A 134,274-nucleotide genomic window follows, 5' to 3' on the forward strand; every position below is an offset into this window, starting at 1 on the left:
GTGCCAACACGGGGTGCATTGCGTACGGGCGTAAAGAGCCCAAAAGGTCCCGTTTTCCGGGGTGTTGAGGAGAAGATTTCCAAAATTGTTGGGTGTTGCCGCCGCCCGTCCGATCGCGTGTGTGTGGTGGAAGCGTGGATTCCGTCGTGGAACGGTGATCTTCGGAGGTGTGTGTTAGTGAAGTACTTCGCGGGTGTTACCCCTTGAAGCCGCGGATCGAGCCACGATCGCGACGACCTGTAGAACGTGTTCGAGGAAAAATCCAGGTAAATAGGGGTGGTGTGCGTAATGTGCACTTGTGGAAGGAAAAAACTGGAGGGAAAGCAATTAGCACTTTGCTACCTGCAATTGTTATTTTGAAAGCCAACGGTGATGGAAATGGGTTAAGGTAACTAAGAAATCGTTGCTGAACACCTCTTCAATAACATGTATTATTATTTGTTAAGAAAAATCCTTTATGTTCCCGTTGGAAGAAGAATTATCTAAATGCCCGAGAAGCTACGAACCCGTCCGTCCAAATTTTGAATCCATCTACCTGTCTAGCCGTCAAAAAGGATACACCAAAACGTGCACACACACCTGTTGATGCGCGAAGATTAAAAATACAAGCGATGCGGCATTCGATCGCGCGAGATCCCAAGAAAGGGCGTGGATCGGCCGTGTACCTTGTTGGTGTGCGTTCCACGAACAAAAACATTCGTCTTCTTCGCTCGATAACATTCTTATGTTGTTCAAGATGCCATGGCTTCGCCGATGTTTACATACTCTATAACAAAAGTTTACCAAAATTTGTAAAAACTGCAACGTTGTGCAACGGGGTTTGGGGCATATGTTTATACACGCCCCAAAACGTGATGCGTTATTCATTACTCATCGCGGTAACTCGCGGACGCACACTGACACAAAAGGTGATCGCGGACGCCGTCGGCGACGGATCGCGAGCCTCTGTGTTCGTCTACGCGAACCCACGGCGGTTACACCTCACAAAACGCACTAACACACCTTGCTACAAACGCGTGAGTAAAACAAAACCTTTTGACTGGAACACTGGAGTCAACTGACGTAGAGTGTGGTGTGTCATATCTACGTATCAGCATCCATCAACATCGCTGAAAAGCATAAGACGTGGTGACCCCATGACTAAGAAGACGATCGATCAAACAACAACCCATAGATTAAATACCTCCTGTGTTTTATGTTCACTAACTGGCGTATGGAAATAGAAAACAAATGTATAGAAGTAAAGTATGTTAATCCTTTTAAACAGCGTTAACATTGGAGGGAAAAAAACTGAATTTCATACACAAAACAAATACTATGTTATGCCTTTCCCCTCGATTAGAGTTTTAATTGTAGCGTGGCACAATTGTTTGCACAAACCAACCCCCATCTTCCGGCAGACGGAAAGAATCCGTTTCCGAAAGGCAAATATTTTTAAATTGAAAATACCAAAAATGTTTCACAAACCGGAACAGAAAGGCCACCCGAGGAGTGTGTCTATTTGTCTGGTTCTAATTTCTTCCGGCAATTTCATCCCTTAAAGATGTGTTTCTGTCGTCACCCACCGGGTTTTCCCCCTACCTGAAAAGATGTGCCCGATGTGATAAGAGAAACGTGCGGAAAAAAGAAAAGCGCGTGGCAGCTCACTGCGCCTGACACAAGCCCCAGCCGGTTCACCGGCAGTTTTGGAAATGGCAGGCATGTTTATCGTCGTCATGGTTACCGGTGTTTGGGTTTTTTCATGTGTTTTTCCCTTGGAGGTTTTTTTTATTCCTTCGTTGTCGAAGCCGGTCGAAGAAGTCCCGGCCCGGTTGTGGTGACGCCGTTGTTCAGATGTCGGTTTGACGAAATTTAATTTCAATTTAGTAAGTACAAGTAAAGGAATGGCAAGGAATGACAAGGAATTCGGGAATCGCATGCTGTCTCATGCGTAGAAATTGAAAACAAGGAATTGAAACGAGTCTGACTAAATGTTCTTATTGACACCACCAGCGTTTCCCTTTCAATCAAGGTAGGCAAGCAAAGGAATGAAAACTATTTCCCGGCCAGACAAAAAAAGGTCGATATCGTATGAAATGAAATGAAAAACGAAAATCAACTATAGGCATCCTACATTTTCGGGTCCTAATCGGGATCTGCCGTTAGCTTTGAGACCCTTCATCAATAATGCGATGCAAATTAGCACCTTGGCAGGGTGGAATTAAACCTTCACTCTTTTGCTTCTCGTATACAATTTTCGGAAAATATTCTAAATGGATCGATTTATGCGACTGACGGGGTTTTTGACCTGTGATTGATATGCCAGTTTTGCTTAGAACAATGGACGTAAAAAAACACTATCAGAACTGGTACAGAGAAAACTTTTTTGTTGAAGAAAATAAACAAACAGTACAATATGTTCTGCATATTTATTTAATCAATTTCGTTAAAACAAACTCATTTCCATATCATATTTTCTATTGTCGTTTCTCATTTGCTTGATCAAAACGGATTCAGTTGAGGCAACACTTTTTGGGTGATCCATCCTTCCTATGTCCTGCATATGTCCTCTTGTCGATGAATAATATTTTCCCCCCTCGACAAGCTCCTCGCAAATACTCCGACCAAACATTGGCACACGATACACTGTGCGGGGTGTCTGCATCTAACTGATTAGGTCCTTATGGTGGGTAAGGGGTCCGGTATTCTATTATGTTTCCTTCTTCCACTGGACGTTAGAACCAACTGTGGTACTGAGCGAGAACAGCAGCGAACATTTGATAAAATGCAAACGTAATCGTTTTTAATGAGCGGACGGGAAAAATGCAACGGTTCCGAGTCCCTGCGAACATCGCCACACGCAAGGGTAAGCTGGACCGAGAGATCGTCGGAGGCGAATAATGTTCTTCTTCTGCCCTCGAAGTGGTTTGGGTAAAGGAGGACATATGGAACCGGCTGTGCGTCCCTTTCTCGATGCAAAAATTGTCAGTAACGAGCTCGAATGTCCTTTTCAGTGGCGCTGCATTTACAAACCGTCCATTATTTATTATTTGACGATTAAGCAATTTACCATAGTACTTCGTCATTCACTTCCTTGTCCTTTTATCATTCAGAGTAAGGACAATAAAATGTCCTCAACATTGAAATTGATCTAGCTTGTTCAAAGTCCTTCAGCTCGTTCGAAACTTCCGCTAAAGGATTTGAAAACAGAGCGGTAATTTTTAGGAAATGAATGCAAAGTGTAAATCTAAACCGATCCTTGCTATTCAAGGATACTGATTCGTCAACTTTTATTTTGCCTCTTACGTCCAATTCTATTGAGTTTTTTTGTGTCGGCACCGGAAGCGAGCGACAACGAAATGCCGCAGAGGAAGTATTATGATTAAGGGCCATTATTTATCGTTGAACAGCAGAAAAAGTACTTCAGACGTTTTTTGGGTTCTTGTTCATATTTCCCCAGCTTTTTCTCGCGCCCGTTGCGGTCAAAAGTACGGGTTTTCCAATGGTTTTATCGCTCGATCTCTCCTTCTGGTCAAACTTTGTTTTAATCAAATAAGCTAAACGTCCGAAACCCACGTCGGCGGAGAGCGTACAAGAAAGGGAAGTAATAAAGCACGGATCAGGCTTTCGATAACGAACGGTTTTACGGCAACGTCCGGTGGTCTGGGGAGAGGGTCACTTTCAGTGCATTTTCACACGCGATATGCATTCGGAAAACTATGTTTTTTTTTATTCGGAAGCTCAATTTTGGCTAGACGATGTGTGGTAAATTGATTACGTTGGATATAAATGTAATTTTATTTAAATGATCCTTATTTTAACGTCTGATCCTTGCGGCTGCTCTGTTTTAATCGTCATGTGCACCCTGATAATATGTTAACGATCTGTTTATTGCAACACGAGACCTTTGGTTCACTTTACAAAGATTTCCTTGAATGATACCTTTCCTCCAACAGTTCCAAGGCATTTACTTCTGTGTTCAACGAACAATTTTTCACAGTTGATCGCCATTTGTTTTGGAACTTAAAACTCAAAGTTGCACTTCATGAGGTTTCGTCTGGCGGCTCATCCTTAAATCCTCCCAAACTCTAATACAAATTAATCCTCACCGTCGTCTCAACACACACTCATGCTCAATGAAGCAAAAAGCCCTCAATATAAGGTTCCAAGTGGCTTCTTCCTTGAGCTACCTTCACTGGGAGAAGCACCGTGGTCCCTTTTTTCTTAGCCAAAAAGTCTCTTTTTCTTAGCTCGCTTTCTTTTAGCGTATTCAATTACATCGTCTAATTACCATATCCATTAGGGACGCACGAGCCTCCGTTATCGTGGGATGCTCGTGTTTCATTCCAGGGAAAAATGCAATTTAAAAGTTTTCCCGAAGGAAGGGGGACAGGTGGTCAGTTGCATTAAAGTTCGATGGAAGTTAATTATTCAACACGAAAGTTCATCAATAACCTCAAAGTTTTGTTTTTCAACATTCAATTATTTAACTTTAAAAACAAATGTCAAACTTGAAAAAAAAAACTGTAATGTTTCCCAAATCTAAAAATTAATGGGTTGTGCTTCCCCCTTTGACTTAATTTAGTAAGTTTGTCACGGTAGAGAAATGGAGCGTATCGGATTAGATAAAATGCTCATTGTTCCGATGTTTATGACATCATTGATCTATCTTGATGAGAGGCAGAATAGCCACACGTGCTTCACATTCTCAATGGAAACCGACACCGCGTTCGAGCAGAATGTCGTTGTACTTCCAGGAGGGAATGAGTTACAGTTTTTCACTCGACTGTAAAACGAAGATGACGCTGATGATGGAACTCTATCCATGCGTGTTATGATCTAAATGTGTGGGCGGGGGCCGAGTCTATCCGTAATACCATCATTATGCAACCGCAATTATGATGATGGTGGAAGAAAGAAGTCGCCAATAAAAAGTGTAAGATCGATCAATCGATCAGAACGACAAACGTATCTCCTTTTGAAGAAGAGTGATTCAACGACTGTATAAATCATGCAAGACAACAGCAGGGAGGAGATGAAACGACATGCCGACGATGTCGTGGTGTGGTGACACCCGACCAACTCGGGGTTAATCCACTCAAGCACCCGGAAAATTCAAGCCCGATAGAGTCATTCGCTCGCGCACCAAATCGCACGTTGTTGATGGCGACTCTAGGCGGTGTGGTAATTGTTTGAAATAGTGTTTGCTCCACTTCCGGGGCAACACACCGCACACACCCTGTCGGGAAAATGGCCACCTTGACTCTGTCGCCCCTTCCCGGTGGTGGGATTGATGGTTGTCGGAAGCCAAAGAATTATAAGGAGATTAGCCACATGGGCGGGGGCGATAGTGGTTTTTCTTTTCGAGCCCGACCTTCTATTTCTGTACGGAATGGTATGAAATCGATTGGCAAACAGAAAAATGGTAGACGTAGACGGATTTCCTTGCTTACTTCTTGCTGGCTGGGTCTTTGTGTTTGTCGTCCTTATTCCTTCTGCAAAAAAAGAGTTTCCAAGTTCTAATCAACCAAACGAGAATGTCCGCAGAATGAATTTTCTCGGTTGGGCAGTGAGTGTGTGTTGCAATTGTCATATCCCACCAGGTGTGTGCTGGTAAGCTAATACTATTAAGTGGTTTCGGTGGAATGGAGACATTTTCTTTACTTTTTTCCCTCTCTCCACATTGACGCTCGGTAGTAGCCCTTTTTATTTTATATTTCCACCCTGCGACACGTCATGTCCCGGATAGGGGTAAAGGACCTGCAGTTGACGGTTATCTTTGCGCGCCCAGAGTAAACCTGTCGTTTGGGTCATGCGAATGGCCGCTTCGAGCCGTTAAAAGCAAAAGCAGAAAAACTAAAACCTCCACCCCCTTCTCGCATGGCGCTACATGCGGGAAAACTGGCTGTTCTTTTTTGCTACCCGCGTATACCGGTTACGAAAACTGACCACGAGGAAAACAGAAATGGAAAAAGGGGGTGGTTGGTACGAAATTAGTTAGATCTCGTTTTACCCTGCCCCGGTAGTAGCCGCACGATGGGTCATTCGCGTTTTACATTGAGGTACGTTTTATTTTAAGGTAAATGAATAGTTTTTATTATTTGTGTGTGTTAGCGGCGGCGGCAATGGTAATCGGGTCTGGACACACACCGTTTTTGCTAGTCATATACCACACCAGTTTGCTAACCCTTTGGAGCAACCGCTTCCCTTAGCGTTTCTGGCATTTGATATTTTAATGATTATTTATATTAGTCTACCCCTGCGAGAGAGGGTACCTTTTTCCCGTTCTTGGATACGGGGCGCACTCTATTGCGGCAATGAAAAATGGAAAGCAATTTTTATTGCACTGCGGGTGGCAGGTTTGGTTAGCTTGTAATTGAATCGCTCCCCAAAAATCGACAGATGAAAAAGGCACACCGAGGTGACGAACATTACTCATGAACAGTAGAATCTAATGGTGGAAAGGCGGTTGTTTATCCACCCCAAAAAAGAGGCTAATTTATTGTTGTTACGTAAATTAAATTTAATTGGTTTATAGGTGTTTGTTTTTATCTTTTTTTCCTATATTTTGAACTGAAGTAAGAATTACTTTTTTCTAATTTATTTCTTCATGTCCTAAAAATGGTTCACCAAATTCGATCTACAAGAATTTTTTTTAACTAATTTTGTCTTTGCTTGTGGGATTGGATTCCTCTCGTAAAATAAATTAAAATTTCTTTTTCGCCTGCATTTTTTGCCAATTGGCCATTATCTCATACTTCCCTCTGGAGGACCGTATGGAAACATTTGTTGCATCAATAATTTCTGGGATTTTGCGATTGCGTAAATTTACATCAAAGGAAGAGTCGTAGTGAAATGTTTTATTGTATTTATTTTCTTTTCCACTTCGCCTCCATAAAAAGGTGCTTACGTTTACGGGAAGTGCTCCTTGTTTTTCTTTGGTTTTCAGACCAGTCGTTTTTTTTCGCTTTGTAAGCTGCTTCCTAAAGTGTGCCTAGGGAGGAAGTAAACACTGGGTAATGCGTTCCCGGAATAGAAATAAATTGGTCGCTTGGAATGCGTTTCAAATCGTCTTTATTTTTTCTTCCTTTGAGGTAGCAGTGGTTGGATTTTCGTTAGGAATTGTCTTTATCGGGCTGGCATAAGTGGGCAATAAATCGTGATTGGCAATTGATTCACGGGATCAAGTGGCAAATAAATGTCGTAAATACCTTTCGAGATATTTGATTCAATTTTCTGGGATATGTTTTGCGTTTTTAAAGTACCTCAAAAAGGTTTTGTTTAATAAACTGATGACTTCTGATACTGTTTTTATTTTCTGTTCACTAATCACTTCCTGCCAAAGGTGGATATGATCTTTGAACGTTGTTATGTTATGCTTTCCCACCTTCGAAAATATCCACCACCTTTTTTATTAATTCATCTAAACTGGCTATAATTAACAATGCACCAAACGATCGCTGCTGGTACAATTTCGCTCGATGAAAAGGAAAACCTGCATTGGGAAATGCCGAAAAAATCCATGCCCCACTGCATCGGACGGAGATTACCAAAATCGCATTAGACGCTTTTAAAAATAAAACAAGGGTCAGAGGCCAAAAAAAACAGGAAGAACCTATAAAGAGAAAATAGGAAGTGTTCGGTTTTCGATGGTTGACTTTTTCAGTTCTCTTAATCTCCTCACACCCGCCCTCCTCGGAAAGTTTGAACACACACGTTTGAAGCGGCGAAAGAAAAGGCCCACGCTAGCGTGTTTGGTGGATTAGCTGATTTTCACGCCTCGCAAGGAAATCCTTCAATACCCGGCCACCAGCTTTTTCGGTGCACGTGTCAGCGCAAGGGATTTTCGGTGCAGCAATGCATTATGAGGAGGAGGAGGAGGAACCGCGAGCAGCTGATGATCATCATCCTCTTTCATCCGCCGGTAATCACCATCACCATCATCATCGTGTGTCCTCGTCATGAGCGGAATTGATGCGAAGGATTTGATTTCACACCAACCAAAACCGACACCACCACCACCACCGTCGTCGTACGTTTGGTGGACGAGAACAAGAAAATCGCACGTGCCAGACGGATGCTGCCAATTCAAGCGATTTATTCCCCCCGGGACGAGTCCGGGCAGGATGTTTTTGCTCTGGAAGAAATGGGAACTACTCGTTCCAGATGGATGGAGGGATTTTTTTTACATTCTCTAAACCTTTTCCCTTTTATTTTTCCTTAACGCCACATAACTACCATCAGTTCCACCCGCCGCTTCCTCCGCCATTCTTCGTGGGACGAGTTTGATTGATAACTGAATAGCCGAACCAACCCTATGTTGAATAACAGAAAATCTTTTTGAAAAAAAAAAACTCAGTTCGTTTGAAATTTGATATGTTGCACGCGAAACATGTGGTATGTCATCCGGACATATGTTCCCCAAGAACAATTCCGCTCACAAAGATCACTTGAAATAAACGAAAAAAAGATTTCGTCCTTAAAAATAACTTCTATAATTCTGTTGGTTATGAATTTGTCTACGAGTTTGATTCGTGTTCTTAAATTCAAATTAATTAATTTAGATTAAACAGTCAGTTGTCTAGATCTAAATAACCAAGCTCTTACAATTTAGTAATATAAAATGTTTATTTCCAAAACATTGAACAGATTTCCCTTGCAAAACAGTAGCTTGAGGAAATTAACTAATCAGCTTTTCGCTAATAGGAAATGTATACAAGAAAAAGGTGTCCCTTCAAAGGTCAAGTTGTGTCGCCGAGCTGCCTAGAAAAGGACGCTGGTGTGTGTTTTGTTTGTCCTTTTGCACCTAATTACTTCATCATGTACACACTTCTCTGCTTGTAATAGTACGTTGCAAAAATAACAAAACATTGCAGATGTAAAAGTGGAAAACAAAACGGAATCGAAAGAGAGAAGGTGGAAGATGGTTGGGAAAATTAAGAGAACGAAAACAAAGAATAGACGAACAAAACCAACAGCCGTATTACAACTGCGCTCTCCTCCTCCTCCGGTGCAGCTGCATTTATCCCCGGTGTGCATTCCGATCTTTATTTCCCTTCTTTGAAAAGCCTTCTCCCTCGAGCCCTTGGCCATCTGATCATTCGATGCATTTTTATTTCCCCTCCGATGCACATTTGCAATGCAAGGGTGAGGAGGGTTCGCTTTTACAAGCAGTTGCCGCCGTCCGAATGGATGTGTGTGCGTGTGTTTTACAGTTTGTGGCCCACTTTACCTCGCTTCTTTCCTCCCTTTCCCTTTGGTTTTCCCCCTTACGCACAATGTTTCGCGATAGTTTTCCCCCCCTCAATGGCTCCTGGCGGTAACGGTTTTCCCTTCACCCCTAAATGAAGGAATCATTTGCGGGAATCGGCCAAGAGTGACAGTGCGGAAGACATTGGCAACCACATGCACAGGGCAACCCATACCAAAGGGAGGAGGACCATGTGTGTCCGGAATATCCTTTTTTCGAGCATCATCTCGCTTCCAATGATCCGCGGAAACTCCCTGAAGGCAAGGTTTATTTCCGAGCGGAAAAAAAAATCTGTCCAAAAGAGGGTGTGAGCCACGTAGTTTCCCTTCCCAGCGTAGATTTAAATTTCCACACGTTCCCCTTTGTGTCCTTCGGTTGATTTGATGTGGTTCCTAATTTTTCCCCCTTCAGCAACGTCCTCGACTGTGTTTGGATAGGAGTTTGAAGTGAGGGAAAGAGAGAGCGTGCCATCGGTAAGGCGATTGAAACGATGTATGTTTTTATCCAATTGTTTTCAAGTGATTTATGGTAGCGTGGAAAAACGGGAATTTTCACCCTCGGCAAGATGAGTTCCATTCCCCGGTTCCCCTCATCTCTTTCGTCCTTTCGTTATCCTCGTTTTGAATCACATTTGTACCACTTTGAACATAGTTGTGGAATTTTCCTTTCAATTTTTCCATCACCCTCTGAAGTTTCCACGGGAGTAATTTGAATTCTCCAGCTGCTGTGTTGCTTCTATTCACGTGGCAAGTGGTTTTCTCGAGCATTTGATCTTATTTTCATCAATCTGAAAAACACACCGGCACCATCTTCGCTCTTTTAGAAGGCTTCCGGAGGACATTTTCACGGGTAAAGAGGAGATTGTGTGCTTGTGTGGGTACTTACTGTCAGTCATCAATCCATCGAGATTGCTATTCACTTTTCAATCCGTCCCTTTGTCCCGCAACAGGATTCGTTTTGAAACACGAGTGCACATCGGAAAATCCCTCAAGTGTGTCGTCCAACCGATGCGGGAAAAAGGACCCATAAAGGGGCCAATAAAACTGCACTTTATCCACCAACAACGTGTGTAACGGACAAGAATATTTTTCTTTTCCTCCTTTTTATTCCCGTCGAAAGAGTGATCCTTTTGAAAAACGAACCATCGCTTCCCAAACTTACCGAAAAACACGCTTTATCGGACAAACACACAACGGGTTGCTCTCATTTCGGCGTTTTCGCCGGTGTTTGCTTTTCGGATTGATCCTGCCGCCGCCGTTGCCAACGGGAGGGGACCGCGCGTGTCTGCTCCGCTACCGACAAACGGATATCCGGAAATCTAAAACATCGACAAGGTTGGAAATGGTGAAGGGGTTGTGAATGAAAAACCGGTTGCGTGTGTTGTTTACGCCGGGCAAATATTGCCTTGTCGCTGCTTGTGAAGCCGTGGCGAAAAGGAGATAAGGGACGAATTTTCTCGCATCAAGCCGAGGAGGAGTTGAGGTGGTGTGTAAGTTTGTGGAGAGTCCTGTTTGTCGAAGCAATAGAAGAGGACGACTCTTCCTTTGGGATGCTGTTTACTTGTCGGTCTGTTTACCGAAGAAAACCGATCGACAAGTGGCGTGTGGTGGTGTGCTGTATTGAGGTGTTTCCGTGGACTTCCTGCTTTGGGGAGAACAGGCAAATTAATCAGAAAGGGGATGCTTCACAGCGAGCGGTGGAAGTCAAGAAAAATACCAACGAGTTAGCGATGTTCGATCGAAAACACTTCCTTCCTCTCCCAAACGGAAGCAATCGGGACAGGTAATGAATAAAATTCGATAAACTGACGGGAAAATACATCGGAGGGAAGCGGAAATACAACACGAATCATCATTACAACTAGATACTTACCGGCACGTGACGGTTCAACCCTTTTGCTCGCTTGAACACGTGAGAAACGTTTGCCCGAATCGATGAAACCCTGGATGGAAAGGAGCGTAGGGTGATATAGAACTCAAGAGGATCGTGATTTATCTGCTTATGAATGTTTTATTGTTATCCTACACTCAGCAATTCTCAACGCATGCATCACACGGTTTAGGAAAATCTAAAATTAAAATATAACCAGGCTTTTGAAATTAGCATTCAGAGAAATCACTTCATTTGCTTGTTTTATAAACATAAATATTTTTCTATAACTAATTTGTTCGAATGAAATATTCGTATAGGATGTTTCAAAATAGATTGTGAATCTCTGACCTGGCTGAATAATGCATAATTTTATCCGAGCGGTGAAAGAAGATGGTCTGGATAAATTATGTAAATTAATCCAATCCAATTTTAATCAAACTCTGTCATGCTTCATAAAACATGCCGTACAAAACTTGAATTATATGTATTTTTAAATATTTTAAGTGATATTTCAGTGCCTCCAAACGCTTTAAAAATTGATCATATTGCTTAAAATATGTAAAAATTGTCACTGTCGCAGGGTTATGCTCATTGAAAGCGCCTGTCGTCTAGCTTGTGGCTCTCATTTTGACTAATTGCTTCACAAATTACAAACCCTAATGGTCCGGAGCGGCCAACAGGACTTCCTCTGTTTCCCGTTGTCCTTCGTCACCGCACCGAAGACATGTCTTTCAATTGTTTCGCGTGTCTACCTTTTTCGGGCGAAGTGAGTGTACCGAAAATTGTCACTTTTTCCTCAAATCTAACAGATCGTACATCTTTCCTCCAATACGCTCCCAACCCGCACCGTGGAGGGTAGTAACGGGTGACAGAACCCACAGAGGAAATGTGGTGGACGAAGGCTAAACTTTACCTACCTTTCATAGAACACACAAATTTTCCCTAATGGTAATTTAATATCTCCACGGTTTCTACTTCCTCGGCGGCCCTCGCAGAGTCGATCTTTTGCCCGTATCGACTTCTCCTGCGAGGTTTCGTGCTGTCAACGGATTTGTTCACGTGTGTCGACAGGGTAAAGGGTCTCTCTATGAGATCGGATACGGACGAGAGGGACCGCTTTGGAGAAAGAATTATTCGGTTTCGATACATTGCAATGGATGCATTTCTTCGCCGGTTTTTGTGGTTAGAAGAAAAAGGGAAGAAAGTGGGTACATGTGGGTAGCGGCAAGGGGGGGGTGGCCGATGGCGAGAGGGTCACATAATTACTCGAAACACAGAAAAACCGTCACAACAAACAACCGCCAGTTGTGTTGACGGTGGTTTGAGTGTTGTGGCGGGAGATGCTGCCTTCTGTCTCTCTATCTCTCGTTCGGATGTATATTTATCTCCACGAGGAAACACTAATGACGACGACGACAGACAGACCGACGGACGAATCGACAGACGGCGGGCGGGCTGTCGCGAGGAAGCAAGCGACGATCATCGAAAACGTGGTGTTTGCTGTACCCGAATTTATTTCTTCGTGTGTCCACAATTTCTCGACGTCCTTTCGGCGTGGAGGAATTTCCACTGTCTTGAAATATTCCAGTAATATCTTTTTACTTCTCTTAAGAGACAAATACTTCATTCCCAATCAAACGCTCATGCTGACAGAACCATCTTTTGGTAGCTAGAAATACGCAAACAGGGAGAACCAAAATGCATTCATTCGACACGAAATATATGGCACATGACACGGGTTTCGGGTTTCCTTTCGACACCCGGAAAATGTACTCCGAAGAAAAGGTAGGGATCAGAAACCGTTCGATCGCGCGTTCCGTTCAATGCGTTTCCTTATTTTTGTTTTTCTGTCCACAAGGCGCCGCCAGCTGCATGCGAGAGATGCATTTGTTTTCCTCTTGCCCTTGAAATACGGAGACTTTTCCCCGGATTAGCACCGGTGGAAAAAAAGTATCAAATGAAATCGATCTTCATTCTTTGACACCATTTAAAATTAGACAAGAAAAAGAAATCATGCGTTAAAAATTGCATTCACGGACTTAAGTTCTTTCAATACTGAAATACTAATGGAAAACGAAGCATAAACAAACTCACTCTCCGTTCGGGAACACTTACATCCAAAGTGCATCAAATGTGCATTCCCTTTTCACCACCAAAAAATTTGTCACTTCCGTTTTGGGTTAGGTGGGCATTGATGAACATACGCTTCCAAAAACATTGTAGGCTTCTCTTTGGTCCGATGATTTTCGCCCCTTTGCTGCACCGTGACACACCACTCTCCCCCTGCTCTCCCACACCGGTGGAAACAGGGAGGAGAAAGGGCTACGCTCTTAATTACCCTACGGTGTGGAAAAACACTGAACAGGTCACTTGCGCGAGTGTGCTTTTTCACAATGTCCGACCGGTGGTTTGGTGTCCGACTTTTCCGAAAAACCTTTGCCAGAAAAAAAGGGGGATGTGTGTGGATTGATTGCAATGAAAATAATTTCCAGTACCATATGGATCCGGTTCAGGCTTGTTTGGTCAGGGTGCCCTTTTCAACCGGTCATCTAATTTTATGTTCATTTTTTCTCGTTGCAGGTGCGTTTTTTTAGGACTGAACACACGGCGTTGTGCGTTTGTTTGACCCTGCACTCATCGTTGGTGCATCGTTGCACTTTGGGTGCGCCTGAGAGAAAAAAGAGTTAAAAGAGTTCAACGAACCTCCGATCGCCGATCGTCGATGGATTTTTCACCTCATCCAGTTTGAAACCGAATATCAAAGTAAAGCTGCTTTTCGGGGGTAATTAAACGTCGAAGCAACCATCGATCCCCCCCAAGGTTTCTGCCGAGAAGGGGTGCATTTGTGGCTGGGAAAAACCAACCATACTTTCAACCTGCCACATGGGTTTTCCCTTCCGATCTTCTTCTACTCGCGACAGTTGGTGTGAGGTATCGATGAGTCGATCGTAACTATTTTAATTCCATCCCATGCGCTTTTACGATATTTGGCTGCGCTGGGAGAAAATTACCGGATCCAAGGTTCCTTCCCTTCAAATGGGGGAACTCTACTGTCTATTCCTAACTCTACTGTCTATTTAACGAACGGCATTTAACACCAGTGCAAAGTGTTGTGGTTTGAGAATAAAACATCAAACGTTCCTCTTTTCTCACCGAATTAAGATCCACAAGCAAATGTGGAAGAAGCAGCAGGTTTTCGGGTAGTTGAAAATTTATGATCAGCGCAAGGATAATAAAATGTGGTTGGGAGGAAAACCCTAATAAACCACGGTCTCTGCCGCTTCCAATGGCAACGGAATCGAATTGAATATGAATTATGGTTGGAATATTGAAAATAATTTTGAAGAAGAAGTAACGCACACGGTTCATTTAGCAGCCATTATTTAAAATTTTCCATCACCGACGCGAGACGGTTCAATTTCGGTTCCTTCCTCGACCGGGGACCCCTTGTGTGTGGTCATATATTTTAGGGACGCACGATAAGGGTGTCCGATAATTAGCCTCTATTCTGTAGCCACCGGGAAGAGGAGAAGCCCTTTTTAATAAAAGGAACCTAAGACGACGACAGCAGAAGAAGGGAGCAGCTTATGCGATAAGTTGCGATGTTATCCCTCGAGCATACAGGACGATGGCATCCGTACATGCATATTTAACATTTTTCTTTCCCTGCTCATCAACAAACACTGCTCCTCCACATGTGGTTTGTTTGTCGGTCCCAACGAAGGAGGGTGTGTTAGGAGCTCATTTTTTAATGTATTTTTTATCCGTCGCACGCTGGTATAATTATGAAAATTATTACTGTCCCACTCGCCTTCGTCGCCGGCGTCGTCCGGATATGTCTGTGTCGCTAATAGATCTGTTAGTGTTTTATGTTCGTGCCTGGCTGAACATCGCGTTGGGAGTAAGTTTCAACCTCCCGCCACATGCAACAATACGTTGGAGTGGCCGCTTATTGTGTTCCATTCAGAATTTGTTTTTCATTTATGACGAAAACCTGCGAATTTCCGTCACGATTTCCATAGTTTAACCCTTGCTGTTGTGATGATCGGTCGTCGATCAAGTGTAAATATATAATGTTTAATTTCCGTGCATTAGAAATGTTGAATGAAACACTGCTTTTGGTTTTCGTTGTTGCATGGTAATTGAAAAAGAAAATCGCGTTACATGGAACTCAATTAAATAAATCATTCCAGCGAGTAATTGTTAGTAAGTTTGAATTCCTTTTATAGATTCGTGTATAAATGGGAGAGTCCGCAATCTATTAAGCAACGTAACCTAGTAATATTTCAGGAAAGTGCCAAAGGGTCTTCCATTGAAATACAGGTCAAATAATCCAGTTAGTCCTTTTGGAACGACGAAAAACTAAATACATCCCTCATCAGATGTTCCCAAGCGGCAGATGTTTTATGTCCTACATATTAAATAGATTGCAATATAAGCCAGCAAACTTTTTCCACCGCTACCGACGCCCTTTTTCTCTACAAACGACTCCGTTTTAAATATTCCGTTTAATACAGCCACACATTGCGGCGAATGCGTTTGTTTATTGTGCCTTCGGGGCATCCATTTTACATTTCCCTGCATCGACCAAAAAGTGTGTCAAAAACCACCAACTTCTGGCAGGCAGCAAAACGTGTAGAAGATGAACCACAATTTTCCTATGGCCCTCGGCGAGGACAATCTGCTCTCAACCCCAACACCAACACCACGTCCTTCCCCTATTCGGCAATCGCATTTCCTTGCAACCTCCTATAATCTAATTTCCGCGATTTGTGAGTGATGATTAGATTTGTACACACGGCAGCAGGCAGTAGTGTGGGTAGGGGGCGGAACATTTAAAAGGCCAGAGGGCGCAAAAAGGGCCCTGCTACTGGAAGCAAGATTGGGCAAGATTGTTGTGTAGGTGTCTGGCTGCTGATCGCATCCCCTTCCCCGGGAAAAGCCGGCATTTCGCTAAAAGTACGAAGGGACGCTGTTATTTAATCACCGTCAGTCGAACCGAATCAGCCGGCGGGACAATGTGGTGTTGGTGCCTTCCCTCCCTCCCTAATTTTGTCTCTTTTCTAGCAGGATAACACAATTCAAACCTATCGAAGGGTAATGTGGAGGTGGTTTGGATAGAAAGTTTGCTTCGGCTGTGCATATTAATGTCCCAGTGGTCCCGGGAAAATGCTTATCCCTCTTTCAAGCTCGTGCGGCATTTCAGCCTTCAAATCTTGCCGAAGGCTTAAGGGAATGAAAAAGCCATGGAAGTTTCCATCGATTATGGAAGTGAAAGAGGCAGCCTGCCAACAAAATTATACTGATGATCGAAGGTCCTGAAAATTTTCTTTCGTCTTTTCACCGCTTTAAGGGAAAGTGTCCGAAAATGTGCACCACCGGCGACTTAAAGGCCGGTTCAATATTCTTAACAATTTATGGTCGAGAGGATACTCCTGTGGCGGCGAACGTTGGAAACACATTTCTTCTAATTTAATATTAAACTGAGCAAAATTGAACCGCGGCGAAGCGTGAAAGTGGAACGAAACGTTACTTTCGAGCGTGGCACATTAATTCTGCTCATCATAAAATGGAATAAAGATTAAATTGAGTACGGCTTGCGTTAAAATGTCTTTTCATCGATAAGAACATGATTGATGCTAAGTGGAGGCAAGGAGCTGCTTCCCAAACTTGGATATTTGATGTAGCAGGTGGAAATGAAACGTATTATGGGATAGTAATATTTGGTTCAACATTTTCGCTTTATGGTGAACCTTACTTTTTATTTAATTTAATTTAGTTCTTTGAAATTTTTGGAAAACTTTCAATGACACTATTAAATGCAGGAAAGTTGTTGACCATAATGATGGAAAATTCGATTTGTTTCTCATCAAAAATGAATCAACCCATTATTAAAATCACGGGCCCCAAAACCAACAAAAGCGCCGGCGCTTGCTACCGGCATAGTGACATAATTTCCCGGTGATACTAACACAAACAGCAGATTGGCAAGCTTTTCCTCTCGATCGATTTTATAACGACGCCGGCCGGTTAGCAAAAGAAGCAGCGGATGGTGGAATAATTTCTGCTTCCATGAATGTAGATTTTAATTAAATTTGACTACGTGTGCGCGCGAGAACGAAAGGGAAAGGCTGGAAAAACAAACAACCACGACGACGCCGGTCGTCGTCGAGTGTTGGGAAAAGTGAAAGTCGGGAACAAATGGGCGGGAGGACGGATTATATGAATGAAGGCTCCTGTTCTTCGGGTGCTGCTGCCGATGTTGTGTTTTTCCATATTCCCAAACGAAGTCACGTTTCTCGAGTGATAAAGATAGCAGACAACATCAAACGGACTTCCAAACCACAGCATGAGCGCGGGTTGGAGTTATGTTTGTTGCGAAGGAAAGAAAGCATCGGAGACATTTCGGATGGTTATTGAAGGGAGCGAAGATCTGTAAGGAAAGGCATTTTCATTGCTGTTTTTTTTTGTGGTACGTTTATAAAATGCCACCAATGAAACACGAGAGGCCATTGAACCGCTTTGGGGTATCAGCCTCTTTAAATGCTCTTTTGAATAAAATCCGAAGTGAAGAAAGAGAGAGAGAGTGTGGTGGAAAGGTTGGAAAAACCGGGGAAAGATTTATAGTGCACAACAACGCAATTGAGAAAATCCCAAGGTGGCTTTTCACATTCAGACACCCCCGCCACCACCCACCCTATCTTACTCTCCGCTTTCCCTACGAACTGGTTAGTTTTTCTTCCATCAAACAAGAGGAGACTACTCTCCTCGACGGGAGAAGTGTGTTTTCGTATGCAGGTCAAGAAGGGGCCAAACTTTTGTGGTCTTCTCCATTTTTGTGGGTCATGAGCGAAGTTTCAAGAGGGTTCGAAATATGATTTATCCATCATTTATGATAAGAGTTGACTATGAAAGTGGAGCAGTCAGTGGAAATTTATTGGGACAAACAATCGTAGATAATGTTTAACACTAGAACTACCGCGGTTTTTACGCTCGAAACTTTAGCGCAAATTATTTTTAATATTAAAAAGAAAATTTTATTTTTGAATACATAAAAATCAATATTCCATTGGATGTGTGAAAGTTATGCATTAACATTTGGTAGAATTGTTCAGCCTTAAGAAATAAATGTGATTGAAAAAGTACCTGACCAGTCAAAATGACAGGTTCGGTAGTTCTAGTGTTAAGGTTTTTTTTTTATATTTCCAAGAAGTCAATTCTCCCCTTTCTTAAGTGGAAACACGCTTTTAATAAGATCAATAATAATCTTTTGTGTCAAAACAAACTTGGCCCATTATTGAGGAGGTTACAATAATTTCAAAGTTGATTTTCCCTTTCTTCCAAGTCCGCTTTTCTCAACGTTTACATAAGAATTAAGTAGAACTTCGATCGTATCGAATGGCGATCGTACAGTTCAAAAGCGGAACGGAAATATTTACATTCCCAACGCATGATGTTTCCTTGTTGAACAAAGTTCTTTGTCTATGTTTTCCCCCTCCATCCTTAAACTTGATAAATATCCATCCAAATCACGTCAAAAAGATGTAAGCAAGTCCGAGAGAGAGAGGAACACTGCCTTCAAGTCGGAAGCTGAAGAAAACCGGTCGCTGTTGATGGACGTGCGTGGCCAGCGACTTTTCCTGCCGGAGTTGGAGTGAAGAAAAACGGGTACAAGTCCAGCGAGAGATATGGGAAACCGTCGGGCAAAAAGGGTTCATCTCCGAGATCAATCTTCACTTTTTGCTGCCAGTCAGTCGCGCTCGCTCACAAAAACCCCGTCCGGTTGTGTTTATGTTATCGTAGTAAATTATTTTCCCCCAAAACCCCCCACGTGTCCTCCTCCGTTCTGCGGTCGCAGTTGGAGTTCCTCTTCCGCCGATGGAGTTGGGTGTATTTTTAGAAGTCTTTTACCGGGGAAGTCTACTCCTCCGCATCCCCGTCCGTGCATCCAAAGAGTTGACCGACTAAACGGCGAATTTCACATGTCCATTTCCCTGTCTGGAAAACAAGCAACAAGCCGAGAGGAGAGGTATCGATAAGCGGAAGCATGTTCCGCTTCTACACTTTCTGTTCGTGATCGTGTTTTGGAAAACTGAAGAATGCAGTATGTAATATCTTTTGCTTTAGCACGATCCTCGGGATATTGAACTGCTCCTGATGTGCGTGTCACAACAACATCCCGTCCATCAAGCGGGAAAGGCAAGTCCAAGATCCAAGAATAATCGCATGGAAAGCGTGTGGAAATATTTATTGCAACAATGTTGTTAGCAGCCTCCGGTTCTTCAAATCCATCCATCTGGCACGCGTTGTTGGGTTGGCGCGTGGTAGGTCCCTCTAGACTTCTTCTCTACAATCCCGTTTGTTGCCGCAAGTGGATTTCACAAAAACTCCCTCGAGATCCCTCACTCACTCCCTTCCCATTTCTGGTTCGTGTTTTGACTAATGTACGAGCGTCAGGACCGCAAACCCCGATATGGACCGGCGGGGGAAGGAAAGAGGGAAGATGCACATGGACATCTGTCCTAAAATTGGTAATAACCCAATCGCCTCTTAGGTTGCAGCTGCAGATTTTAAGCGGTTTCGCTCGGTGCAATATAACGAATGGGTATTTGGTGTAGATTATTTCGTTCTATTATTGGTGCAACTTAAATTGTTCGTAATCTTGAAAGAGAACTATTAGCTCAATTCTAATTTGCTAAATTTGAACCAATAAGTATGTTACTCTGTAAGATGTTTTAAACGCCCTAGAGAAACCGTCGTCTGGAAAATATCAGAAGAGCTCGTGTGGTTAGCGAAGTGGATTACCACTTTGACCAATTTTGAAAGAATCAATACCAGAAGAAAAAACAGTAAAAACCGACTCCCGAAGCGTGGCCTCCAGCTTCGGCGGAAGGTTTGGTGAAATGTTTTGTCTTCTCATTCTTAGGTCTTGTAAGAGTCTGAGAGCAGAGCTTCTATAAAAGACAGCTGTGGTCGGCTTCTCGGACGTTCCTGCTGCCGGCGATCGTCAAGTAGGGAAATGTTTTCCTACTTGATCTATCCGTTGTTTTGCATCCATACTTTTCTTTTCCCCCTGCCTGGTGCGCGGTGTCAGATGTCGGGAAAACAAGTTTTTTTTTTGTTGCTCCGACTTCTCAAGTAGCGGAGGAATCGAACGCAAGTGGCGGATAATGTTACTTCACAACCGCAAAGAGAAGGAGCCGTGGTCACTAAGGAAATTGTTTGGGCCCACGGGTTTGGCGTAACCGTTAGATTTTCCTTGGTTAGAGAACTAAGGACCACCCAAACAGTGATGAGTGGTGGTTGTGGTTTTGGTATTCGATTATAATTTTAAAATTATGGAACTAATTTGAATAAACATGCATTCCGTGTGTCGAAATGCCATTTCAATAATAGTTAAAATATATGATATTGTTTTTCATACAGCATAACTCCTTTCATTCCTCAACATGCATCAATCACAAAGGCAGTGTGTGCAACAAATTTTATTCGTCCAATGTCAAGACTTCTTTATTTTTTGTTAGAATTTCGTAACCAATTTCGCGGTCGTGTGCACACACATGTCTTTTTTTCAGTCCGCTTGACAATATGGTAGAGTGCTGCTGCTGCATGGTAATCAACATAAAATGAAGCGCCAGGGAGGGTTCGTTCACGCTATTGGGACAAACTAATTGTTTAGCGGCGGACAATACTGACATGGAAATGGACCAACGATGACATGTAAACTTGACTTGACGTTAGGGGGTCACCATTGTATCTCGAACACAAAGCAAGTTCACGGTCAGTGAATGAGAGTAGGAGAAGGCTTCAATTTCTGTTATGAGTTACACGATACGAATAGTAAATGTATAAATAAGTTATAAAGGGGATAAAATTGCAACAAAATTGCTATACAATTTAATGTGATCATCTATGTTTGGCTTTCAAGTGTTATTGCCTAGAATTGACATTGATTTTTCCATCCCAACGTTATCTTAATCTCTTTTCTTCTGGTTTGATCCTACATCCTTTCAATTTCAATATGGCTGACGTAGCGTGAAATATAGTGTCACATTCTGCTTTCCTTTTACGAACTCCTCTTATCTGAAATGAAGTTCCTGTGAACTCTCTTACCCAAGAACATTGCAGCTATGCTCTGAAACCCAGCCTTAACCTTTTATAATGCTCATTTTGCGGGAATTCGTAGTTGGTGACCTTCAACACCGAGAGAATATTGTATCGATTTTTCGATAGCCCTTTTTCTAGTGGGTGGTAAACACATTCAATCCCCGAGAGTATGCTGAATTCGGATGGCTAGAGGTATTGCATTAAATTATCAATTAGAAATGGTACGATTAATACGCACCGCTGAACATTTAGTTCGTTGGAAATGTAAGTGAACTTCGCTTTCGGCCTAAACTTAAATGAACCGAAAAGGGCTAATGGCTAAAGTTAATAAAAGGTTTAATTTTCTCCTTGGTGTCACTGGAGCATGATGGTGATTTACCAGAAAGGAACACTCAACCCCATTAGCATACATTCCACTGCAAACACTGTACCTTTCAGAGTATGAGTTGCGGTTTTTTGTCTTTGGGTAACTTTTTAAACCACTTTCATTGTGCCAATTTTAATTAGATCAGACACCAGCAGAGATGAGGCCGTTTTTTTAGGGCGTGAGATTACCATCCGCCATCTACGCGCGGCGCCAAGATAAACGATGATGGTTCAGCTCGTAATTTCACCCTCAACTCTGTTGTATCTCGCTCTTTCTTACCAAAACCCGAAGTCGATGGATAAACCCGGCCAATTTGCCTTCCGCAAAGAAGTGGCGTTCTCGTCTCCTCCGACACACACAACCGATGATAAATGATCCGCAGTAATACACTCTGGCACCACCAAAGTTTGATGGCCATGCGAAAGAAGAACCTCCCATACCGAAAGATCATAAATATTTGCATGTTTGACGCGAAAATAAAGAGTTTATTTCATAACGCATCCATCGACATACAGCTTCATCCGACAGGGGATGACTTTCTTTCAGTGGTTTTTACACGTAGGAATCTTCGACATCCTTTCCGGATGTATTTTTGATGCTAGGGCAAATTCATTCGGAATGTTCCGTCACGATGGGTTAATTAAAAATGATAAATGAATTTATTTTTAACTAGTCTTAAATTGAGTGACATTTTAGTAGTTGCATCTCCGTCCCACGAATAAATTCCCTTGCAACGGTGTGTTCTTAAAAAGAGACATATTCATATCAAGAAAGAATATTATCTTCAGAATAAAATCAACTAATAGTATTGGGCGAAACATTCTCTAAAGTGTGCTAACACTTACGGACCCGATTCTCTCGTTAACCCTCCGGTTGGCACCGTCATTAATCTCACAACCCCCCTCACAGATGTGTTGCAACTCCGCTTCATTTTCTGCACTCGCCGAAGTTGTTGCCCGACACATTGTAAGGTACAACATGTGTGGCTGTCATTATCGATCTTAAATGATATTAATTTTATGGCATAATCTAAGCCCCGAGTGTGTGTGTGAAGAGGATACCCTGTGAAGTAGCGTCAAAGAAATAAAACAAGGGCCATGGACATCGCATTTGGACTGCTCGTTTCGTTACTGAGGGATTGAGAAGGAGGAGGGTTCATATGGATCATCGAATGGTTAATGGTCAGCATTGTCACTTTAACGATTGAAATAATCAGAAAGAGGAGTGAAAAGAGGGATCATTACATGTAAGGTGCATCTGTAGCACTATTTCGTTTCATATGAAATGAAATTGCCTTGAACCTGCGGAACCAAAGCAGAATACGTTTAAGAATATTCTAACAATACACCTCACACTTTCGAAAGGCTATAGTACTAATGTAACTGTTACAATTTCTCTTTCCAGAAACCAATACATCACAGAGAGGGTCGGCTACACCATGAAAGGCACACGGCATCCGACCGCCCGGTCGGGTGCGAGGACACTCCTCTGCTGTCTAGTGCTTTCCCAAAGCCTTCTTCTAACCCTCGCCCAACAGTTACAACCACAGTCGAACGATGTCAACCGCTACAACCCTCAGGATCCGTTCGGCAGCAGCCGGCAACAGTACAACCCTCAGCAGTACGATCCGAACTCGCGAACCAACCAAGGCCTAGGATCGCCAACATCCGGCTCGAACAATCCACGCGATTACTACGGCAACAATCAGGACACGAACAGCATCGACGGGAACCGGGTGGGGTTGGATGGAAACCGTAACGTCGTGTTCCAGACGACCACTCCGCGGACGTACTTCAACCGCCAGACGTCACCCCGGTCGCGTGGCGGAAGTTCGTTCAACAACCCGTTCGTGAGCGACTTCGCCGCGGGGAATCAGTTCTCGCGAGGCATCACCTACTTCATCGTCGCCTCGAAGATGGTACGACCGGGACAGGTGTACAAGGTGTCGGTATCGGTGCTCGAGTCGCACCTGGCACTGAGCGTACGGGCCAGTATTTCCCGGGACGGGGTCGAGCTGAGCAGCGAAACGAAGCCGATCACGGTCGGTGTGCCGGAAACGCTGCTGATGCGCGTCCCACCGACGAGCGTCGTCGGCGAGTACAAGCTGCGCATCGAAGGATCGTACGATAAGAACTTTGGCGGGTACGTGTTCGCGAACGAGACGAAGCTCATCTTCTCCCAGCGCTCGATGACCATCTTCGTGCAGACGGACAAACCGGTGTACATGCAGGGTGAGCTGGTGCGCTTCCGGGCGATCCCGATCACGACCGAGCTGAAGGGTTTCGACCGCGAGATGGACGTGTACATGCTCGATCCGGCTGGCCACATCATGCGCCGGTGGTTGTCGCGCCAGTCGAACCAGGGCTCAGTTAGCTTGCAGTATCAGCTGGCCGATCAGCCCGTGTTCGGCGCGTGGAAGATTCGCATCGAGGCGCAGGGTCAGATCGAGGAGACGCAGTTCCAGGTGGAGGAGTACTATCAGACGCGCTTCGAGGTGAACGTCACCATGCCGGCGTTCTTCTTCACCACCGAGGAGTTCATCCACGGGCGCATTATGGCCAACTTTACCAACGGCACGCCGGTGAAGGGCAATCTTACGCTGAAGGCGACGATCCGCCCGGTCGGTTTCTTCAACCCGGAAGCGATCAACCAGATGAACCGCGTAGGAAATCTCGGTCGGCTGAACAATAACAACCAGGAGAACATACCATACTATCTGCTCAAGTCCAACCCGGAGCTGTACGGCAACAACAACCCGCAGAACAGTTTCACCAGTCAGATCGGTCGCGAACAGGCCGGCTACGATGGCACGCAGGACACCAGAGGCGGTAACTACGACGGACGGTTCACATCGAACAGCTACCAGGACTCGTACGTCGTCGAGCGGCACCTGGACTTTAACGAGGAGTGGCCCTTCTGGATCAAGAAACCGATCGACACGGCGGAACAGTGGGATTCGTGGACCAACACGTACCGGGAGGAACTACCATACCTGCGGTTCTTCAACGGCACGTATCACTTCCGCTTCCCGATGCGCGAGCTGGCCCGGCTGGTGCCAAATCTGTCCGGCATGGAGATCTTGTTTACGGCACGCGTTGGCGAGCGGTATTACAACGAAATCGTCGAGGGGTACGCCATGACGCGCGTCTACAATTCATCCATTCGAATCGCTTTCCTTGGAGATTCACCACAGGTATGTGTTTTGCCAGATGCCAAAAATGACATTCAAAAACGAACAACAGCGAGCTAAAGCGAATTTTATTTAATTCGGATCAATATTCCTACCACCGATACTAACCATTTTCCTTCCTCCCTTTGCAGGTCTTCAAACCATCGATGCCGTTCAGCGTGTTCTTGATCGCCGAATACCACGATGGATCACCAATCCCACTGGACGAGTTCAACGCTGGCCGGATGGAGGTGTCGGGCACCATCGAAAGCCGTGCGTCCGGTGGCCGCAGCACACTGGAACCGCGCATTCTCACGATGTCACAGAATCCGGGCGTGTGGGAAATGAAAATCGACATCCGCAACGATCTGCGGCTCGAGAACACGAAGCAAACGAACGAATTTCTCAACGAAATACAATCGATGCGGCTTACGGCCAACTTTATCGCCCCACTAGACGAGCGGTCCTCGTACGAGCGAGGGGCCACACCGGAGCGGGCTTCAACGGAGCTGCTCCTACTGTCGCACTTTAGCCCAAACAACCATAATATCAAGGTATACACGAGCACCACCGATGCGAAGGTCGGCGAATACATTACGCTGCACGTGCAGAGCAACTTCTACGTGAAGGACTTCCACTATCTCGTCATGTCGAAGGGCATAATTCTGATAACGGGCCACGAGAACGTGGAGGGTGGCGGTGTGAAGACGATGTCGATTACGCTGAGCGCCGAAATGGCACCGGCGGCCACGATCGTCGTGTGGCACATCGGGCGCTACGGGAAACTCCTGTCGGACAGTCTCACCTTCCCGGTGAACGGTATTTCGCGGAACAATTTCACCGTGTTCATCAACAACCGAAAGGCGCGCACCGGGGAGAAGGTGGAGGTGGCCATCTACGGTGAACCGGGCTCGTACGTGGGACTTTCCGCGATCGATAACGCGTTCTACACGATGCAGGCTGGCAACGAGCTGACGTACGCGAACGTCATCACGAAGATGCTTTCGTTCGACGAGCACACGAACGGGACGTTCAAGAAAACGTGGGTTTCACACAATGGCGATCCGGATGAGCTCGTGTACTATCCGGCCTCAACGTTCGGAATCGACGCGAACAGGACGTTTGAGTATGCTGGGTTGGTGGTGTTTACGGATGGCGTGGTTCCGATGCGTCCAACCCTGTGCGATCAGTCGTTAAACTACAGCGAGTGCTTGAACGGACGCTGCTACCGAATGGACAAACGGTGCGATGGGTATATGGATTGCGAGGACGGTACGGATGAGGCCGGCTGTGACGCGCGTAACGAAACGCTGCTGATCGAGTTCCGCAAGTATCGCTTCAACCGCATCCTGCGTCACTATCAGAACGTGTGGCTTTGGAAGGATGTCAACATTGGGCCACACGGTCGGTTCATCTTCAACCTGGAGGTACCTCAGGTGCCGGCACTCTGGTCGGTGTCCGCGTTCGGTATCAGTGGGACGCGCGGGTACGGGATGATCCGCCGCCCGCTCGAGTACGTCGGAGTGCAGCCGTTCTTCATCAACGTCGAAATGCCAACGGTGTGTCATCAGGGCGAGCAGGTCGGCATTCGTGTGGCCGTATTCAATTACCAGACGGTGGACATTGAAGCGACTGTGGTACTGCACAGCTCGCCGGACTATCAGTTCGTGCACGTCGAAGAGGATGGCATCGTGCGATCGTACAATCCGCGCACCTCCTACGGTGAGCATCAGTTCTACATCTACCTGAACGCACAAGACTCCACGAACGTGTACCTACCGATCGTACCGTCCCGGCTCGGCGAGATCGAGGTCACGATCCACGCCTCAACGTTGCTCGGTGCGCATCAGATCAGCCGTAAGATTCTGGTCGAAGCGGACGGGCTCGTGCAGCACCGGCATCACTCGATTCTGCTCGATCTGCGCACTCGGCCACTGCTGGTGCAGTACATGCACGTGAACGTCACCGAAACACCAATCATTCCGTACGAAATCGATCGCTACTACGTGTTCGGCTCGAATCGGGCCCGCATCTCCGTCGTCGGTGACTCGGTGGGAACCATCTTCCCGACGATGCCCGTCAACGCTAGCTCGCTGCTGACACTGCCGATGGATTCGGCCGAGCAGAACATGTTCAGCTTTGCGGCCAACTTCTACACCATCAAGTACATGCGTGCCAGTACGCTGCGGGACAAGCGGGTCGAGCGGCAGGCGTTCCACTTCATGAACATTCTCTACCAGCGCCAGCTGAGCTATCTCACCGAGAGCGGCGCGTTCTCGCTGTTCCGCTCGGACTGGAACCAGTCGGCACCGTCCGTCTGGCTGACGGCGTACTGTGCGCAGGTGTTCGGCGAGGTGGCCGGCCTGTACGAGTACGAAAACTTTATCTTCATCGATCCGTACATGATACAGAAGAACATGGCCTGGTTGCTGCGCCACCAGAAGGACGATGGTTCGTTCTGGGAAGTCACCTGGCTGCCCGATCGGAAGGCAAACAGTTCCGGGTTCTTCTCGCGTAACGAGGCGGTGCGGGAGAAAAATATCACACTGACTGCGCACGTCCTTCTAACGCTGACCACCGTTAATCTTCCGGCGGGGGTAAGTTTCGACTCTCCCGGTGTCTCACACCGCAAAAAGAAATCAAACAAAACTATATTGTCACTCTTTTCGTTTTTTTTTCTTGTGCAGAGATTGGCATCACGGGTTGCACTGGCGCAGCAAAGGGCATTACAGTACTTGCAGCGTAATCTAGCGACGATAAAGGAAGCGGGTTCACCATACGAGATTTCGATCGTCGCGTACGCCCTCATGATAGCGAAGGCTCCGAAAGCGGAGGCAGCTTTCACAATGCTGGCGGAAAAAATGCGGACAATCGGTAAGTCCCGGGGGATATGTAATTTTCAACGAGAAACACAGCAAAACAAACACTCAAAGTTGAATTTCAAAAATACATGCCTACTAATCTTAATGTCTCCACATGATTGTCTACTGCCTACTATGATATAAATTTTTTAATGGTGCCCTTCTTCTTTGTAGGTGAATTTAACTACTGGGGTAACGATGAGGTGCCATTGCCACCGACAAAGCTGGAAAATCAGCGTTACTTTTCACTGCCCCGGTTGCCTTACAAATATGACTCGCTGAACATACAGACCACGGCCTATGCGCTCCTTACGTACGTCTCTCGCCAGGAGATTCAAGTCGATCCGATCGTGGCGTGGTTGAACGCACAGCGTCTTACCGACGGCGGTTGGGCTTCCAGTCAGGACACGGGGCTAGCGATGAAGGCCCTTACCGAGTACAGTACGCGCAATCGTGTGGCAAACGTTACGGAGCTAGCGATCGAAGTGGAGGCCACCTCACTGCCCGGGGAAACTCGAAAACTTCACATCACACGCAAAACCATCGGCCAAGGACAGTACTTGGAGGTAGGTGGGAAATAGAAGGTGGATTCTATTGGTCTTTAAACGATCACTACTCTCTCTCCCTTTTAGGTGCCCAACGCTTGGGGTACAGTGCGAGTGCTCGCCACGGGAACGGGTTACGCCATCCTGCAGATGCACGTCGAGTACTCGGTGGACACGTACAAGTTCCAGACGGAACCGCCGGTTCCAGCGTTCGAGCTTACCACCAGCACTCTGTTCCACGGAAGGAATCAGTCTCACATTAGCTACGTCATTTGTCAGAGGTAATGTTTTGTGAACATATTAAACGTAAAAGGCATCTACTAAATTCGTTTTTGTTGTACCGTTCAGATGGATCTACACGGAAGAATCAATCCGTTCCGGCATGGCAGTGCTGGATGTGGCCGTACCGACTGGGTACATGATCCAGCAGCAGAAACTGGACTCGTACATTCTTAGTCAGCGTGTCCGTAATCTTCAGCGGGCTCGGTTCCAGGAGCGTAAAGTGCTCTTCTACTTTGACTATGTAAGTACATATACTGGGAAACCCATAGCAATTACATACAAAAAGGGTTCCATTCTTTAACCGGATCAATTTCATTTGTTTCTCCCCTTCAGTTGGACGACGAATTCGTGTGCGTAAACTTTACGCTCGAAAGGTGGATGCCGGTTGCCAATATGTCCCGCTACTTGCCAATACGGGTCTACGATTACTATGCACCAGGTAAGGCTAGAAGTAAACCAACCATAAAATTACAATTATCTTAAATTTATACATGTCTTATTTTCAGAACGATTCAATGAGACGATCTTCGATTCGCTCCAAACGTATCTGCTAAACATCTGTGAAGTGTGCGGCAGCTCCCAGTGTCCGTACTGTTCGATCTACAATCTGGCCGTGCGGGCACCGGTTTCGGCCGTGCTGATGCTGCTCGCAGGGCTCGCGGTCATCGCACGCCACTACCGAATAGTGAACCCGAACAGTTGGATCTTCTGGAACGACTAATAATGACACGGGGAATCACAAAAAAGAACGACAATCGTGAGCAAATTCAAGCGACGGACGGCGAGGAGAAGTGGTTAAAGATTACCGTTTAAACAGCTTACATCGTTAGTTTATTATTTTTTATTATTACTATTTACACACCGAATGGGGAAATAATGTGTAAAAGATTTGTGGCCGCATAAGCAATCATCACAGGGCATATAAAAAAACTACACGAAAAGGAAATGCCCATGTAAATATGACTTCTTCAGCGCAACAGTGGCGCTTTACGTGAAGAATCTCTGAGTTTCCACGAGCGAAAGGAATTCGAAAGGATTTTGATTGTGTCCATTTCATCCTTCATTTTTCGCGTTTAAGATACTGGAAACCCTAGCATTAATAAGCCATCCGTTTAGTGAAGAATTAGAAGAAGTTCAAGAAACGTAACGGAGATCGTTTTTTTTTTTTAATGAAAAAAGTGTAAAGAAGAAATCGTTTCTTTTTTTTTTGTCAATCACGAAAACATGTAGAACGCTTTTCCATCTGATGCAGAAGAAATAAGCAATTTACAAAGACTAGAACGTAAGCTAAAGCAGGCAAGATCGAAACACCCGAAAAAGGTGGTTCACAATGTTTGGCTTTCCGACGCCACGTGTTCAGTGTCGCTTTTGCGTTTAGATTTTACTTTCGTGCTATCGTTGACATATGAATTTTTTTTAAACTAAAATCAATCCGCCCATTTTTTTCATATCTTCAGCATCTCTCGTCCTTATTTTTACTATTAAAAGTTATCTTGTAAATGTCTAAGTTCGCAACTTAAGAGAGAAAATGAAAGAGTTTATATGTGCATCTCGAAGCAAAGCAAGGCCGTCCATTATGATTCTGGTCAAGTTAATCATTTCGCGCTCTTTAATTTACTTACGTTTTTATATCTTTTTTTTTAAAGAAATTTTACTTTTTATGCACGTAATAATATGTAGTGTTTTTTACAATCGGCAGCAGGAGGATAAAGTTGAGGTTAAGCCCAAAACAAGAAAAGCTCCTTTTTGATAGACTTTTGGTGGAGGGATAACCTCGAAATAAAAGCCGGGTGCCGAAGCATTCGAACGATTACTCGAACGGAACGACGAACGGTACAAATTTGTTAAGGTGCCTTAGCGTGTGTTTGTCGTATGGGAGAAAAAAAAAACAACATGACGAAACCTCAAACCTCCACAAAACTCGGGAAACACCAGATGATAGCACCAGAGAGCAGTAAAGAGCAAGCATTATTAATCCAATCCGTGACGAGGATTTTTCACGGAAGAGGTAGTTTTTCCTCTTGGTCACCTTTAGTAGAAACGATTACGATATACATATTTCCTTGCCACAATTTATTAACCGACGACCATGTGTTACGGAAGAAAAAGCGTGTATTATAAAGCCATATTTGGTTGGAATTCGTAGTTCTTTTCCTGTTTTGTTTCGTGCATATCAGCAATCAGCGTAAGAGTATTGAAACAGTCTGTAGTATTACGAACGAAACACGAGGCCCGTGGATTCGTTGAAAAGATTTAGAAGTACACGATGTGGATTGAGGAATGTATCTTTCCCTGATAACAAGTCTAATCGTGCAAACGTAGATGGAATGGTAAAGCAATGAAATATTCTTAGGTCCATCTTTCAATAAAGAAAATTTTCATCACAAAACCGAGTTCAAACGGGGTGTTTCTTTTGTTTCAAGACAAGCCTCATCATGTTTAGAACAAAAAATAAGTAGAATTAAAACCAGTTGGTACCATGAAAAAGAAAAATAAAAAACCAATCTTTCTTAGGTAAACCAAAGTTCTTCGTTATCATCATCCAATGACACAATCGCCAGCAGCACGTAGGCTATTGGTCTGCAGTATGTCGCATAAACAAACGTTTTTCCCCGAGTGGAAGGGAGGTAAAGATAATCGTTCATGCGACGAACTATTTTGATGCATGAAAACCTGCCTTTAATGGCCAATAGGATAAACATAAAAGTGCATCTCCGCTCTACGTGCGATAAAACACGCGACGAAACCTGTTTGCTCAGCGCAAACGGACGTGGATGATTACAGCACGGGTTGGACCGGCGGGACAGTTCAGCCATAAACGACGTCAAGTGGTGGGGTTACATTGTGTTTTTCCGGGCTAACGAGCGGATCTTTCATTAAAGAAAGTAGATAACAGTGCGCGTTTTTTTTTCGTAAAACTGACATTGTAGTAAAACGTTGTTTTTTTCTAAAATAAATTTATTTCTCATTTACGCTTAAGCACTACCACGTTTGTTTGATTACATCTACATCTTCGGGCTGGACCGGGTGTACCAGCCGGGTTTAATTTACAAATTTGCCACGCGACCGATAAGCGACACCACAGTAGGCTAAAATATCTACACGCGAGAAAGCAGCTTTTTGTGTTGTTGTACCGTGTTTCGCTTGCGTTTGTTCTTGGCACTAGGGAACCCCACGGCACCCTACGATTGGTAGTTCGAATTCGGCGAAGCTTTCAATACACTTACCCACCTAACTAAGTAGCTACGAAAAAACAGGAAAATAAACACCACTTTTCCTCCGGTGGTGTTGAAACCCACGGCGTAAAATAAATACATCTACATCTCTGCATGGGCCTTGGGGGTTGATATGCAGCATTTTGATTAGAGCGAAATGATTGGAACCGAAACAGGTGAAACTCTGTGCGCTAGCTGTTACTGTCGATTATGACCTTGGCGTCCTACTATTCGATGTGCACCGTCACCTCACCGTTGGCGGACGCCAAACCGTCCTCCAGGAGGCTCCAGTTGCGCTGTAGCTCTTGTAACCTTCGGTAGGCACGCATCGATATGTTCAGGCTCGGTACGACCTCCTGCAGGCCGGGTTCGCCCAGAAAGCTTAGCCCGCACAGTCCGAAGTACGTGTGGAATGGGTCGGTGTAGGCGTGCGGCCACTTGGAGAACCCGCCGATGGTGGCATCCTGCGTCGAGAGAACGTAGTCTCGGTTGTCGCGGTAGTTGGTCAATTCGAAAGCGTTTAGAATTTTGAGCGTTGCCGCAATCCAGAAGGAGTAGCACGTGTCGACCGGTTTGTTTGGACGGCCCTGGAAACCATCCTGCTGCCGGAACACGAGCCACCGGATGATCTTTTCCCGCGTCTCGGGCGTTAGTAGGTGCAGTTGGCCGCTCAACTGTAGTGCCGCGATGGCACAGAACGTTGTACCACCGTGCGATTCCATTTCGTAGTGCTGGCTGATGCCGTAGTCGTACCGCTGAAACAAGGAAACAAACCGACGCGTAACGTTATAACACAAACATTGCGTAAGGAGATCTCATTCTTACAATGCTCTTGAGGATATAGTCGGCCATCTTTTTCCGATCCACCCGGCCCCAATCGTTCATCATGGCGCATATGGCAGCCGCACAGTACACGAACCGCATATCGTGCTCGCTTCCTTCGATCGTCGCACTGAAGCTACCGTCGTCCCGTTGTACCGCCGCAACGCCTTCTACGATCGCTTTACGATTCAATCGCGAAAGATCGTCGCCCAGAGCAACGAGAATTGCGATGCCGGTATATGTGATCGCCAAGTGGCCCCATCGGAACAGCCTCAATCCGCAGGTCTCCGGTGTGCCAACCACGTCGAACGTACTCGAACCCTGAATTCCCCCATAGGCCCGCTCGCCCGGTTTCGGCACTACCTGCAGTTTGTAGATCCAATTGATAATGTCCTGCTGGAAGGTGTCCGGCAGCAAATCGAGCGAGTTCAACACATCCAGTCCGCTGACGGCGAAAAAGGCGATCGTTACTCTGGAAGTATAAGAAAACGGACAATTGTAAAACAGGTTTAGACGGTAAAACTTTGGTGCGACCTTACCTCGTCGAGTCGTGAGAAGCTAACCGCTCGGGAAGGATATTTAGGAACCGTTTGAAGTATTTGGCGTGCTTTTGAAACTCGACATCGTCCCCTTCCACGTTGCTATCCATTTCGAGGCTTAGCAGTCCACCCAGCTTCTAGCTGTGTAATACCGTAAGGTGAAGTTGTCTTTTTGCTCCCGGGCACGGATAGTTAACGAATGCACACGACGCAGGAAAAGCTCGACGATGCGATTGCGAAACACGCGTCACGAAGGGCAGTTAAATATCTTCACAGAGACAGGACACCACTTTGGTCCCGAGCTAGTTTCAAGGTTGGACACAATGTTGAGGGCAGTAGGCAAACGAGGAGTGAAAAGGGATCAGCACCGCTTCGAATGGTACATTGTGCGACGTGCCAATGCTCAACCTGCTCTCCCTGGTCAGACCGGAAAGTATAGTCCGAAGACGTAGACGGATCAAATTAAAATAACGATACTGTTCACAGCGTTCTGGTACTGAATCACTCCATTTCGCTTACTTTTGTTTTCAACGATTAGAGGAGTGGAGGTTTTGACAGTTCTGGTGGGGGATCGGAATTTGCGGAAAATGTAAACAAAAGTTTCCAAATTAATTTTACACGATTCACTCAATAAAAATCCCTTAAAATACGTTTACTGAAAAGTTGTATTTTTATAGAATTTCTAAAAATTGCTCCAACATAAATAGAAATGAGAAAATGTAGTATTTATTTGTCATTTTCAATGTTACTACTTCGTTCCAGCAACCTTGATTTCACTCTGTCTATGTGATGCAACCCTGCAATGTCCAATGTTTATCGAGAACTGTCACAACAATGTCACTTCACCGGGTTTCATAACATCATAAAAGTTGTAGAAAACAGAAATCCAAAATTTAGTGTAATCCAGTGCTCCTATTTAAATCAAAATGCGTTTAACCGCGCTGCTACAGAAGGTTGGGGATATGTCCAAAAAGTTCTCCAACTTTCCCGACTCCTACGTGAAACGATCAATGGAGCAGGTAAGGTGTGCTCATGGTTGTTGGCAAGCAACACCAATCTCTATCGCAATTCCCTCGTGTTGCGCTTCAGGTATATTGGAAAACACCACGCGGTAAGCCACAGTATTTGCCCCGGACGGTCGAGAGGAAAAAGTTTCGCTTCACCACCAACCGACCATGGACGGGCCAGTTCCGGCAGCAGAATATGCCCGGCACCATCCGGAAGAAAGTCTTCATCGAACCGATCGCCAACTGGAGCTTCTTCCGCGGTGACCGGGTCGAGGTGCTGGTTGGAAAGGACAAGGGCAAGCAGGGCATCGTAAGTCAGGTGATACAGGAGCGCAACTGGGTGATCGTGAGCGGTCTCAACTGTCATCTGCGCAAGGTGGCCGACGAGAAGGACTACCCGGGCATCATGATCAAATCGGAAAGCCCACTGCTAGTGACGAACCAGGTGCAGCTGGTCGATCCGTCCGATCTGCAGGGAACACCAATCGAGTGGCGGTACACGGAGGACGGCGAAAAGGTGAGGGTATCGACGCGCACCGGGCGTATTATTCCGATTCCGAAGTCGAACGAGGAAACGCACGACTACAAAACCAAGGGCACGTACATCGAGCGGGAAAAGGACACACCGGCCGATGTGGTGAAGGAAATCTCGTTTCAACCGGCACTGTGCACCTTCGAGATGGACATAATGAGAGAGCAGGGCATCGAGGAGGATCGGGTACCGCTCAAGACGTACTGGTACTAGAGGATGAAATATAGCGCTATTAGCATTAGAGGAAACCTGTAACATTTCACTTTATTTTTGTCCTAATCGAAAGCCGATTAACGACGCCTTCTGCCTCTGTAGCGCTTCTCTTTCGTCGTTCGAAACACCAGCCAAATCAGCAGCGGTGGCAGTAGAAACACGTCGAGCATATAGTACTGGAACCAGGACAGATTAACCGCTTTCGATTTCAGGTGGGCCGCACCGCCATGCCGGGCGACATACTCTATCCAGTAGATCGATTCGTTCATCGGTTCGACGATCCGGTCAGTAAACAGTCGAGAGATTTCCTTCGCCCTACTGTAATACCGCTTATCCGTCAGCATGGCCGCAATGTTCCCACCGAACGCTTCCACCGTAATGTCCACAAACAGCATCTTCCGAGCGAAACCCATTCGAATGGCACGGTCCGCGTTTCGGTTCTGATCGCCAAAGAAGGGCATAAACAGTGTCGGCACACCGTGATGCATCGCCTCGAACGTACCGAACTGGCCACCGTGGGAGATAAAGAGGATGGTGTTTTTGTGCGCCAGAATATCGTTCTGCGGGGCCCACTTGCGAATCATCACGTTCGGTGGGACGTTGCCGATTTTGGTATCGTCTTCAAACTTCCAAACCACCCGCTGCTGGAGCGTCCCGAACACCTCCAGTATCGCGTCCCGTTTCTCCACCGGCATGACCGAACTTTGCATGTACGCACCGAGCGAAAAGTAGATAACACCGTGCGGTGCCTCGTCCATAAATTTGCGCAAATCATCGGGCAGTGGTTTCGGTGCGCGAATGTGTGCCCCGGCGATGTTCACCAACCCTCGAATGGTCGGGCGGGCGGCGTTCAGGATCGGGTGACTATTGACGAGAATGACCGAGACCGATTTCTGCAGCTCCTCCACACTCGGCAGTGGGCCACGTTCTGCGGCCAGCTCGGCAAACGCTTCCTGCGCCACCTTATCCGTGTCCGGCAGGTAAACGAAGGTACGGTAGAAGTAGTCAAACAGTGAGAGTATCGCGTTGTACGATCGCTCCGCATAGCTCATGTCGTCCTCGTACGAAAGGACCATGTGCGGGACGAAGGACCACGGTGTCTGGAGGCCCATCATGCTATCGAAAAAGTCGGAATAACCGTACGTGCTGATCGTGACGATCGGTGCGTTGAACTTGTGCGCAAACATGAGCCAACTTTCTTGGAAGAACTGTTCCGCGATGATCAGGTCGAAGTGAAGGTCACGCCGGGCGATGAATTGACGCACGTTTTCCGTCTGCAAACCGTGCCGGCTCGTGTTCAAGCCCAACTCCCAGTACATGAAGAGCTTATCGAAGTCACTCGTTTGACTCGATGCGAACAGTCCCTCGACGGGAACTGGAAAAAGAGAAACAGAATGCAAACCGTTACCCACCACCAAGGGAACCAAATTTGGGACATTTAAATGTCCCCACCCAGCGTTCACTCACAAGTCTCCCGAATCGGATACGGTGGATCGATGTATATTTCCTCGTAGTTTGGCAGCGGTTCGCCAAACTTGAACGCGGTAATGCACGTCACCTCATGTTGCCGTTCCGTAAGCTCCCGGATGAAATGCTTCAGCATCAGCCAATGGCTTGGGCCGGGAAACGGTACCAGGAAAAGTATTTTGTACCCATCGGCGAGCACTAGCGAGCCACAGAGCAACAGAAGCGCAGCCTTGAGAATCACACCGGGCCCCATGTTGGACCGACGGTTGAATCTTCCGCACCTAAATGTAACGATCAACTGAACAACCAAACCAGGAACTAGGCTGTCTTTCCAAGCACGAGAGCGTACCTTATCGCCTGTCGTAGGAAATGTTAGATGATAACATTGAAGTGACTTTGGTGTTTTAACGGATCACCGCCAAACGTATCACACAAACACGTGTTCACTATCTGGACCAGCAGTTCTGCATAAAACTGATCCTCCTTAGCCGTGTTTTTGGGTGTCACTTAAATGAAATAGATTGGCTCGCTTGTTCGCGAGCAAAGGTTAAGTGGGAAGCTCCCAGCATCCCTTATCTCGCTCTTGCTTATCAGTTTTTTGTTGTGCATACCTAAACTGATCAGCGTGTTCCAGATGGTGCTCCTAAGTCAATGACCAACGAAGAATGATGTTCCAAAAATATGTTATGATGAATGTATTTTGATCTTCTTTTCACGTTGTTTTCATGTTTTTACTATTTGAAGAAACTTTACTCACATTCAAAAGCTTTTTGTTATTAGCGTAGGCTGAAATTTTGGTTCAGTTTTACTTAGCTTGCTGGTAACTGTTTTAAATTGTAGTTAATGTTTTCGCCGATTCTCAAAACAAAATAGTACTTAAAATATGAGATAAACTTTTTATTATTATTTTTTTAAATTTTTAAAATGTTCTCATACTTTTTTTTTCGAAGAGTATATTGGACAATGGGCAACAATGCCTAGTAAAGTAAATGTACTCGCGTACCTACATCAAACTCTTTATCCAACCAACGTACGAAGATATTCGCGTATTCACTCCCAACTGCTCTTTGGCATTTCCAAAACTTATGATGCCTACCAAATACTGTGTGGTGGTATTATCCGCCTTGTCCTTCCGGTACCATACGATCGGGTCCCCGGATATAGAGGCGACATCCTCTGAATCGATGTCGGAGCAAAACTCGGTTGCGCTAAGCTTTCTTCCGCCCCTCTCGTTTAGGTACCCCTGGCAATCGGTGTTGTACTTCGGATAGTTCTCTACAAAACGCACCTGTCCGTCCTCTGGAAAACAAGGGACACCATGAGAATATGGACAATTCTGGAATATTTACAAGTGGCTCACTTACCCCTGACCATTCGCTGCAGCAGAAACGGAGTGTGTGTATCGTTTTGCCACAGACAGATGGGATACTTTTCCGCCGTTGGAACAATGTTTTTCTCCAACCGGACAAGCGCAATGTCGTTCTGGTACGTTTTCGGGTTGTAGCCACGATTTATAGCAATAGCGTCAATTTTAACTACTTGCGGACGGCTTCTGGTCACGTTGGGAGAGCCGGTGGCGATGTTTACCACGTTCGGGGGTGCGCTTCCACGTGTCAGACAGTACGCGGATGATACGACGAGGTTTCGTGCAATCAGCGTTCCGGTGCAGGGCCAACTCGTTTTACCATCTGTTTGATATCCAATGTAAACCTGCATATAGATTGGGAGAGAAAACGATCACAATCCACAACGAAATATATATAGTACAACGAAATATAATAGTAAAATCATATAGTCCTTTACCGTATGGAAAAACTGATCGATCCTTCCGGTTTCGTAGGAAACTTCCCGGTGAAACGACCTGTAACGACTCTCGCAATCGTCCAGTTCCGCACTGGCTGCGGTGGTTTGATTTTTGATGTTATGATAAGGGCAGCAAACGACCGAATTGGTTCCACAAAAGCGCACATTACGATTCACCCCGATGTCGTACGCTACCTTGGGACATGTGGCCACCTTCACACACAGCCCAGCACTTCCGTCCACGGCCGAGCAGTGGTCCAACTCATCCAGATCCCGATTGAAGAAGTTCACCGCATCGCCGTTGTCTCGATAGTTGGGTAGCAGTACCGACTTCAACCACTCGTGGTGATACCCAAGCCGTGTCGCCACGGCCGACCTTCCGAAGCCACAATCCTTCCCGAGCAGGTTCAACCCGTAGATGTGCTCAAAGTGTCGATAGGTGCGCCATATGTTGCGCCTAAGCGGTGCCCCGAGCAGCATCTGGCACGCTTCCGGAACCAGAAAAGGCTTGTTACCGAAGCACAAATGCTCCTCCGTCAGGCCACGGCTTAAACCGGGTAGATAGTCCTCCGGGATGGAACAGTTCCCCTCACCCTGAATGTCCGCCCGGGGGGATAGTTGAACAATTTGGGGTTCTAAAAACAATTACAAATGAGTTTGCTTTTTAATTGACCGTTTGGTCAGACATGCTTACTGAACTCTGTAATGTTTTCGGAGTGGTAGTTAAACTGATTTATATCCAAACGACCCTGCCCGGTGACGTAGAATTTTGGATCGGGTAGATCGAAAGCACTCCAGATACACGCAGGTACGAACTTTCTCGATAGCTTGAACCTATTCTTCATCTTTAGCACGGCCAAGTCGTTGTAGTACGAACTGGGAGTGTACATCGGGTGTCGGTACACATAGACCACCTCGTTTCTGGTACCGTTGTGGACGATATACGATGCACGCGTCCTGCAAGGCAATGGAACGAAGTAATTCGTTTGTGCTTGCAAGGAAATAATTCATGCGTAACGAACCTTTCGAAAACGGCACAGCGGGCCAACGTTAGTACGGTGTCTTCGTCGATCACTACCCCGTAGCATTCCTCGGGTGCCTTTCGACCAACCGGCCAGTGTATCTTCACAGTTTGGGTGGACTCAATGATGTTCATATGTGCTTTGCTTGAATCAATAGTTTCAAAACTATCCGATTTACCGACCACCACATCATCCTCGTACTCTCGCAAGTGAACATATCGCAGCGCGCATGCGTAAGGTTTAAAACTCCACTCTAAAATAAACATCAATTATGTTAAAGAATGACCAACGTTGCATAGTGTTGCTTACCTTCAATCTTTTCGCCACGTTTCGCCAGCTCCGATCGTATCCAGGGGATGTAGGAGGATACCTTCATGTACACGCCGGGCACCGATTTCCCACAGACACTCCCGAACGAGGTAACGGCCACGACGAACGGAGTCATCTTTGCGTTGTGTAGCAGTTTTATCTGCAACGGACCGCCAGAGTCACCCTGAAAGAAGCCATGCGTCATTAGTGAAGCAAATGAGTAAGGTTAGTGGCTGTTCCAAAACCGGCTGCTCACTCACCGGACACGTGTCCATTTTAATGTCACCGGCGCATAGGTGATAATTTTGTAGGCCTTGCTTTAGCCCACGATCCCCGGCGCGGTACTGTCGATCACACTCTGCCTTTTTGACGACGCTTAGCGATACCTTCAGAAGGATGGGAGTACTCTTCTGACCTATGGCATGGAAGACGAAACTCATAATGATGCAGAGAGCTTTTTGATTAGTGCAAGGTTACAAACCGAAACCTGTTGCTCCCCAGCCGGTCGCGTCCATCGAAGGGAAAGGTATCTCCTCGTCGTTCCACAGACACCCGGGAGCCACAGTATCATGTAATCTGTGTGAGAAAAATACATTAACATGCAATCAACATCATCTTCTCTGATAAACTTGAAACTATCGCGATCGTGAATGACCTTCTGACGTTTGCACTAAATAATATGCATGCTTTGATTGTCGGTTGTTCGCCACCTCGCTACTTACACTACGTTCTTTTCCAATCGCAGCAGTGCCAGGTCGTGATACCGTGAGCTAAACCGATGCTCCGGATGGCGTATAATTTCGACTATCTTTAACTGCTGCGCATATTGGTCGTCCGTGTCGTTGTACAAATCGATATCTCCAAGGCGAACCACATCCGGTTGCATGTTCCTACGGACGTGAAGGCCGTCAGTAAAAAATCACTCCCTTTTTATAGACCACTCGGAGCCCCTGGGGGGTAACGTACTCATCATCGGCTGCACAATGGGCGGCAGTTAGGACATAGTTCTCCCATATCAGCGAACCTCCACAGTTCCATCCGATCGACCCATCGGGTTTCGTCCATCCGACGGCAGCCATGTGGGCAAACTCACGCAAATACGCCGGTATTCCGAAGGCAGGCAATGCTTGCGGTCCATCGCCATACTTGTAGTACCGCAGGTGGCAATCTACGACAAGGTTGCTTGATTGATTACGTAACATTTCCAAACACACCTGTTTCTGTTCACCTACCATCGATTGATTCTCTTTCGTTCGGGAAAAATGTAGTCTGGAGGTCCTCACCGAGTTTGGAGGGCGTTGCCAAGAGTGATCCACTGGCTGGCAAAGGGACGTGAAAACAGATTCAAGCAAAGGTTTTAAAGTCCTGTGAACACTCCGATGCCTGCCGCCCGCGGTCCTGCTTACCTGACCCGATGAACTGTGCGATAGTAATGAGCTGGCAGATTAGTACCGCCCGGAACAACTTAACGCGATTTGCGGCCATCCTCTGGCAGCGATAAACGAGAACTGAAGCGCGATGTTTTGCTACTTTGCGAATGAGCGGAACAATAAACTTTCGCAGCGATCAGACGGGAACCGGTTTGGGAGATTTTAGTCTTTAGCATCCAAGACAACCGTGGAGTCGGGAGGGGAAATCCCGATGGTAAACAACGGCATGACTCATGTCTCGAGCCGGCGTAAAGTGTTGTGCTTTTTTGATTGTCTGTTCACGTTCGTCATCAATCAGAAACGTTATGTCCAAAAAATGAGACGCAGTCAGGTGTTTAAAATCGTCTGGACCAGGGGTCGGCAATCTATTGCTAGGTTTACATGAAGCGCAAACCAATCTTTGCAGTGATACATGTGCGCAAATGTGTTTTTCGGTCAGATTTAGGAGCACTAGGAGTTATCTCACTCTATAAACCTTCAAACCCCCAGTAACTAATATCCCTTCTACCCTAACAGTTTGTTTAAAACACTCATTCGTTTTCAAAAAATCCAATCTCACACTCATAGTTCAAAGGATATTAGACATGTGAACATGTGTATTCTGCAGACTTGTAGTTTTTTAATGGAATTTATTTCCAACAAGAATATATGGATATCCCCGCCCAATACAGTTGCTCTCAAAGGAAGTTCTTTATCCAAGTTACATAAGATGAAATGCGAGTATCAACTCCAAGCTGCACTTCGGCGTTCCCAAAGCTTACAATGCCTACCAAATATTGTGTGGTGGTATTATCGGCCAGATCACGTCGGTACCATACGATCGGTTCGCCGGATAAAGGAGCCACATCGGCTTGGTCGATGTCCGTACAGAACTGGGTGGAGTTTAGCTGGTGGCCTCCCAGCTCTTTGAGGTATTCCTGACAATCGCTGTTGTATTTGGGATAGCTCTCCACAAAACTGGATTCTCCGTCCTCTGCAAAGATAGGAACGCGAATGGAGACAGAGAAGTCAATAACGGCAGCACTTTGATTTAAATTTCGCGCACGTACCCATGGTGACCATTCGATGCAGCAAGAATGGGGTATGTGTTTCGTTTTGCCACAAACAGATGGGATATTTCTGTGCCGTCGGAACAATGCTTTTCTCCAACCGAACAAGCGCTATGTCGTGCTCGTAGGTCTTTGGGTTGTAGCCCGGATGTACAGTGATCGCCCCGATTTTGACTGCCTTGGGCCGGCTCTTGGTCACGTTGGGAGCTCCCTCAGCGATGTTGACTACCGTTGGCAGGGCACCTTCACCTTTCAGACAGAAGGCGGATGTTATCACCAGGTTGCGTGCAATCAGCGTACCAGTGCACGTACCAATCATCTTCCCTCCCGTTTGTCGTCCAAGGTAAACCTGCTCGTAAACGAAATGATCACTTTCTGCCACATACAGTTGATGCGGCAAGTGTACTTTACCGTGTGGAAGAATTGGTTAATCCGTTCCGACCTATAATCCAAGGTTCTGTGAAACATTTTATAGCGACTTTCGCAATCATCCAGCTCCTTTGCAGTACTGTTGGGTATTTTAATTTTTTTGATGTTATGGTTTTTACGGCTCGGTTGGTTGTTGGGAAGCAACACAGAATTCAGCCACTCGAGATGAAACCCAAGGCGTGTCGCTAAAGCCGGTCTTCCAAAGCCACAGTCCTTACCGGCTAGGTTTAACCCGTAGATGTGCTCGAAGTATCTATCCATACGCCATACATTGCGCCTTATTGGGGCACCGTGCTGCATCTGGCATGATCCTGGTACAAGAAATACCTTGTTCCCGAAGCACAAATGCTCCTGCGTCAAGCCGCGACTTAAACCGGACCGATAGTCCTCCGGAACGGTGCAATTCCGGATGTCCGATCGAGGTGATAGTTGCACAATTTCGGGTTCTATAGAAATACATTTTAAATACCGGTACATTCATATAGTTCGTGTATCAACTTACTAAGTGTAGTAATTTTTTCCGAGAAATAGTTAAACTCATTCAAATCCAATCTGCCGTGTCCGGTGACATAGAACCTCGGATCGGGCAGCTTGAAAGCATTCCAGATACAGGCAGGAACGAAATCGGGAGAAAACTTAAACCTCTTCTTCATCTTCAGTACCGCTATGTCGTGGTAGTAGGATTTTGCCTTATACATTGGATGTTGTACCACCCGGATGATATCGTTCCTGATACCGTTGTGCACTGTATGGGAGGCAGATACACTATAAAACAGTTATTAGTAAATAGTAACATTTTCAAATACATGCAATTAGCTCAACCAACCTTTCGAAAACGGCACAACGAGCCAACGTTAGCACAGTGTCCTCGTCGATCACTACGCCATAGCAATCGTCGGGTGCCTTTCGACCAACCGGCCAGTGTATCTTTACAGTTTGAGTTGAATTAATAATTTCCATATGGGCCTTACTACAGTCGATCGCCTCTTCGCTTTCGGAACGATCTATTACAACATCGTCCTCGTACTCTCTCAGATGGGCATATCGGAGGGCGCAGGCGTATGGCTTGAAACTGGATTCTAAAAAGAAATAGACATTTCGTTTTGAATTCAGAAATGTACAAGTTATCATAATATCATACCATCAACTTTTTCCCGTCGTTTCGCCAATTCCGACCGTATCCAAGGAATGTACGGAGCAACCCTCATGTACACGCCAGGAATCGATTGACCGCAAATTGTACCGAAGGAGGTAACTGCTACGACAAATGGAGTCATCTTCCCATTCGAAAGTAATTTCGTCTGCAGTGGACCTCCAGAATCTCCCTGAAAACAAAGTTGTCAATGCCACTGGATATTTTTCTAGTCCACCTCACACTTACCGGACACGTATCCATTTTAATGTCTCCCGCACAAAGCTGATAGCTCTGAAGGCCTTGCTTCAATCCTCGCCGGTCTACGCGATAATATTGTTCACATTGTGCCTTTTGGACGACGCTGAGGGACACTTTCAGGAGAATCGGAGTGTGTTGTTGTGCTGGTTTTTTTTAATCAAAAACAGAAAACATTGATTAAGCTTTTGTAAGACGCATGGTTCAGGTGATAAAGTAACTAACCGAAACCGGTGGCACCCCATCCAGTTGCATCCATCGAAGGAAACGGTATTTCTTCGTCCTCCCATAGGCATCCGGGAGCGACAGTGTCGTGTAGCCTGTAAAACGAAATATATTAATTCAAAATCATCTTTATAGCGACTACAACTTACACGACGTTCTTCTCCAATCTCAGCAGAGCCAAGTCGTGATAGCGCGAGTTAAACCGGTGTTCCGGATAGCGTATAATTTCGGCAATCTTTAACTGCTGCGCATATTGGTCGTCCGTGTTATTGTACAGATTGATGTCCCCAAGCCGAACAACATCCGGTTGGACGTTACTAAAAAATTAATGTAAACATCGCCAATCAACCGATCACATAGAACCAATAAATTATCAACCTACTCGTTATCTACGGCACAATGAGCGGCCGTTAGAACATAGTTCTCCCATATCAGCGACCCGCCACAGTTCCATTCGATACTTTTATCCGGCTTCGTCCAGCCGACCGCGGCCATATGAGCAAACTCACGCAGGTATACCGGACTTCCGAAGGTCGGCATAGGCCCAAGCTGTTTGCCATACTTGTAGTACCGCAGGTGGCAATCTAACATAAAAAATACACTAGCTTTACCACACCAATCACGCAGAATACCATTTGTTTACTTACCATCGATCGTCTTTCTTTCGTTTGGTAGAAACGTAGCAGTAATCTCCTCGTGAAGGTTTGAATACACAGGTTGTAATTTTCCACCAACTGCAGAGGGAAAGGAAATCGGTACCGACATCAGCTCCGTATATGGCACTGTCCTGAATGCTTACGTTACCTGACCCGTACTGTTCGATTGCAACCATCGTAAAGAGGGTTGCCGCACACAAGAACTTCACACGGTTTGCGGCCATTCTGTGGCAGTTGCAAACACCGAATGAAACGGAGTTGACGATGACATGGTATACGAAGGTATTATCTATCCGTACAAGATGAAGAGTGAAGAGCAATCCACAAGCTCATACATCAGCGTGATGAACCATTGTAGATTATGCTTGGAAACGCTGGCTATACAGGCTCAACACTGATTGTGTTGCTCGCAAGAAGAACTGATAGGAAACATGAACGATCTGGAGTACCAGACTCTCCTAGATAAGAAAGCAAATAGTTTATGTGTTTTTGGCCTCCTTTGTCATCCAATCATAGCTCAACTTTCGGATGCATACTGTTTACAGGCGCGAAGTAACCCGCTGAATTCCTGGCATCGTAGTAACCATAACCATCAATTTGATTGAAACTGCCGTCAGGAAACAAATTGCATATAACAAAAAGGTTGCGCTACGATGGCAGGTAATAAAAGTTTGGTCACGCTATCTTCCGAGGAGCTCGTTCAAGTCTGCCGATGGGTGAAGTCATTTCATTTGTCAAGAAATATCAAAAATTTTCACCGCGACATGTCGGACGGAGGTAAGATGGCGGTTGTTTTGCTATTCTCTTCCTCGTGTTCCTTCTGTCTAATACCATATCGCTTCACCACAGTGCTTGTTGCAGAAATTCTTAAGCAACTTTACCCGAAGCACGTCGATTTGCATAACTATTTTAGGTGCAACTCCACGCGAAACAAACTGATCAACTGGCAGACACTGAACCAAAAGGTATTGCGCCGTTTGAACATATGCCTGGACGAGGGAATGCTGCTCGATTTAGCCACCGGAAGCAACGATATTCTGGAGGTACTTCTGTTCGAACTAATGTCCAAACAGCGCCTAGAATCCTATAAGTACTACCACCATCTCGAACCGGTTGCGGATGTTGTATTGGATGGAAACAATTCGGACACCACAGCAACCCATGACGAGGGTGAACATTTGGCAGAACAGTAGACATTTCTGGCGTTACTTTTCGACGTCATGGTTTTATTCAGTTGCTTGATCAGTGTTTAGTTTAATTTAAACTTTCGTCTCGGCGACCCGAGCCCCGTATCTCGCTTTGGTTTTGGTTTCTGCTTTGGACTGACGAGAAATGTGCCTAGTAGTTTGTAGAATGTGGTCGCCACCAGTAGGAAGATGAGCGCGAAAAATCCTACCACATCCAGCATGAGGTATTGCGCCCACGACAGCTCGATGGCTTTGGTTTTTAGATGTTTGGCGCCCTTGTGTCGGATGACGTACTCTATCCAGTGCATGGCTTCCTCCATCGGGGGTGCGATATTGTCCCGAAACAGTTCCGACGCTCGTTTGGCCTGCTTCATGAACGTCGGGTTGGTGAGGAGCTCGTTGAGCCGCGAACCGAGCGTTATCACGTTCAGCTCCGGAAAGTTAAGCGTCAGCGCATAGCCTGCCTGTTCCGCTTTGAGCGCATTTCGGTGTTGGTCGCCGTAGAACGGTATGTACAGCATCGGAACGCCTCGATAGAGACCCTCCTGGCTGCCGAACATTCCGCCGTGAGTTATGAACAGTACCACCTTCGGGTGGGCCAGTATGTCGCTCTGCGGCAGCCACTTGCGCACCATCACGTTCTTGGGCAGGTGTGCGACGTCCTCGTCCTCGTACTTCCACAGTACCCGCTGGCGCAGGTTGCGGAACACTTCCAGGAATGCTTTCATCTTGTCCTTCGGCATGTCGGCACTCTTCATGTACGAACCGAGGCTGAAGAAAATGACACCCTCTTTCGCTCCGTCCAGGAATTTTTTGATATCTTCCGGTAGCTCCTTTGCGGGTTTAATGTGCGCCCCGGCGACGTTAACCAGGCCCGGCACGGACGGTCGTGGTGGAGAGGTTGAAATGTGACTGTTGACCAGTATCAACGAGATGGACTTCTCTAGATCCCGAATCGATGGCATCAGCTCTGGACCTGAAGGTAAGTGAAGATGTAGAGCATAAGTTATAGCCGTTATGAGTACTTAGTATGTTTGTTTTATTCCTCTTGCCTTCGATACGAGCGAAATGCGTTTGTGCAAGCCGATTCTGTTGCGGGATGTAGTAGAGATTGCGCACCACCAGATCTGCCATGGAGATCAGGAAGTTGTAGCACCGCTCGGAGAAGGTCATGTCATCCGTTAGTAGAAGCACCGGATGTGGCACGAACGCCCAGGGTGTAATGAGACCCATTGCCTGATCCATATGATTGGCATGCCCAAGCGTACCTGCAGAACCATAGGCGGGGAATAGACAAGAACCCTGTTAGGAATCGCAATTCCGTACGTCTTCGTATGAACCATCAAACTTACAAAGCGTCACGATGGGAGCCCGGTACTTGTGGGCAAACATCAGGAATGCCTCCTGGTAGAACTGCTCCGAGATGATCACATCGAAGTCGGTGTCATCCTGCTCGATAAACTGCTGTACGTTCTCGTTCTCTAGCGCGTACTGCGTCGTCGATAGGCCTACCCTCCAGTAGAGGAACAGGTTGTTCAGGTCACTGTTGTACTTCGACTCGTATATGTCCGACACGGGAACTGCAATTCGGAAGGAAGCAAACGGGATTTTACTATGATATCGTTTCCAACGAATACGAATGATCGAATCCTCACTTACAGTAGTACGGTATGTCGTACGGTGGGTCGATCAGTATTTCGGTGTAGTTGGAGTGCGCTTCCTTTGCCGCGAAGTTTGTGATGGCGGTTACCTCGTGGCCGCGCGTGAGCAGCTCCTTGATGAAGTGGTCTATCCATAGCCAGTGGCTCGGTGCCGGGAAGGGCACCAGAAACAGTATCTTGGCGCACTCGGTACTGCGCGGGAGAAGGGCGGTAAATGCAAATGTGCACACGATGACATACGACAGCACGCGAAAATGCTGTGGAATAAGGCGGAAGGGGAAACATAAATCCTTTAGTTTTATAGGGTTTTATTCATCATTTGGTTCCTAAACGTTCAAGCAGGTCTAGGCAAAGTCCTTCCCGCCAGTTGATTTTTTACGAACCCGTAAGAAAATGTTATTGGGACTTAGAAAACAACAATTCAATTTTAGTCGGATTTGTTGATGATATCACTTTTTTTTTCTTTTAAATATACTTTAAGACTGTCGTAAGAGGTCTTCAATACTCGGTGACTCTCTCCAATACTTTTCTTGGACTTTTTCGATCTTATTTTTAACGTCAATCTACTCCGGAATCCAATGGCAAAATAATATGTTCACGCTGCAATGTATAGTGTCATTTCATGCAAGGAATACAACTTTGAACACCATTACGAAACAAAACATGTTTCATAACATTTAAAACTAAATGACTTTAATAAATTGGCGGCAGTTTCAATGTTAAGTAATTTTTTTTAAATTCAAAGAACACCCTTTTTCGTTGGCCATATGCTCAAAAAGTACAAATTAAGAATTTAAAATAATTCATCTCACTTAACTCTTTTATGTCACCGAAATTTATTACGATTCAGAAAATGGAAACTCCATTTTAAAATGGTTTATGGTTGCTTTTCATGTCCACTTTCAGGAATCGCGTGACGACAAAGTATTACACCGGAAAAAGGCACGATCGGAATGCTCGTCAGCTGGTTCAATCCCATATTTCTTGTTTTAAGAGGAATGTGTCGTAAATTTGTGGAACGTCATATTAATTCAAATGTTTTGAAAACGGTAGGAACCAGGGACATTCCAACTGACGAAAATTTATATAATTTTGTCAACCTTTTTTACCTCTAATATGATCTCAAAGCGCACTCTTCCGAGAAATTGAAAACGGCTCTGCTAAACCGAAGATGTCAATGAGTTTGCACTCCGTACGATTTGCTACTGCGCCAAACAATTTGAAACTCTTGGCAACGTTTTCATCGTAAAAATTTTACCCTCGGTTGTTCAACCAATAACAACGCAAAGACAACGCCGTGGCATCAATTTTTCCATTAGCAATTAGGATTCAGAACCAACCCTTTCTCAAATCATCTTGCTCGGTGCCTTTCGTTTACGACCGTTTCTTTTTGAGCGAACGGATTTTGATTTCGGTTGTTTACTACACTTTGGCGCAGGCAGGCGCTGAATGTGTGCCAACATATATTTCCTTCTGGCGCAAGTGCCCTCACCGGGTCGGTATATTCCGAGCAACCATGTGCCGCATCGTCGGCTCCCTGGAAATGGTTGGCCTAGTTTCCCGCACCAACACCACCCACCAGCAACCATCATCAAGTGAACTATTTTTAATTTCCCCAATTTTCTCAGATGTCGAGGGTTTTGTGGCAAGCGTGAACCACAGACGGGGTCCAACTGCGAGCAATCGATCCTCTGGATGAGCCACTTGGAGAAACAAATCGCGCGCGCGTGAAGAAAACACTCGAGAACAAGCGCGAGGCCGCCGGGGTATCGCGGTTGGGGTGGAAATTAAAATATACCGGCATCATAATCAAAACAAAACCTCCACCACCGTGTTTTACAAAGCGCGCCATCGTTGGCCGCTGGCGAAGGGACCTAAAAATATGCCTAATGTTTACACCGCCGCCAGCGGGACGGACGGACCCTGAAGCCTGAACTTGGCACCCTTGCTTGCGGTCTGGTGCGCGACGCGTCCTATTTATAGTGGGCAAATTCAAAATGCGCTCCCGATGGGTAACTCTTTCGCCGTTTCGGTCCGATATTTGGTTGGTCGACTGATTTGGTGACAAAAAGGGGGAGAGAGCCAGAGCTCGATATCGATAGCGTCCCTCATCTCTCCGCTATCTTATCGATCGGAAACGGGAAGCTGAAGCTATATTATCTTCCATATCACCATGTCCAAGATGGCACGGAGAGGGGTGGCACGGTTTTGGGGGAGGGTACGTGACACGGGTCGACCCACCCCGTATGTGTGTTCGTAGGTCACATTAAAGTCACCTTTCGTCAACGTGAATGAATATCGTGGCCGGTAGATCGCGTACGTCGCACAATCATGCACAAGATCGTTTTCATTTACGATGCTATCACGGCCGGGAAATTGCTTACCATTTTAACTACCTTATTTCAGCTTTTTCCTTTACTATCAGTAATCACAAACGCGCACACAAACACTTGCTTCACTGGTTCCGGCCCCTCGGTAGGGTTCGTCCACGTGCGAGCTACGTGCGATCTCCACACAATTTCGTACGGTTGCAAACGCTTTAATCTGCTGGCACACAAAATGTCATCCGTTATGCAATGCAACGTCCGAGTGCATCCGAACGGTGCAGCGCCAGGGAACAGAATGCTTCTTCACGGTCCGTTCGCGGTTACAATCGCGCAATGCTTATCATAATAACTTCTGGCACGTTCAGGTCCGCCGTTTCGATAAGAGCAAGCTGCACCAATCACGCCGGATGCCCGTACGAGCGCGGATCGACGGATCGAACTTCGACTTCGACCCGAGTGGCCGAAGCGATTCGAACGAACTAGCCGCCGATATGTATGCTGGCGTTTGGTGCTGCGTGCGCGGTCACACTTCTCACTAGGCTGCTCCCATTAAAATCCGATGGACCGTGCGCCAATGTGCAAACGTACCATTCAAAACCAACAAAAAGAGCACTTTTTAAATCCTTCTGGTTTATGTGTGTGTGTGTTTGTCGTGGTCGTATAAATATACACTTCCAAATCCGCTGGCGGGACGCTCGCACCACGTGGCACGCAGGCGGGACGGTTGCAGCGGTACGGGTCTGGTTGGCCCGATCTCGATCCTTCCCGGTTGGTGACCGCAACGATACTGAGAGCCGTTTCGTCGTCGGCAACAGTAGAGCTGCTGCTTCACAAAATCGACTACCTCGATGCTGTGCTATTTCACTATGAGCCAGCCATTCATACTAAAATGATCCTTTCTTGAAAAGTTAAAAATTTGATCAAGCACTTGATGAAATATATTAGTAAAAATTCTTGATAATAGGCTTAAAAATTATGTGCAAATTATTTTCTAAATTTGGGTTGAATTACAACTACTTTTTGTTTCTTATGAAAGACAACTATTGAAACAACGTCATGAAAACATATTATAAATACCTTTTTGGTTACTCTTACAGCCGAAATCCTTCAAAACAAACGATCTTCGTGAACGTTATAATTGTTCAGAAATTATATTCCAATATAGTGTTAACGAGCGCTCATGATCCTAATTTTATTAAATTTTTGTTTTTGAATTACTGAATGTCGTAACACATCTCGGAATCGTAACATAAACTTATATAAAATGATCATCGGTTCAAGTACGGACTTCGATCGTATTATTTCGATCGACGAAAATGCATACAGCATCGTTCAGGCTACTAATGCCAATATCACGTTGCGGGTTTCTTCGACGTGAAATGTATGAAAATTGAAAGCCTGAGTCGATCGGATTAATCCGTTCATCCGTAAAGTTCGTGCTGGTAGTGCACATCAATTCAGAATCATACAGTTTACATTCGTATTTGCTCTAAGGTTAATCTCTGTTGAGCTGATATTTATGTATTATTTCATTCCAAAAGATAACTTCGGACACAGGTTCGTGGATCATAAGGAACATCTACCGCCTATCTAATTTTAGTATAATCTAACAGTTGTTTCCATTATTTTTGGCCCCTCAAAGTTCACTACAGTTATTTATCTTACTTTTGGCCATCTTTTTCCCTATAGTTCTGCGTGGTACGGATAAGGGCCGCTGCGGGGAGGTAAACCGAAATTGAAACGTTTCGTTTCTCACTGATAAATCATTTACGAGAACAGTTGTGTTGCTTGAACGCCACTCGGGGGATGTTGTGAATCTCTCTTGCCTGCTCTCCTCTTCTCTCTTGCTGCTCTTGGCGTTAAAATATTACTGAACCTTTTTTTTCTGTTTTGCTATTTTAAATTCGAAAAATGGAATTTATTTTCAACCCGAAAAATGCTGTGTCGCTGTGGTTCTAAATTGGGATAAGAGAGTGCAAGATGCAGGATAAAACCGAACCGTTAGATCGGGCGGTGGTTTTTGTTCAATTTTCAATCACGCCAACGTTGAGCGAACCAACGGTTTTAACTTTCAAGTAAGGTAAAAGGAAAATCAAAAGGGAACAAGTACACTTCAAAAACACATTTTTATTTCAGTCAAAGCAACGTCTGTTGAATAGAAGATGAGATAAAATGATCGTAAACAAACGTTTATCCAAACCATGTGGCTGTGTTGCTTATCTCTCCGGAAACTACATGACTTTGACTTTGTTAACTTCACCGGGTGTCTCCGTTAGCCTCTTGAAAACCCAGCAGATGGTTCGCTGCAGAAGCCAAACGACCGTTGCCGCCAGAAGTAAGGTCAGTGCCAACATGTCGAGCAGAAGATACCGGTACCAGGGCAGATGCACGGCGGCCGACTTCAGATGAGCCGCACCATGGTACCGCAGGACGTACTCGATCCAAAATGTTGCCTCCTCGAGTGGATCCGTTGGGTTGTCGCGAAAGATACTCGAAAGCCGGTTGACGGCATTCTGGTACCGGGGATCCTGCACGATCTGCTCGATCTTCGAGCTGAAGTCTTCCACGGTGACGTTGAGAATCTGGAGCGTTAGTCCGATGCCTGCCTTCTGGAACTTGCGTGCGTTACTGTGCTGATCACCGTAGAACGGCACAAACAACATCGGTCGTGCCCAGTAGATGGACTCCTGCGTGCCGAAGATGCCACCGTGCGAGACGAACAGCCGAATGTTTGGATGTGCCAGCACGTCGTTCTGTGGAAGCCACTTTTGAAGCAGCACATTCGGTGGGAGATTTTCGATCGACTCAGCTTCCCATTTCCACAGGAACTTGTAGCGGGGAAGGTTACGGAATACCGACAGAAAAACGGCCAGCGTTTCCCGTGGCATACCGGAGCTGCGCATGAACGTACCGAAGTTGATGTAGATAACGCCCTCAGTGGCCGAGTCCAGAAAGTTCTGTGAGATATTCAGAAGAAGCGTATAGAATGGACACAGGAGTATGGTTTCAAGAATGTTCCCTACCTTTACTACCGGAGGAAGTTCCTTTGGTGGACGAATATGAATCCCCGCTATGTCTATCATACCGTTCGTTCGAGGTCTCGGGCGGGAGGAGATAATGTGATTGTTGACCAGCACGACACTCACATTCCTTTCCAGATCCTCGAGGGACGGAAGAGTATCACCACTACCAGAACGCAGCTGCCCAAAGTATTTCTGAGCTAGCCGGGTTTGAGCCGGGAGATAGTGGAACTTCCGGTTGAAAGCATCCCACACCGATAGGATGACGTTATAGCCACGCTCCGAAAGGGTCATGCTGTCGTCGTACTGCAGCATAAAGTGAGGCACGAAGCTCCAGGGCGTTATCAACCCGAACGCACGATCGATGTAGTCCGCATGGCCGAGGGTATCTGTAAAGATTATCAGCTATGATACAAGCATGGGTTCGATTTGTCCTTACTCACTTATAGTCACGATAGGTATCTGGTACTTATGTCCCAACATGAGAAAACTCTCCTGCACAAACTGCTCGGCGATGAGCAGATCGAACGTTAAGCCCTCGGTGCGCAGGAATCTCTGAACGTTCGCACTTTCGAACGCATGCTCCGCCGTTTCAAGACCCAGCTTCCAGAGAATGGACATCTTGAAGAATGGGTCGCTGAATGATTGTGACTTGTAGAACTCCTCCATCGGGAGGCCACCGGCTTCGAAGTCGTACGCCGGATCGATCAGTATCTCCCGATAGCGGACCGTATCGTTTGCATCCAGCGCCCGTAGTTTGAAGCTGGTGATGGCAGTCACTTCATGGCCCCGCTCCAACAGGGCTTGGATAATGTGCTCGAACATCAACCAGTGGCTCATGCCGGGAAAGGCAGACACAAGCAGAATGTTCGCCGATTCATGTTGCGGTAAAAAGAATAGCAACCCAGCGAGCGCAACAGTGAGGACGTTGACCCACTTCTAGAATGACAGAAATGGATGCTTAGACCCGTCTTTCAAGACACTCTCATAGGCACGCTGTGCCACGCTCACCATTCCCCAGTAGAATCTGGTTATTCTCTAGTGCTGTTATATCATACGGCCCTTACACCCAACACGGAAACACTTGAAACACACACCTGACCTACGCTACGTACCGATCTTGAACACGATCAACTTGTTACTAACCCCGCATGATCGATTGCCGCTTTTCTCAACTCACTGACCCACCGCTTTCTTATGCTCGCGCGATCAGCACCCGTTGTTGATGTATTGGTACAAGAAGTGATGAAAACAAGTGATGGAATCGGAAAAACCGAGAAACGAGAAAGACCCCAGAACACGACACGTGATGATCATCACGCCAGATCATATGCGCCAGTTGGCCAGAAGCCAAACTCAGCTCAGAGGCAGAAGCAGCTCAATGGAAAGGAGAAGAAAGATGCTAGTTCTACAAATACGTTCACCACTGTTGGGAGAAGCTTGCGAGGAACCTCAACATGAAATTAAACTCTGGCGTGTAGTAGTGACAAGATCATACTGGTCGACAGCTATCGGGGCAGCATAGGTTCGGCTTGTTCTTATCGTTTTCGCCAACAGCTGAGTCATGTCCCATGGCTCTGGCACGTCTGGCTGCTTGAAGTCTTTTCGGCGTCTTTACACAGTTGCGTAGCAGTTTATTAAACCAACCGGTATCACAAATGGTGCGTTTGTTACATGGATTTGTTTTTAGCACAAACCACTCGTTGTTTTTAACTATCTTGGTTGGTTGATAAAATGAAACGGGCACTGAAGAGTTTTAATTGCACTTCAAACTTATTCTTCAATTTAATAGCTAGTTTAATTGTTTGTCCCAAATAACTAAAGGGCAAATTTTAGTTGCATAAACTATAGTCTAAGAGTCGACAAACATTGAATCTGCTCATAAATTGGATTGAACAAACTATAGTTTCAAAAAACCTTATGTTTCACGTTTTGTGTTGATTTGGTTTTTTATGCTATAGAAAAAATGTTTAAGTTATCATAACAGCCAGAAAATAAAGTGTTGTATTTCTGTAGTAGAGAGGGGAAATTAAATAAATTAAATTTTAGTCTCGCCAGTTATCATTCTCCTCCTGTGTAATAGACAATATTATTATTATTAAATAAAAACAGTTCTGTAGTTACATCATTTCTCTTGCTTATGATTGGGTAGATTTTCTCATTAATCGTTCTAATGTCTTTGTTTGACACGGATACGCTTCTGAAACTAAAAAATTGTACATTAATAATTTATTAATCTATTTTAATAATTTATTAATAATTTATTAATCTAATTAAATATACATGCAATTTGATTATATTTGTCCTACGCACATATAAAAATAAAATACGGCTAGACATTTTACTTATTTTGATATAGTTTAGAAATAATTTTGATATGTACTTCCTTCGCATGATAATAAAAAATCCATGAAGTGTGAGTCTCCACCATAATCAAAAATATCGTTTGTTTGCTGAAAACGTCAAGTTACTTCTAGAAAGACAATCGTCTCATCAGAGGCATCCGTGGCTTTCTGCCCACGTTGAACGAATGTATCTTTGCTCCAATTAAACCTCCGATAAACCAATTGCGCGCCACTCGCCCCAGTCCCTGTCCGAGCCGTGATCGATTTCGGGAGGGAAAAACCCCTGCGCCACTCAACATCTCTAACACCCACGCGCCGGGTTGGTCGGCTTTTCCTTCTCAAACCGGTGCCAATTTTCCAACGGCTTCCCGAGAAGGCGCCCTTCGCCCAGTTCGGCTATTTCTCACCCGACCGGCCGACATGAGCGTACCAAATGTACCAGATGACTTGTGAGCAATGCGTCCAAACGTTCTCACATTGCGCGATCGGGAACCGCGACCCGCCGGCACATCGCGATCTCGGGAAACTGTTCAGTCGTGACGGATCTCTCGAACGGGTCGGAGGCCATCTGGCGTCGGTTGCGTTGTGTTCGTTTGCTAAACCAAACCACACGAAAAATTTAATTGTTGTGCGTGTTTAAAATACAAAACCCTTAAGGAAGAAATTTTCCCAGTTTCCAACTGAAGTGTGTGACGGAGTGTTTCACGCCGAAAGTATTTTTTCTATTTTATTTTCCTACTCAATTTTCCTTCTGGCAAACGCGTACCACGCGGTCGGCGTGTGTTTCCTGTTGCGAAGGAAAATTTTCGCGAAAACCGGTTGGCCTGCCGCCGTTCAAAACGCATAAATCCAGAAGGAAAGAGGGCGAGTCGCGGGCGAAAGGATCACCCGGTGGGTGTGTGTGTGTGTGTGTGTGTTACGACGAGTTTTATGAATTGGGCAAGAAATGTGCGGGAGCATAACCGAGAAGACCGAGATCGCAGGGAAGAAAGTGAAATAAAAAAAAAAAACACCCCCAAAAAAAAAAAACGACGACGACAGCGACGACGACGACCAGTTGCCAGCAAAGAAAATATAAACAGACGTTCGCGCATAACGGCATCATCCCCTCGCGAGATGGAATAAGGAAAGAAGCAACAAGAAAACACGATCGGTTAGGATTAACGCAAACGCCTTGCACTGCGTGCGTGAAGTGTGTAAATGTAAAGACGGCACACCGGGTTCGTGCGTGCGTGCGTGAGCCGGGTAGGGTCGGAAAGGGGAGAGGGAGAAAAAGGTGTAAAGCAGGGGCCGGAAAAGCAAGGAGCGGGTGCCGGTGCTTAAAAATTAAGTGGAAAACAGCGGCGAAGAAAATGCGGGTGCCTGTCGGAATTTATTTTTGTCACCGATTTGAGGCCCAAACGTCGTACGCTTCCCCAGGGTTCCTTCTTCCCGGTGAGATTTTCCCCGGTGTGTACGTGTGTGTGTGTGTGTGTGTTTTTTTTTTGCTGATGCATCCCCAGCTCCATTTTCCGTCGGTCGGCGCTTACGACACGGCGGGACGCACGTTCATTTGCGCTTCGGGTGTCTGGCCGTGCGGGCCGTCCGTGATTGAGCGGTTTCGTTTCAGTTTTTCCCGACACTTGGAAGGATTTTCCACTCACCAAACCAACGCGATCGGGCAGTGTGAACATGCTCAAAAAATCCATTACGATCATCAGTGTTTAAAGTGTTCATATAAAAATAAGTGTTTCCTTAAACGTGAACAGAAAACAGATCATTAATCAGAAGATTAAAAAGGTTGGTTTTCGAAGAAATGTATCATAGTGTGTGCGGTAAATTCGGTTTCAGCACGTGAGTGTGCAAAGAGGAAAGTACCATTTTCCTCGGTGTCGGACGGGGTTGGATCCTTCCCGGGCGAAGGGCAACCGACGACGTACGGAATCATCGGAGCGTGCCGTACCGTGAGTCATCCCGCGAGCGCGATGATTCACGGTGACAATCGTCACGATCAGGGGCGACAGAGAAGAGACCTGAACCCTGCCCGAACCGAGACGGACGTCACATTGCACGCCAGTGTTCAGTGAGGCGTTCAGTGTTGTTGGTGTCCTGTTGTCGTGCGCGACGGAAAGTGATTCCGAGAGTTTGTTGTGATGGTGTTTCTGCTTTTAGTCATTTGTCTACCCTTCTCAAGCTCCTTGGCCGCAGTTTTAGCTTCTGTGCGATCGTTACATTTTATGAACCACCAATTTGCAATAAGTCACCCTTTAATGGAGGGCCAGAGAGGCCGAATCTGGGTCTGCACACGCACACTTTACGGGTGGGAGTTTGGATAATTTTGCGAAAACACTGTACGCACATATGACGAGAAACAGTTTGCCTAAAGTACGTGAGCATCGATCCTCCGGTCGTCTTCAAGAAATACACGAAGTGTGCTGCTGTTTGCGCCCGTCGTAGCGTCTTCTTATTTATAGCTTACCCTGACGGGAAAAGGGCGGAATACGGAACAGGGGGGCCCTCAGCCGCCATCAGTCACGGACGTCTTCTTTTACTCGAAACCTTTTTCGAACCGACCCGAACCGACTCCTGGAAGCGGCAGATCATTATCTTTCCTTTTTTTTGCGCGCGAATGTGCCGCGTTGAAACTCGGCACTTCTTTTCCTTGCGTTGCTGTTATTTTCCTCGGGCTACGATAGGGTCGCCAAAAGGCCAACGAGGTTCCCCATCTCCGGACACCGGATGTGTGCCGCATGCCCGCAAATATGATCGCACACTTCTCCGGGGCCAAATGTTTGGAGGACATTAACCGGCGGATGAACATAACAAAACGAAGGGAAAGCGAAACGATCTCCTCGGCAGCGTTCGTTATGAAACTGCATCTTAAAATTGTGCGAGAAGACCAAGAACCCCAGAGAAGCCTTCTTCCTTTGCACAGGAAACCGTACGTCTCATCAATCGTCAACCGTAATGGGGTGATGGGCGATGTTTTCCCTTGCGGAAGACCGGCATAACATTTTGGGGAAATTTGAGTGACAAGCACGGAAATGCACGCCATTGCAAGGGCCTTCGTCGGGTTTGTGTGATGCAATTGATTGGAAAAGATTTCGTATTTAATTTTGATTGCAAGGCGCACGACGATGCCGGAAGCATCATACCGGGACCGGAAAAAAGGTCGATGGTCTACCGTACGCCGCATGGTACTCACATAAAACCCACTCCCTTGGAGGAAAATAATCTTGAGGAGCACCCGTCATCGGATCCAAAGAAGGGGCCCAGCTTGTCTAATGATGTTGGCTGGAAGATGTGAGGGTGGAGTGGGAAGCAGACCTTAACACGGTAGGAAGAAAAACACAAAGAACACACTCAGTTCCGCCGGTCAGGCGTAACGGGATCGCATTACGCTGCCCGTAACGAGACGAGGAGATGGATATCGTTTTTCAGCGTTTGATTCGATGAAATTTATGCGATCGACCTCCGGCGGCTGCGTACTTGGCTGCGTACACCATACGCACGCACGCACGCACGCACGTACGGGGGTTGGTTAAAAGTGGATTAATTACTTCCCCGCACCCGCACACACACACTGCCATCAAAACAGACCGGTCCTGCGTGTCCCACACCCACGCAAAACCACATCGGTCTTTGCGCCCCAACCCTGCGGCTTTAAGTTTAAGTGGCCAAGGCTGGGCAATGGGCGAGTGTTTAGTGTTTGCCTCGCGACCGTTTTGGTCGACTCGAAATTGATTGCAATTTCACAGGTCCGCCATCGGTTGCTCGTTGAGGAGCACTGCTCTCATTTAGTGCGCTATTGGATCCAAGTAGTCGATTGATGATTCCTTGAAGTGATCTTCCGACGATCGACATGGTCTTCTCAGTAAAGTCTAGCAAATATGGATGTAAACGGGATAAGGTATTTGCGAGCAAGAAGATTGGATTTGTAAGTTTCTTATTCAACTTATTAAAAACTCACTTTTGGTAATTATTTTTAGCATTATAATGAAGAGTTGCTGGTAGTTTTTTTAAACTCACTACGTCATTTTTTTGCAAATATAGCGAATTGATTTGTGTTAGTTCTTAGTAATTAGTTTCTCTACTTTATGTTTCATTTGTAGATAACACAATGGATGTGTTACAAGAGCATTAATGCGTATTTTCGATCAATTGTTTCACTATTTGTGCAAAGAATTAGCGATGTTGAACGTATTGTTTCATTCTGTCAAAATTGCATAGTTTTATTTGATTTTTTCAAAAACTCTTCACACTGTTTTCATTATAACATCATCTTTAATGGTTCAGGATATAAAAAAAACAAAATTAGACCTTATTCCCATTGAATTTACTTCTTTGTTACAAACTATTTGAATCCATTTGGTTTCACTCAATTAAAGACAAAAAAAGTGAACTATAACAGAAGCTTACTTGTGCATTTGTTCTTCCCTCTTGCTTGAATCATTCGACTTAAAACCTGCTGTTTAGCGGCGTAAACCTGCCTGCCGAAACCATAAGTCATTTTTTTACTGTCCTCTTCTAATCCCCAACGCATTTGAATCGTTTAATTTATAGTGCACCGAAAAGCTGGAAATTAATGATTCTTAGGAAAATGAAAAAATCTTCCACAATGGAATGAAACCACGCTTGCGTTGCACGGTAGCACCTCCGAAGCAAAACATCTTATCGCCATCATCACCCGAGTTGTACGAAGGGTGGAAAATTTATGGCCCCGGGAAAAGAATGGGAAATTGAAGAACAACACCGGAGAGCCCGGGGGTGGGGTGAATATTTATGGAAGTAGCTGCTTTTTTCTCCATCGCATTTCGGTTGCACTTTTGCGTGCGCCGTTCGGGAGCATCGGAAAATTGGCTGGATGGTGTGAGAGACGGGGCAGGGGGTGGCGACGAGCTGGAACAAAAACGACCCGAACACCCAAAGCAAACGACGCCATCCTAATGGGTGCGATTGACATTTTGTGATGAGTGTCGTCTTCATCGTCGTCCGACTCGTGGTAGTACATTGTTGGGCAATGTTGAACGATGTTTGCATTTTCCACCCTCTCCCTCGTTGCGTTCCTCCGCCAAGCGTGAGGACCACTCGAGACGCAAACGGTGGTCATTAATTTTTCCCTAACTCTTCCAATAAAACCGCGTGTCCCTGTGAGATGAAACGATCGGGAAATGTCAACCGAGCCGCGTTTTTCTTGATGTCTCAAGCCAGGGATGCACCGAAAAGCGCGCGCTCATAGACGAGCCCCATAAAGAAACTAATTAACGTGGGATAGTGCGTAAATATAGAACGGCCGTAGGGCGAGGGAAAGCGTTCGTTTCGATGCGTTTGGCCCGAGTAGAGTTCCAAATCGAAACGACGCTTTTTTCTTCCCTAGGACTTCAAAGAACTTTGGCGAGTTCGTAACGTTGCGAAAGGTCTTCAATGTTCTTCTAGTAGAAAAGCAGCTGCTTGACGAATCCGTCATGTGCGAAACATCTTTGACGAATTGCCCGATGGTCATAACACTTTTCCTCCTCAAGCAAAGACCAACATTGAGCCGGCAACCTCACGATCCTTATAATTAAGGATAATAATGGTAGCGTCTTGCGCTAGACTGTCAATTGTCTCGCGCTTCACCACGACAAGCCCTCCGTGGGGACGCGAGCTCTATGTTTACCTTTGTGTGCGCCGGAAAGTGCAACGTACGCCAAATGCACCGAAGTGGATGGAAAACCGATGTTTGTGCTCCCTACGGTCTGCTTTTCCGCCCTTTTGCGCCGCTTCTAAATTAAGCGCAGCGGGCCAGTTTGTTTTATAGCTTGCCCCGAGACTTGAGCCATGCGTTCGGGGCGATTTTTTTTTCCTCTTTCCCTTTGGGGACGCGCATTCGAATGTCGTAAGGTTGATGCGCGAATGTATCCCTCTCTGTGCTGGGCGACGGGGGCGACGAATTGGCGTCGGTAAAGTGCATCGTTTGGAAATGGATGGCTGAAAACGGTGCTAGACAACAAGTTGATCGTGGGTTGACAAGTTTATGGAACTACTTTCAAATGTTTACCAAATGAAGTTTGGGTAGCAAAGGGAAATATCAATTTTAATCACACTTAATGCTTATGAAAATAAAAATAAGATAAAATGCGTATATATAGATTTAACTAGACTTCATTATTTTGTGTAGGTAAAAGTACGACTATTATTCGGAGTTGATAGGAAGTAGCAATGACATTAGGGCAAATATTTTTTATAGGTAGTAAAGATCATCCAATCCGATCACAGGGTAATGGTCATATTCAGTTCTACTAAAGATGAAATTGAGAGAAATACATAAAATAAAATTTAATATTTAAAAACACAACAACAAATTAGGAATCGAACGATAAGAACGATTAGAATCATCTAATTTCAAATGGTTACTTCTTCGAGTTTGTTGGTATAAATCTTATCAACAAAACTAATTTATTAAAATTATAAAAAATATCTGTAATGTTCATCAGTTGCCCGAACTATTCTAAAGACTGATCAAACTTTGAGTCGTGAGTTTCCACCCCGGTTGTGTTTGTGTGTCTTTTCCCCGGTGAAGAAGAAGAAGCTGCAAAAGGAGCGCGGGTCGTCGAGTCATTTTTCACACGATGCGTTCCACAAATTTCCACCATTTTCCACCACCCCTGCTTGACGTCTGTGGATGTTGAAACATGTAGAAGATGCCGTGTGTGTGCGTGTGTGCACGAGAGGGATCGTGTTCTCCTCGAGGATTCCCGCATTGTTGCATTATTGTGCGGTGTTTGTTTGCGTTTCCGGCGCGGTGACGGGGGATTACGATTGATTGGGATTTTCTGCCGAATTTGTTTTGACCACGACGCGACACCGTGTGATTACTGGAATGAATTAGTGCAGCGTAGGTTGGATGGTTGGAGCATAGCAGTTCTGTCCGTTGCCCAGTGCCTTTCCCCGTTTTCAAATTATGCCGAGAATGCGTTCGCTGTGTGTTTGTTTTGATGTTGTTTTCTATAAATTGGGATAATGTTTAGAAGCAAAACGAGAATCTTTCCTCCCAAGTGCTCAACGATGGTATTAAATTGATGGTCCATTTCTGGCTCTAGGTTGATGCGATCGAGCAACAGATTGGGCAAGATAGATAACGGTGTGAAAAGTTGTGAAATATATCGCCCGAAAAGTGTGTGCCCCTGACAAATGGTGGTGAAGTGGCCATGATGAGAAAATGCAGTCGCAATGCAGTTCGGAATAGCAAACAATTTGGTGCAAAGTGAACGAGAGCGTGATCGACGGAAGGAAATGCACCTCAACAGCGGGCGAACGATCGTGATTTTCGTGCAAACGCCATCCCGACGAACCGTACTATACATTGCTTAGCGGCTCACCTTGTTTTGTTGGGGTTGACTCCCCTACAGAGATTACAACCCGTAGCGACCATCATCAACCGAAAGCCACACCATGGATCGACGGATACGAATGTGGATATTTATCCTAATTCTCTGCCTAACGCTCATCGACGCCGTCAAGGGTAAGTGACACGCAAGCCGCAGGACTTTTAAAATCTGGCAAATCACGCACAGCAAGTTCTTGGTGCACTGAGAAAAAGAGGAAACACCAAATTGAGACGGAGGCGGGTCGGTTTTAATTGTTGCATCGTTTTCGAACGAGTCCCCAACTCCAAAGGCTCTGACGAGGGAGAGAAAGTAAAATTTAACGATCATGAAGATTGATGAACAAAGATGTCATATGGCAGGAAGCGGGCCCAGTTGAAACCGGGAAATGCTCGGAAAGGCGACAGATGTTTCCCTGGAGCCACGCTTTCACGTTGAAACGCGTGCTGGAATTAATTTAATTTATTTTTCTTGTCACCGACCGAAACTGACACCGGTGTAGATTTGTTGAAAGGTTTCCGCGGTGTTACTTGAATTTTCATAGTTGTTGTTGTGGAAATAAATATTTCACCTTGGTTTCGTATGAGTTTTCTTTCTTTATTTATTAATTTTTTGTATAATTTTTGTTTTAACATAGCTCATCCAACAAACTCACATGTGCTACGAACTAAACACAATGGAATGTCTCCCGATAGTCGACGGTTTTCCATTCGCATCCGTCTTCACTTCCATTATGGAGTGTATCGTTCGGGAAATATTAAGTCCAGATTTCCCCGCTGAAAGCTTAAGCACTCTCATTTGGACCTAATGGCTTCGTAAACCATTTAATGTGCTTCGCCTCGGGCGGTACGGGGAAAAAGAAGAACCCAGAAGTTTGGACTGGGCGCGCTGGGTCGGCTCATCCGTCCGTCATCGGTCGCTGTCGATTGACGAATATTGACAATGGTGCGCACTGTTGTGTGGCGCGAACGGTTTTCCCTCCCCCCCACCCTCCCTAACAACAAAGCCAAACAAACAACGCGCGTGGACCGCATGGATGTATACATAAACATTCCTCTCGATGCACTCCATTTCCTTCCCGCACCCGGAAAAACACTTACCGTGGTGCCAAAACCGGCGAGGGGCGAGGGCCAACCAATTCAAGGTCGTTTACATTAACCGCGGTTTTGGATCGCCGGCTCAGACATGATGGTGTTCGAGTTGCGCATCGAACGTGCTCAATTGTTTTCTAAGGCCGAAAACATGGCGCTTGCCATTGGTGTGGCCCCTATTGTGTCGAAGATGGAACGCACATGGTGCGTGTCATGTCAGCGATCGGTTCCAATCGGACCCCTCTCGATCGTGACGTAACTCGGGGAAGATCGGTCAGGGCGGAAGACATCGGAAGACTAAATTTAAAACAGAACACTCCGGGAAACTTCGTCAGTGTATTGTTTTTATTTCCCCTTCAGTGAACTCTCGACGAGGTCTGTTGCCTCGGAGGGGGATCTGTCTTCCAAACGTTGATTTGTGATCGAAGTACAACTCGACTCAAATTTGTATTCTGATAAATCCCCGCTACGTGACTCTGGGAACACTTAGCACAAATCTTAGCCCTTCCTAGTCACGTATTGCGACATACCAAAGCACATGCCGTGCTATATTCATGTCCTGACCTAACTCACGCTCTCGTGTTTGGTATTCTTCCTTGCCACTTTAACAGCGTCGCTTTCAACATGATCTCAATTTTTCTTAAGAGGGCTCCCTTTATAACAAAATTCGGCGTCGAGGGTGGAAGGAAACTCCTGTTGAATGCCCTGCTATCGGCTTTTCACACCTTCCATTGACCTCGATCGAGCTGCACACTTTTTCCCTGCCCTTCTTGAGGGAGAATGCTTGGTTCCTGAAGGGCCCGAATTTTCACGCCACTCCTACAAACGAGTGTTGTTTATTTTTGCATCGCTGATTTATGGCAATTTTCATCACTCTTCCCTCACCCTTTCAGTGTCGTTCTACGGCGCGAGCCACGTCACGATGCCCCTGCAGGAGTCCAAGCTGTCCACCAACATCCGGCTGCGGTTTCGGACGCGCCAGGACAACGCGCTCCTTCTGGTGACCGCCGGCCGCACCGACTACGCCCTGCTCTGCATCGAGGGGGGCAAAATTAGGTTTAGCTTCAAGATAGACGACTATCAGACTGATGTAAGTGTTTATGCGATATTTCTCTTACTAAAACGAGATACTTACACACATGTTGTTATGCGGCTCTTCTACAGCTTTGGTCACCCGTGACCCTGAAAATCAATGATCTCCAATGGCATGACATTTCGATTTCGCGCTACACCGCCAACCTGACGCTGCAAATCGATGAGTACTTCGCGACGAAAACCCTACCACCGAAGGTGATGGAGCTGAATCTGCACATGGGGGTGCACCTTGGCGGCAGGGGACACTTCAACGAACCGTTCCTGAGCGCGCTACCGAGTTTCCGGGGGTGTTTTGCTGATGTAAGTCGGCTGAAGAAGCATTTGGAAGGATTTATATGCTTAACTTAATCTATTTGTAATTTAAATACCTTTTTTATGAGTATTTTCTGTACAAAACCACTTGATTTAGCTCTTTGTTTTATCAGTTTCATTTTCATTTGTTATTATTTTCGATCAGTTCAGTTCGTTTTCTCATTAGGTATCAAGTTGCTTGATTTAGAAGATACCATTTAAAATATTCCTATTATAAGGGCAAAAGGAGCATTTTTAATTTAAACTTGTTCTTAATTGGAGATATTTTAATAACAGCTTTACTAGGATTGTTTATAAGAAACTCTTTTATGTAGGCACTTTCTTTGAGTCTCCCATTCCAATGTTCATGTTTAATCATTTTTGTAAATTACAGTTCATGTTCTTGTCACGGATCCTCATTTCATTTATTTAGGTCATATTTGCATATCTTGTGTAAATATTTGTTTTTTTTTTAAAGTATTTTTAATCATCCCAAAACAATTGTTGAATACACAGACCAACCCTTACTTAGCAAGAAATATGATCGCTTTGCCCGATTTACATAGATTCTTTTATTATGAATGCTCCCTTCTTTCCAAAGGTGTTCTTCAACAACGTAAACGTGTTCAAGCGGGCACGGGAAGGGACGCACCACACCACGACGCAGGACGTGTCGTGGGTTTGCTCGCCGGAGTTCGACGCCGACCGGGACGTGCCGATCAGCTTCCTCGACGACGACAGCTACAGCGTGCTGCGGAAACCGGCCTCCCGGTCCGGCGACCGGTGGAGCTTCGAGTTTCGCACGATCGAACCGTTCGGCACGCTGATGAGCAACATTCCCCGCTCGGCCAAGCACGACTACGTCATGCTGGAGATCGTGCAGAGCAAGCTGCGCCTGCTGGTGGGCAAGGGCTCGAACGCGGTCGAGCTGATACCGGATCGGAACGTTTCCGACGGAAAATGGCACAACGTCTCGATTACCTACAGTCCGATGTTGGTCGATGTAAGTACGGGAGCGTGGGGTCTGCCGGGATGCCATTGACAAATCATTGATCCTCTGGTTGATCTTACAGATTGCGGTCGATGAGACGAGCAACAGTGCGACGTTCGCGAACGGGAGCAGTCAGGCGATCGAGCTGGAGGAAGACTTCTACATCGGTGGTCTGGATGCCGAGCGGCACCGGAAGGCATCGATGAAGCTGATCCGCGAAACCGAATCCAGCTTCAAGGGCTGCATGCGCAATGTCGTGCTGGACGACCAGGAGGTTGGCTTTCCGAACTTTTCCGTCACGCACCACGTCACGGTGGACTGCGTGTGGCAGTATCCGTGCATCGAGAAGCAACCGTGCATCATCAGCTCGCAGTGTCAGCATCAGGGCATCGAGGACTTCATCTGCTACTGCGACCAGGCGTACTGCATCAAGGCGGACTACGGCGAGCGGTACAAGATCTTCACGCGCTCGCAGTCCCGCGTCGAGCTCGAGCTGCTCGAAATCAACCCGATGGAGGTGATGGAGGGTGGCATCGCGTTTCTGTCGCGCGAGTTCATCGGCGTCCTGTTCGACTATCCCGAGATGGGCATCAAGGAGGCGTCGATCATCTTCCATATCGTACAACCGCCAAAGCACGGCCGTGTTACCATCTCCTCGTACGGTCCCGATAGCAACGGTACGGTAACGCAGACCAAGTTTTTCTCGCACATCGACCTCAGCACGGACAAGGTGAAGTACACGCACAATGGGGATGAACATTCGACCGATCAGATGACGATCGACATGCAGCTGATGTCGGTACCGCGCGATTCCAAGCTTCCCGACCTGTCCGGAAAGCATCGGTTTGTGCTGCACGTCAACGTGACGCCGGTGAACGATCCTCCCGTGCTACAACTCCCGCCCAATCGACATCTGCGGATCACTCAGGGCATCCCGAAGACGCTCGGAACGGACGTGCTCAATGCGGACGATCCGGACAGCCAACCGGAATCGCTGATCTACACCATCCTGATGAGTCCCAACTCGGAAGCCCAACAGGGCCGGATCGAGGTTAACGGGAAACCGGTGACAACGTTCGCGCAATCCGACATCAACGCCGGCAGTGTGACGTACGTCATCAACACGAAGGGTTCGGAAGACTCACACTTTGACCTCACGGTTCAGGTGTCGGACGGGATGGAGACAAGCCCGGCTAGTTCGATGCGTGTTTCCGTGCTGCCACTTCAGTTGCGAATGATCAACAACACGGGACTGGTGTTGATACACAAATCGGCCGCTGCCATCACGCCGTACAATCTGTCGTTTGTTCCGAACGCCGAGGAAGACAATGTCGATATGAAGTGAGTCTTTAAACGGACTATTCAAATGTTGTGAGGTCTAAGGTTACTTTGATTTCCATCTTAGGTTCGATGTAGTCCAATCTCCACTGTACGGAAATTTACAAAAGCTGCGAACCGTGGACTCTTCCTGGGTGAACGTTGATTCCTTCAGCAGCAGCCAGGTGATGCTCGGTCAAATACGCTACCTTCACGTTACGGATTTCCCCCAACATGACGAGTTTAAGGTAAGCTAGACGTAACGAAACCTTTGAATTTATTGATGTTAAAAGGGAGATCTTTCTTCTTCCAGTACACGGTATCGTTGGGTCCTGTAACCACACCGACGTATGACTTCCGGATATCCTTTACGAAGCTACGCATCGGCATTGTCCGGCAGAATAATATGCACATCAGCACCAAAGACAATACGATCCGGCCGGATTTTCTCTACCATCAGACAACGCCGATAGTGACGCTCGCCCGGAACGTGATCTACACCGTCGTGACGGCGCCAAAGTTCGGCGTAATCTACGTCGAGGGCCATCCGCAAACGGCCAAACCCGGGCACTCATTTACGCAGCACGAGCTGGACAAGAACCTGATAAAGTACCGCACGTACCACTCGTCGTACGGAAGCTTCGTCGATACGTTCGAGTTCGTCGTGGCGGTGCCGGAGTGTGAGGATGTGCAGGGGAAGATCGATTTCATCTACACCCCTCCCGACTACCTGGCCAAGCAAATCATCTACCAGAAGCGCGAGAAGCTGTACGTGCACGAAGGCAACCGGACGGCCTTATCGCGGACGAACTTTGAGGTATACTTCAACAAGTTTAACTTCCTTTCGTTCAATCTGACGCACCATCCGAAGCACGGTAAGATCTGTCTGCTTAATCCTCGGACGTTTGAGGCGAAGGATATCGCCACGTTCACACTGCAGGATCTGTTCCTCGGGGACATCCACTACTGTCACGACGATTCGGAGTCAACGCGTGACAGCTTCCGGCTGCTGATACTTTCCGACGACGAGACCGATTTTCAGTTTGTTTGCGAGATCCAGGTGGAGATCACGCTGCAAAACGACAACGGACCGTACCGCGTGTTCGATAAGGTGTTTCACATCGTACGCGACGAAACGAAACTGCTTACGGCGGGCGACCTCAAGTACTCCGATCCGGATATTGAAACCCGCCAGAACGACATTGAGTACCGTTCGGTGAGCTGCACGAACGGGGAGCTATACCGGAACTCTAATGGAGCTGGCAAACCGATCGAACAATTCACCCAGGAAGACTTGGACCACGGTCGGATGCTATTCCTGCATAATGGAACCGACAACGGGAAGATCTCGTTCATCGTCACCGACGGGTTGTACGAGGTTCCCGGTTCGCTCGAGATCGAAGCATCCGATCCGTTTCTGAGGGTGCGCGAAAGTAACGCCTCGATCGTGCAGGAAGGACGTGCCGTGCTGCTTACGAGCAGCGATCTAAACATTGATACGAATTTGAACGCAAAACCACACGAAATCGAGTACCGTGTTATGCACGGACCGAACAACGGGCTGTTGAAGATGTTCGTTCCGAAGTTTGACTCTGGGCAGCTGCATCGGCTCAACAATGCCACAACGGCGTCGAACTTCTCGCACGCCGATGTCCTCTCGGACCGGATCGTTTATTGGAACCGCGACGTGGCTTCCATGGACCGGATAAAGTATCGCGTCGGAACGAAGGGAGTATGGACGGAGGGTGAGGTGATGATACGGATTTACCCACCAGCATACTGGGAACAGCTTCGGATACGGCGCAATCAAACGTTATATGTCGAGGAGTCAACGAGTGTGATCATTTCGAGGGACGTACTTGAGGTAAGCTAATTATGAGCAACTAGTACAACGGGAGTATATTAAAATGATATCCTTTTTTCTTTCTATTTTAGATTGTCCACCCTAACATTTCACCGGGTGACATAACGTACCTCGTTACGACACAACCCCAGCACGGATACCTGGAGATCCAATCGATCACCTCCGACGACGAGTACAACTCGAAAGTATTCGACCAATCGACGATCAACGCGGAAAAGATGTTCTACATACAGGCGGGTGTAAATCAGTCGTCCGATTACTTCACGTTCGATGTCACCAACGGAATCACCTGGCTTCGGGATCTGATGGTGAAGATCGTGATCATCCCGGAGCATCTGTATGTGCAGACGAATGAAATCACTGTTGAAGAGGGTACGCACATTTCAGTTAATCTCAGGACTCTAAATTGAATGATCATGTTCTGAATCAATCTTTCTTGCAGGAAAAACGGTACAGCTGCAACCGGAAGACATGGTCTCATACTCGGAATACTATGTCGGGAAAATCCTTGAGTACAAAATCCTGGATCATCCACTGCACGGAAGCATACGGGCGGGCAAGTCCTCCAAAGTGAACCGGTTCACGCAGAAGCAGCTGGAAGCGGGTGTGATCACTTACGTACACAATGGAAGCGAGAATTCGTCCGACACGATACGACTGGTGGCGCTCAGTCGGAACAAGGAGAGTGTGCCGTTTCAGCTGGCGATCAAGATATTACCGATCAACGACGAAGTTCCACTATTGGTAACCAACACCGGGCTGCACATGTGGATAGGAGGGAAATCGATGATTGGAAGCAACGACCTAAGTAAGTCGCAAAAGGACTCTAATTGTTGGAGGGGGCATTACTATATTAAGGTCATTTTGTTTCATTCCAGTGGCTCAAGACTACGACACACCACCGGAAAACCTTACCTTTCACATCCAACAAATGTCCGGAGGGTACGTGGCGTTCAAGGATAGCTACAACAAGAAGACGCACTCTTTCACGCAGCAGGACATCAACGAGAACACGGTGTTCTTTATTCACGACAGTAGCAACCAGAACGGCAAGGTAGTGTTCTACGTCAGTGATGGCCTGCACAACACCTCCGAGGGCGTGCTGCATATCGTGACGAACCCCGTCGCCCTGGAGGCGATCCGGAACGAAGTGTTGCACGTGTTTCCCATGACTCGGAAGCAGATCCTCCCGGACCAACTGCACTACAAATGTTCGGATGACGACCGGGACGTGAAGTACGTCGTAACCGTTCCACCCCAGATGGGCCGGCTGTTGTACGAGCAGGTGGAGTTTGGCTACTCGAACGAAATCAGTGAGTTTACCCAGCACGACGTGGAGAATGGGCGTGTGTTTTACGAGCACACGCACGCGATGGTGGAGCTGAAGACTAACGATTCGTTCTATTTCGACGTGACGGCCCCACTGTCGAATAGTTTGGTGGATCAGATATTCAACATTGACGTGTCAGTTTCATCTGGCGGTCTGTTGCGATTCCTACCGGTCCCAAGGATTACCATCGAGGAGGGTGAATCTGCTCCGATCAAACTGGATCTCTCGAAGGTGCTGGAGTACTTGGAGACGCGTGCAGGAATCGCCGCACCGGAGTTGTACATCGAGGTGCATCCACCGGCGCACGGCCTGGTGGAGCTCGAGGACGAAAGCGCCGAAGTGAACCGGTTCTCGCTGAATGATTTCTACTCGAACAAGGTTATCTACAAGCACGACCACTCAGACACGGTCGAGGATAAAGTGTCGCTGGCGGTGTTTCTTGTACCGGGCCATCTGTTTCTGTGCAACATAACCATCCCGGTAACGATCAACCCAGTCAACGATCAACCGTTCCATCTGCTCACCCCGTCGCCGCACATTTCGGTGATCGAGGGTGAAAACGAAACCATCACCTCGACGCACCTACTTACCGAGGATGCCGACACTGACCCGCGTGAGATCGTGTACGATGTGATCAGCGGCCCGAACCTCGGTGTGTTGCTGAAGATTTCGGACGAAGGCTACCCGCAGGATATCATAACCTACGGTAACAAGTTCACACAAGCCGACATCAACGAGAATCGCATCATCTACACGCACTCCGGCACACCACAGTCGACCACGTTCTACTTCACCGTTTCGGACGGCAAGTACAATCCGGCGTACGAGATATTCAACATCAAAATCCTTCCCATAACGATACTGCCCGGGTACACCAGCCACCCGATCCTGGTGCAGCAGGGCTCCAACCTGGGCATTCTCGAAGCACAGCACGTGTCGGTGGAGACGAATGTGCAGAAAGGGCGCATCATGTACAACATCACGAAGAACCCGCTCGGTGGAATCATCATCTCGAACAACAAACCGATCTCGAAGTTTACCCAACGCCAGCTGGACGACGGAAAGATAGGATACATGCAGACCGACATGAGTCGCTCGAACGATACGTTCCAGCTGGACGCGTTCATCCCCGATACGACCTCGTCCTGCCTGATCGAGGTGGCGATGGTCGTGCAGCCGTTCATCATCATCAATCCGATCACGATCACTCCGGGCGATCGGGTTCGGCTCAGCTCGACCTTCATCTTCGACAATCCAGCGCAGCTGAAGTTGAACCGATACAATCCGAAGATCACGATCACTCGGCGGCCAAAGTATGGGCGGTTGAAGAAGATCGTCCGAAGCACTGGGTTGGATTACGCCGAGCAGCAAAGCGACAAGGAGATCAGCTCGTTCACCTACAAGGAGCTGAAGAGTGGCGTCATCTACTACGCAGCGCGCAAGTTCAACCAAGACTTCCAATCGATCAACGATAACTTCGAGTATGTGCTCTCGACGAAAACGGCCCAACCGGGTCAGGGGATGGTACCGGTCGAGATCTACTCTCCTTCGCGATCGCACGACACGAGTGACGTCAACATTGTCACTACGGAATCCGCAGCTATCCCGCTGGACTACCTGATCGCGGTATGCGTCGCCGTTGCGGCGCTAGTACTCATCCTCATCACGGTGCTGCTGCTCAAGTGCCGCTCGAAGGGATCACACAAAGCCGGCCTCGACAAGGATCAACCACCGTCGCTGCCGCGACCTCCCGACTTCATGACCCTCAACAACCGCATGTACACACCGTCCGAAAACGAGTCGCTCCCGGTGACGAACTCCTCCACACCGTTGCCCATCATCAGCAGTATCCCGCACTGCAAGGTCATCCCGATCGGGGGCCTCGACAACACGCTCCAGCTCGATTCAGAGCCGGACGATCTGCTGGACATGCACGGCGAGCTGCTGCCCAGCATGGGCCACGGCTACGGAAGGTACGGGTACGGTGCCGACGAGAACGACGAGTGGAGTTCCTCGTGCGACGTCGGTCCGGAGGTGAACTACTCGACGATATCGCAACCCCAGCAGCACCATCTGATGCAGCAACACCAGCAACTGCTTCCTCCACAGCATCAGCAGCAACAGCAGACACATCAACCACAGTCGACACCCCAGCTTGCGAAGGCGAATCCACTCCTTCGCCGAAACCAGTATTGGGTCTAACGTAGCGACCATGGGCTCTCGCGCCTGTGGAGTAGTACATTTCGTATACTGTAAATAAAACCAAAGAGTACTCGCCATCTGACCATGCCAAAGTCCAACCCTATGCTCATAATGGATGTGTTGTTGGTATATTTTAAAAATATCTTATATTCCCACTGTCTTAATGCTTACACTACCTACGGGACGGTATCGTAAAACTATCGGGATCAGATCGCTCTGCTAATCGTGCCATTTGGGCAAGGGGCATTTAGTGTTTCGTATCGATCTTTGCTATGCAATTCAACACTGGAAGCATTTCTACGATCTCCCCATTGCAGCATTCCTCTACGCTACACGAAGTTTATGGTTTCTTCCGAATCTCCATATTCAGATAGTGGTAGGGCTAACCTAATCTATAATATCTTGCACTTACATACACTTACTAATAATGGGGTATTGTTTCAATCATTTAAGTGATTTTCGTTTTGCTTAAGTGTCTAATACTGAAGGAAACATACAAACCTACGCTATTGCGGTACTCTTTCTATTTTTTTTAAACATCTTCCAACGTTTCGTTTTTAAGTATCCATTGCCACGTTTTCTTTTCCAGTTACTAATACTTTGTATTAATGTTTAACAACTTTACACGTCTACACACTTAAACCCTATCGCTATTTGCAAAACAGTGTCCTCTTCTTATTTCTTAATCCTATCGGCACATCGAGCACACAGTTTCAATCTCGTATCAAACAATAGAATGGTTTTCATTTCCTCGTCCTCGTTGTTGCTGATGCTAGAGTGGATGGCTTCCATCAAACGTTGACACGGATAGTATCCGTAAAGTGAAAGTAAATTATTCGTCTTCTGCTTTCCGGCTTCGTGACGCGATGTTTAAAGTACACAAACGTAAGGTTTAAAGAGATGAGAAAGTGCGCAAGTGTGTCTGCACATTATATAACACTGCTAAAAAGACTAGAATAGTAGTAGAAAGATCGATATATCGGTGATTTCAAAGAAGCTAACCACACTGTGAGTCACTCCACGCAAAAGCAACAGGTATTTTGCGTCCACCGGAAAAAAAACCAGTTTCCACGGTGAATGACGATCCTGTGACTTTGAATTTCGGGAGCTTTTGCGCATCAAAACAAATTCCTTCTAGTATCGAGGAGCGGAACCATTGCTGGTTGGCGTCACGTTGCACGCGTGGTTCACGTAGGCCAGCCCTTCGGTGGAATCTTCCGCCGGGTAGCGGTTGCTGGTGACCGTCGTGATGGTGGTTTGATTTTCCACATCCTGGTCCGGCGTGCCGGTGGTCGTCGTTTGCTGCGTGTTCTGCCTGGTCAGGTTGGCCGGATTCTTCGGCGTTCTCGTGGGGCTTTTCGTGTTCGGATTTTCGTGCGTCATCGCCACGGTGGGGGTCGCATCGTTCTTCGTTTGCCACGGCAGCCGGGGACATACGATCGTGACACGTTTGAGCTTCAAAAACAATAGAAACACTACGATGAGGAGGATCGCTACCACGCCGGACAGCACACCAATCGTTATCGTGTTGATTCGGGCGGATGTTTTGAGCGCTGCAAAAGAATGTCGAACGAAAAAAACGTAATTTTAAGCTCGTAAATATATCAACATACTAACGCTCACACGCAAACACAATGCATCACTACGACAATGGACGAAGTTATACTCACATGAAATGAGGTAATCTGCAAAAGAAAACGACAAACATTTACGATTAGAATGTTCCATCCAGTTCTAGTTCATTTAAATCCCATACCTTTGCACTTATCCCTGCAGTCCAGACTCTCATCGGCACAAATAACTTTACAGCTTTTGCAGGAGTAGCTGTGCTCGTCGCAGAACTGGTCCACGGAACAAACCGAAATTCCTTGGTCGCACCGTTCCGCCCGGACAGAACTCATCACAACCGCGGTGGTAATGCTGAAGACGACCAAGATCAGCCACGAAGGCACCATTCTGTCCGAGAGCATCGTTCTTCTCATTAGATTCTTGTCACCAGAGCTCGCGTCAACAATCACTTCCACCCAGTTCCACTAGCAGGGGTTTTAAAAAACCAGGAAAATTGTGTGTTTTGTTTCAAATCTCACACTCGGATTCACTCGCTTTTCACTTATGCTGTGTCTCTGTGATGCTTTCGATCACTTTTTCCACAAAAAAAAAACAAGATATACACCTAATCGAGCGATGACTCATGCTCACGTTGGCAAGCTGAGAAGCGCGACGAGATCGCACGTACGGAAAAATTGACCAGCCAGCTCGCGGGGACCGCTCAACACTTTCTATACAATTCCGTGGCTCGCGTAAACGGCCCGACCGTAAACCTGCCTATCCTATGTGCATGTTGGCAACATGTTTGTGCTCGACAAACTATCAAACCGCCTGTGTATGGGTGCTGGCGCACAGGTGCGGTAATTGAATGGACGTGCGTACAGGTATCTCGTCGCTTGAGCTTTTTTCTCGTACAGGTAGTTGTGGGGGATGCGATGATGCTGCGCCAACCCCTCGAGAAGCATTAATGTTTTTTTTATGGCGATCTCAAATCAAAGCGAACTGGTCTAGATCTTTATTATAATACTGTCGAGAGACTTTTTTTTAATTTTAAATAAATTTATTCATATTAGTTTTCCGCCTTCTGTGAAGCAATGCCATTTATCACTTCTAGCAAGAGGAAATAATCCATTTCCCCACAATGATGCTTTGATGAAATGCCCATGGAAAATTAAATCCAATTTTTATTTCATGTAGAGAAAGGCATTTGCAGCCACAAGCATGATCGTAAACATTATAGCACCAACCCATAAAAATACCCATACCAACGTAAGCACTGAAAGCTTCGCATCCATCAATGAACAGCAATGCTGGGGCAGAGAACGACACATCGCAATACAGCATTCCACGGTCAATGTGGCATTGGTGATGTTAGTTTGTTTTCGTACCTCGTCGGAGGTACAGTCGTGTCTCTTGAGGTCAACCCACCGGGGGTTGTCCAACTCAGTCCGAGGCACCCTTGGAAGGGAAAGGAACGCGCCCAACACCTTGTGATGTTTACCAGCGGTGTACCGTTTTGAGCAAACAAACTTCTCTGGCATTTCGGTGTGCCGTTTGCTTTTGGGCTACTTTGTAATTTGGCCGGGCCTTTGTTTGCGCGACTCGAGGGATGGTTTGAAAAAGTGCTGGAGTGTTTGCTACGGCTCAGTTGTGCTATAGATTAATTGCGGAGAGTGCCTACTACGCAGTTTGCTTCGTTAGATGAATGTTGTGATATGTGAACGATATGTGATCGAAGATACTTGATAGTTTGTGAAATGATACAATAAAGAGCTTTAGTTATTGTATCAAGCAGTGTAAAACTAAATAGAAAAAAAAACCTCAAGCAAAAAACACCCTCATCAAGCCACAAAAGCGCCCGATCAGCCTCCTAATGTGACATCCGATCGCGGTCGGTGCAAAAGTGATCGTATTTCTTGATCGAGCATAAAATCGAAGAAGAACAAAGCACCCACAAATCCGTTACGTTTGTAAGCCAGCCATCACAGCCTGCTTCGCTGACGGATTCACGGACAAAAAAGCTCAACGCGTCCGCAAGCGACGAACCCCGCACACAACATCGACACCCAGGTAAAACGGGAGACAGCGAATGGAAAGAAGTGAAGAAAGGTTGAAAAAAAAACAACAACATTCCGAAGCACCCCCGAGGCAGCATACTTCGCATGAGAGGATGGGAAAACTCAGTCATGTGTAGAATAGTGGAAGATAACTGGCCGGCACGGCGAGATTGCGCTATTTCGTCATGCGGGAAGCTCGAGAAAACGGTGTGAATACGTAACCGGATCCATCCCCGCGCGCATGGTAACCCAGGGTTCCACAATTTCCACCCTGCTCCCCCTGGCAAGAATGTGACCTTTCTCCGCCCGGTTAGGACGGGGTCGTCATAGACGTGCTTGACCCGCTGGCAAAGCTGCTGTTGCGGCGCGGTACATAACGTTAAATACAGGGTGGAACAGAAAACAAAAACATCTCACTCTTTTCTCGTCCGGACTCACCCAAGCATCTTTTGTGCAAAGGAAAGAGAATGTCTGGTCGCGGTTGGAGGCTAAGGAAAGGAAGCATGGATAACTAACCGCGTGCCCGGCTGATCATGATGGCGAGCGGATAATCTGTTCAGCTTCGTTGGGGGGGTGGGAGTATGGGGTATTTAAAATGGGAGTCCGGGGATCGTCGTTCGATCGGTTTAGTCAGAATACCGACGTGAGGAATGTGGCAGGTTTTTATTTATCTTTTTTCCCCCATCGCCTTATTTGTTTATTGAACTGGATTAGTCATGCAAAGCGCGAGCGACGGTTCTTAGTTCTAAGGCGCAACCCGTTTCCCGTCGAATGGGGCTAACTTCTTTACAGCACAACACGTACAGTCACGAAATGTTTACCAAACTTGCCGGTTTCGCAGAACCACCTGCCGCATATCACCATGCCACCCGGTTTCGGACGAAAAAGCTGTCGAAGAAACAAACTAACAAACTATTCTTCCCCGGGAAGATAATTGTCCGTGTTGTCCGAACGGAAGGAGATGAGCCCGGCAGCGTGGCGTTTTCTTCCAATCCAATCGCCCATCGGAAAGAATCGAGGTTATTTGCAGGAAGTGTGTAATTATTGGGCCTTTTTTTCTACATCTGCCGGCACGAATGTGGCTGGAGAACCGCAACAGAATGGATAGAGAACATTTAAACTTACGTTAAGCTGTACAGCAACGAACAGCGGTTTGCTACACATTGCTGCAGCGTAATGGCACGATAAGCGTACGTTCGAAATAATTGATACTTCTGACCTTCTACATAATGGATCTGGTAATGCTGTAAGAAACAATCTGCCTTAAATGCCAGGTAGCTTTCCCAAGTTAGATGTTTTTTGAGCTCTTTGCTAAACTATAGTACGATACGAAAGATTCTTTCAATGAGTTTCCTGGATCATGCAGTTATATTTTTTAACCACACTATTGATATGAAATTAAAAGTGTCTTTACAATGCTAATTGTTTGTGTTCATTATCAGAATATTCAACAATCGATTGGTTATCGGGGATAAAAAAATATACGTTGAATTTTGAAATTCGAAGAAAGTACAATAGAATATTAAAAATGGCCTTTTCCAGAATTCGCAGTGGTGTTAACAGCCCACGTGTTGATACCGTACTATGTTTTTATAAAAAAAGTTTAGTATTCAAATCTACGCCAGTTTATTGTATAATTGTTACGAAATATTTCGATTAAACAAACAAATTCGGGGGAGACATGGAGAAACTTTCACTTCAGACAAATTGAATGATTTGTTAAACAATTAGCGTTAATCAAAAGAAAGACGTATGGTAATTTTTGGCTGCTCCCGTTAGTATTTAACTCAATATTTGGATTTTTTCAATATTAATTCTGATAGTAGATTTTAAGTAAAAACTTATTTAAACAATCAAGCAACGAATAAACAAAATGTTGTTCCAGCGAAGGTCAATGAATCGGTATTTACCGGACAGCTGAAGTGGGAAGGAAAATTTGAGAACTCTAGCTGCCTCTTTCTCTCTTATATGGTAATTTTCTCAAAAACTAAAACAGTTAGAAACATGTTTTCTTTGACAAATATGTTTGACTTTAAAAGACCTTTCATTTAAGGGGTCTGTTGTAAAAATAGGTCCAAGGACTAAAAAGCTACAAACAAATCGGCAATTTTGGCATTCATACCAGATGCATTTTACCGATTCGCGTGTTTTATGCAGCAGAAGGTCATGAAACCGGTAAACAGAGGACAGCAACATGAAACAGCTGTCAATGCGGGACGCGGCGTTTTGTTGTGTTTCTGCTTTCGTCGCGTGCAGTTCGTTTACGGCAAGCTTCGCGCGGATTACGACGGCGGCGTCATTTGGCGTTGTTTGGAGGAAAAAGTAACGAGTGCACTATTCGATAGTTCCCTTTAATCGTCCAAATATGTGTCAGAGCAATCTTTTGCTTACCCTTCAGTAATCGGTGCATGTGCTTCGCTTTCGGTCCGTGCGGATCGTTCGGGCTAAACTGTGTGTGACGTTGACGGTGATGCTACTTTCTCTTCGGAAGTTTGGGTGATGAAATGCAGTGGAAAAAAGGCCAACAAGCATGCAAATAAAACCGTGCTTTTGTTTTGGAGTGCGACGCGATTCAGGTTATGCTAATTGCCGATTGCACGCGAGTTTCAGTGAAGTTTGCAACAAAATGTCGGTCTCGCACCAGACGACAATCGCGGGTGTTATTTTTCCTGGCCGGCATCGATTGTTGTGAAGCGAGCCGGAACGAGTTTCCTCGCGCTTTAATCGAAGTGAAATTTCACCCGGCCGCACCAGAACTGTCCAACGAATACGGTGTCTCCTCTCGCTGGGATTGGGCTTTTGTTTTCGGCGGAGAACGACACGGTGACGCCGGGATCGACGGTGTTCCGTAAACGTGCCGGAAACGGTTTCCTAACGAGGTCATCCGCAAGGGCAGCTCGGAAAAGGGTGTGTCGCCGTGCCGTGCCAGTGAATGTAAACATTCCGCTCGATCGTAACTGGCCTCTCGGAGGAGGGTGCAGAGTCGTCGATTCATTTAATGAATATTGTTTCCAGGCCTGCTTGGGTGCATGTGCTACCCTCTGCTGTTGGTTCTTTACAATTCCATCCTGCACCGAGTGTGTGTGTAATGTGATCTCGTTGATTGGCAGGTTGAAGTAAAATTTTGTCGACCAAAACCAACAGTCTTGCAAATGGGACAGAAGAAAACGTATTATAAAGTCCACATGCAATCCACGTAACGGTCCAATGAGCTGGTTAATTACGAACCACCGTCAGCTGCTCCCGAATCATTCGCGAAACTTATCAAAAAGCATAAAACGGCGGAAGTTAAACCATCTAGAAGGCCAGAGGAAAACAAAAAGAACGTTCGGCAGACTTTCTCTACATCTCTCTGTATCTTTGTATCTCTCTCACTCTTTATTTCTTTCTTTTCCGCGCAGTCTCCCACCCCCTTTTCTCTGTGTACTCTCCCCCGGTCCAGAGGGTGAGTGAAAGTTCCCAGAACGGCGCCAAACGCAACAGGTTCGAAAAACAGTGACTTTCCGAGGTGACCACCAAAACCAAAAAGCAAACAAAAACGAAACAAAAACAGCGAAACATGGCACATTTCTCGATCACCGAAATGCCGGACATGAAGGTGACGGACACGTTCCCGAAGAGTGGCCGTGTGACGGAAGGTAAGTTCGGTGTCCTGTTATGCTCCCCAACCCCCTTTTCAATCCACCCTCCCCTTGCTGCACACCCTCCGTCCGAGCGCACTTTCCTCGTCTAAAAACTTGTCTTCTTCTGTTCGGTTGTTTGTTTGTTTGCGTCACCCTAACATTCATCGGATGTTTTTTTTCTGTTAGGTCGGGGTTATCTAATCAATTTCGGCGATTACCATTAAACCCGATAACGGCCTATTAGAAGGTGTGCCATTCCGGGGTGGAGCTTATCAAACAGGGCTTGGGAAGCATAAGTCGTTATAAAAATTAAGTCAAAAACATAAGTCATCAAAATTGGTGATACCGAAGCAAAACAAACGGCCGGCAGGCGAAAGCGGTCTGTGTGCGAATAAACGCACTCCTTCTCGGTACTCAATATGGGATCAAATTAATTGCTGTCGCGTTTGCTTTGAACTACTGTTTCGAACTAACGAGAGAAACGTTCCGTCCCAGGCGGGCGTGAGGAGCGGGTGCGCTTTCACCACCCTGTCCCGCACGCAGGAGAGGTCACGTGGAATTGATTCGTCCCATAGGAACGAGGAAGGGTAGCGGGTTGTTTGGGGGCGCCATAAAGCGATCTGGATCTCAGTCAATCACCCACCCCGGTTCGCAGACTTGGTCCGTTGGCTGGTGATTTTTAATTTAATTCAGACTACGCGTGGACTTTTAATTGGAGACAATTTGTTATCCCGTTTTCGCAAACCCACCTCGGAGCGTACCCCATAAAGTTGGACTTTGTACACCGGTTGCCATCATGGGAGGGAATTTTTAGATTGTATCCACCTCGTAATGGCTTGTCTACAGGCCGGAAAATTATGGGCTCGAAGGAAATCATTCCCAGCCAAGTTGCAGGTCGGGATGGTGGGAAATCAAACGGTTCGTTAAATGTCGATGTCGACAGAAACAGCACTCCCCGTTTTCATCGTTTTCTTGTGTTTGCCCATCCGACATGTCACTTCGCGCCAGCTGAAGAAGTATTGATAAGAACCCCAAGAACATGGCAGATAGAATGAGCTTGACACGATTTATGCTGATACCAGGCGTTTGGCTCCGTCGTTTTCCTTCAGTTCCTGTTTAGTCAGCTGGTGTTTGAAATCAAAACTACTTCCCGCCCGGTCTGGCATGACACAGAGCCGAGGCAAACAGAACGATCGCGTTGTACGTGCATCGCTAAATCAAATACAGACGGTCGTCTTTGATTCCATCGATTCGGCCAGATGCGTAATAGATTTCTTACGTAGCGTTGCGGCCATGCCAATACCGATGAGACTTTTCTTTCACTAGTACATATCAAGCATTGGCGGATTTTGTCTTGTTTAATTTCAGCAACACAATATCTTCATGGGCTGAGAACACTACTACTTTCATTGACATGTTTCCATGTTCCTTAAAAAATTATTTAAAATTGCCTACCCTTTAGAAGATTAAAACTCTGTAAACCTCTTCAATTTACCATCTTCGGAGGTTTAGTAATTTATTAATTTTAATTTAAAAGCACGCCCTCTCCACTAAATTAAATTCTCAGTTCTTTTCTAAGTATTAATTATTAGGCTTAAAATTTCCATAAATCGTTGCGAACTAGACTTCGCGATACTCCAAACCATTTCCAAAATTGTATAGATGCCCCCTACTTTTATAATAAATACTGTCTAGTCTAAGGTGTGTTAAAGCATACCCGAGATCGCCAGCTATTTTCCCAAACGATATGTTTCAGTCCATCAACGCCACCAATAAGTGTCATTTGTAAATACAACGGCATTAATTATCGTGTCGTGCATTGATTTAATTTCAAACCAATGTGTTGACAAACTAAAATAACTCCATTTTCTTCTCGGGACCCTTTTGGGAAAGTCGGCGTGTCAAAGTGTAATGGAACATACTCTGGCCTATTTATGGAACTGTACTTTTTCCCCCTTTTACGGTATTTACTACAGTACTGTATACAAAAAAAAAGGTTTGAAAATTGAGCTCTCACATGTTTGCGGTATACTTATCAAATGAAACCTTTTGTTCTGATCCGACCCTTTAGTTCGATCACCCGATTATATCACATGGTTATAGCATTTGTAATCAAATTGATGTCTAAACCGGAGTACGTTCAAGTGCAACACCACCCAAGCACGATGGCAATGAACCTTTCTCCCATTTTCCCGGACTCGATCGCCCCCTCGGAAAACGTTGCGTCTGGAGTGGAGGCACTTCCTAACCAACCGAAAGGAAACCCTAAACCACATCTCAGCTCATCAAGCCGGCAGACGGCGTCAGTTAAGAGACTTTGCTCTTTGCCCTCCCCTGCTTTCTATGCTTTCCTTCGCTCCAGAGCAATATTTTTAGCTGCATTGCACTGCAAAGGCGCATACTGAATTCATCGTTTCGGTTGGTCGTTCATCATCGTCATCGTCGCAGTCAACGGGCTTGGCTCGGTGCTCGAAGGGCTTGTTATTTTTAGCTGATCGTTAGCCAGAGCCATGGCAATGGATTTTCATGTTTGTCCTCCTTCTCAGCGTTGCGGCTCGATTGGGAAGTCGGACGGGAGTTATGGATGTTACTCGGATCACTCGGCTTCCGGCATCAACACGATCTTCAAATTCCCGCAACCGTTACCTACGCCATGGTTCAATGGCCATGGGGTTTTCTTTGTTTGGCCGGAAAATCGTTTTTACACCTTTCCCAGCCCCACTTAGCGCAAAAAAGGGGACCATTGTCTTTCTTTCGGACAACTATTTTCGTTGTTGCTCATTCATTTCGGTTTGGTGAAGTTCAGTTTTTTTTTTCCAATATTTTCGGTTGGTAGTAATTATCGTGTGGAAAGCTTGAAGTGGTTGCATGCACGTGGTTGCTCCCGAAGGGGATTCACTTTCACCCGAAACACCCAATCATTTACTTTTACTCTCACTTGCATCTCACAAAAACAAAACTCACCCCTCGACTCGGTCATTCCACGGGGTTTGCGTTTCCAACCCGCGTGTTGAAGTGCATCTTTTCTTTCTTCCCGGAAAACAATCGAACCGACACGAACCGCTATCACTCTCGCAAAGGCAGATCGATCGAGAAAACAAAAAAATAAATAATCAGTCGGCTCTCGAAATTCAACCGATTCCCAACGTTGGGAAGGCCATTCTGCATATCTCCATTGGTGTAACATTTTACTGCCTCGCTGTTGCTCCAGATGTTTTATCTGCGCTCGTATTTAGTCTTTACTTTTGCTACTGGTTTCCTATTATTACTACTTCTATTTTTCCATCCAACATTGCCACCATCAAACCCGCACCGAGGGAACTCGCAATTCAATTCCGACCCGGCGCACAGCTCGCCCGTGGACGTGTGTTTCATTTTCCATTTTCATAATTTGAGAAAATTCCCGCACGGTGCATTGACCGACCGACCGAAGCGATCGGGGCGAACAACTACCGGTCGGTTGGCTTTGCTTCGGAACGGTGGAACCAGTTGGAACTGGAGGAATGCGCGTACGATCTGCGAGGGTTAGCTGAACAGTTTCTTTGGCAAACCAGATGGTTCGCTCGAAGATGTTTCCCTTTGTTTTCCTGATTTTAAATCATATCTTTATGCGGACATATTTTTAAACGGATTTCCAGATACTTGAAAAAAAACGTATCGCGAACCACCATTTGATCACAGATCGCAAACTTTACGATCAACCGGCGCCGATTCCATCATTCCCGTTATGTGTCTGCGGGTGGAAAAAAGACTTTCATTTCATTCAAAATTAAACCCGTTTCCCGCCGGACCCGGGTTGGCAGTTTTACTGTAAATGTACGACGCACACTGCACTTCACGGGCCGGAAAACCTGCAGTAAAGCTGGCCACGAAAGGGATTTCTCACCGGTAAGCGACCCCCAAGTTCCGTTCGGTGCCGTTGCGGAAAGGAATGTTTTCTTAGGGGGTTTTCTCGGCTTGCTCACCGCTTTTACCTGTCCCAGTGGATATAGAAGGGGTTGGACCGGTTGCATGAAGGCCGGGATCGTTGTAGAAGATTAGAGGATCCGTGTACCGAGTGCTATCGCTGCGATCAACCGTCAGGGGGTTGCGTTTGAAAGTAAAAGGTGCAAACTCCCACCGCGCAGCGTAATTTTTCATTTTCTTCGAAGCAATAAAGATCGATCTCTTTAGAGAAAACTGAAAATGTGTACGAAAAATTTATGAATAAATGTTTGAGTTGAGTTGAGAAGCGGCCGGGGCGACAAACCGCGTCAGCGTGGGAACAGAAACCTAACGAATCAAAAAACCAGTTCGTTCACTCGACCGGAAGAGAGTCTAGCTGATAAGACGTGGTGGCAAAACAAGTTAAGCCGTACCCGCACCGGCACTTAAGATGGAATAAAAGAAGGATTTCTTCGGAAACGTGCTTGTTGATAAATTGCCTTCAGCTAGCTTCTTCTCGTGGATACAAGTGGATATGAAAATATTTAAAAATCTTGTTCAATGTTGATGTATGTGGCATCCATTGCAGACAAACCATCGCACCATCTGTGCATCGTAAGGCGTTAATGCACTCCATAAATGGGTTACATGTACGTAGGATAGCGGTTTTCAATGTGTATCCTTTTTGAAGCCGGCCGCTAATTGACTTGTCAGATTATTTTCAACTTTCTTCCCAGTTCCTGTGACAGGAAGCCTTTGATAGAGATAAAAATCTATGTAAGAAGTAATGGAACGGGATTGGATAACTAAGGATTGTTAAGGAGGAAACAGTTGCTGAGATTGTGAATACAGCAGAGACATGTTTTTCCCACAATTGCAAGTCTTATTAATTCTCTTCTGTTGAATGACACGTAGGCAAATAAGTTTATTCATATTATAAAAATGAATAATGTTTGCACTTCATTTCTAATTATATTTGGACAACTCTCAGCTCAAACATTGATTCACTATCGATGATTTATGATTGAACCTAGGTTTTTCTTTATTCAACTGTTAGTTTAATAAAAATGTTGACAGTTCGATCTTTCTGAAGATTTGATTATCAGATTTGTTAACTCATTGTGCCGGTAATTTCAGCATTTCATATACACAAGTCTGTTTGACGATTTATCATTTCACCATCACTTTCTTCGACTCGCGAGCGATCGGTGAAGATGTTAAGCCTTCGGGGCCTGGCCAAGCATCGATTTATTCTTGTGGAAGCACTGATACAGACTGTACGCCCGTTGGCACTTCGTTTCGCCTTTGTTCTTCTTCACGCACAGATCAGCGAATTCTTCCGACTTCTCGATGCTATTGCCCACAGTCAGCTGTTTGAGAAGCCCGTCCCGGTTGACGGTTCCGTCCGCGTTTACGGTGCCCAGCTTGTGGAAAATGCAGTGAACGTTGCACTGTGCGGGTGAAAACGAAAACAAAATACAAACTAGTCCACTGACATGTTCATACCACTATGCGAACTTAAACAAGCAGGTCAATCATACCTTAGAATCTTCACCAGGCAGATCGAAAAATTCGTGTCCAATGCGGGTTCCGAAGTTCTCCGGCAGGTCGCCTCCCAGCTCCGCGTGGCACGAGTCGGCCAGATTTTTGGCGAGCTTGTACTGTTCGTCGGAGAATTTTTCCTGCATGTGATAGACACACAAACGTACAGACTGTTTGTTGGTGCTAGCTTATATTTTCTACTTACCGCAGCCAAAACTACACCCAGCAAGGCAACGAAAGCAATCTTTACAAACTGCATGGTGATCCTGGTGGTTGTTTCCTCGTACGAAAACCGTCTTCACTAAAGTTTGATTTGAAAATGAGGTGATCCTCTGACGGGTGTCTTTTATATCCCAGCACAGGCCACCGAAGTTGATTGATTTTGGCTAACAAAAACTATGTTCACTTCACATCGATACGGCTAATGTGCATAAGTGATTGAAAATGAAGGCTTGTCGATGACGAGGCTCGATGATACTTCACCGAAACTGGACAAGTACACCAGGTAAGGTGTGGTATTGTGCACGCTTTCCGCACGCAAAACACTTATTTCTCCCAGTTCTAGACAACATTAAGCCTCGCAAAATATTGTTGCTATGGGACAAATTGGACCAAGCTGGGGAACAAAAAGCAGCAGGTCGATAATTTTTAAATTAAAAATTTTCATCGTTTCATCTTGCCTCATTTTCCCCTAATTATTAAATTTGCACCAGCGATGCTCCATGGCGGTTTGCTAATGTTTCTCACTTATCTTGAACCAGGACCGTGGTCGAATCAGTCCGAAGATTGGGTTTTTATTGGTATATTTTGCAACCAGAGCCGACCATGAGTTGCAAAATTTAGCAATTGTTCGTGCAACCTTGAAGCTAGATCCTCTCAATAGTCCCTGTCTGAAGACGTATAGCTTTGCAAAAAATATTTAAACTTCATTGTTAATTGAAACCTTTTTTTATATTCAAAAACGTACATTAGGGGAAATAATCATTAGCAAAGCCATATTTTTATGCCACACTTTTTTGAACTCCCATAACTATTTTGCTTTTTGCAGCTTAGAATGTTAGAACAATCCGTTTCACACGTTTATAGTTTATTTAAAAAATGTATTTTGATAGTTCATATAAAAAAATAGTACCACTTTATCTATTAATCAAAGATTCAAAAAATGAAATTGCTAAGAAAATTTATGTTTCCTTATCATATGTAAGGACACATACATTTTTCATCAATTAATCTGAAACCATTTTGAAGCTGATAAAGTTTCAATATAGGCGTACATTGTAAGCCTTGTCGTACATTGTAAGTCCTTTATAACGTATGCGACCGATGCTATGTGATAATATTTCCAAAGCATCTTATTTATGTCTATTGCTTAGAAAGGTACTCCGCTACTATTGCGATTTATTCCTATTATTTTTGCATGATGTGCATAGTTACATTATTGAAGTGAAAAAAATTTAAATAATAAATCCATGTTCCTAAGGTTTTATTCCCATGCCATGGCATATTTAAAATCGAAAGCCTTTTTATTTGTCATTTTATCTTTTCCAAAACTGTGTTCCACTTTCCATTGACCGTGCGGGCAATCCAGACTTCATATAACTTCATTACAATCATTTAAAAAAAAACAGATCACTTTTAGAAGGTTCGAAGACTTCGCAACCTAGAGGAGCATGTGCTTGTTCTGGTGGTAGCACTCGTACAGACTGTACGCCTTTGAGCACTTCGATGTGCCTCCAACCTGCTTCAGGCACAGGTCCGTCACCAGTTGCGCCTTCTCGGCCGTGTTCGCCGCCGACAGCTCCCGGAACACCCCTTTCTCGTTGGCTTCACCGTCCGGGTGCACGACACCGATCTTGAGAAAAATGCACTGCACATGGCACTGTGCGTATAGGAATCGGAAATATTTAAAAATAAGAATTTTCACTAATAATAAGGCTTACGAAAGGTGAGTGTAGCATACCATATCGCCCTCGTCGTTCAGGACGATCATCTCGTGGCTCATCCGGGAAGCGAAGTCCGGCGACACAACGCTTCCGAGCTCATCCTGGCATTCCAAGGCAAACATTTTTGTGTGCCTGTGCTGCTCTTCGGTGAGACGGGACTATGAACCGAAACACAGTGTGTGATAGTATATCCATCATATGATCGTAGGCACCGTTTTGTACTCACCATGGTACCAACCACACCAAGTACAACGACAAACACAACCTTTAGAATCTGCATGATAACTGCTTATTCTGCTGACAATCGCTAAACAGGTAGCTTATACGTTTAGATCCAACTTTGATATAATGTGGTTCAGCCTAACGCCATCAGCTTTTATACTGCAGAAAGGACATTTTAAATGGCCTCATCTAGAGTGCTTATAATTGCAATGTGATAACATTAAGTGCATCTTTAACGACCCCTGCAGAAGGTTAATGGTCTGATGTGGTATTCAAAGACACAAAAACCGGGCGAACAGAAGTTACGCGGAAGTAGATGTGACTGTTTGTAATATCCGATGAAATGTTTGTTTTTATTGAACTCCAATTTGTTGTTTCCTCGTAGTAGCGTTTTATTCTCGTATTATATAACGATAAACTTGGTATGGTAATGTAGAGAAACTATTTAAGCATGTATTTCAATTCACATATTTTAAATTCCCCAACACATGTTTTGTCGCTATTTTGACCTACTCTATTTTTGCCTCTCATAAAAAAAATTCTTTTATGTTTTTGATAGTTAAAATATTCTTTAAAGCTTTTACTTTTAACTAAACGAGATTTAATGCTTAATTTGCTCTTTGTATATCCACCTTTTTTTGCACGAAGAATGCATTCTCTTCTAGCGGGTCTCGGACAACCAAGCTCCTACCAAGATTTTATTTGCATTTATTTTGGTCACTCTTTACGTCGTTGAAAAAACTCGAATACATCAATGTAAGTACATTAATTCGTCGTGTTGCTTCATGATGGATTATTAACAATCCTTCACGATTCAGTTGTAGAAGTACTGGTCGTAGACACATCGTTCGCCATATCTTCAGGCTTTGTCGCCCCATCCAAAATGTGCTTGTTTTTGTGGTAACACTCGTACGCACTGTACGCCCTTTGACACTTCGTTTCGCCCTTCGTCAGCTTAGCGCAGAGTTCTACGAGCTCTTCCACCCTCTCGATCGGATTGCTCGTCGCCAAAGTTTCAGTCAGCTTCGGCTTGTTGATTGTACCATCCTCGTGTAGTGTACCCAGCTTCATCGAAAGACAGTGAACGTGGCACTAAGGGAAGCAGAAACAAAGAGGGATTTGTTTAGATTAACAAAATGAATAAAGGATCTAAAACTGTAGACATCTAAAAGAAGGGGAGCTTACCTTCGCAGTCTCACTGTTCAGCTTGATGTACTCTCGGCTTATTCTTGCGCCGAAGTTTTCCGGCAGTTCACCTCCCAACTTCTCGTGGCATGATTCGGTCAGCGTTTTAGAGAGACTGTGCAGTTCCTTCGCGACGCGAGCCTGTTTTTCCACCATCATAGAATGTTACACTTGTACCGGGTATGTTAGAAAAGCGGTAAAAATATAATTTTCACTTACCATAGCACAGATGGCACCGAGCAGAACGATGAACGCGACTTTAAGACTCTGCATGGTGATGATTCGTCTCCTTGAATCCCTGGTATTGATAAAAGGAACGTTCCTTGCCGACGTTTGATTCTAAAATGAACTGCTTGAGCATGGTTCAGATTGTCTTTTATACCCTTGGAGAAAATATTTTCCCGCTGCCCAAAGCCCTGGCACAATATAAACCACGATAATGTATCCATTCTTGTAGTGCATAACCATCCTAAACCAGAGGTTGAACATAATATTCATACAGCTCGTTGGAAACAGCAAGGACATGCGGAGACATTAATGTGCAAAACATTATCTTCAGCCTCTTCTTTAAGTCAATTAGCGTCCCTGTTCGTGAGTTTGCCGATTTGTTGGCGAGCGCATCGTCTGCCCGAATTATTTATCTAACGATTTCTCGACATTGAACCCCATGATGTCGAAAAGTGGCGAAAAATATTCAAAGGCTGAATATATTTCGTTGTGCAATTATTTATTCATATGTTCCTTTTTTTGTAAGTACATTAATTCGTCGTGTTGCTTCATGATGGATTTATAACAATCCTTTACGGTTCAGTTGTAGAAGTACTGGTCGTAGACACCTCGTTCGCCATATCTTCAGGCTTTGCCGCCCCATCCAAAATGTGCTTGTTTTTGTGGTAACACTCGTACACACTGTACGCCCTTTGACACTTCGTTTCGCCCTCCGTCAGCTTAGCGCAGAGTTCTACGAGCTCTTCCACCCTCTCGATCGGATTGCTCGTCGCCAAAGTTTCAGTCAGCTTCGGCTTGTTGATTGTACCATCCTCGTGAAGTGTACCCAGCTTCATGGAAAGACAGTGAACGTGGCACTAGGGAAAACAGAAACAAAGAGGGATTTGATTAGATTAGCGAAATGAATAAAGGATCTAATACTGTAGGCATCTTACCTTCGCAGTCTCACTGTTCAGCTTGATGTACTCTAGACTCATCCTTGCGCCGAAGTTTTCCGGCAGTTCGCCTCCCAGCTCCTCGTGGCATGATTCGGTCAGCGTTTTAGAGAGACTTTGCAGTTCCTCCGTGATGCGAGCCTGTTTTTCCACAATCGTAGAATGTTACACTTGTACCAGGTATGTTAGAAAAGCGGTAAAAATTAAAATTTTCACTTACCATAGCACAGATGGCACCGAGCAGAACGATGAACGCGACTTTAAGACTCTGCATGGTGAATGATTCGTTTCCTTGAATCCCTGGTATTGATGAAAGGAACCCTTTCTTACCGACGTTTGATTCTAAAATGAACTGCTTGAGCATGGTTCAGATTGTCTTTTATACCCTTGGAGAAAATATTTTCCCGTTGGCACTACCCAAAACCCTGGCACAATATAATCCACGATAATGTATCCATTCTTATGTAGCATAACCAGAGGCTCAGAATAATATTCATACAGCTCGCTGGAAACAGCAGGAACATGCTGGGACATTAATGTGCAAAACATTACTTTCAGCCTCTTCTTTAAGTCAATTCGCATCCCTGGTCATGAGTTTGCCGATTTGTTGGCGAGCGCATCGTCTGCCCGAATTATTTATCTAACGTTTTCTCGACATTGAACCCCATGATGTCGAAAAATGCATCCCATGATTAATGTCCACGACAGCACATATACACTGGTCTTATAGGATTTGCTCCCTGTTTTCAGAAGTATTTACGGCTTAAGTTTACAACAAGAGGCAAGTTAGCAAATTTATCAAATAATATTGGTCAACAATTCAAAGTTTAACAAACTTGAAATTCACCAACTCATGAAAATTGGTTTGCATCGTTATATGAAATATTGGAGCTATTTTTTTTTATAATCAAATGTTTGCTGAAGGTGGTTTTGGTCAACATCTTCTTGTAGCCGAAGCTGTGGTTTGTTGCGTCGGTCGTTGGCTCACGCGCAATGCACATACCTAAGGTAACTAGCCTGATTGGGTCTCTCTTCTGGAGTGGTTCCTGCGGAATACGGATCCCACCCCGATAGCTCGCGTTGCCATCACAGCGATTCCAACGACGTATCCATGCCTTCGGAGCGTCGTTCAGCAACTCGCCTGCGTTCCCGACACAATCAAGAAACACTCGTTCACTAAGACGTTTCATAGGACGCTTGTTGCAAATGGCAAGCTTCCACATGGCGTGCTGCTAATGCAGATGGGACGTTCATCGTCCTGTATGTTTCGTGTTCAATGTGATACTCTGGACCACAAGATCACCTCTTGCACTCGTGTCATTACCTCCTGAGCCCTGCTGCTGCAGCAAGGCATCAGCAATGAAGTTCCAGGGTGTCAGTACTCGTTTCAGTGTCTTCGTTTTCCAGTACTCCGCGGGATGAGTAGTGCTTCGTTTATATGCGATCTACATCATCCATATCCTTGGAAACAACCATATAGTGATCGATCCAGCTGTCCTTAAATGCACTTTGTGCCTGTGATATTATCGTGTAAGACCCAATTTGTAATCTCGTTAACAATTTAAGAATATATAGTATGTTTTATTAAAAAAATGCTTCACAATTCATCTTTAGTTCATGGATGACTTATGACGAAAAGTTTATTAATACATAATTATGTCTGTTCGGTATTCTTTTATATACACAATTTTGCATTAACGTCACCTAAAATTTACCAAATTTTCCCTTTTTAAAATGGGTCATTATAAGTTTCCTTCTATTAATTCACTTGATTGCTCATAACTGTTCAGTTTGTTCTTATTATTTATTCAACAACGTGGTAATGGTGATGCTTTCTAAACAATCAAAATGGCACTAGGAAGCGCATGAACAAACGGATGATCCTTAGGGCTTCGGGGCCTCCTCGAAAATGGACTTATTCTTGTGGTAACACTGGTACAGACTGAAGGCTTTGTCGCACTTCGATTCGCCCTCGGTCTTCTCGCACTTGTCCGCGAACGCTGCTGCCTTCTCGGGCGGGTTGCCTCTCGACAACGCGACCACCATCTTCTCCCGGTTGGCGGCACCGTTCTCATCCGTGAAGCCCACCTTGGCGAAGATGCACTGGATGGTGCACTGTGGGGGAAAAGGGGAAGAAAACAGGCATAGGATTAACTCATCGAAGGGTCGCCTTTACCTTAGAGCTTACCTTCGAGGTCTCACTGTCCAAGGTAAGGTCGCCAAGGCGCATCTTGGTTGCAAAGTCCTCCGGCAGGTCGCCACCGAGTTCCTTGTGGCAGGAGTCTGCTAATATTTTGGCGAGATCGTGTTGCTGCTCGGTGAAGAACGCCTGCAAGCAGAAGCGAGTTAAAGAAAGTGAGAGTTAAACACATAATAGTCCCAGTTAAAGGCACTCTTCCTACTCACCATTGCACAAACTGCTCCAAGCAACACGACGAAGGCAACCTGTAGACTCTGCATTTTGGTTTTTGTCCTTCTGCTTACTTGCTTCCTGAGGCGATCGCGAATGGAACCTTCTACAACGGAATCCGATTTGAAAATGAACCGATTTCCTAAAGTCCCGATTGTCTTTTATACCACAACAGAAGAACAGCTCCGTCCGATCTTTAAAATCTGCCTAATTTGGAGTTCACGTCCAAGTCCGTGCCGGTGGAAAAGTTGTTGATTTATGTCGTCTGATTGCAAGGTCCACGGTCTCTCGATCCATTGACCTGATGTGCTTCTCAAGGACACATTTGCATGGTGGAGAAGAAGCTTGGAGTATAAGGTATCCAACTGTGTCAGGATCTTCGATCGCGGGTTGCTATGGGTTTTCACTCTCCCTCTCTCTCGCACAACGTCGCTGTTATCATCACGGTCAAGGCTATCGGCTTCTGGTGGAGAGGAGACCGAGCCCCCTCTATCGACAGCGGAACGAAGGTCAACGTTTGTCCGATGGCATAATTTAAATCTTTTCGCGACTCTACGTCATGGCAAGGCAGGAAAGAAGAACGAATGTCTCGTGTCTTCCGTTGGAGCAGGATGTGGTCTCTCCACACCACAACATGGACAAATGCATCTCGTGACTAATGGTGATAATAAAGGGAGCCGGCAAGCTGTCCGTCTATTATTAGTCTGGTACAGGTTTTCGTTACAACTGGTGTCATTGTGCCAAGGAAAACTTGTTAAGGATATTAATTATGGAAGAGTTTAAAAAATGCGACTAATTACTTCATTATTTTACAATTCAAAGAATGTTCTCCTCCAAAACTAGCTTGGAAATTGAAAGCTACACATACGCAAATTTTCATATTGCATTGAGACACATTGTTTCCTCAATTTTAACCTAGTTTATTTCTCTATTTTACAGTGTGCAAAGAATGGCTCGTGCGGGAAGACGGAGCACTCGCTCTTCAGCTACAAAACCAAGAAAGTAAGTGATAAACTGCCTTAATGATGCGATTTGTTTTGTTTTTCATTAATTTTGTTTTGCCCTTTTGTAGTCAGTGAGCATTACAGAGGCAATAAACAGCGCAACCAAATCGTCCGGCAGGACTTCCCGACCGCACTCTCGGAGCAGATACGCGAGAAGGAGGATGCCGAGCGGCAGGCGGCCCTTTACCATCAGATGATAAACGAACAGTAAGTGAAAATGAGAAGGTGCACATGGTGTAGAACGTTTAATGATGTTTGCTCTCCTTGTCTTGATTACGCAGGGAAGAGATGGATGCAAAGGTAGCACGCGAAGTCGCGGAACAACTGAACCGTGAGGCCAAACTAAAGCGACAGCTCGAGCAAGAGCGAAGCGAAATGTTGGTCCGCAAGCTCCAGGAGCAGGCTCTCCTGGGTGAAAGGAGGCATCCAGCTGGGGCTGCAAATGGCGCCGTTGCTGGACCGTCCGTGCGACAACATCCGGTACCGGAGCCACACAGTGCCAACCCGTTCCCGTTACCTCCCCGAACGCACCCCAAACCACCGTCGGCAGCGGCCGGAACAAGTTCCGGAGCTCGCCCCACAAACAGCTCGAATGGGTCCCACTTTATGGCCCATTCACCACCCCCACCAGCAGCTAGTACCGGTTCGGGTGCGGCATACAACGCCAGATCGAACGGTCAGCCGGATCTGCACTACGCGTCGTTGGATTTGAACTCCCCCAAGCGGCCACCACCGCAGCCAGTGTTTCAGAACGGCCGGGCGTACCAGGAGGTGGTGTTTACGACACCACCGGATCAACACACGAACCGCCCGCCGGCCAACTATCATCAGTATTCGGACGACGAAGAACCGCTGACACCGTCGTACGCCAACGTTAACCTGCAGTCCCACACGCCGGAGAAGAAGCAACCGCAACCACCGCCGCCCCAACCGTACCGGCATGGACCGCGCGCGTTGGTGGACGACACGGTGGACAGCATCCGGCCGTACGATATGCCACTCACGAACGATGACTTCCAGTACCAGTATCCACTGCCACCGACGCTGAACAATATCTCCGGCTCGGGACCGAGAGGTGGTGGACCGGTGTCTTCTCCCATGTCCTCCACGTCGTCCTCTTCCGCACGCTACACACACAACATTGTGGCCCCGCCCGAGGCGGACTATCAGAACAACACGAACTTTAATAAAATGTCTCCGGAGAAGTACGTTTCCCCGCCACCGGTATCCCACCGGCCACCCGGTGGTAACGATATTAACTCCTATCGAGCAACCGAACTCGGTGCGTCCAGTGGAGCTCATCGCCGGCAGGATATGGCAGTCCAAAGAAACGCGAATCCTATCAACTACAACCTGTACGATGATGACGACATCGAGGAGGCACTCGGGGCAACATCGGGCGCCGGTGCAAGGATGCAGTCCAGTGGGCTTCCTCCGGTGGCGGACCCACTGGGAGAAGCGGGTCCGAGCAGCAGCAGCAGCAGCAATCGGTATATGAACGGTGGAGCGACTCCGAAAAACATTTTCCAATCGCAACAACCGCACGGAGCGGGTGGTGGCGTGATCTACCAGAACCATCCGCATTCGTCCCATGCCTCACCGAGTCACTCGAAAAATAGCAGCTACGATAAGACGGATCGCATACGAACGCTGCAAGATTTGGGACTGGCGCCGGATGAAATACTTGAGATCGATATGCGGCTCGAACAGGAACTGCGTGATGCGGTAAGAAACGCATGGGAACTGGGTGAAAAGGGAGTGTATCACTGGCAAGCGGACTTCTCTTCGTTCGTCTCGAGCGAGTCCGTTCTCTGGGCTTCATGTGGATATTCTCATACCATGACTAGAGGCTGACTCGTTTGAGAACGAACGAACTTTCTACAGATAACATTTAATTTATCATTATGGGTATATATTCGCCAACTTTAGCGTTATAGTGTGTAAAAGTTTAGTCTGTTCAAACAATTCAAGTTAAATTCTATCTTCAATATGATTATGGTAGAAAGTTAAAGATATCAGAATCATAAAATTAGATACACCCTTTAATTAATAAAATTTGGATTTATAGTAGCGTTCACTTATTGGATGAAATAGATGATTAATAATTTGAATCTCTCTCCCTCAGGAGCTGGCCCGAAAACTGCAAGAAGAGGAAGGCGGTGAGCTTGACCAGGAGTTCATCGACCGCAAGGTGGCAATGGAGGCACAAGATAAGGAGCTCGCTAAAATGCTTCAGGAGCGTGAACGGGCCAAGGCAAAGCGTGCCCGCGAAAAGGCTCGCCTAAAGAAGGAGGCTCGAATGCAACAGCAGCAGCAACAGCAACCACCGGAGGAGGGCAGTGGGCCCGAAGCTGGTGGTGACGGACAGGAGCAAACCGCTTCCGTTGAGGACACCGCGGGAGATGCTTCGTACTCGAACCCGATCGATATGCTGCAAAATATGCAACAGCAGCAGCTTCTGCAGCAACGATCGATGGGAGGTGGTGTGCCCTCGAGCTCACGGGCATACTACGGTGCTCCGGTTCCCGCACCGACGGCGGCAGGGGATGCGGTGGCACTTCATAGCCATCATCGAACGCAGGGAAGCATTTCATCGCACGGATCTGGTGGAAGCTATAACCACCACCATCATCAGCAGCAGCTGCAACAATCCAGTCCTCCGGGGGCCGTACCGATCAGCGACGAAAACTACTCCAACCCCGTGGACATGATAAAGCAGCAGAAACAGCAACAGCAACAGTTGATGATGATGCAACAGGTGCAGAGTCAGCAGCAGCAGCAGCAGCAGCAGCGCGTCGGACCGAATCTCAAACTGTCCGCCAATGTCCAGCGACTGGTGGAAAATGGTCGAAAGGAGGACGAAATCTACGTCCTACCCGTGTCGGAAGATGATCTACAAGGAGACCAGCAACGAAGTCCGCAAAGGGCGGCCGCAGCAGGAAACCGTTTATTGGCATCACCTGGTTCGAGGTTTGTTTTTCATTTTCATTGCTAGAAAACATTGTTGATATTGATTTGGTTCCATCCCCTCGCCATCGTCGCCAAACAGGAATCCATATTTGGATGACAATATCGCGACGAAAATCGATCCGACTTTCCAAGGTTCCGGGTTGGGACCATCGCCAACATCAACTGCGACGAATTCACTCAACTCCTCCACTGCCACAAACCATCCATCTCAACCTGGTAAGAGAACACGTGCCGCATGGGACGTCGGAAAAACGGATATCGTACTCATTGTGTTTTTCCATTTAGACATCCTGGAATTCTCCGATCCCGGTTCGTCTAGTCCAGTCCCGCCGTACATGCCGATCCAGGGAACGCGCCGCAACAACTCCGCCGACGGGAAGAAGCGCAAGTCGAAGGAACGCTGTGCTCAGCAGTGATCATCAATGATCGCGGTGGAAGGATACGCATTTGTTTTGCTTTTAAATACTTTTGTGCTTCGGGAATCGCGTTTAAAGAAGCATCTTTTTCGAATCTAAGCTGTATTTATACAAAAAAAACAGTATCTGTATGAAGGAGCGTTTTTTGTCGTATTTTGTTTAAGTATACACATTGCTAAAGAGAAAGGGGAGAAAGTTTAAGGAGATTATAAATCTACAACAATATTGCTATTTATCGAAGATCGTTTAGCTTTGATCGCTCAGAAGTCGCTTGATCGAATGTGTTTTTTTCTCCAGTGACACCGATGCTTTATTGAATGAAAACGAATATATTTTATAACTGAAATGGTGTTAAATATTTTATCCGAAGTCTAAGAAGTATATATGGAATCGAACGATGGTGAAACATTCAAAAAGCAAACCGTTATACGGTAAACTGTTCTACGAGAAAGTTTATTATTGGTAGGCTCCGTAAATAAGACGGCTGATAAACCAGTATGATTTTATGTTTAACAAGCACTTGGGAAGGAGATTTGTGAAATAATTTTGTTTTTGTATTTCTTCGTTTATTCTTTTATTGGAGTTGTATAGAATGAAGAAAGAAAATAGTTGGTGTACTTGCCAAGCTAAGACACACTCAAGACAAGCAAGTGGTGACTGTTTTAGGGCTCCGCGCGAGAAAAGTTCTTAATGGAATCAGGTAAAGTAAGGTAATGTTGTCTAGTTTACAACATTAACATTTTATGTTGCTACATCATGTTTTAAAGATCATGGACTCAAGTGTCGAAATAAGCCCGACTCAAGTGTTGAAATGAGACTCCGGCCTAGATCCCCATCTTACTGCTGTTTGACATTTGCGCCTGAAACTATGCAAAGCGCGACGCATACATTGTTTTTAAATATTTGAACGTTAACGGCTCGCTTAAAAGAACATAACGATTCAAACTAATCATGCAGTTTAGGTTGAATGCAGGTTAATATACTATTACATGTTATGTTAATTTGTCATTTTTTGCAGCCTTGCTGTTTGCGTGCCAAACTCTCCTCCATCAACACTACTTTCAGCGCGCATGTGTTACATGCACCGGACAAAATGCATCCGTACACACCTACTACTTTGCGGTATCATTGAAGGTACAAAACGTCAGTCCCACTCGACTAATATATGTGTGTGTGTGTTAGTGTGTGTGTATGAGTCAATAATTGAAAGGGGAAAGCAAAGACCAGCGCAAATGCGACTGCACTTTGATCGAATGCACCCGATCGCATCCAGCAATTGGTGGCAACAGTCTGTGCATATTTCGTGGCAAACGGGGTGATTGCGGTGTGGGGCGTATGGATCGAGCGTGGGTTACGTTTCTTTGTGCATCAGAAGACCCGGGTCACCCGAATGCATTCGCTGGTGATGCACTGTATTGGAGACCTCGACTCGCACACCACCGAGTCGATATGCAGATCGGCTTCCAACGAGAGAGGCCCGACAACCATTCCGGTATTGGAGGCCAGAGCCAGATAACCCTTCATGTGCCAAACATGACAAGGAATGAATGAAAAAATATTACATGTATCTTTCTCAACAATTAAACATTTGAGTTTTAGTTAACGATCGAGATTTGTTGCAGCGAATCACACAAAAAGCCAAATATAGAAATGAACTTTTTAGTCATCTCCACCGTTTTTCACATCGAATTTATGATATTTGATGCAATTTCTTATGCACATGCAAGAGTGCAATTGTGCAAACGCGACAAATGTATTGGTTTGCAAACACAAAAAAAAACATTTGCGTTCAAAGTATTCGTAACATCATCCACACAATACACTCTAATCCAATTCGAGTGCACATACTTTGAAATTCTGGAAAGGAAGGCTAGCAGATAACAATAGGAGAAGGCGGGGGGGGGGGGGATCTATGCATTTTCGGTTCGTAACTAACACCAGTAAACGTTATGGTCGCTTTGGCGATATTTTTGGACTTCCGACCCGATGTGATAAGGCAAATGGCTTTATCGGGATGATACGAATTGCATTGGGGCGCACTACGTCACAGGATGATGCTGCTTATTTACAAATCAGCATACGCAGAAACACACACACACACACACACACACACACACACACACACATTGTGAAATGCACTTTTTGTACCCCTAGAAAGAGAACACCGTTCGGGGGGAAACAGGAGAGAAATTCTTATAGTGACCGAGGTATAGTGTGTCAGCTGGTGAAGGAGAGGTACGCTGTAGAAATGCAGTAAAAGTGCAACAAGAAACAAGAAAACATTTAAATACAGTCTCTCTCCCATTCTTACGCTTCTAAACGCGATAAAAGACAGAACGGGATATGAAAAGTGGGAGACAAAATGAGACAAGGACAGAAAAAGGAACAAAGCAGCTCCACCGGCAACTCTTGTACTACCGAACCCAAAATGCACTATAACGCACACCACTGCACTGGTGCATGCAGCGCATGTCATCGCGAAATCAGTTCCGCACACACAATTGCCATGCAATCGAACTGCACCTCAAGTGTATTTTTTTTTCTTCTCCGCTTTCGAACTCACACACCCATGTGGCGGTGCACTTTGGTGTGCTGCAGTTCCCGTGGGGTTTTTTTTGTGCAAATAAATTGCACAAATTGTGTGTTCCGCGTGTATTTGTGCAACCGGTCCCGCCGAATGCACACACGCTGGAGGGAAACAGACGAAAGGGTGGGAATCGAGACAGACAAAGACAGCACAAAGTGCATTCGTGTGTGATCGCAGAAATGCACAAACACGCACACTTAGTGCTGGCGGGGCACAAAAAGGGGCAAATGCGTTCGCGGGGCACCCGTGCGATCTTCCCGTGACCCCGCGAAAACCCGACGGAGCCGCTTGTACGTGTGTTTGCGAAACGTCGTCGTCGTCGTCGTCTGGGACGCTTTGGTGGAGGGGGAAAGGTCCCGGCTGGGAATGTGGAACCGGACGATGGTCAGACTGCACCCTGCGCGAGTGCAACCAACGGGTGGAAGCGAGCGAGCAGCCGAGCAAAGGCACAGCCAGAAAGAGAGCCAAAGGGAGCGAAGCAGCGCAGCGTCGGGTTTGAAGCTGGTTGCAAAAAGACTCCCCGGCCAGTGGCGGCCAACGGCGAATGACAGTCCGGGGTAAAAGTCGCAACGGAACGGGCTCGTCGTCGTCGTCATCGTCGCCGTCGTCGTCGTCGTCGTCGTCGTCGTCGTTGTGGTCTCGCGCTGGGCTTGGTTGACGTGCCTGTCACACCGTGCACGCGTGTTGTCGAAGTTCGAGTTCAGGTTCCTTTAGCCTGCCGTCATCCCGTTCGCGATTCTCGCGCCGCGCGTATCGCGTTCTATTTGTTCGTTTGCATTTTTGTCGCACACATTTTTCCTTTTGCTGCCCGTCTGCGTTATCTCCCTTGCCCTTACCGCCGCCGTGCATCCGCGAGGGCAATCTTCCTTCCCTGCACGTTTTTTGTTCTACACCTCTTCCGCCCTCAGTGGTTCTCCGAAAAGTGCGTATTCGAATCACTTGGGGGTTTTCTTCCCAACTTCCCCATGCGTCCACGTGTTTGGGACCTCAAACCATCCTCTCGCTTGCCTAAGTGCGTTCGGGATTCTTTTTGCATATTTCACGCGCCTTGCGCTCTCGTTCGCTAATTCGTCGCCTTCTTTGTTTTGTACGTTTCGGTGACGGTCTCCAAAGGGTATTTTTAACCTCACGCGTGCACCTTCCGCTCAAAACCTCGCTTCGTTTGTGTGCTGTGTGATCTGTGAAGTGACTTTTCCCTGACGGAGGCCCAGAAGTGTGTACAGACCCTGGACCTGCCGGAGAAAAACATTAGAACAGGATTGGAATTTGTCTTCGTGCCGCATGTCCCCATGATCTGCTATTCCCGATTTTCTCGCACGCACGTACCCCGTAACGGAGTGAAACAGTTCAGTACGTTGTTGTTAACACTTATTTTCATTACGCTTTGATCCCCTCTCGGTACGTGATCTGTTCCGAAGTGCATATTTTTAAACCCCTTTTCTTATTGCCCCTTTACTTACTGATCTCAAACCAAAATATTTCAATTTTGTTTGTTTTACTTGACTGTGGAAAACGTTTTTTTCGTTGCTGGTTTCTAGTCTCGTCTTGTTTGATTTTTTTTATGCAAATCCCAGAGCTAAGGTTCCTGTGGTTTACTAATTTAGCAACCTGCCCTAGAATGTGAGCCTCCTGCTCTGGGTTGTGTTTTGACCGATGAGTGACACGTGAAACCCGCCGCCGGCAGTCTGGAATTTTCTTTCAGTTTTTCTTTCTGCTTTGCTGCAAATTCACCTCCTCGCTCTTGATTTGTGGTTAAATTTAGTGGAATTTGAAACTGTTTCCCTTGCGACTGATCGGGGATTATATCCAATGCCCTGTTGCTTGCTTCCTTTTTGTGCTTTCGTAGCACGGACACTCTTGTTTCTTTTTTTGCTTTTCCTTTGGTTCGGTGTACGTCTCATTGGCTTGAAACTTAGGAAGATTCATAATTGGTCATTTTTTCAAATTAAATTCCTAGTATTACCATTTTACTACTAACCCACTTGGTACAAATAATTGAAGTGGTACAAATAATTTCCTGAACGTAGTGATATAGCGTGTGTGTGTGAATTTGATGGAGTGCTTCAGTGCAGTGAAGAATATAGGGTTACACAAGGTGTTTTGTGTGTTTCACGTCTGACCCCGCTTTGCAAAACCCATGTAAAACATGAAATCCAAGCGTTAATGGAAGTGTTGAAAACATAGTGAATGATGCATTTGGTGTAAAATTGTGAATACATAGAGTTGTAAGCGTTAAAAAAACACAAATGCAACAAAACTCATGCGGATGCACATCGCTTCCTTTATGGACAGTCATGCGAAAATAGCTGAAGAAAAGGTGATCGGAAAAAGGTAAATACCGACGGTAAAACGATATCTTCATGAATTGAAACTTTTTTTTTAATATTATCCAAATTAAAATGAGTATAGAATCGGGTTTGTAGTAAAAGAAACATAAATATGTAAAATAAATACTCATAATCGAAGCCTTCACCATTGTTCTCCACATAAAGGAATGGAAATCCTAAAACTAATATGATTATCATGATGTTATTTCTCAACGCTGCGCCAAACTTCCTGGATTGGTTCGTTTGCTTTTTTTTTGTCTTCGGTGGACCATTTTATAGATGGCCTTTCTCCTTTACCTTCAAGTTCCTTCATGCTGTTGTTCCGCTAGCGAATCCAGACTGGAACACCATCGGTCCAGCCCAGTCGCGGCCTCGCGGAGCCTTCCGGGTTTGTTCCCTGCTCGTAACGGGAATTTGTTGGCGTACAAATGGCGTTCAACAAACCAGCAAAAAAAGGCTTTCTTTTCCATTTCTTTTCCATCGCCTATTCGCATGTTGTCTGATGTTCTCCCATTTCTTTCCTCGCCGTTTCCAGCGTTTTCCTTTCACTCTTTCTTTGACTCTCGCTGGTCATTCTTCTCAGCTTCTTTTCTTATGTCGTTCTTTTGGGTTTTTGAGATCACCTTTTCGATCTCTTCCACGTTTTTCTTGGGCATCTTTCTTTTCATTTCTTTCTACCTTTCTCCCGCCCGGGGTTCGTTCGGGTTTTGGGTCCGCGGATTGATTTAGTTTCCGCCATTTCTTTTTTTCTTCCCTTTTCTTTCACATTTCTGCTTCGCTATTCACAGGGCTGAGATTAATCTCTGCTACGTTGAAGCTTTTCGCTTTTTTTGTTTTCCAAACTTAGATGGTTCTAGGTATAAAGTTTACAAAACCTTTAAGTTTTATGATAATTTATGCGAGGATCCCTTATGGTACCGATGGATTTTCGAAAGTTTTTAACTCCGTGGTTAAGTAAAAGTTTTTCTATCAGCTTTCATTCTGCTACGTCCTGAGTGTCAAAAGAATGGAATGGAAGAAAAAAAAACTTTTCTTATACTATACCCGGGTTGCCCGTATTTAACTAATTTGATAAGTAGCACTCGACCAGGTTTGATAAGTAGTTCTTTGATAAGAAAGGTAGTTCTTCCGTGGGTACGATCGACTGCAAACTAAACATAGCAGAGTATCGTCTATACTTGTTTGCTAAATAAAAGTGCATTTGCTTGTGTTTACCAAAGATGGAAACGCTTGTTGCATCCGTGGGCGAGACGTTTTGCAATTGCATTTTTGTTTATCACTTAACAAGAAGGATGTTATTTCTTCTACTAATCTATTCTGCAACTTCACTGGCGAGTGTTGGCAAACTTATTTGTAAATAAAAACTATTCGTATCAGCAAAACCCAACCGATTGGTAAATTAGGCCACCTAACGGGGAACCGAACCGGCCCCGGTAAAATTGTCGTCAAAGTTGTTGCCCTGTCTTCATTACATTTTTGCAACATTGGCAAACTGAAGAAAAATAACCATCACACTCGTTTTTCATCGAAAGAACGAAGTTGTTTTGCATTCGATATGGTGTCGCATATTGAGGCATTGGAAAGAGGTATTTTTCTTGTGCATTGTGATTGAGGTTTTAATTTTTTTATTTGTATATTGTGTCTACTGTCGCACTTACGCGAACCAAACGCGTTAATTGCGGGTAGAAAAACCGGTCTCGAAATGCATGGTTTCAGCATAAATCTAACACGAACACAGTTATTTGATATTTAAGCCATCGCCGTCGTTACAGTAATTGGTAAACAATGCTCAATACGGGGGGAGGGGGTACGATCAAAGTGGGCCTGGTTGTTAGTTGCTAGTGCACAACAGTTGCTTTGACCACCATCATCATCCCACCGCCGTCGCCAGTGGTATGTTTATTTATGCTGGCTTGCGCAACGAAAGGCAGTAATTGAACGTACTACGTATGAACGCGAAACGACCCCCGTGGACGGTTTTGAGCCAATGAACTCCCGTTATCAACCGGAATATATGGAGGGTAAATGGGTTTAATTATTGTTTGTGTGATCCCGTTTCGATATTGCGTTTATTTGGAAGCGTCGTCGTCTGACGCGCACCGTTCAGTGAATTATTATGGTGCACAAAACTAGTCGGCCATTTTGTCCCCCAAAGCCGTATGTCTTCTAGGCCAGCCTTCTGCTACCCTACCCACACATTACATCGACCGCCCTTTTGATTAGCCCGCCATTAGTCTAACGACGAGAGTGGGGTACGGAGGCTGGAGATCGAGTCGAGATCTTTCTCGAGAGGGCCGATGGTGAACGTAAAACAACACGCCGGGGTCAGATTCAAATTACATCCTTTGCACCACAAACACCCCCGTTTGCCACGTGGCTTGCGGGTCCTCAACACGGGGGAGGAATGGTCGGATGAGAGCCTATGCTCGCGGCATGAAACGGTACATCACGCCTTGCGGCATAGAAAAGTGGCTGGCCTCGTTGGCGCCAGGGATTGTGTCCTATTGGTGGATGGTTAACCGCGAACCGTGTTGCATCGCCATCCGGGGGTGGGCCAAGCGGGGGAGAATGTATCGAACCGACATCCGGCCCGGGAGATAGTCTGACACTTCATTAACCTGTCAAGGAAGTCGAGAGCCCGACCCGTGTCCTCGGGGCCGCGAAAGGCCTTTGATAACTGTTTAGAGAGGCGAGCACAACCCACCTTCGCAAGATCGCAATGAGGCCAGGGTGACTTGAAGACACACCGTCTCGACTAGTGTTGCATCTGCTCCACTTTCTCAACACCTCGCTCACTGCTGTTTGCCACATATCGGAGTGGCCTCTAAATGCACAAGTATTAACCAGAGCTCTGCTTACACGTCTCAACTTAGTCAACCTTAGTCGGGGATCATTAGTGTCGTTTTTTTTAAATCTTGAAACTGCTGACCTTTTCTAGTGCTGTTCGGACTAGTTTCCTGAGAGTGCATGTACCGTCTAGCCAATCTGGACCTGGGGCGTGTTTGTCGCTTCCTTCAAGAACGGTAAATGGAAATGGCCCCGAGGCACAATTATTTTTCCATGGTTGCCTTGCCCTCTAATGATTCCCGGTGAGCGAGAAGATGCTGAATTGCCGGCCAGTAATCGGTAGTTGTTTCATTGATCGATGTACAAAGGTCCATGGCACACAAGGCACAACATGTTGACTTGCAGAAATTCCTCATGCAAACTACAGTGAACATTTACAGGCTCTTTGTGCAATAAAAAAGAGATTAAATACAATTGAAAATTAATCTTCTGAAAAAAGAATGCATAAGATATATTGTCTCTTCTAAGAAAGATTATTTTTATTTCTTGTAAGGGAGATTATTTGATAAAAATATTGAAATTTAATTCATGATCATGAAACAATTAACAAATAAATAAATAGTTCTTCGCTGGTAGAATTTACATTTTAATACAATTTTGATCAAATTTGATAATAAACATTGTGTTCTTTGACACGTCTGGAGTGTCTGTAATGATGTTTGCTATGTTTCGTTGTGAAATCATTTCTAAGAAACTGTCCTGTGTTTCTAAATTATTGGAAGGATAATTAAAAATCTAGCTTCTACTGAGAAATTCATCAATCCATGTCCCTATTCTGCATTATCAAATCTACACAAGACAATAGATGGTTAACAATGATGAAATAGTTTGGAATATGGTAAATTTGTTGAATATCAACTCCTTCTGTTCAAAAATGGTGGAATTGGCAAACAAACTCTACCTCTAACCGACTAATGGATTGATCGGTCCAACCATGAATCCACAAAAAAATCACTTCCATCCACCCTTCAGGTACAAGAAAAGAGATATCTCGCTTCGAAGCATCCTTTCCTCCTGCAACTGCACACCCTGCCTGATCCTTCTCACTGCACCTTTTCCGTTCCTTTTCAACCGCTCGCTTCAACGCAAAAGACCCCTCGAGGGGTCGCTGAAATATTTCGGTCCAAGCGGAGAGGAAAGCGCTGAAAAAAAAGGTGGCTAACAACAGCGTCGCGAAGACGTTTTCGGTGGACCCGACCTTCTTGGCGGCTGTGTGTTTGTGTGTGCACGTTTTCTTCTTCGTTGGTCCGCATGCCGAGAGACGCGAAAAGGGGCCGAATAGAAAAAGGGCCTTGAACGGGGCGCGCGTTTTGGACCGTAGGCGTGGTTTATCACGAACCTTGTGGTGTGGCGCAAGACGACGCTGGCGACGACGGCGACGTGAACGGTGTGCTGCGGCACATCATGCACCGTGAGCACGACTGCGAGGGGAACATAAAAGGGGTGGCGGCAAGGGGAGGGAAGTCACCAGGTCGGGTGTGTTGTTGCTGGGTGGTGTTCCACAACAACAATCAGAATGGGGAGAAATTTTTGTGAACTATCCGCCACTAGATCCAATATGGCCGCCGATGAGTGTTGTGACTCAACCACGTGGAGACGCGTGAGGTCGCGTGGGAAGTGGACTGTAACACAATCGATCACCAGGGTGGAGGTGGAGACATTGGGTTGATTGATTGATGTGGCCGGTGTCTTGGGATCAATCATTGTCGTTGACTATCGGCAGTAGACAAAATGGCGTCTTTAATGGAACGGATTAGGTGGAGGTCATTGAATACTTGTGGGTTCCTTAAACCGTTAGAAATAAATATGAATATATTTGTCACCATTCGGGTAATTGCTCGTTATTTAATGGCCCTTAGTCATTCCACGTGGCTCCAATTTGCGCACAAAATTCAAATGCCTTGGACTGGTTATGATGCAAACACCGAAGGCGGAAGTAAAAACCGTTTTCGCGCTAACGCCGAGACACTGTGCGGTGAAAAATGATGCAATAGTTTACTAATAGACCGTAATGCATATACCGCATGAGGTGTTCTAGTCGCATTTCTAATGTGTGCGTGTTTCGTATGGAAGACTTTACTACTACCAGAAGAAACATTCCACTAGAGAACCTTTTCTTGCACTTTGAGTAATTTGCGCTTCAGAAATTGATGTCATCCTTCAGTTGCGTCCATGGAATTTCCATGCTGCATTGCCGGGGCGTTGGGTGGTGGGAGGCTGCTGGGGTAGGCGCGATAGTTCGTGAAGACGATCTTGCGGGTTTGAGGTGGCCCAAATATGTCGAGATGGTCTCGAGTGAACATCATCACGCCATCGCCATGTGAAAGCGGGGCGAACGCACGAATATTATTTAACGAGTTTCTGTCTCGCGATGGATGAATCAGTACTATTGGAAGATACTAATTTTAGAACTTGACGAAAGTGTTAGCACGCGGGGATGGATGGTCGATCTTTTGTTCGTTCTCTGTTTAAGCAATGTGAAGGAAATGGTGCATGACTCACGGAGCTAGAAGATAAAGGGATCGATATTTTGGTGAGCGTTTGCTGGGACTGAGATTCCTTTGTCTATATTGACGTTTTAATCGTTTAGTAGAACGATAACTTGACTCATACCCAAGTAATATAGCTAGTCTCTAACATTAAAAAGAACAGTAACATTGCCGTCTGTGACAACTGGAAAGTAATTGAATATGTCATAAACCGGTCTCCGTTCGGTAATACCAATCCAACGTCATATTTCTCTGGATAGTGCACAATTTAATACTATTCCCTGGCACACGAGTCATCTAATGGGATCGCTGTCGTCTGCCCGGTTGGCGCCAATCCATGAGCGCCTGATTAGCTATCCACAACCCTCTGTCTCCCGCGCTTCTATCCTCCGTTCACCGTTCGATGCAAACGTTGGCAAACTTCCATAGTTTCCACTCTTTGTGGCCTTGTGGAAGCTAGCGCTTTGTCTCACTGTGCGCTATGCTGATGTTCTGAAAAGTTCAAGTTGTCCCCGAACCCGAACACACAAAGGAGCAGAGCATGTTCTCGAACAAGGCCTCGCCAGCTTTTTGAGGTTCTCCGAGCTGTGCACGGTGGGTAACTTTGATCGATATGTGCGCTTCCCGAATGAATGGTAGGCAGATCCAGTGTTGCCAGTAAGAGAAATTATCTGTTCTGAGGAGGCTTTGAGAAATGTCATGTGAGTGTGTAGAATACGTCAGGCTCGGCACCGTACACCAAATACTTCACAGAACTCCCCTCTGGAACAAGGCAATCCGGTGAGTTCACGGGCGGGTCCTTGGGAAGAGGGCAGATCAGGAACACACGAGTTGAGATTTATTGCGCAAGCGCAACACTTTCCTACAGGAGCCATTGTTATTCTGGGTTGCACACGAAGGACAGTGTTGCCAAATGAAGTTCGTTTCGACTCCTTTCTGCTTCAAAACCGAAGCAGCACCATCACCCTTTGTGAAGTAGAATATGCGGTCATTAGTGGACCCAAGCAAGGTAGAAGGATTTCTTTCCAGAAGGCGGAAACCTACCTAGTAACTTAGATGAAGTGCGACTGTTAAGGTTTATTTATGAGCTAATCGATAAACATATACACACTGCGTTAGCTTTGTTTTTTTTTTATCATCCAACACGCCAACTTGCTGTTGGATCCGCGTTTGCTCGTTCTGCTGCGCGCGAGTGGTGGAGAAGTATAATTTTTCGAAACTAGGTCATCGAGAGGCGGAGAACTTGGTGTCGAGTCGTATGCAGCCCTTGCTGAACGCTTCACCAGCAACTTCTCCCTGGCAATGAGAGAAAAAAAAATCGAGTCGAAGTCATTTGTTCAGGGTGTTTTCAAAATGGGTTTTGTTACGACCAGAAAGATATTCCTTGCTTCTCTGGTAGAATAAACGGTATAGCAGCGATGGTGTATGGCCCATATTGCACGTCAATCGATAGCATTTGTATGCTTTTACTGCCAGGAAAAAGAGCCAGGCGTCTCCATCGTGGTGTTACGTCATTCTGACATGTGGCACAAATGTAACACTAAAATGCTTGGAATGCAACATCGAATCGAACTAGGGCTAAGTAATAAAAGCTATCTTCTGATAAAAATAACTTGCACGGAGGAGTTTCGTACAAGCAAATTACAGGTAGAGCGTGGCAGATATAGACCTCAAGGTACTTAAGGAGCAAATTGACGCAAAACGATGTTACTTCGAGTTCGAACCGACACTGACGATCAATCAATCCACCGGCAAAACAGTGACAGCAAGAACGAAGGAGTAATTTTAGTTCCCCGGGCGGTGTTCGGTCCTTCGAGAGTGGTTTAAGTGGTTTCTCTAGAGTCTAGACACACGCTGTATTGTCGTACCTTGCCTTGAGCCGTCTAACAGCGACGTCTAATTTGTGCCTTGAGGTTATCAAATGTTTGTTGAAATCTGATATGGAATTGATATCGACATAATGACGTAGTTAGTCACAGAAACGAGAACGGATATTTCCCTGTTTTATTAATTGTAGTTTAAGGAAACATCTCCATGAAAGATTCACTTAATTAATGTTAAGGACGTCGAGCGGATTTTAAGAAAAAGCTATTACGATTGCTTACTCACCTTCTGAAGCAAACTTTACTAACTGTGACGCTATCTCAGGTCAGGTATCGTCATTGAGATTATGATAAGGTTTACCTTGTTCGTATAAGGTTATAGTGTCGGAGCCGGATATTCGGTGATTTCTCACCATCGCCAACCCGAGGTCTTGTATATCGTAGAGGCATCTACTATATCTGATTTTCTCTCGGCGTAACATTGGTAAAACATTACGAAACAGTTGCAACGGATGACAGACGTACAATGGTGCATGCAATAAAAAACAAACAACTTCAAACATCATATATCTCAGCTGCAAAACTAGCCAGACGCGCAGCAGCGTACCGCCGTAGATTATCTCTGGCGATGGCCTTCAGCTGTCTCCCGGCGTTGGTCTACTACGATGCAGGAGAGATCGACTGTGATTCAACCGCTTGCAGCATTTGTAAGTGAGGTTAGGTCGACTGTTTTCGTCTTGCTCTGTCTAAAAGAAAAAGAAATCAAACAAAGGAAACATTTTCATGCACATGTTGTCTACTCGGGGGTAGTTTCTGCCCGAAAGGTGCACGTCACAACATGCTAGAAGAGTCAAAAATGGATAGAAAATGCGATCATAAATCTAGTTCATCTGCACGACTGTGTGTGGTACGTAGCAGTTTATTAAATTATACAACGTGTTACATCCGGCTTTTGGAATATGTGCCGCATCCTATGTGCTCGTCTTCTCCAAGAAAACGTACTAGCGTGTGGCTCCGGTACCAGACAACTCTGCACAGAGTCGGGTTTAATAATAGTTCCAGCACGGTTTTCTCGTTCGTGTGTGGTAGAAGCAAACCGGGGAGGTGGTAATTATAATTTCAGCTGTGTAATGTATGGTGTAGATGTACTACGAATGGTCTTGAGTTTCCTGAGCGTATGTGTGTGTGTCGTCTATGTGGTTGTAGATGGCGCCCTGCTCGCGCCACCCCTTCCCGGACTAGTTCAATTACTGTATTTTATAACACAACATCACAGAAACTAAGTCACACAATGACGTAGCGAAGCGAGGCAGGGAAGCTCTACAACTGCGCCCAAGGCATGGGTTGACCAACGGCGGGGGAGAGATGTCGGTTGCGGAGGAACGACCATCGTCAAATGGGAGACACTTTAGGTCAGTCCTGTTTCACTTGCTTAAAAAGGGTTTGTTGCGTCTAGCAGAGGTTGTTTTTAGTTTTTTTTTTCCTTTATGTGTTCCCACTTGATGGTCATTATGGGGCCATTGTGCATGAAGGGGGAGATGTCAGGAAGAGCGGCGATGCATGTTTAGCATTGCAATGGTGCACGTGGAAGCGCATGGACGAGTGGCGCTGGTGCAAAACACACATCACCTCTTCCTACAGACACGATTCTCACGCTTGGTTCGATTTTCGTAGGTGAAAATGTCAACTAACCCTTGAGTGACCAAATAGTTATTTGCATTTTTCATAAAAATATTAATTTAAAAAAAATTATTACCATCAGAAGCATATTGAAGCAATGTTTAGCCATCGATTCACAATGTTTGTATGAAATGGGAGGACATAATCCCTTCGATTGGCTTGTGGAATTTTTCGTACTATTGTTCCACCATTTTTTTCAAGCCAAAGTGGTAAAGTGGGGACGAAGGCCGAATATCATAATTTACGACTTATAAGCAAGTATTTTATGTAAATCTTTAATTATGTTAATTATGTAAATCTTGCGTGAAGAAAATAATAAACTTACACGGAGAAAATAGCGAACAGTAACGTTAAACGCCATAGGATCGAAGACAATTGTAAAGACTAAAATAGTAGGAGTTGAGTTACGATCCTTTCTTTTTTATTGTTTCAAATCAGACTAGTTAAAATAATGTATAATACGAGAAATTGAAAATAAGCAAGTAAAATACTCCTGAACTTTGGTTCACGGATCAAATTTAATCAGCAAGTTTGAAAAACGGATAACGAAATTTAAAGTCATGCACTTATAGGGATAGATCAAAGGTAAGTGAAGCATTAGTTAGCTGTGTTTCGCCGCTTTGGTGAACTGGAGAAACCAACCACCCTTTCCGTTGGCGTTGAATGCGACACATGCGTAGGCAAAATTGTACGGCGTGATTAGAAACTGGCTGATTTCGTTCTCAGCGGGAATCGAAAGGAAAGCAGCACTCCGTGCACCGTGTGTGCACTATTGCACTGCAGTTAGTTTTCGGTTTTTGATGCCCACTTCTGGCCCCCCTTTTCCCCTGGTAGGATCACCCGAGCATTTCGAACATCAAAGAGAACCAACCCGTTCCCGTTTGAAACCGTGCATGCGATATGTGCAATGTGTGCTGATGCACTGTGGGGTTGTTTTTGTTTAGACTCCGGACAACTGGCAATCGCTGGAAGTGGTGCATTTAATCCCGATCCTCTGGTCGGAAGATGGCCGAGCCCCAGATCCCCCGGTTGCGTTTGTGGTGAGTGTTATTTTGCATTTTGCGAAGGTGAGCCAGTCTCTCGATGATCACTTGCTGTCGATTCCTGATCGGTATTTCCAAATGTTTACCAGAGACTGAAGCATACCGATGGAGTTGGTATTTGAACACCGACAACCCTTCCTATCCATCCAGCAGTAACCACCAGCGAACCTTGCCTATAAACTTCGAGCTCGTTTTTGGGCATCCAGCAAAGAAACAACCCATGCCCGTATTCCAATCTTGGCATGGAGTTAATTGCAATTCTGGTAATTGGATTTTCGAACTGATGCGTTCAGCACAATCCTCCGCTCGCCAGCGTTAGAATATTTAGATTACAAACTTTCCAAATTCGCCAGCTCTCTCGTGGAGCGGAGAATCGGGAATAAATTCTGCAAAACCTGCGGGAAAACACACTGGGTCGTTGCCAAATGGAGAATTGATTAAAATGTGTAAGTGAGTGCATGTTTGTATGTTTTCCGCAAAATGACATCTTCTTCATCAACTATCATCTAGTCGGTTCGGTGTGTTTTAGTTTGGAAACAACAAGCGAGGAAGAGACACAGTTGTTGTCGATTGGCTCATTTTGTCCACGACATGTCCGAAAACACTGCGCTCTAACCGACTCCCGAACTCCAAACCGATTTCGATGCAATTCCAGTATTGGTCTAGCAGCGCAAAACATCCCGGACACCTCACCATACCCGGGTCGTACAACGACGAGGGTCATGTTCCAGTCGCCAGTACCCTCTGTCTGCTGTGGCCGGATGGTAGACAGTGTTGGAAAGGGGAAAGAGAAAATGAAATTTTATCTCATCACTATGCAAATTTAATATATTGACCTGAATGCACAGCTGCATCTTCTCTTCGTCGTCTGCGTCGAGTCTGTGGGGACCGATTATCTCCCTTGGTTGGGCACAAGGTGTGCGGGTAGTACGGGTGTGGAGTCGGCGGAGGAGAATGGCGAATGGCGTGGTGATGATGCTGGTCGCCAGCATGAGAGTACGTGTGTGGGTGAAAGTACCCTACGTTCTTGAAGATGCTGCCTCTGGAAGTCGATGCTGATTATCGTACGACAATCTTCGCAGCGGACGACACACCGTTTGACGATTATTCTATAGATAGACGAGCTGGCGAAAGATTCCCGAGCATTAGATTTGGAGCGATTAGAGGTGAAGTACATCGTTCCGGATTCCACAGAAGTGGTGATGTTTTGATTATAAACCCTTCTTGGTATTTATAGTACAAAGTTTAGTTAGTTAATTCATGTTACAGGTCCTTGTTCTCGAAACATCATTTTGCAGTAAGGGATATTTATCCAAACTCTAGTCTGTCCATGCCTCTAAAATCTCTATCCGAGCAAGCTTAGTGTGGTGAAATTATGGAACCGACTGGAGGTGAAAATTCAATTAGAAACAACGTGCCAAGGTGCCATAGCCACAGCCACCCGCACTCTCCAACGTTCGCCGAGTAAGGATAGTGTCGTGTCGGCTTATGGATGCCTTCGGGCGTTGATTGAAATCTAGGCCTGGTGTGCACCCTTGTACCAGCAACATCCCCTGTTCGCATAAGGGAGAAGACGGGTCTGTTAGGTTCCATATCCTTCCACTGGCGCACGCAAGGAAGTGCTGAATCTGGCATCGTCTTATGAAATATTGCACTTTAGCTTTTTGATCCACTTTGGTGTTGTGGGTGTGGGGGTCGTACTCTGTTGCCGGTTCTTCGGCCATCGGACTCGTATCCGTACGAGTACGTGTTCTCCTTTCAGGGTTGGGTTGGTGGGGGATGTATGTTAAATGACTTAAGAATTTATCTGCGGGCTGGCAACTTTGGACCGTGATTTACACCTTGTGAACTCTGGACGTTTGTACGTGCTACATACCGAATGGGCTGTTAGACAATCTACCTGGAAAGAATCCTAGAGTTTACTGCATTAGGGATAAATGAAAGAGTTGAATCCAATTTTAATTTAACCTATTCCGACTTTTTTAATTGGACGCAATAAATCAAAACAAATTTTACTACAAAAATGTCATTTATAAATGGCCTGAAAGCGCAAGATAGACCTTTGTTTTTCATAAAATAATTTATTCTGTACCATCCGGATGTAGAGATTAGCAGGAATTGCTCGTTTTTCCACTCGCTGGTGCAAGTTTTTCCTAGTCTATGGTTTATTTTCTCGAATGTGTTGCCTGGTGCGGTTTTATATTATTGCTTTATTCGGCGTCCAAACTTCTACGAAACAAATAAGCTGATTAATAGCGTTTTCACATCGGTCAATTATGTCGATGAATGTTTTTGACTGCAGGATGTTCTCTTCAATCCGCAAAGCAAAAACATTCCCATCTCCTATCGACCCATTTGTCGATCTATTTATTTCATATTTTGATGTTTTATAGGATTTGTTGGATAGCGTGCCATCACTCGGAGTTTAGAATAGGAAGTGAAATAAATAGTGACACCCGGACGCCATTGTTTTGCATATTTTTCTTAAAAATAAATATTGAGTAAGGGCAACCGAACATCGATTGTGTTGCTTTGTATAGGATGACAGCTCGCAATCTGATGTTAATAATAAATTATTTAGATCGGATGGGTATGATGGTTTGATCGATACTCTCCGTTCCAGTAATTAGCGCTCTGATTGACAGAACCGGTACAGCAAAGACAACCTTTGCATGGCGCCATCCCTCCATCCAAGGCAGGGGATCGTTCTAATTACGACGCAAGCTGCGTCGCCGATCGCTGATTAGAACCCAAACAACGGGGGTAGAACAATTAAATGAAGTATTTAGGGCACGTTTCAGTGGCAAAGGAAAAAAGCCTTTCCTTTGCGATTATGTTGTGCGATAAAATGAATCGTTCTATTGCAAAATCCTTGGGAAAATAAAATACTCCTTTCATTAACAGTTTGTTTTTTGTGGTCTTTCTTTTTTGCAGGTAGGCAGACAACGGGCGATGGTGAAGCTCTCGTCGAAAACGTTGAAAGGTACAATGGTTACTTATGGTAAGAGCCTCTTCTTGCCTTGAGTAGAAATAAATGAAATTATCCAACAAAATTATTTGAGAGGGTTGTACAATATTTTTGATTCGTTTGAAATAACAAAAACATGAATTATACCGCTTGTGTTCTTGGATGGATTGGTTTCCATTTTATTTATTTATGAACTTTTGTAGTTGTTCGAATAACTTTAAATGTAAATTATACAATTTTAAAGAGAATAACAGAATTTATTAAGAGTAATTCTTACCAATTTGTAAATGTAAGCACAAGACTTTTAGCTACAAAAAATATTTAACAATTGGAACATGCCACGATGAAAATCTTTCCGCTCCATTGTTGGTCCTGTTGTAAAACGCCCGAATGCATCGAAACAATGGAAGCCGAGGTAAAGTCGTCCGGAAAACAATCACCGTGCACCGCTTTTCCTGCGATGTCCCGCTGCATTTCTTCTTCCGCCGTGGTGGCGTGTGGGAAAACTCGCCACGTTGCGGCTTTCCCCGGGCGGGAGTAAGGGGTAACGAAAACCACACCAATATATAAGAGGAGCACGCACACGACGACGATCCTTTCGGCGGTCGTGCGCAATAACAATATAACGTCCCTGTTTGGTTTCTGGCGATGGAGCAAAAGTTGCATCCACTGCCGGATCTTGTTCTCCTTTTTTAGTGCACGCTGTCTCCTTCTCTCTTGCCTTTATGTACCTTTTTCTCGCCTTCTTACCAACACATGCACACTCCTTTTGATCCCCTTTGAATGCACCCTGCAGTCGCAGAAGGCAGCGCGAATCGTTAAACTCAACCCACTCCCGCCAGGAAACACACTTGGGTGGTTTGTGTTTCGTATGTGTGTATAGAGATTTTTTCCTTCTTCCCGTCAGGGTTCGGGTCGGAAAACCAACACCCGCCCGACTGGCCGGGGCGCAAAATCCTGACCTATGGTAATTTTTCCCAGTCATTGAGTTGGAAATCGGTTTTCCCTCCCCCATCTTTGGCCACCCAACCACCATCGCGTCCTTCGGTGTTCTTTATGAATGTTGTTGGGCGGTTTGTAGCAGCGCGTGGGCATTATGGAATGCAGATAAGTTTATATACCCGTCAGCGAAAAGGTGGAAGGTTTTCCTCCCTCTCTCTCCCCTTTTTTCGGGATGGATTATCGTTATTTTCCCTACTTGGTTCACCTCCTCAATCGATTACGGAGGGAAGCATGACCCGTGACACGCATTGCGTGATGTCATCTAGCAAGCGTTGGATTGTTTGCGTGCCATCAAGGAATCAAGGAGTACTCGATGGTTTTTTTTTAAGTTAAAAGACAAGTTTTACGTTGGGAAAATCGGTAGCTATCAATCTTGGACCATGATTGGCCTTTTCACTTAACATTGCTTCCGCAAGGAGTTGAAAATCTATTTGCCCAGAACCAAACGACCATGCACAAATCATTTCCGTTCGACATTCGGTCGGCATCGATTGAAACGAACCCACACACACACACAATCTTCTCCGGAAAGGAAGGATGCCTGCATTTTCGATTCCCGGCGAGGAGTCCGGGCATGTCCCTGGAAGCAAACTGCATTCTGCACACACACCCGAATGGGAACGAGGTCTCTCTCCGGTCTGCTAAATGTCGGCGACTCGCCAGTATCGTATTCCTCCTCCCCGGGGCGGCTTTCGATGATGATAATAATAATGCCAAAACCAGTTCCGACATACTGCTGTTGCTTCATGTTGTTCTTCATCCGTCGTCCCGCCAGCGGAAACCGTCCCGTGCTGGTGCGTGCCAGACATTGCTTCGTCGTCCCACAGACCACACAGACGTGGACACACACACATCCGTATTCACACGCATAGTTGAACCAAATGTGCATTGTCGACGCATACACTGCAATCCTTTTTGCTGCTGGCCCTTGCTCTGTCGTTTTGTTTTTTCTTCCATGTTCTTGGCTTCTCTCCCGGGGCTTTTCTTCTCGCTTTCCGAAGCCCCGAACGACGACACAGCATTCCAACGTGGGCCCTTTTTCGTTCGTTTCCGGCGCGAAGGTAGGTTTGCGCTGCTGTTTTTGTTTTCTTGTCGTCGTTGTTGTTGTTGTTGCTCGACTTCCAATTTCAGATGCATCTCGGCCCGGTGCATAGGTGTGTGTGTGTGTGTGTGTGGGTACGTGTGAACTGCAACTGCCGGCAGCAGCAGCAGCAGCGAACAGGCCAGACAGATTTATGCAAAACCGGATCATACGCATGGGAAACATGGGTGAGAAATAACGCAAAACGAAAACGCTTTGAATAAATCGAATCACTTTGGAGTGGTAGGAGAAACCCGGCCCGGAAACGGCAGAAACGCACGGATAGAAATCTCTCTTTACTGTTAGGATGCACCGGCAAGTCTATAAATATCGAATTTGTCAGCCATGTGGTTGGAAAATGGTGCAATAAAGGATGCACAACTCGCACCGTCTAACTGCAATCGTGTTGGTCTTAGTTTTTCTTTTTTCACTTCCCATGGAAGATCAATAAAACAGAGAGCAGCAGAGTATATTGAATGTATTTTTGTTTTTTTTTTCATGTTTTTTTTAATGGGGTGTTTTTAAAGAAATCACAAAAAAAAGATCGATCAATGTATTAAATGTTTGAGCAGTGCCACTTCAAACTAAATGCATTGTGGGTCCATCTACCGATTGTTGTTTTCAAATTCTATAAATAACATACTATTGCTCTTGCACTGTCTGTGACTCTGTGACTAAATACACATCATTTATCGGTGATTTTTGTACTTTTATATTTAATGAAACAGTCAATTTTCCTCCCACTCCAAACAAAAACATTATTTACCACCCAATTATTGATGAGCTCTCCTCTTCTTCGACGGAGTTTTGGGCTTTGAAGTCGCGTGGTGACCGAACATAAAATCAGCGTCCGCATAAAACACGCGATCTTGGCGAAGGGGTGGACATAAAAGCTGGAAAAAGGGAAATGAAGGCCGAGGGAAAAAGGGGGGATTTTTTGACAAAATATTTATGCAGATAATAAAACGTGAATTATGGACACGTTCATTGTGTTGGATTTTCGCATTAAATCAAATATGTGAGCATACTTTAAAGGAAAAAAAAAGAATTGGTAGAACATAAACCTCGGGAGGGGATGATATATTAATGTGGATATTTATTTAGCTTTCTCTCGTTGTATGTTTTGCAGCATCGCTTAATTATTTAATTAGAGTGATTTTTTAGGCGTTTTCATTCAGGGCCGCAAATCATACCCACCGCGCGCTCGGTTTGTGTGATTTTTTTTCGACCGAAAGCTTTGTTTCTGTTACGTCCCCGCCATGTTTTCCCACGCGGAAAACGCGACGAGTCATCACACTGGCGAGAACTATTGTGTGTGCCGTTTGATGTGCCAGAGGGGCCCTACGCTTTGGAAAGGTACACGGTCTGGTGGGAATTTTCAATCAACCCTGCAATGTTTGTGTTGTGTTGTGGTTGTGTTTGTGTTCGAGATGTGAGTACCGTAAAATAACGCGCTGTGGCGGTGTGCAGCATATTGAACGTTGAGACGAAAAGTGCATTCCTTGCAAAGTGCAGTCAAAATAAACAATCGTCCCGTCGGATGATCCTTTCCTCCCCCCCCCCCCCCCCCGCCCCCTCCCCCTACCATTGGGGAAACGGCGGAAAATGTGTGGATGCTTCCGAGTCAACAGTTCGCGCATTCATGCATCCAACCACGAAACGGATGCATCACTGAATGACCGCAGCACACAGACACACACACCAACACCTCCTCGCACGGGTCGGTTGCGTTTTGATGCACATTTCGTTGGTGTGATCGGTGTGTCTCCCCATATTCAGGGGGTGGTTTGAGTGTTTGGGGAGACGAAAAGCTGGAGTAACGGTGAATATGGTTCGATTATTTTCCCATCCATCATGGCATCGAGCGAGATGCGAAAAGGGAGCCGGGTAAGTCTTCTCTCCTTGGACATTTCAGCGGGGGAGACTGACTTGTTCCTGTTGCATGTGCAACTTCTAACATCATCACATACAGTTGGAAGTAAGTACAACTGCGGTCAAGGAAATTTCCATTTGTTTCCTTCCTGCAACAATGGCGACCTTCCGATTTTTTAGCTGCTACTAATTGGACTGACAATGCAATGAAAAGACTCGGTTTTCCTACCCCCTGCCCGCAAGGACCAAACTTTTTCCATCGACAAAATCCGTTAACGTGCCTTCAATTTTTCAAACCGTCATACCAAACGTCCATACCCCCCCTCCTGATGGGAGTTTCAAATGGATCCCGCAGACGGCGACAAGTCGAGAAAGAAGTGTGTTGTTTCGATATCGATCCATCATTCTCCACCCACAACCCCCACCCGATGGGTTGGCAGTCAATAAAATGTCATACGTCGCAAATATGATGTCCTCACGACGAAAGGACTGACGGTGGTCCCTGGCTGGCCGACGGAGGATAGATGTATCTGTGCGCCAGCAGACACACCGAGACCAGAGTGAGTGCAGTTGATTAATTTTTCATTCCGTCCAGGAGACATTTTTCAGTGCAGCTTTGAAGTTGCTTTTTCCTGCATGAACGATGGATTGTGCATTGGTGATGGATGCATATTAAATTCCGTTACCAGGAAAATGAAGTATTTTAAAAGTTAATGCATTTTGTTAATCAGATATAGATGTTAGGGAGGTAAATTTGTATGCCATGTACAGTATGATTCGTTGTGGTTGTTTTATATTGGATCCAATAGGTCTTATTAGAAAACATAGTTAAGCTTATGAAAAATAATATCTTAAATAATTCTTGTAATAACATAAAACATGAAGGATGCCAGAAGTATTTTGTGTTTTTTTAAATTGTAAACTTAAAGTAAGAAATTTTATTTATGAACAGCGTGCACTTGTGTTCTAGCAAAAAATGAAAAAAAGGTTTGATGGAGTTATATTTGACATAAATTAAATAAAAAATCCCGCAGATCAGCACTGTCAAACTTCAAAAAGACAAAAAAACTATCGTTAAACGGATGGATGACGAACATGCCAAAAATCAAGTTCTATGTCCTGCTGGCGTTAGATTTTCCCATACACCCACAATCGGCTTCCCTGGACATGTTCGCCGCCTTCAGAGGTGTTGGCAAAGCTCACACGAAAAGAAGTGGTGCGCTTCGCCATCGTCATGATAACGTGGCCAAACGATTTAACCCCTTTCCCGGGAGGAAGTGGGTGGGGTGGAAGAAAGGACAGACCCCCCCCAGGAATCATGTTGCAACGGCGACCGTGGTTGAGTAGTGGTGCAGCGATTGCAATTGTGGTGGGTATAGTCAATGGAGAAGACGGTCGTGGTGGTGATGGTGTGGTGACCTGCGAAGTCGAGCAAAGGTCGATGACTTGACGAATCCATTCAACCATTGCCCAGGGGGGATGGTGATGGGGACAAGGATAGGCGAGCACCGCGACGACGACGACGACGACACAGGAGAAGAACACGCGGGCCAGACTCGTGTGATCCAGTGGAAAAAGAGGCTTGAAAGGGGGTGGTAGGAAGGGGAGACAATGCGGAACAAACGACGCGTTCGCGAACGAATCCGCGTACGAATGGTGTGGAAGAAGGAGGACGAGGAGGAAGAAAGGCGAAAATCGCGCAAACGGAAACTATAAAGTGAGCGAAAGGGAAGCGAACACGCGACCGTCTGGGGGATGAAGTGAATAGAAGACACGAGAGAAAGAAAGAACAAAAAAGATGGGGAATTATTTTAAACGATATTTTGAAAAAATAAACTTCCATAAAAGACAACAACAGGCGTTTGCCGAATGTGGAAGGAAACAAAACATGCAAACGCTTGAACCAAAGGGCTAGGAAACGATTCTTCCCTCTTTTTTTTCGCGGAAGGCGATGATCTGCGCACATACAAACAGACACACACACCCATACATAGATGCTTGGACAAAATCAACGACCTCAAAGTTTTTCCCCCACGCGGAACTAAACCGAACGGCGAAACCCAAACTCTCCGTCTGTCGAACCACAACAACATATCGATGGGAATGCCTTTCCTTTTGCTCCCGTTTCCTGCTTTTCGGGAAAGGATAGGATATTCCGGGCCATTTTTTTCCATTGCAGTGTGCCTTGTGAAGGTTGGGAGGAAGGCACGAGGTGCCAGGAAGGATTCACCAACCGTACGTTCACCCGCGGGAACCCAGGAAACCATTCGCCGTTGTGGGGCTTCCGTTCCCGGGGTCCAGGACATGGGAAAGAATGTAGTTTCGTAAAAAGTGTAAAGAAATAGCTCAGCAAAAACCAACTTTGAACCAGCACGGAACAGGTTACAAGTCAGACAGTGGGTCTGTATAAAGAAGTAACGAAATATGCAGAAAATAAAAGTAAAAAATAACAGCTAAAGGATAACGGCGCACGGAAGTATTCGGTCTTCTGGATGCTTAAGGAAATTAAATATCAGAACTCGATGGGAGAGGGAGTAGAAAACAGTGGAGGGGAAGACATGATCACTTGTCAGGCACCAGTCATCGCACATAAACACTCTTTATATGCGCTCCAGAAGCCAAAAGGACGATATACGCAACCGACAGCGGCCATGTCGTTACGATGAATCTGTGTTTCCATTTGGTCCATTTGTGACATCTGGTCGGTTTGGGTTTTCGATCGTTCCGTTTTTTTTCTTTCCCTTTTAGGTTGAACAGTTGAATCCTGTTTCCATCTGGAAGTGGAACAGTTCTTGGAATTTTTTTTTCCACTTATCAAGCTTTTTTTGTTTGTTGATCTTTAAGTGCAAATGGAAACCAATTTGTTGATTCTGCAAGTGTTGATTTCGTCACTTAACGTTCTAATTTCAACTGAAACACCGGTAGACTTTAAAAATCCAGGAAAGAGAAGCGAATAACATTTTCACAGTGACAACAAAATAACAAACAGCAAGAATAAATTAAATTGCTCGCTCAAATAGTGCAATAGACGGTGAGAAAAATAAATAAAAAAAAAAAGGTGTCCAGCAAAGCAAACACACTTTTCGCCCATCTCTTGCCACCGAGCGGCGTTTTTCATCACAATCATCATCTTCATCCACTCGACAATTTCCGGGTAGGTCGCGGAAAAGCGTGCCTCCGTTCTCGCTTTTTGTGCCGGTGTTTTTCCGCGCGACGGCGCCTCCGGCAGCAATTAGCGAACGCGCTGCTGTCGGTAGTTCGGGGGAAAAATTATTAAATCCTCGCTTAAAAATGGCTTTATTTACTAAATTCCGCCTACCGGATATTCCGGCAAAGGGATAGACAAAGTGGAAAAGCTGGATATGAGGTCGTCCTGTGATGCAAACTGCCAAAGGACAACAATCGACACAAAGTAAAAAAAAAAAAAACAAAAGGGAAAACAAAAAACTAACAAACTCGATCAACAACATGGTAGAAGTTGTCCGTAAAGTTTGACGTTAGTTGGGGAAAAGCTGTGACTCTCCGCTCGACCGGCGCACCGTTTGCCAGACAAATTGCAGCCAACGTGAAACGGTTTATGTGGACATGGAGAAAAAAAGGAACAGATTGGACTGGCGAGGGTTTATACTATGCCCTCCGTTCCTGCTAAGCCCAGTTCGTCGGGATGGTGTTGATGGAAAAAATGATCATTTATGTATTTCCCAATTTTGGCTACCGGTGAGGTTTCCACGTTGTGTTCTGTTCCTGGCCGCTGAACTGGAAGGCAACCCTGCTGTGCAAGATAGTTAAAAGATCGCTGCCCAGCAGTAGACGGGCCTTGACAAGAAAAGTCGGCACATGAGCATGACTGGAAATAGATAAATCTTCTGTTTCAAATATTGTTTACAGTTTTGTTTGGACATGTCCAGCATGTATTATTTCATTTTTCTAGTACACCTCCTTCATGTTTTTTACTATTCGAAAAGTATAACTTTTTCACCCAAAAAATCTCACATTACATCTTGTGTTGACAGTTGACAAGGAGGTTACGCAAATTGTGTTTAAAAATTGCGTTAGTTTTATGCTTACAATTGTTTCTTCCGTTATGAATGTTTTACTTAGTCACAAATATCTAACATTATTGATTTTTATATTTAGAATATGATCAGGTTGACTTTTAAATGAATAACATTATGAATATTTCTAAAAGAGTTGCATTTCCCATGGTTATCCAAGGACGTTTTGATTAACAGAAATTCTGTCAAACTATAGAGAAAAAACCTCGTCATAACATAAGACAAATCATTTCTTTAAAGCATTGAAGCACTTAAATTCTTCTGGGTACTTCATTTAAAGACAAAATTTGTACAAAAAAACTCATTTCTCACAATTAATGGGGATGTAAAATGTTTAAACTGTTTGAGGTAAAGTTATGCACATTAATTTATTATGTACCTTAATACTGTAATAATTTAATGCCCCCCGGAATCATTTGTGCTCAGGTGAATGTTTTTCTCGTCAACTACTGTACACAATATTCTGGCTGGGAAAGCTCATCCCTTATGTGCACCAACTTCTCGTTCTACGTCTCTAAAGTGGAAGAGATTAGAACCGGCAAATGTGGATTGCACATGCGGACGGTCGTTTCGGTCAATGTGTGTGTGTGTTGATTTGTGCGTATGGCACGATGTTCCCGTAAATTATCGGCACTATCGGTCGAGCGAACCGGCAGCAGCAGCTCCAAGAGCGCAATGCACGTGGTCGACATTGGGGCGACAAAAAGTGCACTCGGTGGAAGGAAAAACGCCCAACAAAAAACGATTCCAACCAGGCCACGGAGCAGCAGCATCATCATCGCAGAATCAATGCAGTCGAGCACCGCACCGAGGGGGATTGTGCGAAGAGGAAAGGGGAAGGAGAAAAAAAAGATGATTTAGTGCCTTTATGTGAGATGCACTTTTTGTGGCGAGAATGGAGAACGCGCGCGCCAAGCGATCCTCGTCGTCGATCGTCAATCGTCAGTGTGCGTGCGTGTTTGTGTGGGTTATGGTAGGCCGGGGGGATGCATTTGATTGCACATTATCAAGCTGGCGAGCAAGCGATGAGGCCGGTGAGAGAATGTGCAGCATTTGTTGCGTGAGTGTGAGAGTCGGTTCTTCGAACGGTTCTGCATTCGGAGTTGCAGCAAAACGGTTCCTGACGCTGAAGTTGTCGCGAGCGCGGATGGTGTTGGTGGGGGATCGTTGAGGCCGTTTCTCGTTCGTGTTGAGGTGCGCATAAGGTGCAAAAACTCCGGTCCACAAGGTGTGGTGTCGTAGTGTGCGTACGGTGCACTGTGAAAATGCATCTCTTGGAGCGGCGTTCGTTGCAGCTAAAGGGTGTTGGAAAGGAAGGTGGTAGCAGGGTAGGTGGTTTGGCCAAACGAACGCGGGATCGGCGGGTGCTGCACACTCCACACGGTGCAGCGCACACAATCAAATGCCACCCGATGACATCCGTTTGTTTTTGTTGTTCCGCGAACCGCGTCCGCGCATTGCTCTCGCTCTGTCGCGCTCTTGCTCTCAATTTTCCACGCAAACCCACCCTCCTTACTATCATCCCCCTCGTCTAACTATCCTATCCAGACCACCACCAACACACACACACACACGCGAGCGTTGTGTGTGGGGGAGGGGAAGCGCACGCTCTCCTGTCTTCGGCCGTGTCCTGATCACGGAACCATAAACCCAGCCACATAGCCCAGGCCCCCGGACCGAGCCAGACCGAACCAGACCGGGCCACGAGCCAGACCGAGCCAGACCAGCGAGTCAGCCAGCCGAGGGGTCAACAAACTTTGCGAAATATAAATACATAATAAAAACGGCAATAGAAGCGACTTTCTGGGTTGTTGGCGGGGTTGGGAAGGGTTTTTGGTACGGGGTGGGATGGCAGTGAGCAATGGCGTCGTGAAATCAACGCGCCGTCCCCTCCCCCCCCACCTCCCCATCCATCCCGTCCAGCCGTCTGCCGTGCAACCCCCCTCCCAAACCACATCCCCCTCACGCTTGCTCCGTTCGAAGCCTTTCGTCGCATCGTCATCGTGTCGTTCCCTGGCCGTGGCTGTGTGTGTGTGTATGTGTTTGGGGGTTTTGTTTTCCATTTTTCGGGGCAGTTGAGTTGTGGTGGGTCTAGTCTAGTCTAGTCGGGGGATATCCTCCTCCAGGACTCACGTCCGTCCAACGCGAGCCATCTCACGTCTGTTTCCTCCCTGGAACCCCTTCTCCTCCCCCCCCCCCCCCCCCCCCGGCGTTGGCCATTTCCATCCCCCTAACGTGTGGACATTTGCGAAATTAGCATCTGTAGCGCACTAACTTAACCTTTCGAATTTCCGCTTTCGGGTTTTCTGGTCTGTATTTTCCCGAGCTTTTCCCCCCGCCATTCCGGATGCCGTATAATTTCTCTTTTGAGAGGTGAAAACTTTTTCACCAGCTAGTAACATTCGAAGAAGTTCCAGCGCAAACATCAGCTAGCTTTTCACATCGGTCGATAGTGTGTGGTGTATGTGGGCAAGCAAGCATTACTTCCGGTGTTTGGGATTTTCCATTTTCTTCATCGAGTGCACCGAGGGCGCACCACAGGATTCGACTTTGGGCGAGGATGAAGTTTTCTTTGATTGCTTAAAAAAGTTCTTTTCCGAGTGTAGATTTTATAATTTGATGTGTGTTGATGCAAAAACATTAAACTAGTTAATAATTGAAATTAAAATTGATACTGCATAACAAGTAGAAGAACTTCCCCAATCAGATTGCAGCCATATCCATTATTTGTTATTAGTTTAAGATGATTGCCATCACTTATTCTCTTCAATTTTCTAAAAACTCTATTTTTATTGACTATACTTTCTAGTCTAAAAACAACTTTGAAGTTGCTCCTAAGGTAGGTTCAATAACTTAATCACTCTAGGTTATATTTAGCTATTTCAAACAAATGGAATGGAATAACATCACTAAATAACTTAAGTAGTAGGAACATTTTACAATCTCACAACACAAACTACATGCTAATAATGCAAGAAAATGATTCCATTAGTTAGAACTCAGGTTGGAAGTTGTGCCCCTTCGATCTATTCCTCGGCCTACTTCCAATGCACTCCAGCTCACTCGAGCGAGAATAGTACAGCGTCGTCGAACAGGCAGCCAAACCGCATGGTTTAATCAGTTTCAGCTAATAAATGTTTCATCAGAGTATGCGCCTGCATCGTATGCCGGGTTCGCCAGCGTTGCAATTTAATTTCAGTCTGTATACAAGCCGAGACATCTTGTTTTTAGAGGCTGAGTAGTTCCACCCGAATGGTTGATGCAGCGGTTGACAAACTTTTCCCAGAACGTGGTAGGTTGTGGGAAGCATGTTTGCTAGAGTATTTGCGAATTTTAATTTTCCCATTTCACGAAATCCAGGTCGAACAGTTTTTATGTTTTTACAATTTTATTAAGCGTGGAAAGAATTTTGTCACTACCATTCAATTTCGAGGTAAAAATTGATTTTTGATTTTTAGACTGTTTATGTAAAATGCCTTCACGCCCCAACTATTCTCGGGTTGCCAACCTCTGATTGTATTGTTTTGAGTGATTGGCGCTGACATTTCGTTGATGAGGTGTTTCTCCCATATTGATGGTTCTCCACACACCGACGCGAACGGTTATTTCTAGCATGAAAGTGATTGCATTTTCTCTGGTTTTAAACCACTCGATAACTACCGTCAGCATGTGTTGATTATGTGGACTTTTCGATGGGGTAAGAGGGTTCCCTTTCTTTGTCGCTGTCGATACGACGACGTCAACCTCTGTGGTGTGGAATGTTGGTAACGAAAACATCGCTTATAAGTCAGCATAATCTCGTGCTGTGGTCAACAAGCGATGCACGCTGACGTCGGCGTTTCGGCCCACGAACGACGATTTATTGGATGAATTATTCAGCAGGAAGGTAGCTCCAAGAGAAGGCTTGAATATAGCAAGATGTGGACGAGGTATTTCTGTGGCTTCTTGGCTCCTGAGAGACCGTAGGAGCTTTGGAGCCGATATCCTGTCGTGCACCGTTAATCCATGTGTCGTGCTGTCGTGTCTGCGGTTGAACATCTCCGCGGCCAGAATGCAATCGGAATCTCGAAGACACGGACACAACACGACACGGTGTAGGCGCAGAAGGCTTCCGTTATTTCGCCGGAAAGATCCGATGCATCTTCCATCCTTCGTCAACGTGAAACGAAATATATTTTGCTGACTAGAGAAACTCAACTATTCGCGAGGTACATGCATCTTATTAGCCTGCTCTATTCCACCTCGTACTTTGTACCAACGATCCGTTGAAATTTGTGCTGCAATTTCGCTGAACATATTCGCACGGTTTGTTTCGTTATCCTATTCTGTTAATGAGAGGCAAAACATGGAAATGCTTTCAGGAAACACCCTAGACAAAGCATCATTTCCGCAATGCAACCCTCCAATCCGCTGTTGACGTTCGACCTGAGAAGTCCATTTGTTTTAGCGAAGTCTTCGGTTGTTTTGTGTATGGAGGAAGGATCAATGCGATCGACGCAACACGATTAATGAGTCGGATTGGAGGAAAAAAATTTATAAACAAAGAAAACCTAACCACAATCGATCGAGGGAGAAAAGGTTTTCATTTGTAAGAAATGCACGATTGGAGAAACGTCTTCTGCTGGCTAGCCCTTTTTCTTTCGACGCAGGGAAGAAAATAAAATAGAAAAATGCGATAAGAAAAATGGCAGATGCTAGCGAAATGTCATCCGAACGATCCTTCACGTTGTGCATGCGAGAAGCCGATGGGAGGAAGGCTGGGAGGGGACCTTGCGGAAAGCGGAGGAGCGCGACACATCGAGTCACGACTTTCATTTCGCTGCGATCGTGACAATCATTTATAGTCCGCTGGTCAATGCTCGCGCCTGGCTGGGGGTTGGGATGCATTTCGAGCGACGTTTTCCTCTAGAAAAAGATGAAGTTAAGCGGGGATAAACTTTGCAACGGGTGTAACGTGTTATCCATGTCTTCCTTGTTTGGTAATCAACTAAGACGATTTATGTGAACTTTCAAAGAGAAAATGTTTCATGTTTAACACTAGCAACATTTAGTTTAAGGTCGTCAACAAACCGAGTGGCTTAGGATGTAGACATTGATGACTGCATTATCATTTAATATATTCTGAAAAAGACAATTCTTAATGGGAAATCATCTCCATCATCATCATCGTGGTTCTGTCACTCGTTCTGGGTAGGTTTCAATCTCACGTCCTATTAATTAGCGGCGGAACGTGTTTGGCACAATGAAAAACATATAATAAATTAGCTTTATGACGTATATCTTTTCCTGCTCCTCATCTCCTTCTTGAACACTCTTTTCCTCAATCTCAATGCACGAAACGGGTAAAAACCAACATCACGTACGCACACGAACTCAGAGGGCTGCTTTCTGTTGGTGCAACTAAACATTGCAGCGTCCATATCAGCCGCTCTGTGTACTTAGTGAGATACATAAACAACACCACAAAAGGGCAAAAAACGAGCTCTAAATTCAAAATAATTGTCGTTTAATTTGGGTTTGTAACCGAGGCGACACCCGAAGCCCGCCCGGCATGTGGATGGCGAATGGTCAGTGCAATACGATTGCTTCTACTTTCTCCTTTTTCTCTCTCCCGGGATCGTTTCTGGCAATGGAACAACATAAGCAGGTTCTTTCTGAGGCTGCGTACGTTACAACGTGTGAGCGTGCGATGTATGTAAGGTGTACAAAAGACTTGTCTGGTTTTCTTAGTACGTGCAGTAACGTAAAACTATAAACGATCGCAAGTTCTACGTGTTACTGATATTTTGCAAAACCGTAAAGTAAAAAACATTGATAGCAAATCTTCTTCGCATTCAACTGAATTCATTACATAGTATAGTTTACTTTTGTTTTACAGAGTTGACCAAATTTCTCTGTGATTCTGATGATTTCATTTACTGTTAATCAATTTCTTATTGTTGGTTTTCTTACGCTTTTGCTGATATTGATTGGTTCCAAGGAAAACTTTTTAAAATCCTCGGGCTTAAACTTATTTACATAGTTATTGTGTATCGTACTGACATTTTTGCTAATCTCATCAACCGAACTAAACGGATTCGTGTATATACATTACACTAGTATTATCATTTTTGAATTACCCTTTTAAACGGTAGCTTACGAAATGGTGGTTTATGAATTTTTTTATTTTATAATTGCCGTAATCTTAATAATTAATAATTCTTAAGCTTATTCATTTTTACAACAACCTGGTATGCAATTTTGATTGCTCCGTATGACGATACAAAACCACCTACTTAGGAAATTTTTAAATTTCTTAAAATACATGATTTTTTCAAAAGTTCTATTTTAATTCCTTGTGGGTAGTCTCATTTTCATAAATTTCAACAAAACACTAACGTCAATCTAAATTTAAAAAATCAAAATATAGTGTTTATATTATAAAAAAAATATCTAATGCTTGATTCGCCCGTAACAAACTGCTAACTTGAATGTATTAATGGATTTTGCCCAACACTGAATAAGCGTTTCCCATTGTTTCTACGTGCAGCGACTTCCTCTTACTATCTACCCGGAATTGCATTACGTTTACGTGCATGATTCTCTCTTCGATCCTGCTCTCATTTCTCGACTCGTGTATCTCGAGACCTCCCTTGCAGTACTACATATAGTATTTGTGATGTTCCCATGGCCAATGCCAAACCGTGTCCGCGCGTTCGGAACGCGAAGCGACGAGCAAATGCGCCCTCGGGCCCATGAAATGCACTCGCGAGCGGACACTTCCGGTTCCAACCAATACACACTCTCTCTCGCGGAGGCCAGACCATCATCATCGTATCCCGGTCGGCGCCAGGACATCGAGGAAGCAGCGATGCAAGTAAACTCCTTGCTGCTCATGCGCAGCGCATCGCCTAATGTAGGGCAGTAGTCTTTTTTTCTAGTAGCACCTCGTCGTCCCACCGGTGGATAAAGAGGGGGAGTCAGGGGTGGGAGAGCTTTTTCTCATCCTTCCCGGAATAAAGGATCGAGTTCAAAAGTAACGAGATTGCTGCCGCCGATAGAGGGAACGACATCCCGCTGCAACTTAGTTGCATATGCTGCAATCCGTTCCGGATTTTCACAAGAGCTTTCCACACAAGACAAACGCGATAAGCGAACGGTGGGAAGTTTTCAATTGCCAGACCCCCGGTTCTGCTCTCCATTTCGTTTTTCCCCTCGGGTGGTGAAGGATTTTCCCGTGCTTGCCTTTCCTTCGCGAGGATTAAGCTGGGGGATGAACGTTGTTTCACAACATTATAGCAACTTCACTGCTTTGTTGATGGGCAGAAATTGCATAACAAGCTGCTGGTTGGTGGAAGCTCCATCAACAAACCCGAGTTCCATCCTTTCTTTCGTCGAAGATAAATCCCCCTGATCCCCTCCTCTTTCCACATGGATAAACCTCACCAAAAGAAGGATGCGTTGAGCTGACAAAGTGAACCTTCAATCCTGGTTGAAAAAGCGGTCGGTCGGACGCGGTGGTTGCGCTCAGGTGCAATCCACATCCCCTCATCCTCCTCTCGGGCGGTTTCTCACTTATCATTTGTAAAACGTCATTCCCATAGCGCGCGGGCGGGGTGGAAAATCAAGCGACGTTCGAAACGGGGACTCACGTGATCCCCTTGCTCACGGCGAAGAAACAACGAAGAGTCGTCGTCGTGTTGTGGCAAAACAAACGGACGACGCCGTTCGCGTTTCCTGCTGCAGGAAGCTGAGCGAATATAAATGTACTCGTTTTGTGGGGAAATTAATGGCGCTCCATTTAGTTACGTCCTCCGCTCGCCGCGCCGGCGAAGATGTGGTGTTTTCCACGGAGAGAAATAAATACGAAACGTGAACTGTGCGGAAGTGGTTCTTGCTCGCTGGTTTTGAACCGTGAACGTTTGCCCCACCGGACGGGAAATGGAGTAGCGATGCATTTTGGAGAACGTACACCATTAAAATTTAGGACTTTAAAACCCCGAGATATTATCGATAGTTAACGCTAGCTTCAAACTTAATTCAAGACCAAAACAAACACGAGAAAATACGTACTTAATTTTTCAATTAACATTAAACTACTACTCAAATAACTCGCTCCAAAGCCGGAAAGAGCACTAGAAACAACTTCTACTCCAACCGGTCGTGTCGCGATTGCATTGCACTGCACAAAACCCAATCAGCGTTAATCTTCCGCTGACTTCATTTCCTGATGCTAATTGAACCAATTGCTAGAGTAAATATTGATTTTTCGCGAGACAGACACACGGGCCCGGGAAAACCCTCCACAAAAAAAAAAAAAAAAACGGGTTGGTTAGTAAAAACCCAACCGAGCACGAATGCGCCATGGAGCCGTACGTAAGCTGTTACGATTTTCGTTTTGTTTCATTTCGGCTGAAACAAGATGAAATTAAAATACACGAAGCAGTTTTCATTTGCCATAACATATAAGAAGCGCCCCCACCTTTACCGCCGCTTTGGTGTGGAAATTCAAAGCAAGGTGAATACTTAGGAAAGCTTCCGTGTCAGTGGAACATTATTTATTTTCATTGCAGATTTTTTTTCCCCCGCTGATGGAAAACGGAATGGTAACAATTTCCGCAACTGGTGAAATGAGTTTTGGGCAACGTTTCGCTGTCGCTTAAATTGTTGTCTTGAGTGAGTAATAGAAGGCCATTATTTTTAGTAATAAAATGTGAAATTTTGTAAGTAAAAGGATAGTTTTGTTGTTTAACTAAAGTCGATAGAACAAACAAGTTGACAGAACATCCCTCGGTATGGAATAAATACGATTTATAATTGGACCAAAGCGTGTGATCACATGATCCACTTCATCGAAGTCAATCTCACTGCTTGCTCTGGCGTGGTGGCGGTGATGGTGGAAAACTGAAGGAAAATTCTTGCCTCTCCTCCTGCACTCCCAAACACCCAAACACCACTCAAGCTCACACACACACACAAGAGGTGGAAAATCGGGAAGCGAAAAGTGTGGAAGAAGGAAAAAAAGAATGGAATCCTTTTTTTTCTCTGCCTCGAAATGTCAAACCGTCTTGCTTCTTCTCCGCGCTGTCTTCGGTTTGGGCTTTGTTTTTCCATCAAAGTGACATCTGAGATCTTCCATCGTTTCGAAACACTACTCGGTCTGTCTCATTCACGTGTTGGTTTTCTTTTTACTCCGCTGGCCAACAGCTTGCCGTCGTGGTGCTTCTTCCACACACTCGCCGTTGTGTCATTCTGAACCGCACATTTGCTCACGTGCCTTTCGATGAGTTTTCCCACGGACCGACGGACCGACCGAAGGGAAAAATCGCCCGTGGAGGCAAACATTCCACTGCTCTTCTCCGCGGTTCATTGATCTCAGCATCATGTGCTCATCGCGCAGTGATCCTTCGTGTTGCTCTTTGCCGTGCATGTGTGTGTGTGTGTGCGTGAGTACTCTCACACGTTTCGAGCTGCTCTCCCAGGGAAAAAGGGTGCACTTTTCCAATGCCCGTGCATGCTTTTGTGTGTATCGCTGTTCTTGTGTTGTGAGCACTTTTCATGCCTCGAGAGTTCTGTCTTCTGTCTTCTGCTCTTCTGAAATTTCCCCATTTGGGTGACCCCCCAAAACATCCCCTTCTCATCCCCATACTCAGATGTAGTACATGTCGCCCTTCTCACGCGAAAGCGAAAGGACAAGGACTTCGGTCGGGATGGGTCGCCAGGCCGTGGATTAGTTTCTCTTCCGTGGTTGGCCCGAACGGAGCGGTCGGTCCGATAGAGCAGCCTGTGTTGCTTCGTGTCGGGGGCCCTAACTTGAGTCTGGCACCTTTGGATTTTTCCCCACACAAGGGGGAAATCATTTTCCCCGGGGTGCGCCGCGACGTGCATTTCCCACAAAAGGCGATGCCAACACCACGAGGTGTGTTGTGGGACCAACCGGAACGACACAGTGAAGAGCATAATTTTCCAGCACAATATCGAGCGATTAGAGCTGGAAAAACTCGCCTTTGAAATGGATCTGAGCTAAGCTCCGGATATCCTGGAAAATCCGCAATCCACCGCAATAAAGCAGCTTACGGAAGAAAAGCTGAAACCGGAGCAGAAAGTCCTGAACTTTCCGAAGGAATGTGTGTAACGTCGTTTGTGCCGTTTGTGGGAAAAGTCCGTTTTTCCCGAGTCACCGATGGTTTGGGGCGCACGCAGGCGCACGGTAAACGTCACCCTCAAGCAGCAGAACACCGTGTCTTCTTCGAGCTCTGCGCTGCGGAGACTGCGGATCGGAACTCGGAAAATGCTCTCGCTCTCCACCACTGACGGGAAAACTACCACAACTCCCCCCCGTGCGTCGTGTTTGCAGCTAACCGGAAAGGTGTAACACACGCGTAGGAGGACGGCCGATTATGATTGCGGAAGATGGATACACACGAGAGCCCCAAGGGAACGGAGGGGGGAACAGGAGGTAGGCTAGGAGTGACAAAATGTCCGTTTTCCCACGCTTTACGATTTCTCGAAGCAATTAGCACCCCGTTGGTGTTTATTGAGTTTGTTTTCCCCCAACTGGGAGCGCCACCACCACCGAGTAAGTGTGTTTCAATCTCCCCACCCCTCTTGTACAGGATGTTTTACTGGAAAAGCACAGGAAAAGCGAGGAAGGACTCTCTCCGATTGTGACAGTTGAAGGAGCGATTGCGAGAGGGAGTGTTGAGTGAAGAGAGTTTTTGATTTATTCGTTCTTCACCGTTTTCCCCGAGCTTCTTGATCAAGAACAAAGAACGAACGGACGGAGTTCTGGACGGTGGAAAATCCTGATGACCACCCCGTTCCCCCCGGTGAGGCCGTGGGAAGTCTATCGCCTCAGTCGGAATCGTTCTAGCGGGAATTGAGAATAACATTTGACGAATCTCTCGCACGGACGGAATGTTTATTTGTGCAGAGAAGGCAAATCCCTTTTTTTCGCATCGGAAAAACCTACAATTCACGAGAATTTGGTTGTTTATGTGAGAACCGGAGAGCCAAAAGTATGAAAAAAAAAGTATAGAGAGAGAGAGCATTTGATTATTATGGTGGAGCCTTGTGGGCTCGATTCACGGGTGATGGCGAACACCCCACCCCCCTCATGGTTAGCAGGGAAAACTGTCGCAATGAGCCTAGCTGTGGCCGATTTTTCAAACCCAGAGTCAAACCGAGCGCTTCTCCGGTGGCTATCGAAAGGTCGTATGCCTTTCGGATTATATTTGTGTGTTTGTGTGTGTTTTTGATTTTTCACCGTAAGTGACGTTTTCGAGTTCCGAAGTTTGGGCAAAACACATATTATTTTCGGAAGTTTTTCCCTCCTGAGCTAGGGAAAAGGATCCTATAAAACAGGCCCATTTCTTTCCACGTGTCGTTTTGGGCTTCGAAGACAATGTTGAAGCATGGAAAACCTGGAGTGATGGAAAATCCACACACTCCCTGGATAAACTCGCCAGTCCTGGAACGTGAAGTGAGGCAAGATCAACGACCTGCACCGAAGGTTTCCTCAAGCCTCCTAGCATTTGTGAGCAGAAAAACATCTGGAAAATTTTTCAACGACGATGAAAAATGTCACGTTGTTATGAGGACAGTTTGTAAGTAACTTCCGACGGTGCGAGTGTTAGTTGGGGTAAATTAATAATCCAGTGCGTTTTTTTCCACAACAAAGTTCCAAAGCAAAATTATTATAAGTAATCAAATCATAAGCAAATAGATACGAAAGCACACATTCTGGGATGCAAAAACATGTTAATACTTGGCCCAAAATAGTCCCTTCACCGTGGGAAACACATTTTCCAGGAATGACGAAAGAGAATCTCCACCCAACAACCCGGATTCTTCCAGAGGAAGCGATTTTTCTCTCCCTCTCTCTCTCGTTTTAGCTCTCCATTGTGC

The 134,274-nt window shown here is 45.7% G+C and overlaps 12 protein-coding genes across 13 annotated transcripts; 5 read left to right on the forward strand and 7 right to left on the reverse strand.

The window, feature by feature from the left end:
- The first annotated feature begins 23,013 nt into the window (after positions 1-23,013).
- Positions 23,014-30,962, forward strand: LOC131262164 (CD109 antigen). Its single transcript, XM_058264101.1, has 8 exons — positions 23,014-24,768; positions 24,897-27,341; positions 27,432-27,618; positions 27,780-28,171; positions 28,238-28,431; positions 28,499-28,673; positions 28,766-28,871; positions 28,939-30,962. Exons 1-8 carry the CDS (start codon positions 23,014-23,016, stop codon positions 29,151-29,153), a joined length of 5,469 nt encoding a protein of 1,822 aa, XP_058120084.1. The 3' UTR covers positions 29,154-30,962.
- Positions 30,963-31,400: 438 nt separating this feature from the next.
- Positions 31,401-33,511, reverse strand: LOC131262173 (geranylgeranyl transferase type-1 subunit beta). Its single transcript, XM_058264116.1, has 3 exons — positions 33,009-33,511; positions 32,473-32,941; positions 31,401-32,402 (listed from the first exon to the last, which is right to left on the reverse strand). Exons 1-3 carry the CDS (start codon positions 33,116-33,118, stop codon positions 31,875-31,877), a joined length of 1,107 nt encoding a protein of 368 aa, XP_058120099.1. The 5' UTR covers positions 33,119-33,511; the 3' UTR covers positions 31,401-31,874.
- A 366-nt stretch (positions 33,512-33,877) lies between these two features.
- On the forward strand, positions 33,878-34,795 carry LOC131262177 (large ribosomal subunit protein uL24m). The gene is made up of 2 exons (XM_058264119.1): positions 33,878-34,027; positions 34,098-34,795. The coding sequence occupies exons 1-2, from the start codon at positions 33,935-33,937 to the stop codon at positions 34,758-34,760; spliced, it is 756 nt and encodes a 251-aa protein (XP_058120102.1). The 5' UTR covers positions 33,878-33,934; the 3' UTR covers positions 34,761-34,795.
- Positions 34,796-34,837: 42 nt separating this feature from the next.
- LOC131264012 (UDP-glycosyltransferase UGT5-like) lies at positions 34,838-36,480 on the reverse strand. The gene is made up of 2 exons (XM_058266302.1): positions 36,228-36,480; positions 34,838-36,135 (listed from the first exon to the last, which is right to left on the reverse strand). Exons 1-2 carry the CDS (start codon positions 36,478-36,480, stop codon positions 34,838-34,840), a joined length of 1,551 nt encoding a protein of 516 aa, XP_058122285.1.
- A 683-nt stretch (positions 36,481-37,163) lies between these two features.
- Positions 37,164-40,846, reverse strand: LOC131264013 (uncharacterized). Its single transcript, XM_058266304.1, has 12 exons — positions 40,768-40,846; positions 40,594-40,680; positions 40,328-40,529; positions 40,084-40,251; positions 39,843-39,937; positions 39,622-39,776; positions 39,362-39,545; positions 39,053-39,305; positions 38,725-38,987; positions 38,031-38,665; positions 37,592-37,937; positions 37,164-37,526 (listed from the first exon to the last, which is right to left on the reverse strand). The coding sequence occupies exons 1-12, from the start codon at positions 40,844-40,846 to the stop codon at positions 37,231-37,233; spliced, it is 2,763 nt and encodes a 920-aa protein (XP_058122287.1). The 3' UTR covers positions 37,164-37,230.
- Positions 40,847-41,468: 622 nt separating this feature from the next.
- Positions 41,469-44,716, reverse strand: LOC131264014 (serine protease 53-like). Its single transcript, XM_058266305.1, has 12 exons — positions 44,689-44,716; positions 44,532-44,618; positions 44,267-44,468; positions 44,034-44,201; positions 43,885-43,979; positions 43,651-43,805; positions 43,411-43,594; positions 43,096-43,348; positions 42,772-43,034; positions 42,252-42,715; positions 41,841-42,189; positions 41,469-41,764 (listed from the first exon to the last, which is right to left on the reverse strand). The coding sequence occupies exons 1-12, from the start codon at positions 44,714-44,716 to the stop codon at positions 41,469-41,471; spliced, it is 2,544 nt and encodes an 847-aa protein (XP_058122288.1).
- Positions 44,717-45,193: 477 nt separating this feature from the next.
- LOC131264015 (sperm flagellar protein 1-like) lies at positions 45,194-45,733 on the forward strand. Its single transcript, XM_058266306.1, has 2 exons — positions 45,194-45,317; positions 45,390-45,733. Exons 1-2 carry the CDS (start codon positions 45,194-45,196, stop codon positions 45,731-45,733), a joined length of 468 nt encoding a protein of 155 aa, XP_058122289.1.
- A 34-nt stretch (positions 45,734-45,767) lies between these two features.
- Positions 45,768-48,915, reverse strand: LOC131264016 (UDP-glycosyltransferase UGT4-like). The gene is made up of 5 exons (XM_058266307.1): positions 48,881-48,915; positions 47,387-47,580; positions 47,080-47,307; positions 46,780-46,995; positions 45,768-46,703 (listed from the first exon to the last, which is right to left on the reverse strand). Exons 1-5 carry the CDS (start codon positions 48,913-48,915, stop codon positions 45,790-45,792), a joined length of 1,587 nt encoding a protein of 528 aa, XP_058122290.1. The 3' UTR covers positions 45,768-45,789.
- A 3,031-nt stretch (positions 48,916-51,946) lies between these two features.
- On the reverse strand, positions 51,947-56,768 carry LOC131264017 (UDP-glycosyltransferase UGT5-like). Its single transcript, XM_058266308.1, has 4 exons — positions 56,724-56,768; positions 53,179-53,674; positions 52,739-53,124; positions 51,947-52,672 (listed from the first exon to the last, which is right to left on the reverse strand). The coding sequence occupies exons 1-4, from the start codon at positions 56,766-56,768 to the stop codon at positions 51,947-51,949; spliced, it is 1,653 nt and encodes a 550-aa protein (XP_058122291.1).
- Positions 56,769-62,493: 5,725 nt separating this feature from the next.
- Positions 62,494-72,684, forward strand: LOC131264018 (chondroitin sulfate proteoglycan 4). The gene is made up of 10 exons (XM_058266309.1): positions 62,494-62,563; positions 64,411-64,607; positions 64,682-64,912; positions 65,505-65,906; positions 65,977-67,235; positions 67,300-67,459; positions 67,525-69,075; positions 69,147-69,447; positions 69,518-69,883; positions 69,954-72,684. Exons 1-10 carry the CDS (start codon positions 62,494-62,496, stop codon positions 72,605-72,607), a joined length of 7,191 nt encoding a protein of 2,396 aa, XP_058122292.1. The 3' UTR covers positions 72,608-72,684.
- A 1,021-nt stretch (positions 72,685-73,705) lies between these two features.
- LOC131264019 (uncharacterized) lies at positions 73,706-74,562 on the reverse strand. Its single transcript, XM_058266310.1, has 3 exons — positions 74,364-74,562; positions 74,278-74,292; positions 73,706-74,160 (listed from the first exon to the last, which is right to left on the reverse strand). Exons 1-3 carry the CDS (start codon positions 74,560-74,562, stop codon positions 73,742-73,744), a joined length of 633 nt encoding a protein of 210 aa, XP_058122293.1. The 3' UTR covers positions 73,706-73,741.
- Positions 74,563-78,458: 3,896 nt separating this feature from the next.
- Positions 78,459-96,954, forward strand: LOC131262169 (putative uncharacterized protein DDB_G0271606). 2 transcript variants are annotated; one of them, XM_058264107.1, is made up of 8 exons: positions 78,459-78,534; positions 79,614-79,850; positions 93,164-93,226; positions 93,297-93,435; positions 93,510-94,953; positions 95,354-96,198; positions 96,278-96,414; positions 96,484-96,954. In XM_058264107.1, the coding sequence occupies exons 2-8, from the start codon at positions 79,772-79,774 to the stop codon at positions 96,612-96,614; spliced, it is 2,838 nt and encodes a 945-aa protein (XP_058120090.1). In that variant the 5' UTR covers positions 78,459-78,534; positions 79,614-79,771; the 3' UTR covers positions 96,615-96,954. The 2 variants fall into 2 exon arrangements, with proteins under 2 accessions (XP_058120090.1, XP_058120091.1); XM_058264108.1 differs by lacking the exons at positions 78,459-78,534; positions 79,614-79,850 and adding an exon at positions 78,682-78,788.
- Positions 96,955-134,274: the final 37,320 nt, after the last annotated feature.

Source organism: Anopheles coustani, chromosome 2, assembly GCF_943734705.1.
Source record: "Anopheles coustani chromosome 2, idAnoCousDA_361_x.2, whole genome shotgun sequence".
Taxonomy (NCBI): domain Eukaryota; kingdom Metazoa; phylum Arthropoda; class Insecta; order Diptera; family Culicidae; genus Anopheles; species Anopheles coustani.

Coding starts and splice junctions, on each gene's coding strand:
- LOC131264013 (XM_058266304.1), bottom strand. CDS start 40,846: ATGGCCGCAAATCGCGTTAAGTTGTTCCGGGCGGTACTAATCTGCCAG. Junction 40,681..40,767: donor CGCACAGTTCATCGGGTCAG/GTAAGCAGGACC, acceptor TCCCTTTGCCAG/CCAGTGGATCACTCTTGGCA. Junction 39,546..39,621: donor TTAAAATGGACACGTGTCCG/GTGAGTGAGCAG, acceptor GGCTTCTTTCAG/GGTGACTCTGGCGGTCCGTT.
- LOC131264018 (XM_058266309.1), top strand. CDS start 62,494: ATGGATCGACGGATACGAATGTGGATATTTATCCTAATTCTCTGCCTA. Junction 64,608..64,681: donor TAGACGACTATCAGACTGAT/GTAAGTGTTTAT, acceptor GCTCTTCTACAG/CTTTGGTCACCCGTGACCCT. Junction 67,236..67,299: donor GAAGACAATGTCGATATGAA/GTGAGTCTTTAA, acceptor TTTCCATCTTAG/GTTCGATGTAGTCCAATCTC.
- LOC131262169 (XM_058264107.1), top strand. CDS start 79,772: ATGGCACATTTCTCGATCACCGAAATGCCGGACATGAAGGTGACGGAC. Junction 93,227..93,296: donor TCAGCTACAAAACCAAGAAA/GTAAGTGATAAA, acceptor GCCCTTTTGTAG/TCAGTGAGCATTACAGAGGC. Junction 93,436..93,509: donor CATCAGATGATAAACGAACA/GTAAGTGAAAAT, acceptor TTGATTACGCAG/GGAAGAGATGGATGCAAAGG.
- LOC131262177 (XM_058264119.1), top strand. CDS start 33,935: ATGCGTTTAACCGCGCTGCTACAGAAGGTTGGGGATATGTCCAAAAAG. Junction 34,028..34,097: donor TGAAACGATCAATGGAGCAG/GTAAGGTGTGCT, acceptor GTTGCGCTTCAG/GTATATTGGAAAACACCACG.
- LOC131262164 (XM_058264101.1), top strand. CDS start 23,014: ATGAAAGGCACACGGCATCCGACCGCCCGGTCGGGTGCGAGGACACTC. Junction 28,674..28,765: donor TGCTCTTCTACTTTGACTAT/GTAAGTACATAT, acceptor TCTCCCCTTCAG/TTGGACGACGAATTCGTGTG. Junction 28,872..28,938: donor CTACGATTACTATGCACCAG/GTAAGGCTAGAA, acceptor TCTTATTTTCAG/AACGATTCAATGAGACGATC.
- LOC131264019 (XM_058266310.1), bottom strand. CDS start 74,562: ATGGTGCCTTCGTGGCTGATCTTGGTCGTCTTCAGCATTACCACCGCG.
- LOC131264012 (XM_058266302.1), bottom strand. CDS start 36,480: ATGGGGCCCGGTGTGATTCTCAAGGCTGCGCTTCTGTTGCTCTGTGGC. Junction 36,136..36,227: donor GTATCCGATTCGGGAGACTT/GTGAGTGAACGC, acceptor CTCTTTTTCCAG/TTCCCGTCGAGGGACTGTTC.
- LOC131264017 (XM_058266308.1), bottom strand. CDS start 56,768: ATGGATTTTTTGAGCATGTTCACACTGCCCGATCGCGTTGGTTTG. Junction 53,675..56,723: donor TGCCCGATCGCGTTGGTTTG/GTGAGTGGAAAA, acceptor CTGTCATTCTAG/AAGTGGGTCAACGTCCTCAC. Junction 53,125..53,178: donor GATACCTATCGTGACTATAA/GTGAGTAAGGAC, acceptor TAATCTTTACAG/ATACCCTCGGCCATGCGGAC.
- LOC131264015 (XM_058266306.1), top strand. CDS start 45,194: ATGGCAGGTAATAAAAGTTTGGTCACGCTATCTTCCGAGGAGCTCGTT. Junction 45,318..45,389: donor CCGCGACATGTCGGACGGAG/GTAAGATGGCGG, acceptor GCTTCACCACAG/TGCTTGTTGCAGAAATTCTT.
- LOC131264016 (XM_058266307.1), bottom strand. CDS start 48,915: ATGCGGCACATGGTTGCTCGGAATATACCGACCCG. Junction 47,581..48,880: donor GCTCGGAATATACCGACCCG/GTGAGGGCACTT, acceptor TCTCCCGCGCAG/TACCGAGTGCGCCAAGATAC. Junction 46,996..47,079: donor GGCTCCCATCGTGACGCTTT/GTAAGTTTGATG, acceptor ATGGTTCTGCAG/GTACGCTTGGGCATGCCAAT.
- LOC131262173 (XM_058264116.1), bottom strand. CDS start 33,118: ATGGATAGCAACGTGGAAGGGGACGATGTCGAGTTTCAAAAGCACGCC. Junction 32,942..33,008: donor GCTTCTCACGACTCGACGAG/GTAAGGTCGCAC, acceptor TTATACTTCCAG/AGTAACGATCGCCTTTTTCG. Junction 32,403..32,472: donor ACTATATCCTCAAGAGCATT/GTAAGAATGAGA, acceptor TCCTTGTTTCAG/CGGTACGACTACGGCATCAG.
- LOC131264014 (XM_058266305.1), bottom strand. CDS start 44,716: ATGGTTGCAATCGAACAGTACGGGTCAG. Junction 43,980..44,033: donor AGATTGGAGAAGAACGTCGT/GTAAGTTGTAGT, acceptor TTCGTTTTACAG/GCTACACGACACTGTCGCTC. Junction 42,716..42,771: donor GGAAAAAATTACTACACTTA/GTAAGTTGATAC, acceptor GTATTTCTATAG/AACCCGAAATTGTGCAACTA.